The sequence below is a fragment of the Mytilus trossulus genome, chromosome 6 (assembly GCF_036588685.1).
Source record: "Mytilus trossulus isolate FHL-02 chromosome 6, PNRI_Mtr1.1.1.hap1, whole genome shotgun sequence".
Classification (NCBI taxonomy): Eukaryota; Metazoa; Mollusca; class Bivalvia; order Mytilida; family Mytilidae; genus Mytilus; species Mytilus trossulus.
The window spans coordinates 71377452-71521630 of NC_086378.1; the positions used below are offsets into that span (position 1 = coordinate 71377452).

At 31.4% G+C, this 144179-nt stretch overlaps 4 protein-coding genes across 9 annotated transcripts in view; 2 read left to right on the forward strand and 2 right to left on the reverse strand.

Annotated features, from left to right (window-relative positions):
- Positions 1 to 4355: 4355 nt before the first annotated feature.
- LOC134721794 (galaxin-like) lies at positions 4356 to 14201 on the forward strand. Of its 2 annotated transcripts, XM_063585014.1 has the most exons (3): positions 4356 to 4468; positions 6324 to 7702; positions 13710 to 14201. In XM_063585014.1, the coding sequence occupies exons 1-3, from the start codon at positions 4393 to 4395 to the stop codon at positions 13764 to 13766; spliced, it is 1512 nt and encodes a 503-aa protein (XP_063441084.1). In that variant the 5' UTR covers positions 4356 to 4392; the 3' UTR covers positions 13767 to 14201. The 2 variants fall into 2 exon arrangements, with proteins under 2 accessions (XP_063441084.1, XP_063441083.1); XM_063585013.1 differs by lacking the exon at positions 13710 to 14201 and having other exon boundaries at positions 6324 to 9239.
- A 7917-nt stretch (positions 14202 to 22118) lies between these two features.
- LOC134721795 (adenylate cyclase type 2-like) lies at positions 22119 to 90166 on the reverse strand. Of its 5 annotated transcripts, none has more exons than XM_063585015.1 (26): positions 89927 to 90166; positions 78933 to 79766; positions 76882 to 77028; positions 74692 to 75048; positions 64973 to 65122; positions 56784 to 56911; positions 55691 to 55802; positions 54931 to 55058; positions 48651 to 48809; positions 46013 to 46157; positions 45286 to 45438; positions 43488 to 43502; positions 41057 to 41112; positions 39409 to 39489; positions 36116 to 36280; positions 35248 to 35332; positions 34498 to 34599; positions 33760 to 33897; positions 31976 to 32121; positions 31331 to 31415; positions 30731 to 30889; positions 30313 to 30360; positions 29329 to 29475; positions 26465 to 26702; positions 25720 to 25844; positions 22119 to 24781 (listed from the first exon to the last, which is right to left on the reverse strand). In XM_063585015.1, the coding sequence occupies exons 2-26, from the start codon at positions 79725 to 79727 to the stop codon at positions 24653 to 24655; spliced, it is 3993 nt and encodes a 1330-aa protein (XP_063441085.1). In that variant the 5' UTR covers positions 79728 to 79766; positions 89927 to 90166; the 3' UTR covers positions 22119 to 24652. The 5 variants fall into 5 exon arrangements, with proteins under 5 accessions (XP_063441085.1, XP_063441086.1, XP_063441088.1 ...); XM_063585016.1 differs by lacking the exon at positions 89927 to 90166 and adding an exon at positions 81649 to 81735; XM_063585018.1 differs by lacking the exon at positions 43488 to 43502 and having other exon boundaries at positions 89985 to 90166.
- A 19365-nt stretch (positions 90167 to 109531) lies between these two features.
- On the reverse strand, positions 109532 to 124688 carry LOC134721796 (U6 snRNA phosphodiesterase 1-like). The gene is made up of 7 exons (XM_063585020.1): positions 124480 to 124688; positions 122906 to 123048; positions 121331 to 121508; positions 120183 to 120236; positions 119526 to 119631; positions 118019 to 118102; positions 109532 to 111384 (listed from the first exon to the last, which is right to left on the reverse strand). Exons 1-7 carry the CDS (start codon positions 124605 to 124607, stop codon positions 111271 to 111273), a joined length of 807 nt encoding a protein of 268 aa, XP_063441090.1. The 5' UTR covers positions 124608 to 124688; the 3' UTR covers positions 109532 to 111270.
- Positions 124689 to 141176: 16488 nt separating this feature from the next.
- LOC134721798 (thromboxane A2 receptor-like) overlaps positions 141177 to 144179 on the forward strand; it is a 9422-nt gene continuing 6419 nt past the window's right edge. The window contains exon 1 of the mRNA XM_063585021.1: positions 141177 to 142124. Within this exon, the coding sequence (XP_063441091.1) occupies positions 141249 to 142124 (876 nt within the window). The 5' untranslated portion in view covers positions 141177 to 141248. The remainder of the gene's footprint in view (positions 142125 to 144179) is intronic.

A 144179-nucleotide genomic window follows, 5' to 3' on the forward strand; every position in this document is an offset into this window, starting at 1 on the left:
GACACAAAAACGCCCACCGAAACATTAATTAAAAAATTAAAGGTCAGGGAAATAAACGGTCTTCAACAAAAAAATATTTCTATATTTAATGTCAATGCTGCCGTAGTGAGAATACGGAGATGAGGAAAACTGGACAATACAATTTCAGTCCAAACATAATATTGACGAAAAAGCAACAAAACCCTAAAAATAACCCGGTACACAAACTGAACATTGAGCAGCGTTAGACCAATCCAAAGTGAGCTAAACGGATATACAATTATCGATCCACACGTGTCCTGTTGGTCAAAAACAAACCATACCTCCGACCCAAAAGTGACATCTGTCCTGTTGGTCAATACAAACAAAAATCACCGATTCACAAGTATTATCCGTCATATTCCCAACTTGGTCAAAACAAACCAAAATCACCGATCCACATTTGAAATCTGTCTAGTTGGTCAAAACAAACAAAAATCTATGATTCAACCCTAAAAATACAAAAGATGGGTTTCAGTAGCTTCTTTGTAAATAACAATCTCTGTTGAAATAAGATTTAGGCAGATTACTGAAGATTTGTAATTATCATAAATTCGTTAAAGGACAAACACATATACAAGTAAATTTTGAGTTTGACTTAACTAAAAACTAAAATCAGAAAAAAAACTAAACTCAGAGAAAAATTCTAAACGGAAAGACCCTAATCAAATGGCAAAATCAAAAGCTCAAATGCATCAAATGAACTGTCATATTCCTGACTTTGTACATACCTATTCTTATAGTTTCATAGCTAGCTTAACAGTCGCATAACATTCTATTATATTGATTATAGTAAGAGAACACTAAATGAAATCTAAGTCTTAGTAGCTTTTAAGTTATTTTTGATTATGTTTTATGTACATGCACACGGGCCCATGACCTTTATTCGACCTAGTTATTGTTCACCTTGTTGTAATTTATGGATAGATTGTTAATGTTACTTCTACTTTTTTATATTGAAAGGGATAAAAAAAAAAACACCAAGGCTATCTCATTCAAACGTTTAATTATTTTGGCCTTTTCAATATAACGGTTGTAAGGAGGGTGACCAACTGAGCATTTTATTGCCTTCATAAACTTCATATCATATAATTTATTAATTTTACTGTCCCTCTGTCTGGTATCTTTCGTCCCTCTTTTGTTAATGGACGAACACAGACACGAATACATACTAGCAACTTATTTCTTGGTTTTGTCGTGAATTAAAATGTGTGATTTCCCTGTACTGACAAAAACATCAACATCGTTTGAGTGTTCAGGGGATCGATGCGGTTGCTGAATGTTTTTTTTTTAGCTTCAACGACCGGATGAATGGAAAAATTGCACGTGTAATCATTCGTATTAATTCAATAACCTCATCATAGATATCAAGATTAATATTTTTTAATTTCGCCAGATGTGCATTTCGTTCACAAAAGACTCAACAGTGTCGCGCGAATAAAAAAAAAAGTATAAAGACCAAGTAAAGTACGAAGCTGAAGAGCATTGGGGATACAAATTCCTAAAAGTTTTTCGAAATACAGCTAAGGTAATTATTCCTGAGGTGGTAAAGCCCTAGTTTTTTAAACAGTTAATTCAAAATTATGACTATATCAATGATAATTCATGTCAACACAGAAGTGCTAAATACTTGGCTTGTGATACCCGCGGGGAGTAAAATAAATATATTACGTATTCGGAACAATTTAGTCTTCCAGACTATCTAAATTATCTTTATTTCAAGGGTTTGTTCTTTAATTCCAAACAAATTGATACGAATAACGTTAATAAAATACAAACGCCATGTGGTTACCTATGATTTTTTTTTAACTTATTACGTAATTTGGTCTCTGATGAAGAGTGTCTCATTGATAATCATACCACATCTTGTTTCTATAATGAAAAGATGAAACATGTGTAATTAGCGATAATACTTATGCAGCCATTTAATTAGATAGTAATCAAAGCCGTTATAATATAAAAATAACTGAAAAGGGCAATTAAAAAAATGTCAGTATATTCTAGTGACAAAAGAGTTGTTTGTTTTTCAACAGTTGATAATACATCGTTAGCAGAACGACTTAGTCTGGTGTCTCAATTCATACTTCTGCCCATCACCAATCTGACCTGTTAACAAATTCATAATGGTTTATTTTTGTAATCTGTTACTTGGATGTAGAGTTGGTCTCATTGGCACTGATACCACATCTTCCTATATCTATTAACCTGACTAATTAGTCGTTATATTTCGCTGCATTTACAACTCCAAATAAAGAAGAAATAAAAGGACTGATTTTTCAGCTCATTGCACATTTTATAGATACGAACATCAGACGAGCATCATTATCAACACAATTAATTGTATAAAACAATCATTTGAATCTGAACATCGTCTAAAAAGTCTATACAATAAATTGTTTAGTCTTTCAATCAATGTTTGGACCTATTCATTGTGATCAATTCAGTACTGACTAGGCAGATCCAACAGTCTATTCAAATAATTTTCAGTATTGTTCAGACTATTTCGTTACAGTTAATTCGGTTCTGTTCAGATAATTCCTTAGCAGTCAATTCACTTCTATTCAGAAAATTCACTAACAGTCGATTCAGTACTGTTCAAACAATTTTCTTACAGTCAATTCAGTACTGCACAGACAATTCCCTAACAAACTACTAGTATTTAGTTCCACTCAGACAATTTCCTTACAATCAATTCAGTTCTGTTAAAAAAAATCCCTAACAATCAATTCAGTTATGTTCAAAAAAATCCCTAACAATCAATTTAGTTCTGTTCATCCAATTTCCTTACAATCAATTCTGTTTTATTTAGACAATTTCCTTACAGTCAATTCAGTGCTGTCCAGACATTTTGATACCTGCAGAATCCCCGTTTTAGATCAAAATTTGGTTAACTAGTGCTTCTCCCGTTTAAATGCTGGTTGCAAAGGATGTTTTCTTAAAAACACTCGTGATTTTAGGGTTCAAAACAAACCCCTTTACAAGAATGACATTTTAACAGTGGTCCAAGAATGGCAAAATATATTTCATACGAGTATTAGAATAACTTTAAAGTCAAAAGAGTTTGCTTGCCAGTGTAATGTTTTGACACATGTGTATGATGATTTGGTAGTAGTGTCAGATCCCTTACTCTTGAAATCCGCTTATGTAAACCGTACAAACAGCTTATGCTCATTTGACGAGTGTCTTTTTTGTTGTTATCTGAAGATAATGCTACCCCCAAACCCATATATATATATATTCATGACATTTTTAAGCGTTTGTTCATATGAGTCGTGCCCAACTCCTCATATAATGCATTGTTGAATATATCAAAATAAGTTTAGATCCTCACCCTTAAACCATGTTTAGTCATGGATGCCTTGCAAAGACTTCCGCAGTTTAACACAAGTGATGTCCCTGTGGGACATGCTCCACATCATCAATGATTATATCTTGAGCCCTTATTCAATCTCTAATACATATACATATTATTATTCAATTGCATTGTGTAACCTTAACAGTGCACCATATCACTATATATTTATTTCATTGTTGTAATGTGCCTAGATATCATGAGCTGCAATGACATGAGAACTTTCAAATGTTCATTATTTTGTGTACGTGGTTGGAATGGGGTGTGACAACGGCCATGTTTAATTATAACCCGTTTGATTATGGAATTATCAAATATCGGAACTTATTAATAAATGCTTTGAAGTCAGAAAGTTATCAATATATGAGAGTTATTTCGATATGTAAACCATTAAAAAAATTTGCCTGTAATCATACATAATTTGTATAACACTTTTTTACACAAAAAAGTGATATACTAGTACTTGAACCTGGGTGTGGTTTATGGACTCATCATATATACCAAGATTAAATTTTGTGTTTACGACATATAAGATAATAAAATAAAGTGATTATGTATCCATGTATAATTGTCAAAATTACTTGTCTCTCAAGAATAAAAGTCACTTTTCATACATTACTTTCCTAATTATGCACCCATTAATTGAGACTTATATATTATCTTTTCATTACTTAGCTTGTAATGGACTTCTACTTTATATAACACATGTTACATTTGTCTTCCTCTGAACATGATATTTTAATTTGAACACACATTAATTGAAATGTGCGGATTTTGTGAACACGACCTCTCATATATTTTGAGAAATATTTATTGAAAATTGTCCATCAATATATATGCTTATTTTTATTTATGTATCACAATTATGTTTTACATTCAAGTTTTAAATATGTCGAAGATTCCATGTTTCGTTGTGACATAATTTTGACAAATTAATATCACACCTGACATTTACGATAAAAGTCATTTAATTACGAAAGCACGAGGTTAATTACACGCTTAAAATAGTCAGTTTTAATAAGATGAAGGGATACATAGCATGTTTGTGTGTACTTTTCACAAACTTTATACTTGTGAAAGGGGTTCGTTTAAATCACAGTAAGAAATATTTTAATACTTTTTATTTAAATTTCTGATCATTGAATAAATGCAACATTAGTATACCACTGTTCAAATTAGGAAATTTGATCATGTAATGTATTGTAATATCTATGCATTTTTATAGTCTCTTATAATTCTGAATAGAATGTCTCTCATTTTATGTGGTTTTATTTAACAATTCAAACTTGTTTAGAGATGAGACTTCAATAAAAAATTGAATTGAACTAAATTGTAATTTTATTTTATCAAATTTGCTTATTACTTATTTGTATGTTGTTCTTGAGAAATTCATAAAGGCGTAATAATGATATATTCTTCTGGCGTTTTAGTCTCGTTGAAATCTCGTTAAGGAATAATTTTCAAAACATCGGATGCAAGTAGTAATTTTCAATGAAATTAAAGAATATTTTAATCAAACCAAGGATTTGAATTTTTTTTTTTTTTTATCAAACTGAACACGGTTGTACAAAATAAGTGTTTACAATATGTAGTTTTTTAGTGTTTTTTTTATAATTTACAACAAATCCGGCCAGTGCTATTAGCTTAAAAATTGGTGACGGATACAAAGTAATTTAACCAAAATATGAACATCTCATATAATTTTTTCTTTACAAAATTCTTAGGTATGAAAAATATGCTTTTTGTTCTGTAAAAAGAGAGAAAAACAAATGACAAAAGTTACAGCATGGTCAATTTGTCACGAAAAAGCAGCACAGTTTTAATAAAATCTCAAATATCAACAACAACCTATATTTTTTTCCAAAATATACTTTATAATGTAAAAATACATTTGATACAGTGCTAAAGAGTTATTCTCCGATAAGAAATCTGTTTAATAAACTTTCAGTACTGAATTTGGTTTTTAACGTTTTGTCGTCAAATTTTTCATATTAATCGTGTTCTAGTGTCCTATTAACTTACTTGTGTTTCACCATATTTTTTTTTACAAAATATGCAATATATTTTTAAGTTGTAGAGGGAAAATAAACTAGTTATCCACACAGTTTCATTTAAAAAAAATATGAACAATTTTAGTGAAGTTAGATGGTTTCTTTTTTATTTAAACTTCAATAGAACCTTCAATGTTTAAATTTGGCGTATGCAAGGATGTCCTATTTTACATCATGTTTTTATTGTCAGATAAATCTGTTATATATTTAAGCGATTGTGTTTTCTTTTTAGTCTTTGCAAAGCAAAAAAACAACCCGATCAGAATATATTGTTTACAATTAAACTTACAAAAAAGACAAAAAGGAAAGCAAGCTTGTAAAAATTTATGCGAGAAATTTTGTGTGATGTATGTGTACTAGTCAACAAAAGTAACGATACGAGACAGTCAATTTTCCAATGAAATTGAATACATTGTACAAAGTAAAATAAAAGCAAAATGTGTCTTATATATTTACAGAGTTTTATTTTTTAACAGTTTTTCCAATTTATTATATTTTATGATAAATTTGAGATCAAATTTGGTATCGTTTCTTTTGTTGACTAATATAGATAAAGAATAGCAATAACAATATTACCGCATCAGACACGCATTACTCTTCTCTTCATTGATACCCAAAGTACCGAAAAACTGCAAATCCTAACACCAACGCTGAAGAGCTGGTTAAATCACAAAGAGCAAATAAAAGGAAACAAACTCGGAAACGACGTTTCGTTCCATGATAAGAACGAAACCGATTCTCTAATAATATTTTTGTTTAAAAAATTTAGAACTCCGAAATACTGCTAATCTGATTTAATATATATATATAAGAACAAACAAAAATACTTCATTTGAAAAATAACCAGCAAAAACACATCTTAGTGTTATTTTGTATTACATGCTCATTGTTTTATGTTTCAGAGAAATGTGGGAATGGTTTTTTCAATCCGGACCACGAAACATGCTGTGATGGTATTATCTCCAGCCCAGCCGGTTGGCCTTGTTGTGGATTAGCAACATACAATGCCGCCCTTCAAGTATGTTGTGACAACACGCCGTACCCCAAAAGCGCAGGAACTGCATGTTGTAAGAATAAGCCGTATGACCCATTAACTGAGACATGTTGTGTTGATACATTATATCCAAAACCCGACGCCACATGTTGCGACAAGAAGCTTATAAATCCAGAAACTGAATTATGTTGTAATAAAAAAATTGCCGAGAGGCCAACACCTTATCACAAATGTTGTGACATTGAAACGTATCACCCACTTTTAGAAACGTGTTGTGCAGACACCCTCCATGCCCCTGGGGATTTGTCGTGTTGTAAAAATGAAGCTTATGATCCGAGCGAACACAGTTGTTGTAATGGAGTCATAATTAGTCCTGGAGGACTGAAATGTTGTGGTCCCATTCCGTATGATCCAAACTTGCAATCATGCTGTTATGGCATAGTTCGAAAAAAATCAGCAGAAGGAGGAAAACCATGCTGCGGGGCGACAGATTACAATCCAGACACGCATACTTGCTGCAAAGGAATTTTGCATACGGGAACAAATTCATCGTGTTGTGGCCAGAAAACATATGACCCCAAATCTGATTGTTGCAAAGGAAAGAACACAAACGGACTGGATTGTTGCATAGATAAGGCGTACTCTAAAACCACTCAAACGTGCTGTGGTGGTAATGTATTTGAAGGACCTAATTTGCATTGTTGTGTGAAGAAGGCTTACGACCCAACAAAAGAATGTTGCAATGGGGTGAATAAAATAGGGCTTATGTGCTGTGGTAATAAAGCGTATAGTAATTTAGAAAGTTCCTGCTGCAAAGGTATCGTTCATCAGGGGCCTAAACTGTCTTGTTGTGGACAAGTTCCATATAACCCGAAGATTGAATGCTGCAAGAATAAATCGGCTTCAGGTCTTCCATGTTGTGGAGATAAACCATACAATGCTACACTGCAAACATGTTGCCATGGTAATCTGAGTAGTCCTGCTGGAAATGGATGTTGTGGAAAGGAAGGTTACAATATAAAAGAATCTTTATGTTGCCATGGACAAGTTGTGCCGAAGCAAGCGCATGTTTTTGGTATCTGTATAGACAAAACAAAACTCCAAGGCATGACACCTAAACCTGTAGGCCCTACACCAAAACCTATAGCTACAGGCTTCACACCAAAACCTAATATCTTCCTGCCAAAACCTATAGCTACAGCCTTCACACCAAAACCTAATATCTTCCTGCCAAAACCTATAGCTACAGCCTACACACCAAAGGCTCCAGTCGTCAAACCAATGAATGTACGAAATAGTTTTTCTGTTAGAAGTCATATTTTTAGGGCTCGTCCACAAGTGACCCGATTATAGTGGTGATTTATTTGTTATTAAGATTCATGTAAAAAAAAAAAACAGATATCACAGGAACAGATATTTATCAAGGTTATTATGAAATGAAAATAAAGGTTTTTTTAAAATTTACATAATCAAACACTTAAGCCCACTAAAAACGATAACAACATTTCATTTTCCAACATGGAATACATCTTATGTCTTTTTTATACTCATGTAGGCATGTAACTTGCACTTTTCTGATTATCAAAATTATATAAAAAATGTTTCCCTGATCTTTTGAAAAGTCACTTCATGATATATCTATCATTTTTCTTCTCCGGGTATAGTAAAGCTTTATTTTCATTCTACCAAAAAATATATAATGATTCATTTAACATGCTATTTGAATAATAGTTCATTAATAGTAGTAAGTTTGATTCAATTTTGTAAAAAATAGCTAGAATATTGCTGTTGAATATTATATGCTTGCAAGTGAATAATTAAATCTTATTTGATTACTTATTCATGCGACCTTTAATATGGCTCGAAGCAGGAAATGGGTTATATAATTATGTGATTTGCATGTTCAGTTTTTAGTAAGGAAATACTGTCAACTTTGATAAATGAAACAAGGGTGCCACCAGGGAGAACCATTACGTTTGCTGATTTAGTCAGGAAAAGTCATTTCTCAACTGCTAAAACGATTATTTACGACATTTTTTATTTTTGTGACATAAATAAACCAGACCTAGACAATGTCTGACTGACTATTTATCTGTATATTGACGAGTATATCGGGTCATATGACTATCGGCAGTCTTCGGAGGTTATCTCGTTGTTGAATTAGATAATATACGCAATACATGCTGATACATTATCAAGAAACATTTTTTTTTTTATTTCTTTTGAACTTTGTTTTATTCGTATATACGTTGTAGTATGTGAACTATCTAATTCAATAATTCGAGTAAAATCAGCGAAAATACAAAAAATAAATCTTTTTTTTTTTTTATCTCACTCAATAAGTACCGGCGGTGTTAGCTAATAAATAAAAGTTTTTTTCCTGTTATGTTTCTTTCAAGCACTAAAAAGTGCAGTTCCTTAAAAGTTCAAATTGATTTTGGATCAACAAATTGCATCACTGAAGAAACACAAATAATTTAAAATAGAAATCTTAAAATTGTTTAAAATTAAACAATAAAGGCATATATTTAAGGTGCCTTTATATAATTCATCCATCCAATTTTCATAAATCACGTAAATATAGTCAATAGCAATTTAACCCCGTGAATATAGTCAATGAGAAAAATAGAACACAATATTCAAACTTTAATTCATTAAATATTCTTTTTAGTTATATAAGGATAAAAAGGCCCACGACGATTAACTGTTTGACATGTTGATTATATACCTGCTATTTGTTGAAGAAATAATTTTTGAGAATACGTTACAAAAATTAGTGTCTGATACATTTTCTATTTTGAACAATAAAATATGTTAAAACCAATTGTTGAAGACTGTATTTTGCCATTTCCTTATGTCTTGCTCTAGATTTATTTTGGTTATTTGTGTGTCGATCGTTTGCTGTCTTCATGACGGATTTCCAACATTTCCCTTTTTAATACAATGACTAATCGTTATTTTTAAATGTTGATCCTAATTATTATTCATTTATTCCAAATGGTATATCATGTGAACTTCTGTAACTAAGAAGATGTATCTTACGAAAAACTGTCAGTATATTATATTTACATACATGTATATGTGTTTATATTTATAACAAAACAATAAATCATGAAATACACATGTATTACATAACTGATTCAATTCGCCATATTCTGATCCGACAATGTTTGATAGTTTACACGTATGCTATCCTTTTTATTAACTCATTTACAAAATTTGAATATCAATCATTCTCATATGCCTAGGTTGGTATGCATACAGATGTGTAAAATTAATTTATTTGCATTTTAATTTTTAGTAAGCGTCACATGTCAAAATGGAATGGAAACGTAACAAGTCTTTTCTTTGTAATCCACGTATAGGTCATGTGTTAATTAACCTACAAATCAGATCATTAAAATAATCAGTAAACAAGTGCAAAAAAGTGGAGACTAACGGATCATGATGTTTTTTGTTACTCGGAGAATGTGGTGGTCATGGAGTTTTCATCATTATGGTTTTCTGGGGTAAACATATATCATTCTCCTTTTTCCGAACGGCTGTAAAACCATAACCAGAGTGGCTCGAACGTTTTGCAATGTGGAATGTATAAATTCACAACCATGCCTGGTCAAGCTCTCTGCATTTTAGTAGCCCTCTTAGAGCAAGACATAAGGTAGCAATACACAGTTAGGAAAATAGCTTAAAACTGACACTCATAATTTCTAAACAACCTCTTTCCCTTTCTTTCATACATAATATTTGTGGTATGCATGTGTATATTTATGGAAAGAAAATCTTCCATAGATTTAATTTCCGATAGTTATAATGGTGAAATATAATCTCTTTTTTGTATTACCATGGAAACAATCTGCATTTATTTGATACAAAATATTGCAAAAAAGGGAGGGGGTGAAAATGTCACAAAAATCTCCAAAATTTGGTCCAAAGAAACATGTCAATCAATTAGAGTGATATTTTTCCTGAAACCATTGACATTTATCTATCAAGTGGCCCCAGAAAAATGGCATATAAAATATTCTTAAAACAATCTAAATGTTCATATAAACCCACTTGGAAGTTTATACTATTATTCATCAATAAAATAATCTATTTTATTTTACAAAAACTTTCATATCTAAAAAAATCACTTTTGCCATAATGCGAAACTAAACTTCTAACCGTGTATTGCTACCTAAGAAACCTTGGTAATTGGTGCTACAATTCCGTAGTTGGTCTGTATGGCAATATTCCTGTCCCTGTCCAATATACCCTCATTCTACATTGGCATTTCAAACCTCCCGCTCATCAACACAGTCGAAACAGTTTTTAATTAATTCATAACTTTTCTTGGACACCAGTGTGTACAATATGCCAAGCTCTGAATCGTCCTGCGTCCAAGAAAATGTATGAATGAATTAAACAGTGAATGATTGATTGATTGGGTTTTTTTTTGTTCCAGTTAAAAAAATTGCATACATGGCCTGGACTAGAACAACTTGACAATTAGTTCTATAAAGTTTGCGATAAAAAAAAAAAAAGACTCATGATAAAATGAAAAATCAAGAACAACACTGACAATATTGATGTAGTGTTACCTTGTTTAATTTAACATTATACTTCACATTTGGTTTAATCATAATGAGACTTATATTTGAAAAAGGCGAAAAGCTGTATTTTGTAACAGAAAACGATATTTTCTAAAGATATCAACTTTTTTATACTACATTGTAAGACCTATACTTCTTTATTGTGACTTTTTTTGGTTATATATATGATAAAATATATTACAAATTTAGAGTGAACATATTGGTCATTCGCTACCATTAAAATTCAGATCAAATTTAAAAAAAATAATTTAATTGAAGTAAATAAAATAGCTGCCAATAAATAGAAGTAATAGCAAAACTATGCCTGTTTATGATAGAATATATTACAAATCTAGAGTGAACATATTGGTCATTCGCTACCATTAAAATTCAGATCAAATTTAAAAAAAAAATAATTGAAGTAAATATAATAGCTTCCAATAAATAGAAGTACTAGCAGAACTTTGCCTGTATCAAGATTTTATAGAAGCTTTAAATCTATTAATTGGCTTATGGTTGCATGTGATACAATCTGGCAATAGTTTGCAAGAAAGATTGAACATGTGCTTGCTATATTGAAGCATATAAATATATTAATGTAACATTGTTTTTCTTTTTTAATGGAGGGGATATACAAATTTATATATACACTAGATATATAAACAGATATGTGTTTGTTCCTTTATGTTTAACCACTATTGTAAGTTTGGGTTTTGAACCAATATAATATTGTATTTGACAATAGCAAAGTGAATCATTGTTGTTTTCAATTTTTGAGAAAATAAACTAGAATTATAAAAATGTTAGCACAGGGTATTTTTGTAAGAAATTATCATTATATTACTAAAGTAAAAGAATAAAAGATATAAAAAAAAAATATACAAAATTACAACCATGTTAAATCTCTCAAAAATTGGCAAAAGCATACTCCATCTCTTGTAGAGAGTTGTCTCTTTGGTAATCATACAACGTCTTCTATCTATATCAATGAGTATGATGATACAACTAGTAATAGCGTGTCAGAAGACGAGAGAGATGAACTCACAGAATACTTGTGTACTTTTAAAGAAATCAACTTGACAGCTTTTAAAGTAAATATAATAGCATTGCATTTATCATAAATTATTCTACAATAAAAGTTAAATAATAGTTAAATGCTTCATTTTTTATGGGTATTATAGGAGCCATTTAATACCTTTCATACCTAATCAAGTACTACTATTTAGTATAACTCGAGATATCTCATATAATAAACAACATATCTAATATATCATATAAGATATCTCATATAATATAAAATATATCTTACATGATATACAAGATATCCAATATAATCTTGTTTTTTTAAGTTATCTTCATAACTTTATAAGATATCTAATATAATAAGATATTTTCTAAAGTTAAGAATATATCATAGTTACTTGATAAGATATCTGTTTTACTTTATAGGATATCTTTTAAACTTTAGAAAATATCTAATGAAATATAAGATATCTTTTAAAGTAAATATTATATCTTAGCAAATATATACTATATCATATGAAGTTAATAAGATATCTGATGAATTCAAGATTATATGTGATGAATTCAAGATTATATGTGATATCTTAAAGATTTTATGAGATGTTTCATATATAATATTGTATTCTATATGAGATATCTTGTATATTATAAGAGATATCGTATATAGTTTATAAAATATCTTATAGAGTATATGATATATCATATAAAGTTTACAAGATATCTTATTAAAAGTAGACGATATATGTTATCTTATATATTATATGAGATATTTTATATACATATCAAATAGTATATTAGATATCTTATATGTTATAAGAAATATTGTTTAAAGTTTGTAAGGTATCTTATATGATTAATATGTTTTTTTTTATACTTTTATTAAAGATGTCTTATTAATTTATATGTTATCTTATATAGTTTATAAGATATCTCATATAGTTTATAAGATATCTCATATAGTTTATAAGATATCTCATAAAATTTATAAGATATCTCATAAAGTTTATAAGATATCTCATATAAATTATAAGATATTGAATTAGGTTTTACATAAGTTATCTTTTATATTATATGAGATATTTCACATATTATATTGTATGTTATATGAGTTTCTTATATTAAAAGAGAGAGAAACCGAAAAAAAATTCAAAAGATATCTTTTATAGTATATAAGATATCTTATATTGTTTATGAGATATCTTATATAGTTTATTAAATATCTAATAAAGTTAATAAGATAACTCATATAACTTATTAGATATGTAATTATTTTCATGTAAGTATCTTATATACTTCATAAGATATCTCATACCAGTAATAAAATATCTATATCTTATAAACTAAATAGGATATCTTGTAAACTATGAAAGATATATTATAAACTTAATAAGATACCATATATTTATATGAGATATCTTATAAAGTTTATCAGATATCTTTTAGTTAAAATAAATACTATAGTAAAAGGTCTTGCTATAAGGAAGAGTAGTGTAGGATGGACAGACAGACAGGGGTAAAACAATATCCCACCGAGTCTTTGTCATGGTTACAATCAAAATAAAAACTTTAGGGGAGGTATGATAAATCATATATAAAAACTGTTTACCTACTTTGACACACATATAGATGTATTTGTTCTCCTTATTATGCTTGTTGTAGGATCATTAAAAACATAACTATTATTGTTGATCTTTTAACAGGTTTTAAGAATTTTTCTGAGAACTTGTCGAGTCCTCAACCAATGGATATACATGTAGTCGAAGATGATTCGTTATTCAACTTGAGTCGATTTGAAACGAAGGGAAGCTGTAGACGAGTATCAGACCAAGTATCTTAAGCAAGATTACATACAACTCAAAAAATTAGAAACAAACACTTTTGCTTAGAGGAACTGATCTGATACATGAAAAGAGAGCTATCCCTGTTCTGAAGAAGAAACTCAATTGCAGTTGAAAAAACACAAGAAAGAGATGAATGAATGTAAAAAGAATGTATGTGTACACTATTTATTTTATTTATGATTATATCCTTCAAAATGTGTAACAGGAGATGCATGAAAGTAAAAAGTGCTTTATGTGTACATACTAACATTGTATTTATTCGTTAATTGCTTGAAATAAAATGAGACCAATAGAGTGGTTTCAGTTATATTCTTCAAAATTTTAACTATATGACGCCTCTCACCTCCATAATTCTTAACAACGGGGATATCATGCTTGATTTGATTTCAATCTCTCATTTATTCCCTTAATGTTATGTAGCACTGCTCACGCGGTGATGACTTTTACTGGGTGTTTTTTTTTTGGTTTTGTTCTAATCGCTCCATGTAGAATGTTAAACCTTTTCCTCAACCTTCACAAACACCTTCCAACTATTGCTCATGTTGTTAAACTTTGATCTATAGAAAGGAATTCCTTTTCTTTATTTTCCAGGGAAAAGATGTTTTGGATTATACTCATGTATGTACTAATAATAAAGGGTTTAGTTGTCGTTGCAGATATAAGACGTTACATATGATAGTTATACGTTATACGGATGCAACATAATGCAATTGTTTCCAAAGGACCAATTATCATTAAAAATATTCATTTCAAAAGCAACATGGATTTCGCTCACTGGCCTAGAATTAATTTGAAACAACAAATTATGACAAATCAAAATATAGTCTATCTGTCTATTTGTCCATGTAATTAATACATGTAAACCCAATTTTTTCCCCAAATGTTCTATTGTTTTTTTTTATGAAACACTCAAACTCTATTTGATATACCATATGCAGACGTGCATAACAAAAATCAATTCCTGTTTACATCTATAACTTTAAATAATTGAATTTTGAGGGGGTAAAACAGTTGTCAAAAACTTGCATGTCTGTTGGTTAGCAGTCGTAATCGACACATTGTCTTATATAGATAATATGCATGTGTGGTCATTTTGATTCTCATTTACTTTGGGGATGTTAGTAAAAACGTTTTGCAACGAAGGTTGATGTCAAGTGGAAGCATTGAATGGTTTTCAAATATAAACGAAAACTCTATATAAAAAATAATCACTTTGTAATTTTATTTTGAGAAATTATATTACTTACTACTACTAAGTATTATTTACAATGCTTAAACAATTACTTAAAACGACTCAATTGAATGTTATACTTGATTTAGGAAATCAGTTTTAAGTAAAAATAGTCAACTTGAATATAATAAACTTTAAAAAAAAAAACACCATATAAGTATTCATTTTTACTTAGATGTAGTAAAACAAATTGATTTGCTTGTTACTTGAAAACAAACCTTCAAATTGATAGGAAGGCTACGATGATATACCCTCAAGTATATAAAGTTTTTCACTTGAGTAAGATATGGTTAATTACTGGTAATGATTTCTATACTATTAAAATATAGAAATGAGCTGCAAAAATAATTGGAATAGTAGCCCAGTTCTCTACTTATATGTCCTTATTCAAACACATAAACTGGATGACAGTTGGACAGGGAATGACATATCACATCACAAGTTTGTGGTGAGATTTTAATACACAGAAAAGATGCCCCATAATATCATAATAGCAAGTTTTGTCTATATGTTTTAGACAGAAATCCATATCTCTTCATAAATGCTTTCCAAGAAAACATTAACCTGTCTTAATCAAAAAAATAATTGTTCAAGAAATCTTTAATGTATGCTGGACCATACTTGTTGAACAATTTATCTATAATATATCATTACGAAATATCACAAACATATCATTTATTGAAATCAACCAAGTTGAAAATTGAATATTAATTATTTCATCAATTTTATTTGTGCATAACATTTATGCAGTCGTGTTGAATATTATTGATTATATTTGACTTTTTGTACTAATGTATGCTATGTATATATTTGCATTATTTTTTGGTTTGCGTTTTTTTCTATGACGATACCTCAGGGAAGATTAGTGATAGTGCCAACTGTGTAACCCTCTTATAATGAAATATTTTTGTTATTGTTACTGATTTTTTTTCAGTAATTTTAATCTCTAAAATAAACATTGTGTCTACCATATGGATAACATTTCGCTGTAGATTGATATAACGGAATAAATGTGATGAACTTGTACATGATCTGTATAAATAATTTAACCAAATGTATGACTCATTTATATTCATAAATACATGTAGTTGATATTTGCATGTTTAAAATAAAATGTTGCTCGTCTGGTTTTAATTTTCAAATGCCAAATTATGTAAATAAGTAGCTGCAGGCAAAGTATATTAACTAATATTACTAACTGCCTTAGCTATAAGGGAATGGCGCAATATAAGGAGGGTGTAACAATATATCTATTAAACAAGAACAATGCCGTCCATACCATAACCTCTATGTCTTATTACCATTTGTTTAATGTCTAAAAAATAAAACTGTCATTACAGGAACATCTCAGTTGATTACAACAGTTCATACAATGATTCTAGTTTAAAGGATTAATTTGTTTTACACTGTTTCATTTGGAAGAAAAGCCGAAAATGTTCGATAGTTGCACAATTACTAACACATTTCTTCATGGATATTCTTGTAATTGTTATAAAATACACAAAATAACACAATAACAAAACTTATACTGATTAATAACTAATTTTATGAAACTTACCTGTGACGTCACTTTTTGTGGGGTTGATACATTCGTGTTACACACAGTTCAATATTATATTATAATGTTATGTCCAGAATCTATTTTAGGTTCGTTGTTATTCTGTGGTTAACATGTTGAAATTTACTGTTATTCTGTTTACTTATGCTTTGCACTGTCCTGAGTTTTCTTGCATTTACTTTTACTGCATTCTTGTCATGTAATGTTGTCATTTTAGCGGTATATTTAACATTGCCATAAAGCGCGCGATTTGGCTAGCTACAAAACCAGGTTCAATCCATCATATTGTCCCAAAAAGTCAGGAATAAGGCAGGTGGCATGTAATAGTTCGTTTTTATGTATGTTGCATTGTAGTTTTTTTTATTGTAGCCCTTTAGTGTGTCTGTTCTCTTGTTGCTTTCATCTTATAGTTGATGTGTTTCCCTCGATTTTACTTTGTAATCCGGATTTGTTTTTCCTTAATTGAATAGTGACTTTTGAATAGCGGTATAATACTGTTACGTTTATTAACCCCAATATGGATATAATTAAAAAGCAATGGGATTGTATCGAAGTGCCATAGCAATTGAATAATATTGTTCTGGCGTATCAAATTATAAGCCTGGTACCTTTGATAACTATTTTCACCACTGGGTAGATGCCACTGCTGGTGAACGTTTAGTCCTGGAGTGTATCACTAGCCCAGTAGTCAGCACTTTAGTGTTGACATGGATATCAAGTATGTGGTCATTTTCATAGATTTACTGTTGGCAAAAGTATGATTTATTTTCTCATTCCTGGCATAGATTATATTGGCCGTGTTTAATACAACCTTTTGAAATTTTGGTCTTTAATTCTCTTCAACTTTATACTGTTTTAATCTGTTTGTCACTGATAAGTATGTATGTAGACGAAACGCGCGTATCAAATTATAGGTACCTTGATTAACTATCATAGGTATCAAAAGTCAAGTCAAAGTCAGAGTGATCTGACTGTAGTATTTGATACAACCGCAGCCAATTATGTATACTGCATACCAAGTCTGATTAATGATAGTAGAAAAGTTATGCGCAAGATAGGTCAGATGGAGACTGATGGTGATTCCTATATTAACCCTCCCTCACCGAATCCCCCACATAAAAAAATTATGTGCGGCGGGGAGGAGGTATATAACTTTAGTTGTCTCCTAAAAGTTGATAGAACGAAACGAGTACGGAATTATGACTTAAATTAAAAAAGAGAGCAAGGTTAGAAATTAGGTATATGTGAAGAGATGAATTACCATTGTAGTATAGTTCGCACGTATGCCCTTTGAGGTTTATGTATTAATTGTTTATCGTTTCACATAGACCGCATATGTACGTACAAAAACAAGATGAACTTTAAAAAATGAAGAATGTTTAAATCTTGAGATATCATATATAGATGTCATGTTAAATCTGTTTACTTTATCATGTTATTTTCACAATTGTGGGTGCGGGATCTACATTATTGTCACGTTAACCTATCATATCTGTATCTGCTGCTCACACAATTTTGTCAACAATAAACAACTGTCATACAGGTGGGTGGGATGGTGGTAAGCCGGTTACAAAACCAGGTTTAATCCACCATTTTCTTTGGAAATTTTTCGAATTTACCTATAGGCCTGGAAGTTTGGTAATTTTGTTAATCCTTTTTTCAACTATTCCAACGGCTTACGGAAGGAAGTTCAAAAAATCAAAAAGGTTATTTTTTCCGTTCTACTGTCAAAAAGATAGTTCGGGCATTCAAAATATAATTGTTTCCTTTTTGTTATCAATGAGCTTCCTTGTGTTGGTGTCTAACATATTGACAACCAAAAGTTACTGGCGTTGTCAGCTTATTTTCGATTTATGAGTTTAACTATCGCTCTAGTATCTTTCGTCCCTCTTTTATCTACTGAATATGGAACAATTAATCCGAAGAAATTCCTCAAGATTTAAATAAATTATTAACCCATAAAAACTCAATTTTGGATTGAAGGACCGTTTTTGGAATCCTATGTTCATATCTATAATCTACCAACAAACAGAAAGTAGCAACACATTGTATTATAAAGTATTTACACAATCGTTTGTATCATTTTGTTTAGTTAAAGTACTGTGTAGTATGTATTAGTATCAACAAAACAAGATTATGTACACCCTTGCTGTAAGCAAGGACTTAGTCATTTGTTCTATAGACCTATATAGAACTTTCAATGACATCAAGAAGTAAAACAACCGCTAGATGTCCTTTGTGTGTGTCATTGATTCCGTGAAGTAAATTTGCACTTTATGTTATTCATATATATGGCAAAAGAGATATTCCCGCCCCCAAATAAAATGATTAAAGCTACCATTTATTGTTACATAAACCAATATCTCTTTAACTCCTAATGATTTTGCTATTTGATAAGGGACTCCGTTTGGAATTTTCCTGGGAGTTAGCGGTATTGGTATTTTTTTTTAAATAAATTTTTGAGCATCATTCCAATCCATGATGATGGTCTGACGGAGCAGTGCTTATGAGACCTCCGGATATAATGCAACGTATAATCTGTTTTATGGTGTTCCTTGATGAAAATAAATGCAGAAATAATCAGCAGATATTACAAGTTTGATGCCATCTTGATCTTTTTTTCAGGTATGATACTTACGTGTGGTTTACAGTTCACATGCAACTGTGGAGATAAAGACATGCACACATTATATTGATTTCTGTATAAGTACCTCTAAGATTTTTGTCATGATTTAGAAAATTATTACTTTACCTAGAAATTGATTAACATCGAACAGGAATTATAACTATACTCAGGTAAAGTCTGCCACCAACTAGCATTAAGAAGTACTGGTAGTTGACTTGGTTCAGTGATTATGACTATACTCAGGTAAAGTCTGCCACCAACAAGCATTAAGAAGTACTGGTAGTTGACTTGATTCAGAAATTATGACTATACTCAGGTAAAGTTTGCCACCAACAAGCAATAAGAAGTACTGGTAGTTGACTTGATTCAGTAATCCTGACTATACTCAGGTAAAGTTTGCCACCAACAAGCATAAAGAAGTACTGGTAGTTGACTTGATTCAGAAATTATGACTATACTTAGGTAAAGTCTGCCACCAACAAGCATTAAGAAGTACTGGTAGTTGACTTGATTCAGAAATTATGACTATACTCAGGTAAAGTTTGCCACCAACAAGCAATAAGAAGTACTGGTAGTTGACTTGATTCAGTAATCCTGACTATACTCAGGTAAAGTTTGCCACCAACAAGCATAAAGAAGTACTGGTAGTTGACTTGATTCAGAAATTATGACTATACTTAGGTAAAGTCTGCCACCAACAAGCATTAAGAAGTACTGGTAGTTGACTTGATTCAGAAATTATGACTATACTCAGGTAAAGTTTGCCACCAACAAGCATTAAGAAGTACTGGTAGTTGCCTTGATTCAGTGATTATGACTATACTCAGGTAAAGTTTGCCACCAACAAGCATTAAGATGTACTGGTAGTTGACTTGATTCAGTGATTATGACTATAATCAGGTAAAGTTTGCCACCAACAAGCAATAAGAAGTACTGGTAGTTGACTTGATTCAGTAATCCTGACAATAATCAGGTCAAGTTTGCCACCAACAAGCATTAAGAAGTACTGGTAGTTGACTTGATTCAGTAATTATGACTTTACTCGGGAATAGTTCGACACCAATCAGGATTTAAAAAATAGTTAATTTGAATTATGGCTATGCCTAGGAATTGGTTCACATTGAGCAGGAGTTATGACATTACTCAGAAAAGTTTGACACGGAGCAGGAATTATGACTTTACTCAGAAAAAGTTTGACTCAATTTTGGAATTATTTCTATACTCAAGAACTGTTTGCTATCAATCAGTATTTTCAACTATACACAGGAACGGCTTTACATTAATCTTGAAGAACTATTACTATACCAAGAATAACTAAATGTGGCAAAAACTTATCTTGAGTTTTGAAGAAAATGTTTCAAATGCTGATTCAAACTGGTTTAAACAATTATGTACTGTGTATTTTTGTGCCTGTCCCAAGTCAGGAGCCTCTGGCCTTTGTTAGTCTTGTATCATTTTAATTTTAGTTTCTTGTGTACAATTTGGAAATAAGTATGGCGTTCGTTATCACTAAACTAGTATATATTTGTTAAGGGGCCAGCAGAAGAACGCCTCCGGGTGCCGGAATTTCTCGCTACATTGAAGACCTGTTGATGACCTTCTGCCGTTATTTTTTTCTATGGTCAGGTTGTTGTCTCTTTGACACATTCCCCATTTCCATTCTCAATTTTAATTATAAAACAAACAAAAATGAACTTTTTTATATTCATAAACATTAATTTATTTGATCTTGACTCATGTAATAAATAAACAACAAAAACTCAATTAAAATAACTAATTCTGACTTAGTAAATATCTTTTGGACAATTGCTCTAATGATATCAAACAATAATATGACATAAAAACACATAGATGGAATGCTATCCTTGTAAATCTATAAAAATTACTATGTTATAATGGAATTATAAATAATAATAAACAAGAAACATTAAGAGACATTATGATATCTTTAATTCATTGCAAGACTTCAAATGTGTAACAAAACTAACTTTTAAAAGCACCAGTATAAAATAAAAAAGGACAGACACAATAACATTAATTAGTACCATCACAAGTATAATTGTTAATCAAATAAACTTATACATGTACAACCTTAAACTTCAATTTATTACAGATATATCAATCAAATTGAATTCTGCAGGTATTTTTTTAAATCTGCATTTAGTTTATTTTTTAAAAATCTGTATTTAGTTTTATATTGCACTTTCCATGTGTTAAAAGTACAAGATATGTCCCAAAGTGTTTCTGGAAATTGTTTTTGACATAAAGTTTTTGCAATGTTTTTCATGAATATGCATAAGATGACTAGAATTTACATATATAATTATAAACACTAATTAACCTTTACCTTTCATTATCATTTACAGAATATTCTCCTGTAATAAGTTCAGGTTAATTCTGTAATAAGTTCAGGTTAATTGGTAGTCTGTAGAATTAAATGACTGATTGGACAAATATTCAGACAATGATATATGGGGCTACCAGAAAACATTCAACTTGTTTGTTTAACTCATTTTTTCAAGCAAAGTATCAAATATGCAGTACTTAAGAATGGCGTCACTAAATTTAAACCACAGAATTTAGATTTAAATTTTTCTTTAAACATACGTCATTAAGCTACTGCACCCATTGTTTATCTTCATTAAGCATTTGTTTTTCTCCCCATTTTATTATCATATTTTGACATCACTGAGAACAAACATTATTCAAATTCTTTTACCTCAAATTGGTTGTATCATAATTTGACATCACTGTGAACAAACATTATTAAAATTATTTTACCTCAAACGGTTTGTATGTAATACACACCCTCAAAATCACTACTAATTGATTGTATTTAAGGCTGATTTCTTAAGTATCATTATTGAACAAAACCTGACCATAAAAACTTCCTTCATGAATCACCAAGAGAGGTTTGGACATAACTATCAAAGTCTTTTAAAGTTGAGGGATTCAGATTGAAATATAATTATTTAACTCAAGAGTGTCATAACCCATATTAACTCTCTTCTGTAACATTCTAGCCAGGGGGCTAAATAAACTGCTTATATCTATGAAAATTGTAAGGGTTTCTTAACTTGTAAATTATATGTAAAAAGCATTTCGAAACTGCATATGATGCATGGTTTCAGAAAATTCTTGACTTATTGATTGGTGGTGTTTAACATCACTTCCATTCATATTTACTCAATTTTGGAGGTCAGCTTTAATTGGTGAAAATGTTGGAACCACAACCATCAGCAAGAAAACTGACCGTCCAAGTCAATTAAGATTGGAGTAGAATGACCTGCCACCTGTTGGATTTCAATGCAAAACCTCAGTGTTGGACAAAACTGTTATGGACTGTTAAATTGAGATTCAACTTCAAGTGATATAATGGATGAACTACTTAACCACTCAGCCACAGAGGCCTCTGGATGATTCCCAAAACTTGTATATAATGTTTATTGAACATTACACTTAATTCAGTTTGCTTAATTCTTATGGAATGATTTTTTTTTTTTAAATGGTTGACATTAGCAGTGAACTATATTAAAACTGAAATATCATCTTGTACTGAAGAGGAATAAAAAGCTTTAAAATGAAAAAAAAAGAAGAAGATCTCCTTATTATCTTATTAGAATGACTTCATATTTTAACTACTGAAATGATTTTAAAAAATGCATATAGTACGCATATATATAAAAATAGATTATCATTTATAAATGCACAAAAAAAGTTAAAACAAAACATCCATATGAAAATATAAAAGATCATAAAATTATACATTCATTAAATGAAAGTGTTTCAAATGGATCAAAGACACAAATTGCACAGAATTTTTCTAAAAATATTAACATGTCTATTTTTCAGCATTTACATTTATGGATAAATAAAAGGGGGCAAAATAGTTTAACAGCTACGTAATAGGTGCACTAGGTTAAACAGTTAAAAATTTTAGCAGGAGTTGATTTCACAAAACTGGTACCAAATTTTTTACTCAACTGTTTGCTGATTACCAAAATATAAGCCAGTATATATAGCCTTTTGTGCAAACAGGCCAAGTATGAAATTCAGCACAATATAATTTAGAAATATTGACAAACTATTTATATATGTTTTCTGTGCAATACTTTGGATTATTCAATATCGATTCAGGATTTCAAATTTAAAACACAAAAAACAACAAAATGTATGAAATTTGATTTGCTGCTAGCTAAACATTAGTCTGCTAAATGGCAAATATTTTCTGCAGTCTCTTTGAATAATTGTTCAGTAACCAATTAGATTGTGTAACAAAATGGTCTGCATAAGGGTATAATATTGGAATATAGATGTAAACACAAAATCTAGTATTATTCTAAGAGGTAGTTAACAAATGTTTTTAAACTTACTGTGAAATATCCAAAGTTGTTTTTACTTTGATTACATTATCTTTACCTTAAATTTACATATTAACAAATTCAAACTCAATAACAAATCACTTATGAAGCAATACACACACTGGTACGTTACAGAAACAAAATGTAACTGGAATGCTTTACAAAGTTTATGCTTCTTTTAAAACAGTATGAATTTTCAGTACTGTCCATGCTAAGAATCTTCTGGCTTAAAATAAATTGTCAAATGCCACTTGGGTCTTAGATCTTAAAAAGTAATTTAGTAAACTCTCTCACACAAAATCATAAAAAAAATTGAAGATGATATAATATTTCCAACATATTCCAGACAAATCCTTCCATACAATACACCTTATCGCTATTTGTCCGCCATTACTGGATATCACACAGGTTCCCGTAAAATTTTGATGTCATAAACCAAAATATCTGACGCCACAATGGAAAAGTGATTGTTGTATGCGTCAAAAGGTCAAGCGGCCGGGTCACTGGCCGAGTAGGCTAATAGCGATAAGGTGTTTACATCTGTCATGTTAGACATCAACTAATCTTAATTCTACTTGTTAGAAAATTAACTTAGAGTTAAAAAATTTCATCTGATTTTTATCTGATTTGTTTACAGCTGTAGTCATGTCTATTTTCTTGATGTGGTCAACTAGCTGTTCTTCGTTGACATTGTTAATATAAAATGTTTTAAACTTTGCAAAACAGTTATCATCCCCATGACATCTACATAAAAATATCATCATTTTATTTGGCACTAATAATATCAACATATCCCTGATGTTAAGTTTGTTGGAATTCTAATCCTCTGACACAGTTATCACCTTTGACCTGGCAAAGATCATGACCTCTCACCTGGTCATACCTATATCACAGTTTAATTTGCAGAAATTCTTGAAGCTTTGACCTTGAATATCATAAAGGTTCTGATGTATACAGATCATGACCTCTCACCTTGTCATACCTATATCAAAGTTCAATATATTCTTGAACCTTTGACCTTGAATATCATAAAGGTTCTGACTTATACAAGACAAAGTATGTGGTCATCGGCTGCTTTCCCTTAACTTGTGTAATGCCTTTGTACTGACAATCAAATCCTTCTTCTATAAGTACTTCAGCAGTTTTCTCTGGAACCTGGAATAAAAAAAAAAAAATATTTTAACTTGTAGAACAAAAATCTCAAGTTGATAATGGAATAAATATTATACCTGTAATATTTTGCCACATTCTATTGATCTTTATTTAAAAAAACAAACACAAGCGTACCAAAAAAACCTCACACAATCCAGTATTTATATGAACTATGCACAGGGGAAATAACTCAATTTTAAAATAATTATCAAAGAATAATTATCCAAAGGCAATTTTGTTGTTTTGATTGATCTAATTTGATATAGACACAAAAAAATTATCCTGTTTGTAATTTAGAGTAAAGCCACCACTATAAATTTAATAGATTTATTAGATTATTAATTGCTAAAACTGAAATAAGGACCAAAAAAAAAAATTTTTGTATAATTTTGCATTGGCCCAAATAAAACTTGACTTTACTAATGGAAATGTATGTTAACATGTCTCTGCCATATGTCACCAAGGTGTACGGCCTTGATGTCAATAAGTAAAATCCTTTTATTACCATGAACCTACATTTAATATAGGTCAATCTCAAAATACAGACCATGAACCTACATTTAATAAAGGCCAATCTCCAAATACAGACCATGAACCTACATTTAATATAGACCAATCTCAAAATACAGACCACGAACCTACATTTAATATAGACCAATCTCAAAATATAATACAGTTATCTCCTTAGTGTCTTCTAAAGTAAGTTAAATATGAAACAAGGTAAATATTTCCCCTATATAAGATAAACGAATAATTTATTCAATCCATAAAAATGATTTCAACAAAATAAGTATTAAAATATCTTCCATTACTCTCATCTTCTTGTAGGATAATATGAGTTATCTCCCATTTAGGACAGTTTTCTATTTCTCAATCATCATTAACTGTCTACTAATCTAATTTTAATTCATACATATTGTTTTAAAATATAATTGACATACCTGTATTTTACACATCTGACCACAACTGTCCATTCTGCTGGCCACATTGACCGTATCTCCCCAGATATCATATTGAGGCTTCCTTGCACCAATTACACCAGCGGTCACAGCACCATGATTCAAACCTTCAAGTAATAACACATTGTACAGCATTAAGTTTCTATGTGTATAATTTTACTATGTTTTTGCTGTTTTAAGGTGGTACCCAAAACTTTCACTTAAATAAATTTGGCTTGTTTAATTTTCATAGAATTTTGTCAAAGTATTTACTTTGACACTTCAACTAAAATATAAAAAATTTAAAAATCTAGAACCAAATGTTTTGTCAGAAAAATTACACTGGTTACATAGCAGTTTGACAAACACCAATTTTGATCATTGAGATAATATTCCTTTTACAACACAATGTAATTAAAACGTTAAGCTGACTTTACAGAGTTATCTCCCTGTAGTGTTAGATACCACCTTAAATGAATTAGAGGTGATGTAGGTATATTTTGATGAGGCAACAACAAAACTTAGACATAAAGAGGTCAACATGTGTACCATGGATGTCAAAATATCAACAACAGCAATTAACAGAGGATGAAAATATAGCATTAATTGGTCAAAATTTGTGTTTATCCTTACTAAAAATTAAAAAGATATCTTACTCCCAATCAGACAAAATCTCCTTATTTCTATACAAGTTTATATATATACTACTGAAATATAAAGTTCATTCACAAAGTCTATAAGAACTTACCAACTCTCAATCTAAAATCATTGAAACAATGTTTGTTTATTTCCTCAAGACAGGTCATCATTTTTAATGCAAAGTTAGTCATAATAATGATGTTGCTTCTGTACTCTGTGAAGGGTTTACTGTTAATTCTACGTAACACTCGTACTGCTTTAGGGGTTTTCAAACCAGTTACTGCCATATAAGTACTGGCTATTGTCTTTATCTTCTCTACACTAGCAAAATCTCTCAAAGAAAGTAACTACAAAAGAAAAATTTACAATTCAAACATGTGACACAAAATTATAATTTTATATGTTTTTGCAGACCATAACATAGAAAATGAAACAAGAGGCTCTCAAGAGCCTGAATCGCTCACCTTAATTCTTTTGGTTAAATCTCTCATCAATGATTATTTTGGCTTTTCAATTTATTTAAATGTTCTTTGGATCGTCCTATTTTCTTCAAAAGCCAAAAAAAATAATCATTTTCTCCTATGTTCTATTTTAGCCATAGGAGCTATGTTTCTTAACATACAAGGAAATAAAATATAAAATTTATACTAGATACTCTGAAACTCATTTAGCCTAAGTTTGGCTGAAATTGATACAGCAGTTTCAAAGGAGAAGATTTTTTAAAGCAAGTCATGATGAACAAATTGTGAAAAAAGTCTTTAAAGGGCAATAACTCCTTAAGGGGTCAATTGACAATTTTGGTCAAATTGACTTATTTGAAGATCTTACTTTGTTGAACATTATTGCTGTTTACAGTTTATCTCCATCTATAATAATATTCAAGATAATAAACAAAAACAGCAAAATTTCCTTAAAATTATCAATTCAGGGAAAGCAACCCAACAACGGGTTGTCTGATTCATCTGAAAATTTCAGGGCAGATAGATCTTGACCTGATAAACAATATTGTATAATGTCAGATTTGCTCTAAATGCTTTGGTTTTTGAGTTATAAGCCAAAAACTGCATTTGACCCCTATGTTCTATTCTTAGCAATGGCAACCATGTTTGTTGATAGATCAAAACTTCGGATACAATTTATAATCTATATACCCTAAGGAACATTCAGTTAAAGTTTGTAAGTATTTTGCCCAGTAGTTTCAGAGGGGAAGATTTTTGTAAAAGATTACTAAGATTTACGAAAAAATGGTTAAAAATTGACTATAAAGGGCAATAACTCCTACAGGGGTCAACTGACCATTTCGGTCATGTGGACTTATTTGTAAATCTTACTTTGCTGAACATTATTGCTGTTTACAGTTTATCTCTATCTATAATAATATTCAAGATAATAACCAAAAACAGCAAAATTTCCTTAAAATTACCAATTCAGGGGCAGCAACCCAACAACGGGTTGTCTGATTCATCTGAAAATTTCAGGGCAGATAGATCTTCACCTGATAAACAATATTACCCCATGTCAGATTTGCTCTAAATGCTTTGGTTTTTGAGTTATAAGCCAAAAACTGCTTTTGACCCCTATGTTCTATTTTTAGCAATGGCGACCATGTTTGTTGATAGATCAAAACTTCGGATACAATTTATAAACTAGATACCATAAGGAACATTCAGTTAAAATTTGGAAGTATTTGGCCCAGTAGTTTCAGAGGAGAAGATTCTTGAAATAGTTTACGACGACAGACGACGACGACGGACGACGACAGACGACGGACAACGACGATGGACGTCAAGTGATGGCATAAGCTCACTTGGCCCTTCGGGCCAGGTGAGCTTAAAAACCTGATGAAGTGGCTCACTACTGAAACTCTATCTGCTATTTTTGGTTCTAAGTATTATATATGAGTTTTCTAAAATTTGAATGAAGAAAACTTAAGTTAGAATGTGGAAACAAAAATGGGACTGATGTACAGTCAAGGGTTATACTTAAAAAGTTCTAGATCAATGTCACCATGTGTCAAAACAGAAGTTGATTACATGCAATATGAAATTGTAAATTATGGACAGATGCACAGAAGAATGGTCATCAGTTTACAACCTATAACAGACTTGGGTCTATTATATGTTGCATAAAAAAACAAATATTATAGGTATGATTATACAATATATTTATGTAGTGGCATTCAAGTAATAATTCCCCAAAAATTAATTTAACTACCATGATTATTTACACTTTTAATAATTTAAGTAACTTGCTTATGTATTATGTATTATGTTGTTGTTTTTGTTTGTTTACTTAGTTACATAAAATATCTTTTTACATTAAGCAGTATCAGTGGCAGATCCAGATTGGTTTCAGATCAGCACAGACATTGATAAAAGATGGCTGACATGTGAACAAATATTTCTCTAATTCTTCGTCAATTTATCCCTTTCTGCACCAATTGTATAAAAAAAAATAATCAACATGTGATTCGTTTGATATCAGTAGTTCATTGGTTAAAATGTTCTATTGTGACGGCATCAAAAAAGGCAACCATGTCTGATGACGTCACAAAGAAAGAACACAACTCTTGCAAATCATTCGAAAAGAAGGAATAAGTTTGTCTGCATACTGTTAGAAAATCATTCGAGAAACAGATTCCACCACCAAATCTCGTGTAATACAATATTTATCCACTCTCGACAGTAAAATTTTAAATATTTAAAACGCTTGGGCAAGCCTCGCCTTTTAAATTTGAAAATTTAACTGTCTGGAGTGCATAACTATTATATTACACTCGATGCAGTGATAGAATCTATATTACTTCAATAGTACGAATAATGATAATTCCTGATATAAATATGGCTTCACATCACAGCAGTTCTAAGCAATGGCAATCATTGTGTATGCGACTGTTGTTTAATTTTTGGGTGTTTAATTTTACAGCTGGTTGTAGCAATGATCTTTCACATGCATGATAAATCAGATTTATACCTGATCAAATTCTGTAATAATTTCATTTAGCACTCGTATGCATTCAATTCCATTTTTGTTTGCAGCACTTTGTTGATAGAAATCTTTAAAATTTGGTATGGAGGCAAACATGACACAAACTTCTGGATGATATTCACTATACAACTCCTGAAAATATATAGAAATAAATAATTGTTATCAATATTGTTATAATAACAAAATGAACAGCTTAATAAATAAACATTCTGTTACTTTTACTTGGCCTGAAACTCCTAAAACAAAGCATATTGACGAATCCTTTCAAATGTGTGTATTAAACATTCAAATCATTGGTCTTCATCAACAAACAGACATAAAATGTGGAAATTTAATGTTGAAATTAAATGTGGAAATTAAATGTGGAAAAGCACATCTGATTATGATTAATATATTTTGAATTGTTTTATGGAGTCTTAAAAAACAGATTTGTTTGTAGTCAATTGCAATTGAACATGTTCATTTAAATCATTTATTAATTGTTTTTATTTCATTTACAGTACATATTGCCCTGTATGCCAGTACATGTATTTCCTTACCTGCATGTATGACAAAAATTACCTATGTTATTCTGAAATACCACAAACTATGTGTTTTGACTTGACTGAAAGACATTGCCCAACAGATAAAATGGCAACTCATACACACTTTTCAGAAGGTATAGATAGAAATTGTAAAATTTATCAAAATTATCACTAAACATTTACTGAACATTAAGATAATGAATTAAGATAACATTTTAGCATGCAATGACAACATCAAAACTAATAAACAAGAAAAGAGGAATAAAAATTTATTTTAAGGCCTGCTCTATAATTATTTTCCAGGTTAAAATTCTTTTTTGTGTAATTCAAAATTCTTTAAGAATTTACTTAGTATCTTAAGCTGGAATAATGAGACTACATTTTTTTTAACTAGAACATGTAACAGGACTAGATCAAACAACACAAGACAGGAATCAAAACTTACTTGTTCCCGACGACTTTCAGCAATTCTGTCCTGTATATTTAATTTTTGCTGAAAAGTAGGGAGGTTGGATAAGGGCCCTTGCAAGGATCATGCATTTAAGAAGTCATGATGATGTTTCATCATTTTCTTAAAATATAGTCAGAATTGTTTTTGCAGGTTTCAAATAACATACCCAACTCTTTCCTTGGTAATCCTAAGGCGAAATACATAACTAGACCTGATCTTTAAAATATTCAAAAATAAATATCTAAATTTACTGAAATAAATAATTAAAATAACCATACAAAACAAAATTAGTCTTTAAATCATTATAAACCATAACCAAATAAATATTCATTATAAAAATAAATAATAAAACCATAAAACCCTTTTCCATTTCTTCAGATTTGATAAAAAATAATGTATTAGATCGACTTACATCATGTGCTTTAGATGCTTTCAGGAAGTAGTCAGCCACATGTTTGGGTAATATATTTTGTAGAAGTTTTTCGTTTAGTGCTGATGTTTCTTGTAATTCTTTCTTTTCATTCATACATTGTTCACTCCACACAAAATCAAGTCTGTTGGTGTATTCAACCTTTGATTTAAAAATAAATAAAAGACATATTACAATTACATTTAAAATTCATTCTTAGTCTAGTTTTGAGCAATTGCAAGTCTTTAAAATCAAAATATTTTACATGTTAGAAAAAAACAACAACTGAAAAATGCTTTTAACATGTTCATTTTTCAGTCTGTATTAAATACAACCATGTTTTTATTCTTACAGGTTTCAACAAATTATACCTTAAACAAAAATTTACAAGAAATTCTTATAATTCTACATAATAAATTTGCAGAGTTGTTTCCCATAGACTGCTTAGAACTTGCATGTGAAAATCTGTCATCAAATTTGTTGATTTCATTTGCTATAGTAGTATTTTTTTTGGAAATTCAAATGTAATCTATGTAGCACTTTTAAAAGGCACAAAAATAATAAACTTTAAATCATCTATGGAAGATAAGGACCTATGCATACCTGTCTATCTAAAAACACCAGTGTTATAAACAATACTGCTAAATAGACAGAACCAGCTACTGCCTCAGTTAACATACTGTCATCACTGTAATCAGAGAAATATGTATAAGTATTTGCCAATTCTTGTATCATGTGAAATTTAACTATAATTTAACAATAAAATGGATAAAAAAGATGGTCAGGGTCTCTTTTAACTAAACATCTTCCCACAAAAATTGATTTAAACAGAAATGTTCACGACTGAAGATTTCTTTCTTATTTGTTTTTGAAATTGGACACAGACATGTAAATTGAAAACACAAAATTCAATATCTCCATCTTCACAGACTGTAACATGTTGTAACAGTTCAAGGATATGTTTAGACGAACTTGAGCTATCATACATTCCTATCATAAGGTGCGTTTAGACAGAATGACAGACAGCAATTAAACAAAACACGTCCACATAAACACATCCATCAAATTCAGATGTATAAAATGTACAAAGACCAGAAGGAAATCATAGACTATAACAATTTTGGAGTTATATCAATCAAAATAATAAAAGATTAGCAACAGATTATGCTGAAGGAAAATATAATTTTCAAGAAATATAATTTTGTCATCAAAGAATGATAACTCCAACAAACTTCTTTACAAACTTACTTTGATTGTTTGAACTCTGGATGTACATAAAAGGTCACATTAAAGGCTATCATGGCAAGACACATATACACAAGCTTTACAATGTAATTCATCTGTAGAAACACACTACTGGAGGCTAGACCAAGTAAACTGCATAGTACAAAATACTGAAAATAGAGAGTTAGTACATGTGACATGGTCAAATGGAATTTGAAGGGAGTTATCTTATTAAATAAATTCTAGTTAAAGTATGATGATGTCAATATCACAAATCAAATCATTTAGTTATCAAAATGTACCTAAGTGTTAGTGACAATGAGTGTATTGTGGGTTTGAACCCACTCCCACTGAAAAATGGTAATTTTCAGTCTATTTTCCGATTTTAAAAAGATCTTGAGAGGTGAACATTGACAAGACTGTGTTTCTTTGTCATTCAAGTAGTGCCCTATAGTAACAGCAGTCCATTCATGCTAACTGGGAGTATATGAGACTTAAGTGTCTTGCTGGGGAATTATTATTGTCAAGTCAGATCTCCCAAAATGTCTGTTTTTACTGATTTTTGACAAAACGGTACCCTAGACTTTACAGACTAGATTCCTAATGGCCATATTATACCTCGTTGTGTTTCTGTACCACCTATACATGCATTTATGATAACAGTTTATACCTACAGTCACTACCAGTTACTTAGTGGCCATCAAAAGATGCACACCCCACCTGATTTTGGCTACTTTTCACGTTTTTCTGATTTTGAACTCTTAAATGGCTTCTGAAGTGCCATATTTTCATAAACAGACATATGAGAAGATTTATGGACCATGAACTGCTTGGTTGAAGTCCCTGCTATCATGACAGTTCAGCTTGGGCAATTCAAAAAAGGTATGGGGGGTCATATGGGCCATCAAAGAATGGTTGTCGCCATCACGCCTACAAGCCGGATTGGGGGCTAAAGGGTTGACTGAGAAATTATAAAATTCATAGATTTCATTTCAATTTGAGTTAATGAATGAAACTTATGTTTTATTTCTTCTCAGAGTTTCAATGAGGTCAAACATTTACTAAAAAATAATTGAAATAATGTCAATTTAAGTTTGTTCTTCTTCTATTATTGTAAATAAAAGTGATTTCATCTGAATTAATCAATATTATTTCTCTGCATTGACATGTCACATCACCATTCTTCATGCAACAGAAACAAAAACAGTCTGGCTTATAACAGAAAGACCACTTATTTGAACATGAAAATAAAAGCAAGCATAAAAAGGCTTAAAACAAATGAGAATTCAAGAAAAAAATAACAGCAATGACTTTCTACTATCAAAAAATTAAAAAAATTAAAATGACTATTGCATAAACCTGTACAGAAAGTTATTAAGGGACGACATCAAAAGTTCAATGGAGGATAAAAAACTTAATTCATATAGTTTTTTCACTGACCCCCCTTACCCCCCTCTTAACTTAATTTGGGGAAAATTGATTGACCAATAAGGATATATGTAAAATCGATGTCATTTTTTACAAAATTTGCATAAATTTGACCCCCAACCACAAACTATTTGAATTAAGTTTTTTATCCTTCATTTTTTTATGTCATCCCTTAGTCATGAGTCTATTGATTGATTGATTGTTGGTTGCTTAATGTCCAGTGGCAAATATTTCATGCATATTTGTCTATTGAACACATAGCACTAAAACCAGATCTCATCTAACCAGGTTATCGAAAATGAAATGATGAGACAAAATCTAACCTATATCAGTTTCTCACGGTATATTACTGAAAGTACAAAAATATATGTAAAACTTACAACAGGTCTGTTACAATCTGTCTGACTATCTGTTTGAGTTGTATTTGATTGGTCAGTACCATTATCTGTTATTACAGTATTTTTGGATGAATTATCTGTACTATTTACATTGGTAGGGATTTGTTGATCACAGACACTCTGTAAAAAATATACTTATTGTTATTTTACATACAAAATGACAAATGAATACGACACAAGTTTTTCAACATAGTGACTTATTGTTCCAAATGCGACTAGTTTTATATGTAGATGTTCATTTAATAAAATAGCTAGAGACCATTGTAAGTAAAATACTTTTTACCATTGTTAAAGAAATAGGACCACTTTAACCATGATAGCTGTCATTTTGTTGAGAATTGTGTTAAGATGAGCTGCTGAAATTAGCTGAACACCTGAAATCATCCCCAGTTTTTGGTGGGGTTTGTGTTACTTGGTCTCTAGTTTTCTATGTTGTGTCTTGTGTACTATTATTTGTTTGTTTGCCTTTGATTTGCCATGGCGTTGTCAGTTTATTTTTGATTTAAGAATTGACTGTCCCTCTGGTATCTTTTGCCTGCTCTTTTCTAAGACTCAATGTCATCAACATGTCAAAAGATTTCTGTATAATTTCCATGTTAGTCAGAATAGCATTTATCAAGTAAGTTCAAGACCAAAACTTTGGAATTATGCCTATGAAAGGGTTGTAAAAGACATGGCCACTAAATATGAAGAGCGAGTCATATAATAATTTATTCTCACCATGGATACTAATACAGCTGTACATATAACAGATATACACAAGAAGGCTAGAACTATTCTAACTCTAGGACTAAAATGCACACCACTCACACATTTGGAATTCTGAAAATAAACCAAGACATACTTTAAGGTATTGCTCACTTATTAATGATAAATCTGCTGTAAGTATTCAGGAAACTGATTAGCAACAGATGTGAAACCCATAACAATGTAAAGCATGCTCACATTAAGATTGATATTAAATTTGAAGAAATTTTGATGTTAAGTTTATGATTAAGGAAATCATATAATGAATCCACAGTACGGTATTTAGGACATTCTATAGTATGCATTGTTTTTCATCTCCATTAGAATTGTCTCCCTTGGAGCAATACATTTGTACATTTAAATATATTTCACACCCATTTACTATTATCTACTGATATGATTGGAAAAAAAAGTTTCTATTATACTTGATAAATAGGAAATATGCCTTTGGATTTTTTAGTAAAAACTTTATAATTCAATTAGTATAGATATCTGATGAGGTAATAGTGGACACTTGTCATTCCTTTCATGAGATATAGTACAAAACAAGACACTCATACCACATCTTCATATATCTGTATTTTCAATTGAGTAGAAATGTTCTAATAATATTTCAATTTTTTATTATAAATTTTATAAAGCTTTATCACCATTTATCCATGTAGTGACTAATTTTGCAGCTATACATAAAACATCTGAAAATAAATGAATAAATAAACTCACCAGACTTTCTCTAAGAAAACATATCACAGTAGTTATAGCAAATACCACTATACCAATAGACAAGGAGGAAAAATATGCAGTACCTCTGAAAATATATACATGAATGATGTACAAATAATAACAGGATTGCTTGGTTGAATAATACAGAACAAGCAGGGATAAAATACACTGGAAAGCCTTTTGACCTACATTTTTTTCAAAGCATAAATGTTCCCTTAGTAAATCTCAATTTCAATACCTCTAACTACTTGGTACAATGTAAAGCTATACATATACAAGCCTGTTTAACATAACATATACCTAATAGTGCATTCCTTAGAGATTTCAGAAATGAAGTGTATCCTTTCTTTTGGAATTAAAATTGAGAATGGAAATGGGGAATGTGTCAAAGAGACAACAACCCGACCATAGATAAAAACTTGTGTGTCTTTATAAAAAGTCATATTTTTCAATCTTATTATGTTGCTATAATTTTAATTCAACATAGACCAGAGAAGTGAGTAAATCAAGAAATAATAATACAGATCCACAAGAATACAACATCTTTTAATAGTTTTAAAATTGGGAAATTCAACTTTTAAAAGATGTATTAATCCACTGAACTATTTTTTTTAGAATAAATATGACAGAAAATTATCGTGCAATTCTATAATTCACTTGGTACTAATTTCAAACAGCAATATTGACTGTACAAGGGTTTTGGCTTTACTATAGACATATATTCAATTCTGTGGCAATTTAACCCTTTCTAAATCCCTTTGTATTATCAACAGGTATTCAATGTAAGAATCTTAATTTATATTAAAGATTATCTATAGCTATACTGAAAAAATGATTAGAAAAATATCTCTACATCATTGGTATATACCTATCTGATATAATGGCTTGGACAACCAGGATACCAACAAATATACAGAAAGCACATATAACACTAATTTTAAATGATGGATCTGGACGCTGGAGGTAGTCTTCTTCTAACTCATCATAAAATCTCAGTAGAACTGTATCAAATTCCTTCGTTTTCCTCCAGGAACTGAAAATACAATTACATAAAAAATGATATCATGCTTTTGGGTGGTTTTTAAAACATGTGTATCATGTTTTTCAGTTGTATAATGACTGGTTCATTTTGTATGTAACATTGCACTTATCACATGCCCTTAAACTTAGATAATTGTAACAAAAGCTGTATTCTGGGAATATAAATTGGTTATTAATATCCCAATTATCAATGTGTGGGATTGAAAAAATCCATTGCCTGCAAATCTATCTTTTTCTATTCGTGATCATTTTGTTTTTTCTATTTAATTATTTCATTTAACAACAACGTTTTAAATACATAAATAGATGGTAGACATGTCATACCATGTCAAAATTATACTAAATACTTAAGGAAACAGGTGCTACCTATAAGCTCACGAGGGTATTTGTGATGGTTTCTCATGGCCATAATAATTATATTTAAACAAAATTGACCATTTACCATATTATTGATACTTTAGCTAAATATATAGAATTAATCCTATTTTCAGAGAAAAAAAATATGTGATAATTAATATCCCTGCATGCACAAAATACATGTATCTGGAGTTGTGTTACACAGACATGATACAGAAGGCTAGTAACTTCCTACTGAAATATCAATGATTTAGGTAACTAGAACCCTATGTCACGGGTTGGGTTCAAATTACTTTTTATCACACATTTCTTATCTATTTTCCAGATTAAAATATTTCCTTGTTTACAATAATTTCAAGAATATTTGTGAGGTTTTTATTAACATGAATAATGAGACTGGGCAAGTATAGCAATAATAAGAACTTTCATTCTGGTATCACACATACATAAATCGGTATGCAGCTTTTCCTAAAATCACAATAATCCACCTAGCATTTTTGTTCATTCATCAAAATCTAAATAGTGAATCTACACAATAATTTCTACATTTACAGTATTTCTTTACAAGGAAAATTGTCTGATTTATCTGTTTTGTCTATTTAAGTACTGCAAGTCATTTTAGACCCTATTTACACTGGCAATGAAATTGAATCGATCTTTATTTGAAACGTTCTTAAAAAGACCAGTTTGCGTTTAAATTACACAAGCAAGAACAATCAAGATTGATCTTTTTTAATCCAGTGTGTTTACACTACAACATAAAAAGAACCGGTCTGACCTCATTACCTTATATTTCGTAAACAAAGAGTCCTAAAAAATAGAATATAAAAGAAAATTTTGCATCTCACACACACTGCAAGATGATGTAGAAAATAGTTTGCTCATTGAGATTTTGCATGGATTTATTAATTTTCATTTTGGTTCATACATCACAAGTCATTAAACAAAAATATGTGTGTAGACTATCTCTAAAATGGAACGGGCAATGCGTTACAAGATGAGGATTCGCAGGAGAGAAATAGAACTCATTGATTTAGAAGATATTAAATCCCAAAACAGAAGAATCTATGTTTACTTTTCTTATTCCATCCATCGATTTTGAAACACATGTGTTTTTGCCGCGGAACATGCACAGTACAATTTTAGGATTAAGGAAACAAATGATATTTTATTTAAGGCCTAAGATCAATCTTTTTAAAACAAATTCTGGAGGTAGACTTTTAAAGTCCGATTGAAGATCGATCTTTCCCATTTACATTAGACCAAAGATCAATGTAAGAATCTAAATTCATACCTCTATGGCTATACTGACAATATGATTACATAAAGGTCTGTAAATATCTGGAAAATATCTATCTGAAATAATGGCTTGGACAACCAGGATACCAACAAATATCCAGAAAGCAAGATCGATCTATCTTTTTTGCCAGTGTAAACAGGGTCTTAGTTTGTCGATATGTAAAGTTGGTTCTCTAAGGATGAATTTCCAAGAGGTTTGATATTACTTGGGAAATCGAATAATGATAAATAATATGTATTGATAACTGGACTGTGACACAAGTAATGATGATTTTCTTCAAAGTAGTTAACATAGGATTAATTACATGAAGTTAATAGCCTGTTTGTATTAATAATAAATGATGGAGGTTAGAAGCTGGATACTAGTGTTGATATTGTTAGCTGTCAGGACCCTTTTTTGGTGTACATAACAAGGGTCAAGACGTACGGCACATAGTGTCAGATGTGGGATACATCACGAATACAAAATGGCTGTCTAACAATGCTTAAATAAACTAAAGGGGCGTAACTCTGATACACGATGCATACATGCAGATGGAACACAATACATGACAACTCTTTTGGTAAGAGAAAAAAAAAACTACATTTTAGGTTCTTGTGACAAGAAAAATGATAATCAACATGAATCATGTTTCATTTAAAAGATTTAAAAACAATTACAAATTTACATAAAAAAATGGATCAATTTTCAAAAAAGAAAGTGGAGTAACCAAATTTCCAAACCAATCATAATCCTACACATCTGTTTGTCAATCCCTTGTCTATTTCATTATCAGTAAATGGCAATAGTGATTAGTCTGTTGTAAATAAGAGAGAAATAGGAATACTCAGGGGACATAACTCAATTAGTTTTCAGTGACAATGATTAATCTGAACAAAGACTTGTTATTGTTTTAAATTATGGAGAGATTACAATAGATAATTGAATCTCACCTTATGCAACAAAAAAGGTTTTGTTCCATTAAATTTAATGAAAACAGAAATTTTCAGTAATAACCTTCTACGCAATAGAATCTGTTTTACTATGCAGACATTAAATAACAGAACGCTGTAACAATATTACTCTCAACTAATGCTACGAGATTCTCAATGATAATTAATTTTTTCTTAAGATCCTTCAATTTTCAAATTTTGCTGTACAGTTAATATGTAGAAGATGCGTTTTATAGGCCTTACTTCTATGTGAGAATCTGTAAAACTTGAACTATTGCTGTCATATAAACAATCATTTTTCCTTTGTGGCATCAGACATTTTCAATTATGATGTCAAAATTTTACAGGCACCTGTATGTGATGTCCAGTAATGGCAGACAAATAGATTTAAAGTGTATTGGTATTTCAAATACACTTCAAATTTGTGTTCTTTGAATATGTAATATTTTGATGGACAGTCAGAAATGGTAGAGTTTTCATAATAATTATAGTTTGTACAATGACAAGATTCACCATCAAACACCGACTTACTATCTTCTGCCTAAATCTTTGGACTTTCTAGCAAGATCTTCATTTACTTCTGCATTCAACTGGTCATTTATGGCTGCAATGCTGAAAAATATTTTCACAGAATTTAATATATTTCTGTTAAAACTTTTAAAACATTAAAGTGCACAGTTTTCTGGTTTTTTTTAAGTTCAGTTTGCTTGTGCATTTACCGTTTTGTATTTCAATAGTTCAATATGTTTTTTCCTGTAGAATGCTTATTTTTAGATGTCAATGTTTAATGATGTCATTTTCACCATCTGACCTGGATAGCTCAAGTTTGTCTGTTTTTATCACTCCTGTTCAAAGGACGAGGTACGATAAGGCCCGTTTTTGGCCCCCCTATTTTCTCATTTTTCAAATTCTGTTTTGGAAAGATACGTATCACATAAATATATTCCCTTAAGTTTGAAGTTTAGTTGGCTGAACTTCAAAACAATTAATTTCAGAAAATGAGTGAGGTAGGGGGGGGGGAATAAAAAAAATCCTGGGTCACGTTGGCGCAGGCACTTAAAAACGGAAAAAGATGTTGTACAAAACACCTGAATAGTGAATAATAATTACAATATTTGAATAATAACAGAAAGTTTACCCCCCTCACCTCACTCAATTGCTAAAATTAGTGGTTTTGAAGTTCATCCTAACAAACTTCAAGCATTTAGGAATATTTTAACATAATAAGTAGGTTTCAAAAACAGAAATTGAAAAATGAGAAAATAGGGGGGCAAAAAACAGGCCTTATCGCATCTTGCCTTTGTCTTTCTATTACTGCTGGACGAGTTTGTCTCTCTAAACCTCTGTTTCAGTTTGTCTTTCTATTACTCCTCTTCAAGTTTGTCTCTCTTAACTCCTGTTTAAGTTTGTCCTTTTTATCATTTCTTCATTCAAATTTATCTGTGTCTACTGCTTAAGTTTGTCTTTTTTTTTAATCATTCTTTTTATTTATACTTCTGTTAAAGTTGTATTTCTTTATCAGAGTAAACATTTATATGTGTTCAAAAACTTGATTTGTTATTATCTTTTTCACCATTATGTGATAAACTTAGCTATGTATCAAAAAGAGAGTCTTCTTTTAAGTTATGTATCAGAAGATAGTGTCCCAAAATCAAATTCATGTATCATGAAGACTGTTACAAGAGTCCGCTTTCAAGGTCATGTATCAAGAAGACAGTGTCCCCTTTCAAGGTCATATATCAATTAAGAAGACAGTATCCCCTTTCAAGGTCATGTATCAAGAAAACAGCACCCCTTTTAAGGTCACATACATTGTATTTAAAAGACAATGTCCCCTTTTAAGGTCATGTATTAAAAAGACAGTGTCCCATTTCAAAGTGACATTAATCCTATTCAAGGTCATTTATCAAGAAGACAGTGTCCCCTTTCAAGGTCATGTATCAAGAAGACATCATCCCCATTCAAAGTAATTTATCAAAGAGACCGTGTCCATTTTCAAGGTCTTGTATCAAGAAGACATAACAATGCATTCCCATGCAAGGTCATTGATCAAGAAGACAGTGTCCCCTTTCAAAGTCAAGCTTCTTCAATTTACAGCAATAGTAATAGCTAATCAATGTCATTAAGTATTCTTTTTTTTACTTCTTAATTGAGAATGTACAAAAAACGTAGAAATTACCTTTTATCTTCTGACATAGAGTTGTATACTAATTTGGAATCCAAAAATGCTAGGCTCTGTGGAATTAGAAAAAATAATTATATTATTTTATATGTAAAAACTTATTCTTAGATGACTCATTATAAATTGGACAAGTCAATGATATTGTTCATTTGAAAGACATGTTTCTGCAAATTTGAATTACATGTATGAGTAAGTAACACTCTTGATTGATATCATATTTTCACATTTCAGCAGCAATTTTCTTATCAATAAAGCCGAACAATTTAATTTTCAGTTACCTTAGTTGAATCTTAAATATCAAGAATTTCCCCTATTAAAATCTTGTGATAGAATTTATACTTTCAAGATTTCTTTCTCTAGCATGGATTTTGTAAAAAAATAAAATAATTAACTTTGATATTTACAAAAATTTTGTGTAAACAACAAAGTCTTATAATAATATCTGACAAGAGAAATTTCAACTTAAACCAAAATTCAATGAATTAATTTAGTGTCAGGTTTCAAGTCAAAGTCTAAAAGCAGTAATCATTAACTTAAATTAAAAAAAAAGAAACATAAATCATAATAATTTCTGTAATAATGATCAAATATGTCTCCAACCGTGTATATAAAACTCCTTTAACAGTTTGATACCTTTAGTAGGTACTTTCAAAATAAAATTATGGACCATCAATTTAACCTTGATTAAAAATTGAACATTGGATTTTATTATTTCATTTTAGCTCTAGCATGATAACATCTATATGAACTTTTAATATTTTGTTTCATAAACTAAAGCAAAAAAAATATGTTACAAATCAGGATATATTGTTTAATGGGTACATGTCATCATGCTGTCAATTTACCGGGTCCTTGATTGGAATTATAAATATCATTTTTCTTATTGTTTGAAAAGACATTTGAATAAAAAAACTGTGGGGAAATTTTTATTGATGCTGAACTAAGCCTATTTCACAAGAGAACACTTTAAGCTATATATTGATAAACTACATTTCAAATTTATATACTGAAGGGCAAAGCACTCAGTTTTAATTGCACTTGCTCTATGTTTATTTCAGATCAATTAATCAGTATTGAAATTATGAGATCAAATCAGTGCATTGATGTAAATAAATCTCTGCTGTACTTTACAATGAAATAAACAATTTAGTCATTTTAATTACGCAGAAAATTTCACAATTTAAAACTTAAACAATGATTTATTGCAAGTAAGAACAACGAAGTTTTAATTCAAAGTATGCTGTAATGCTTGATAATCAGTTTCAATAAAGTTAAATCAAAAATGTAATTAGGTTGTTTGAAGTAAAATCTTAGCTTTAATTCAATAGACAATTACTATGTGCATGCAGCCATTTGAATGTGATCCTATATATAAATGGAAAGGTTGAAAAACAAAATGACACAGCAAAAAATCTGATTAACTTTCACTATATAAAAAAAACTGGTAATGTGATTAAAACATCTGTTTACTATCAAATACCTTTAGTTTTACTTTTCACAAAATATTTAAGAAATTAATATTATAAAATGTCTAATATTTCTAATCTGAAAACAAATACCACAATAAACTAGAATCTTATATCGGTAATGGTTGATGATGATCATGACATAGAATAGTTAAATTAATATTGAGCAATACATTTTGTAAAGACATATTCTAACAACTACAATAGCTGAAAATTCATAATTAGTTAAATAGTTAGTACTCTTACCAATTAAGTAACATAAATTAGTATTCTCATTAACTAACAAGCAATCTAACCTTCCGCGGACTGTAAATAGTACTAGTCACAGCTAAGAATGTTTTATTCTTTTTTGAAACATACCATTATCCTTCCCATGCATTTTGTACTTTTTGATTAATCCATGCACAGTTTGTTAATTTCCATAGTCAAACTTTGTTTTTGTCAAATCCTTTATGGATTTTTTTCTCAAATAAAAAGAAAATAAATTTATGCTTATTCTGTATTAGGAGCTTAACTTACTCTTGTAAAATGGAATGCTCATATTTCTGCATATTCATAATTAAGAAGTTTGTATACATAAAAAGTCCTTCAAACGAAAAAAGTAAAACCAATAACATTTTTGAGAAAGCATATGTAATTTGATGTTCTCAAAACTTTTATATTAAAGTTTAGGATAAATGGTTAGATAGGTACTTTGATATAGAAAAGGGTGAAAATATATATTAGTCAGTACTTCTGACTTTGAACTGAATCCCAAGATGGCTGCCTCATCAGTTGGAATCACATTTAAGACTTAACAGAACTATTGCTTTTTACAATTTTTTTTTTAGAACAAATTGAATGTACATAAGAAAAAATCAGGTTCGATAAGCTCCAATAAATAAATGTTAAAAGAAAAACAAAAAACAAAGAATGTCTATTAGATATATATATAATGATTGTGGTTTTATTTAATTTCTTACACTTACAGGTAGAAGCTGTGAAAGGAATATAGTCAAAATAAAATATATATCTATAATGTAGAAAATCTACCAAGCCAGTACTACTATGTGAGCTGTGAATAGAGTACAGTCATTACAAAATGTGTACCTATGATGGAGATATCTACCAAGCCAGTGATAAAAATGATAGAAAACCAGTCCACTCGCTCAATGTTAGTATAAACAGACTACAGTTCACTAGGAAATAAAACTTTTAATGACTTGTTAATTTAAATATACTAATTGAATTTAAAGTTTCCGATAAAATTTCCAATAAGAAATATGAATATGCTAACTTGTCTCTGTATTTGAACATTTTAAGTCTCCTATTAAAAAGAGAACAGAGAACAAATATGTAAAAAGGGGGTGGGTGTAGTAAGCAGGAATCTCAAAAGACTGTTATTAAATTTCAAGGTCTTATATGTAGGAAAAAAGTACACTTTCACAAACAGAAATGTTGTCAAGCTCAAACAATCTTTGCTTTAAGTTATATCATTTTTAGATTATAATCAGATGAAAAATCACAACAGAAGTTACACAATTTAACCAGAAATAGCCAAGTTAATTTTTTGGTATGGAAAACCTCATGAACCTGAAAACTAACATTGCATCCATACTTCGTCTTCATGTCATGTAGAAGAATTTTTGACAGTTTGTCATTTTCAAAGATTATAATTGAGTGTGTAACATGAACTACAACACGGAAGATAGATATGAACTCCATGTGTCTCTAGCAACAGCTTGACACTATCAGATGACACAATAACAATAATAGTCAACTCATCTACCTTCTAAATGATTAAGTCCAATCAATAAGTTGGCACTATTGTTTAAATTGATTTAACATATATCTATGTTCCAGATTCAGAGATTTTTTAATTTAACTTTCATATTACTTTCCACAATTACTAAATTTACATTGTTTTTTTTTCAATATACATTTTAGGTGACACTTTCATCAAAAGAATTATCATCGAGAGAAGAAATGTGTTCATCTATTAACTTTTTCTACTCTTTTTTTGTTGCATTTCAAATCTCTGAGCAATTCCTTCTCAAAGTTTTTTTTATATGAATAGATTTATGTGTCTGTCATACAAGTGAGAGGTGTAGCTACCTACAAAACCATATTTGATCCCCCATTTTCTACATAATAAAATGCCTGTACCAAGTCAGGAATATGACAGTTGTTATCCATTTCTTGTTAGGTGTTTGAGCTTTTGATTTTGCCATTTGATTAGGGATTTTAATTTACTTTTTGAATTTTCCTCAGCATTTTTGTTATTTTACATTTTACATCTGCTGTAAAGATATTCTTAATAAAGGGAACATTGATAATAATCAGGAAACTGAACTGTAGTGTGTTTTCTCATCAGTTGTAAAACTTCAAAATTAGTACCAATACAAAACAAATGTAGTTTATATTATTGTGCTATCTGTATATGACTTATTTTTGTGTGACTCAATCAGTGAAAATTACCTTGGTCATTTCCATAATCTTAAATATATAAATTAAATAAATAATTTGACAAAGAAGTAGAAGAATACATTTTTCTTTTATAAAATTCAGTAAGTTAAATTCTAATGCAGTACTGTTAACGTTGCTATAAATTTTTATGTTGACCAGTATGACTGAAATTCAAAATGTTTAGTGAGAAATTTTTTTACCATTCTTTCCAAATGACTTTTTTTAAATTTGTCAAAGATTGGATTCATTTTTCAATATATTTGAGAATATCCTTGATACACAACAAAAAGTTTTTATTTCAGATCAAGTACTTACAGTTAAACCCAACAGTTTTGTTGCCATGGAACTAACTCTCAAATTAGCAAAAGGTTTGTCCACATTCCAACTTTGCTCTAAATATTTGGTAACCCTCAGTGAAGCTCTCAAACTGCTTTCAAAACGAGATCTTATTCTTCTGCTCTCATCAAACTGAAGACAGAAAAAAAGGAATAACATTTAGATTAAGTTATACTAAACTTTACCTATAGCTTGGGAATAAAAAAATACTATGGCCTATTCATCGTGTTGACTCTTCAGTACACTAAAGACATATCGTTAATTTCTGTGTCATTTGATCTTTTATGGAGAGTTGTCTCATTGGAAATCATACCACATCTTTTTTGAATTGTGATAAGTTATGTATTTTAAGTGCAAAATCAATAGACTAAAGCATAAGAAAAATGTGTTAAGAAAAGAAATAGGTAAAAATTATTTTGAGGGCTTATAATGTTGGTCTCACAATTTTTATATTTCTCTTTCAAAATTTCAGAATAAAAATCAACTCTCTAAAGTTTTCATCCTAAAATAAAATGCTCCCAATGTCGTTCTATTTGAGAAACGAATTGTATTTCATTTCAAACTAAGAGACTAATCAATTAGTAGGTTTTTAGAAAAATGCTCCTAATCTTGACAAGTCAAAGTCAATGAGGTTTCCTATCATTAATACAAAATATCAGAGCAACAGAGGACCATATTGAGCTAGAAAGGTATGCAATCCATTTACTTTTTTCATCTTTGTGGTAATAAGATATGTCTCTATTTGATGTTCAGTTAGGTAAGTACTTCTAGATTGTCCATTTCCAGCTTCTATTTCATATTTGTCTTTATTGTGTAGTTTATCTAAGGTTGTCTTTGTCACATGTACTTTTCTGAAATGAATAAGAATACGTCATTTTAAAGACAAATATTTTGCATTGGCTAAATCATGTTAAAATGAGGAAATAAAAAATCATACAATATAAAAAACATAACAGAAGCTATCAGGACTCATTCTTCCCCTTTTGTATAGTCCTTTGGAACTCCTTGCCACAGACCATGGTTGCTTCTGATTCTCTTGACTACTTCGAGGGGAGAATAAGCATGTACAACTTTTAAGGACCAAAAACTAGTTTATAAAATTATCTCCCCTCTTTTGTTCTTAATAATGCTATCTTAAAATATTCTTGGTTGAAAGATAGGAAATTGTTTAAGATGTAGTACACATGTACTGCAAACTTTAATAGCACATTATTCAACAAAGTTATTTGCACAAATTAACTGGAAATTATCTTTTTTCAATTGATTTCCATATTTTGTTCTTATTTTGTACTGTTACACTATCTACTGTCACAGGTATTAAAGGGGAGGATTCACACCTTAGAATTTGAAGTGGAGACCCTGTTGTATAGTGGTTGTCATTTGTTGTTGTTCAACATATTTGTGTTTAGTTTGTTATTTTGTATATATTCTTTTTTGAATTGTCTTATAACATTTGTCATTTCGGTGCTTTTTATAGCTAACTCAGTGTTAGATGGGCTTTGGTTATATTTCAAAGGTTGTACCGTGAACTATGGTTTTTAGTTTGTATGTCATTTGGTCCCTTGTTGAAAGTTGTGTCATTGGCAATCATACCACATCTTCTTGCTTTAACTTTTATAATTGCAATCATACCACATTGGCCAGTTTACATGTGGTAAGTTCAGTAGTTTTGTTATTTTACTTTTACATGTAGTAAACATAAACTATCAATTAGAACACACTGTTGTTAAATCCAGAAAATAACATGTCTAGCAGCTTATCTCGATCTAATTAACAGGTTGGTTTTTTTATATAACAGATGGTCTTAAAGATACTGGAAGAAAGGATCTCATTACTGGACATTAGTATAAGTTACAGAATAAAATCAATAACCAAATATGACTGTACAGAATAATTTATATTTCTTGATATATTTTATTTCAAATCAATCACAATAAGTCATTGTCTGTTTCATTAATTAGTTACAAGCTGTTGATCATGAAATCTGCTTCAAGTCTATAACTATATCGTTAGAAGTCTATTACATGAAATCTGTTTCAAGTCTATAAAAAAGGGACGAAAGATACCAAAGGGACAGTCAAACTCGTAAATCTAAAACAAACTGACAACGCCATGGCTAAAAATGAAAAAGACAAACAGAAAAACAATAGTACACATGACACAACATAGAAAACTAAAGAATAAACAACACGAACCCCACCAAAAACTAGGGGTGATCTCAGGTGCTCCGGAAGGGTAAGCAGATCCTGCCCCACATGCCGCACCCATCGTGTTGCTTATGTGATTACAAATCCGGTAAATAGTCTAATTCGGTAGGTCAAATTCATGAAAGGGAAGGGGATTGTAGTTACGACGTAAGGAACATATCCGATATCATTTGTGAAAGGGTTATTCCATAACGGTCAACCAACTCGTGATGGCGTCGGTAAAATTTACGAAGGGATGATTTCAACTTCACCATTTGGAACTCTTGGTTTAATAGCTTCCTTAACTATCTTTAAAAGTCTATTTCATCAGCTTATTAGCAAATATAGAAAGTATTTTCCAGAAATGAGACAGACACCTCTATAGATTAGAGCATCAATGGTCTGGATACAATTGATTCTTAAACTTAACTAGCTGATAATATTTTTAATTGTGACAGTTATAGAAATAATGAGATATAGCATATTTAATTCATTCTTTGCCAACAACTTTAAAACCATTAGAAAAACAGATGAACATGTCACTATACAAAATAAATATAAAAAAAAAATGTGATGTAAATGTGAAGTAAAACAAAACACTACCGGTAAATGACCCAACAATAAAAAAAGTTTAGATTAAGTGAAATACTGTGGATTCATTATTATTTGTTGGATAAAAATTTCCAAGGGTTTTGTGAACCATGAATTCAAATGATCAATGAATTACAAATTTTTTATATAGGCTTTGTATGACAGATTAGTAAAACCACAAATTCATGCATTATCATCGAAAATGTAAATTTTCCTCAATTCATGAAAATTGATGATTCCTCTGCACATTGTGTACACCTATAATATTGTCTCATTATGGTAATAAGTTGACCTTTAGGTGTCTTTTTTGGTTTAATTTTGTATTGTTGGGTCATATAGTATCTCATGCACTAAGATAATAAGGGATGAGTTAGATACTCATATATATATATATAAACGGTTTAAATCTACAAAATGTGACTGTCCAGAGTCATCAACTAGGTAAATTGCTTTCATTGCTTACATTTATATCTTAAATTTAACAACTATCCTGGAACACCTCTAGATTATGTGTAATACCAGAAATACCCTGGAACACCTCAAGCTTAAATATTCTATCAGACTTACCCAGGAACCCCTCCAGATTCCATTTGATTGGCTGTTGTGACATCATCTGACCAGACATCATACTGCCACTTACTAAGGCCCAATACACCACTCAGGACCATGCCACTGTGTACACCAATTCTCATATCAACATCTACACCTGTTGCATCTCGTACCTCTCTGTAAACATAAATCAAATCTATAATCATCTTATTTGCTGAGAACAGGTTTTGACATTTTTTTGTTATGGCCAACACCATCAATGATGCTTTAAGATTCAGTAAGATATTACAGATTACAACTATCAAATGAAAATTAAATTGTTGGTTAAACACTCACTCTTAAACAAAAAAATACATATTACAGGGCGGTCATTTGAACTTGATTTTACCAACAATATTGCAGATTTTTTTCTTTACACTAAAGTTTGTCATAATTTTAAGTCAACTAAATTGAATATATAATTCCTTCTCAAAGATTAGTTTCTTTGTTTATTTTTGTAGACTATTTATGTCTATACCTCTTGTTTAGCAATGGTTAGACTCCCCCTTTATAGGTTGCACTTTGTAAACACAGCTGTTTCTCAAACCACAACTCTTTTGGGGAGATATTTAATATTGATAGATAATTGAATTTGTTTACTACTGGTTCCCAGTTATGATCTCTATGTTTCATCTCATAGAGATATAACTTGAGAATGTTACCTTTAAATATACATATGCATATTTGTCATTTTAAAATCAGGGATAATCCTAAAGTCAAGGTAAGCGCAGTTAAGAAGTTTAGCAAGTTTAGTGTTAGTTTAAACTCTTAGAAATTCAGGGTATATAAACATTGAAAATATGCCACACATCCCCACGTTATGACCTTTGAAAAAATAGTAGTGCATATGATTTTTCATTTCTAGGACATAGTTTTTTTCAAAACTTCATAGTAAAAGTGGTACAGTTTTAGCCGTAAATGGAGTTCCTATGGGAAATTGCATTGTTGATATTTACAGAAATGCAACCTATACACATATATCAGATAAACAGATATTGAATTGATAGACATTATCATTTTTAATATATATATCAGAGTATAAAATGCCACTGCACTGCAGGGAATATAGAACATCCCTGTGTACCATATGTACTGTTAATGTAACATACAATTTTGATAGCTTGAATTTTGATGTAAATTTATTGTGCATGTCCATTTTTACAAATGCATTCAGTTCTATTTGAGGATCCAGAGTGACAAGGCTAAACCTATGACAAATTCTATTATAGACAAGTTGACAGAGTACATTGTATCATTGTAAAAAATAGAAATACAAAAATACTGAACTCCGAGGAAAATTCAAAAAGGAAAATCAAAAATCAAAAGGCAAAATCAAAAGTCCAAACACATCAAACGAATGGATAACAACTGTCATATTCCTGACTTAGTACAGGCATTTTCTAATGAAGAAAATGGTGGATTGAACCTGGTTTTATAGCTAGCTAAACCTCTCACTTATATGACAGTCGCATCCAATTCCATTACATTGTCAATGAAACTATGACAGTCACAGAGATGATGGAATCAATTTATCCCATATATATATGTTTTATGTTTAATTGATGAAATGATTTTTTTTGTATAATTGCATTCAAAGAAAAAAGACATGTTGCCTATCAACTCTTTCTGAACATTCCAATTTTATATAGTAGCTGCTGCAGCAAAACCATTTAAAATTCTAATGTTTAATCCAGTTTCTTAAAATTTTTGTTAATACAGTAAATGACATTCCTCTTTTTCAGAGATAAAAAGTGTGAAAAGCAATTTGATTATTTATAAAACATGACATGTATCTATTTTACATCTATCATTAAAGACACTCAGACTGATACCCTGACAGGACTGGTTCCCATAAATGTAATAAAACTGCAACAAAATACCAATTTACTCCTGGGTTACCACCACTGACAATGACCAATAGTACAATAACAATCTCTGGCCATTTCGTGATGAGTTACATGTCTAGTGAGCTCAATAAAAATGACTGAAAGCTTTTTAAGTGTGATATGATTGAGTTTAATCCTCATAAAAACAAGCTAATACTAGATTTTAGCTGTAAACAGCATTGAATAGAGGATAATTCTCAATTAGATTATTCATATTGGTTTCCGATTGAATCTGTAAATGTGATACAGGGACTATCTATAAGTTAACAATTGTCAGAAGTTTGAAACTGTGTACTTTAAATGAGACAATTCTGCTTTTATACAATAGGTAGATTATATATCTCTATATAAAAATGTTAGAACATTTACTGTGTAGATTGCTGTTTTCTGATTCTAGATTACACCTTGTTATAAAGATAATAAAGAGGCAGTACATAGAAGCAGAGAGCAAAAAGAACATACCAATTTGTACATAGAAACATTTAACTACTATACTGCCATAAATTTGATACAATGTCTATGTTTTGTTGACTTGTAAAAGTAAATTGGCAAAAGAACAAGAGTGTTGCTCCTTTGTTGACTTTTTTACTTCCTGTTTTTTTTATTATTATATTGTTGTTTCATAAATACACCAAACCAATATCCTTCCTCCAAAATAGTTACATATAACTTTGTGTTTCATTGAAATATGAATGACAATTCAGGAATACAATTTTATTTTCAAATTACCGGATGTTTATTAAAATTTCAATTTACTAAGCTAAAACTTAAAGAAAATAAATCATTATCTTACATGGCATGTATTACAAGGTGTAATACCACCATTGATTTTCCCCTATTAGTCTTTGTTAAATTTGCACTTTTCAAAAAATTGTGCAGAATTTATCTTTGTTTCAAATAAAGAAATACTTGGCATGAGTAAAGTTTTATCCTGTCCAGTTCTATAGAAAAAGTTTCACATAACATTTCATTGCATATAAGAAAATAATCATCATTGGAAGTTAACCAATCAAATTTCTCCCCTTATTCTATCTGTGTACAAGGTTTAGTCACCATGTAACCTCAAGATTACAAAATTTTCTATAGAAATCACAAATAAAAAATAATGGTGTTTTGAAATACACAAGACATATGTTTATGACACAGAAATAGTTTTACTGCAATAAAATGTAGGATTAATTACCTACAACGGTAAAATTCAAGGGATTTTTTTTTAGACCTACTTTCGTATGCAACCGGATGTGATGTACCATGATTTGGTGGTATTACACCTAAAGAAGACCTTTTTGTTCAATAAACTGAATGTGACTTTTTCCTTTTGTAATACTGGTTATTTCAAGCATTTCTGTCAAGTTTTGTCATAATCAGTTCAATAGTCTGAGAAAAATAGTATATTGAAAGACAACATCTACAGCGATTTGAGCAAAATTTCTTCGACAAATCCAAACCAAGCCGCATCAAGATAGAATAGAGTGTGGACCAATAAATGATTAAATATCTATTTCATCTGCCTACAAACAGTTGAAAATGATACACAAGATGATTTTAGGAAGATAATATACCACTAATAAACCTCTTTGTCTTCTTTATAAGGTCTCTTTGTGTCAATTTATACCTCTCATTTCCTCAAAATTTCAACTTTTCAGGCCAATAAATAGAAATATTGGGGTAACTTTCACTCATTTATGGTAGAAATGTTATAAGAAATGAGTAATTGAAGTATTTAAGCAGAATGAACAATCCATATTAAAGTTAACTGTCTCCATGGAGGTTTCAATAAATCCTTACGTAAAAATTAAATTTACGCCGCGTTCCAAAGAGGGACATAAAAGGCTTCTCTTTTAGTGAATAACTTGTTGTTACAGCATTAAAAATAATTTCATCTACTTATAACTATATCTTTATTTAAGTATTACCTAGGAAAATGTTATATCATAGCAAAATATAAGAAATAAGGAGAAAAAGCCATACCCCCTCCAAAAAAATAAATATATGCACTTAGTATGGCTTGTTCTGTCAACTGAATATTCATGGTACAGTCCTATTTTAAAACAATTTTCTCATAAAATGTGTTTTGGAGACTCAATCCACTCAGAATATTTCACTTTTAGTATTATTTCACTTAAATAGCAAGAAATTTTAACACATGAGATTACTCACAAGGCCATAGGTGCATGTACAGCTTCCCATATTAGGTGTAATACCACCATTGATTTTCCCCTATTAGTCTTTGTTAAATTTGCACTTTTCAAAAAATTGTGCAGAATTTATCTTTGTTTCAAGTAAAGAAATACTTGGCATGAGTAAAGTTTTATCCTGTCCTGAGTTCTATAGAAAAAGTTTCACATAACATTTCATTGCATATAAGAAAATAACCATCATTGGAAGTTAACCAATCAAATTTCTCCCCTTATTTTATCTGTGTACAAGGTTTAGTCACCATGTAATCTCAAGATTACAAAATTTTCTATAGAAATCACAAATAAAAAATAATGGTGTTTTGAAAAACCCAAGACATATGTTTATGACACAGAAATAGTTTTACTGCAATAAAATGTAGGATTAATTACCTACAACGGTCAAATTCAAGGGAATATTTAAACCTACTTTCGTATGCAACCGGATGTGATGTACCATGATTTGGTGGTATTACACCTACAAGCAACTGGCTTTCAGTATATTTAGTCAATATGATATTTCACATTGTGATTTTAATACAGAACTGTTGTTTTTTAGTTCTCTCTATTTTTGCAACAAATTTTATTTCAATTTTAACTTTTTCCCACAATTGAATTATAACCCATTATCACACACAAAAATCTCAATCTGATTGGTTTTTGTGTAATCTATGATGACACCTTTATTAAATATTATTTTGTTTACAAATCATTAGTGTCATCTTTTAATTAATCAATTCATGAACAATAATGACATGGTGACAGTTCATTATTTTTTACCAAAAAACTATCAATAAATTTGCTGTTCTAGGAAAATAACAATATAATGGAGGAGGGGGAATACCCATTGATGAAAATGTTTCTGATTTGATAAGAAAGTGTTGATACAACAATATAGAGATGGAACTGCTGAGTAAAAACCAATAAACCAGAGGCTCAAATGAGTCATATATCATGCATCTTCCTTAATTAGCAATTAATGAAGTAAAAATAGTATGTAATAAAATGTGAGTGAAAAAAATATAGCAAAATGTGAGTCAATGATCTTTGGAAATTTTAGACAACTAGTTTCTCCCTTCTTTGAAGACTCATTGGTGGCCTTCAGCTGTTATGTGCTCTATGGTCAGGTTGTTGTCACTTTGGCCCATTCCCCTTTCTATTCTCAATTTTAACATATAATTAAATTAGAAAAATTGGCAATTGATTTTTTAGATTCTAATATATCTATATAACTTTTCACCTTTTTAAAAAATAAAAATGATACTTAATTCACTTCTTAAAAAAACTTTTAAAAAAAATAGTAACTTCCTGATAAATATCCAACATCTCTTCTGTCAAATTTATAAACACATTATATATTTCATGTGGCCTGATAAAGTTTAAACTTGATCAATATATAATTTTCAAATATAGTCATATGATCACAATGAAATATTTACATGATTATGGATATGAAACTTATACCTAAAATATGTCTTTTATACTTCAGACAGACATGAAATTTATATCTTTTCGACATGTCATGTTTGTGTAAAAATATAACAAAAGTAATAAATATGGTCAAATTAATTATTTACAAAATATCCTCTGAATTTATGATGAATTGAAGAATAATGGTTTCACCTAGTTTTTTTGTAGTTCCTAAAATAAAAACATTATAAATTCATTAACAAGGTCTAATAAATCATTGTCTAATAGGTCATCCTTTGTTTGTAGCGTAAAAGTACTACAGAATATTTTATATATTATACTGTGTTGTTTGATGCAGCAATGATTTCAGATAATTAATCAGTACTAGGAATCTATCTGACTGAATCCCATAAAAATATGCATGATTGTTATAATTCTCAAATAAAATATAAAATCTATATAAAAACATAAATTGAAAAAAATTAATATTAAAAATTTAAGACCTATACAAAGCTTACTTTATAAAATGTATGGGATACAAAATTGTAAAGGAGAACTTGTGTAGGGGTCAACTAATTTTAAATCATCATTAAAACCAAAACAGAATAGCTCAGGATAAAGTGAAGTTAAAACAAAATTTGTGTACTGATAGCCATTTCTTCTTAGCAATATTGGCTTTACTGGATGGCATCAACCATTTTCATTCTTTCTTCACACAGTTACCTGACCTTGACCTGAGTAAGGTGTATGCAGGTATACACAGGCCAAACACACATAAAAACCTACCTAATAGCATCTATCATCTTCAGTCCCATATTAACACAGTTATCAGCATGATTTTCATTAGGTGTAGGTAAACCAGATACACAATAATAACAATCTCCTAAAATCTTGATTCTCATACAATGATTTTTCTGAAAAACAAAACAGACAACTTATGTTTTTTTTGTGTTGTTGAGTTGCTGTATCATTTATTGATATCCCACACCTCCTTTTATTTAGATATGTTGTAAGGACATGTAGCCTGTATCAAAGTCAGTAACTGCCATTTTATTTGAAATTCAAAGTTTACATCAATCATTTTTGTATAACAGAAAAAGAAATGGACAAGACCTATTGGAGACAGAGTCAATGCAAAAAATGAATAATGACTAATGGACAAATGGTAGTATACAAAACTTTACTGTAGAAAAAATAAAAACATGAACCCAACAATAAACAGAAGTAATATTAGGTGCTTTTGGAGGGTAAGCATAAGTATTTCACTTTCTCTGTTACATTCTACTCTATTTCTATTCATTGTTGTTTTATTTTGTATTTTTTATCAGATTCCAGTTGGTTTCATTGACTTATAAACTATTCAATAGGGTTATTCTCAAAAGGGGTAAATATTTTCTGCTGAGTTTAAAGCAAGAGAAAAGTACAAATAAAACGTGGTTTATAGAACTAAAGATACAGTGCAATATAGCAGACTAATAACATGTGAACTGAAGAATCATCAGTTCCTTCATCATATTCAAATGAAAAAAATATGTAGTTAAAATACCTTTGCAAGCTGGTCAAATCTTCCAAACAGTTCATTCAACATTTTGACAAGTTCTGAAGCCGTACATTCTGCTGCCAGTGGGGTAAAGTTGACAATATCTGCATACAGAATACTGAAATATATACCAGAAAAATGTACTAAGCTGGATTTGTTTATTTTCAAGGGTATTAATTTTTGTGGATCCAGGAAATCTTGCATTTTTATGGGTATTTGTTTTGAGGTTTTGTCAAAATCTGTATACAACCAAATAGCAAATATGTGATTTGTTGAACATTGAAATTCATGGTTCATCTGTTCCAAAATTGGTATCCCATGAATAAAAATGAATTCACAGTATGTTGGAGAACATTAACTCTGTTGCTTTGTAATTGTAAATCTTTGTAAGAACAGAAGTCAGGAAATAAGATGAAAAGTAAATTTGAAATAAACGTACAAAAAAATAATTAAGCATTTAATTTGCAATGTATGCAGTAAACAGAGAATATCACATGGCTATTTCATTATCACGACCCTATAAACCTGAAACAGGCGTACCTGCTAAGGCTCTTTTTTAATGACATGACGTCATAAATATTAGGAATTTTTATACCTTTGACTTATATGTATCAATATCATCACAGATGGCTGATACAGCACAATTTCTATTGATTGTAATTTACACATGTATTAAATACTAAGTACGTATATAATAAATCCTTGATAATAATCCAATTAATACCTTTCTACTGTCTAATAGGTCCTCTGGTTACAACTTTCCATTATACTGTGATAATGCTTCGTGACCACATGGTGAACTTTAGATATACTCTAACATAGGGTACTGTATAAAAATGTATCAGACTAATTTTTGAACTTTTGCATGCAGCATAGATTTAAAACTTGGTGTCATATATGTTGTTTTTGGTATATCTCCAGATAGATATCTGATACAATTACATGTATATATGTTTTTAATTGACCGCCCTCTATTATATTATAGAATATAATCCTTTATTACAGGTATCTGATACGATTTAATATGTTTTTAATTGACTGACCTCTATTATAATTGATCGACCTCTATTATAATTATGGAATATAATCTGTTTAATACCTGACATCTGAATGTTGTTGAACATAGAGATCATAGAATGAATCTGTGGGTGACACCATCTTCTGGGTGATATCTTCCTTCATTTCTTCAACAATATCACCGGGTATACAACTGTTTAACAATTCTTCCTGCAAAAAATTATAAAATAAAACTCCACATTATTATAGGCCAATATACCATGATTTTTAAAAGAATTAAATTATTTTTTCATCCTTTTGTATATTTCATTTGAGGTTGAATAGTTTGATCAAAGTTGTCTTTATAATGTACTTTTAAAATATATACATTTTTTGTAAATTATGTTCTCATAACAGAACTGATTGAAACTATATATCTTCAACACCTGTGTATTTTTTACGATTTATGTTAACCTTTAAAATCTTTATTTCTATAAAGTTTAGATGTCTTTTTGTTATTTGAGTCATTGGTTTGTATTAGAATACACCCAACATCACTTGTACTTGTATCTAAAATGAATAAGCTGAAGTTTATGATTGCTAAACTTTTAATTAATGCTCTTTTTTCTATTATATATGCTTGTTTGCATATATGTACTGATTTTATTGTATAAATTTGGGTACACACTTTTATATCAAATTATTCTATTAAATGAATGGTAACTGAGAGAGAGGCTGTTTGAAGCCTGACAATAAAGATCATTTCCACACTTTCACATCTTTCTGTGATCTTTACCTAATTGCTGTTGGTGAACATTTCATGTTATAGTATACAATGTATAACTTTGTCTCCCTTTGTATCAAGCCTATATATATAATTTGAGGCAATTATAATGTTATGATTGTATGATAATGAGGTTATCTATATGGTTTATATCTATAATAAGGGTGAGTTGTGAGACCATAGGTATTTTGTTATTGCTATTTTTTCTCTATGACCTTGGTTAATGACATCATCAAGTTCTCACTCTACTCGACTAAGAAAAAAACATTATCTATCCAGTACGTCACAGGAGATGGAAAAATTAACACACAAAAAGACCAAACCTAATTTTAGGATAATAGCGATAATACCAATTATCACTGTAATTCTTACTCCTGGTTCAGTAAGGGATTTATCCCTTTACGATTATCCAAATTATTTAACATAAATACACAATTTTCAAAGATGGTTTTTGGATGGGAATAAGTGTTTCTTTAGGTCAGAATACATTAGCAAGTATTTAAGTCATTATGGAATGCAAAAGATTGTCAATATTCCAAAAATAAATCCACACCAAAAGATAACAAAAGTTTGGCCCATACAAAATTGTATGCCATATGAAATGATAATTATTCGGTATCAGTCACAATGGCATACAAGATATGCTCATTGTTGAAGGCTGTACTGTGACCTATAGTTGTTAATTTTTGTGTCATATTTGGTCTCCTGTGGAGAGTTGACTCAATAGCAATCATACCACATCTTCTTTTGTATAAGATATCCTCATATGCTGATAAATACAATTATTTTTATTTGGCCTGAAAGTACACACTGCTTTGAGCACTTATTTAATTGTTTAGCCTAATAGAACATCTTTTAAAGGATCATAATTTATAGTGATTACTAAATAATTTTCAAATCATATTTTCCATGCAATCCCTGCATTAAATCGGTGAAGAATAATCAATCCACTAGACAATAATGTCCTTCATCATGCAGCAAATAAAATTTAATTATTAATCAGAACACACTAAACTTTTAAAATCATCCATTCAAACAGGAAATTTATAAAAAGATATTATACTTTGAGAGATAATGTTTTCAACGGTTTTATAGTATTACATAAACATGCTGAAATATTTCAAAAAATTAAGGCATATTCAAAATGTGCAATTCATTTTCTGTGAAAGTACAAGTTTCTTTTGCATCAGAGTATACTTTTAATTCAAAAATTAAATTGTATCTAGAACTTCAATGGTAACAAACAAAAGCAACAACAAGGACACAGACACAAAACCATCTTAACACTATCTCAACCATTGACATCAGTTAAATTTAACCTCTGACCTTGAGAGACACAAAACAGCATATCTTAGGACATTTATATATATTTATTTAGAATGGTAGTTGTAGACTGTGAAAATTCTTATCTGAATAATCCTCAGTCATTAAACAAAGTTTGAAAAATTTCAGACACCCAATTAAGTCTGCATAAAGTTATCTCTAGAACCATTGACATCAGCGTTATCTTTGGCCCCTGACCTTAAAAGACAAGAGTTATCCTCTCTTCATTGTCAAATTAAATTTAAATGTTCCAAGTGCAAGAGTTCGTCCTTAACCCTTGGTTTAAAATTGATGATCGTTGACCTCTTACCTTGAAATTCAATAGAATGTTTTCCATCATAGGAAGTTTGAAAAAATAAGAAATTTAAGCTGTAAAGACTGCATCATATTGAAAAGGTTTTGATTAGTGTATAGATTGTGGTTATGATTATGTGGTCAAGACTTGACATATACCATAAAAACTAAGCTTAATGATCTTTGACCTCTGACCTTGAAAGGCATTGAGGTAACCCCCTTTAAGGAAATTTATAAAAGATTGACTTACTGTTTATCTTTTATCATTATTGAAATGTTTTGAATCTTGAATTTTGACCTTTTATCTCATGGTGATTGTGTTTGCTATGTAAGTAGAATGTCAGATGTTTGCAAACTTACAGACAGACAGTAACTTTCATGGATGCACATATCTATTTACTGTGGATTCATTTATTTTTGTGGGTACCAATTTTCGTGGATTGATGAAAACTTGCATATTCATGGATATGTAAATTCGTTGTTTTGGCAAACTCTGCATACATTCCTTTAGAAAATCTGTATTTCGTTGAACATTTAAATTAGTGGTTCCCCTGTCCCAACGAAATCCACGAAAATTGGTATCCAACGAATATTAATGAATCCACAGTATATGATCCCTTTCATATCTTTGCTTAAGGCAACATATAAGTTAGAGTAGACAATTACATTGATTCTAATTTTTAGAGATGATATATATATCTTTATTTTTACTGACATGTGGAAAACCAAATAATTTTTCGACCCTATATTTTCATGACCAATAATTTGTTCTGTCATGAAAATGAACTGAATGTCAAGGGTTGGCAATGGCAGACATTTGCTACCATCTATCCATTTAAAAGGGGGAAATTGACATTTTCACTGCACGATTTTACCTTTTATTATGATAAGATCATGTAAAATAAATTAACTTTCTTATAGGAGTTCAAAATAGATATCATTAATTTATGAAGCACCTGGGTCTAGGCATTACATTTGCAATTCTTTTTACAAGGTACTAAAATTTCTGCAATTACTGACATTATAACAAAATGTTCTTGTCCTGAAGGTTTATTTCAACAGGAATTAATTTCATCTTAATCTAAATAAATCATTCTGGTATAGTGATTTTAAATCTACAGGGCATTGGGAACTCATATACCATATACTATACAATTTCATTTCTGAAATCGTTAGTAGCCAGAAACCTATGAGATATATTGAGCCTTCAAGTGCATTAATAATCAGTATCTTATTTTATAGGTATTAAGTTCATGTACTTGAAACTATGAATAATTCTAAGGATCATTTTGATCTTTTAGTGCAAATTAATCATAATTGCATCAAGATTTTGAATTTTTGTTGACTTTTTCATAACATCAATATAATAACCATTGTTTAAAATATAAAGTCATAATTAAATAATTCAGGAAACTCTTTATTTATTTACTCACAAAGACAACAAGAACAAAACTACCAATGGCAGTGGAACAAAATATTTCCTTACATTCAGATTCAAGTACAAAATATCCAATTACTATATATATGTATTGTATGTTCCAGGATAACACATGAATGGTTTTGACTTTAAAGATAGTGATTGGATATTAGGGACTTGAATCTGAATGTAAATAATGATATTGTTCCACTGCTGACTCTTGGTTGTGTTCTTAATTGTTGTCTTTGTCTCCAAAACTACAAGTTTTTCCCTTGAGCATCATCATAGTGACTTTAACCCTTTCCTCCATAGTGACGCCTTTTGACGCCACCCCCTTTACTCCATAATGACGCCTTTTGACGCCTGTGTAGTACCTCAGTTAAAACGCTTTGACTACAAAGTGTCTGTAGTAGACTAAATAAAATTTGTATCCAATATGAAAAGGAATATCATAGAAATATCTGACTTAAATTTATTTGATGAAATATTTGTTTTTCGCTATGCATTAATACTTGAAATCATATTTTCAGAATTTCATTAAAAAATCCTATGCGAATCAAGTATGCAAAAAATAAAATTCAATGGAGGAAAGGGTTAACCTGCACTGCACTTAAGCAAAAAGTCTTTAAGGGTGTATCGTTTTCTTTTTGTGGGGGTCAAAGAAAATAAATAATCTTACTAAAGGTAGAACAAAAAATATTATTCCTTTGCATGTTGATCTTGATAGCCAAATCAACATTTGATTGGTTGAAACGTTTACACGTGATGTCGAACAAAACTTCATATTCACCTCTGAGTATCATATTCCCCTTTGATATGTCTGGACTAAATCGTGCGACTTTACGGGTGGTTAATGTACCTTACGTCTTGAACTAAGCTGTAAAAATGCCTGGATGCTAACTAATATTTGAAGTTCAGATAGTATACAGAGCTTAGGCAGTGGAATAAAACATTAATTTCCCTTGGCATCGGGAGATATGAAGATTTGTTCACCCTCCAAAAATCATATTTCCCTCTTGCATAGCCCTCGTGAAATATGGATATTCTTGGGTGAATTAATCTTCATCATTATTATAATCTCCTTCACGCATGGGAAACTAATGTATAATATTCTGTAAAAGAAAATTCAGGAAAGGGTTGTGTACAACAGTGAAAATAAATATTTACCAGGTGAAGTCCCAAAATATATAACCATGCCCATATAGCAATTGATGAAAATCAAATGATGATCTTCTATTTCAATTGATTCACACCTATTTTATTAATCTGATTATTTGACATTATCATATCATTAAAATTCATAGAGCTTAATGACATATTTCATGACCAAGGCAGATTAACATATAGATACAGGAAGCAATTATAACAATGGTTGTTTTAATAACCTTGATATTATAAATACATGCATGTATGGCTGGTTTCCAACCATATGAAATGACATGTACATAACATGAATAATATTAGACAAATTACTTCTGTAATTAAAAAAAAAAAAAAATACTTTACAACATATCTTACTTAAACCTGGGACCAATATATTAAGCGGTAAAAAAATTGTTCTTTTGAATTGACCAAAACACATCATTATCAGCATTATATTACAGGATAAGAAATAATTAAGTATGAACGAAATTGTCACGGAATAGTAGTTCCTATATAGTATAAGTTCCAAATGGAAACAATATTCTGGAATATTATTTCCAGTGGAATAAATATTACAGTAAATGTTCCTAACGGAATAAATGGTATAGAATATGTGCTCCAACAGGAACAGTTATTATGGCATTGTTTATAACAAAGTTTCCATATGAACTTCTATTAGGTGGAACAAATATATGTTGACAAAATGACCAAAACAGTCAAACCTGTAAAATATTGACTTGCCGCCAATGACCACAACTTCATTCTAAAATATACCAACATTGTCAAAAGTCATTATCTTGATTCTTTTCTCTGCTCACACAATATAGAACTAGTTTTATCCCAGAGAAGCATATTATACTTTGATATTATAGAATTATTTTCAATCCTAGATCAGCAAATAATTGTTCATACAATGCCAATTCCACATTGACTTTGATTTTATATGTAGAACAAATAATATTTTTTATTCCTTACACAATGGGGAATGGTTATATTCAAACGTTAATAAATAAATTGGTTTATTAATAAAATTAGCCCCCAGAATTGTCATATTCTATCAAAATTGATTCAAATATATAATGGTAAATCTACCAAATATTAATAAATGTCCACTAATCGAAAATGCCTTTTCTGTTTATTACTATCAAAATTAATAGAAAAACATATGTGAGTAAGACAGTAACCCAAAAACAGAAGAAAAAAATTCAGAACACACTTGTATCAATTAACTTAAGTCAAAACATAGCATTTAAAGTTAACTTTCCGGGAATTAAATATTTCACAACAGCTGGAATAAAAGTAGTGATCTGATTCCAGCCAAGTTAAATTCACACGGAATCATAATTTTCTTATGAATAAATTGTTTGATATCATCATGAATAAAGGAAGCAAAAGATACTAAGTGGTTGAACAGGTGCCCTATACAATATGTCAAGGTCAAATTACCCAGTCTAAAGGTGAATGAATTAGACCATTACCTATCTGTCAGTTATACTAGGCTCTTAAAATAACCAAAAAAAATCAGGATATGACAATGGACAACAACTGGTCTTTTGTTTCTGACTTGGGAGACGCACATGAACATGCTGCAACATGTTAAATTTTAACTGTAAAATACCCCCAAAAAATGTTTATTCAAAGATAGCATCACTTCCTAAATAATTTACTGATCATTCAAGGACAAAGCCACAAAATGATTTATATTATATATTATAGATTAAAAGGATATTTTTTAGACTCCAAGGAGTCTTTATTTATTCACCTATATAAGCTTCTATGCATAACTCTGATACAATAAAACAAAAACAATTATAGGAACAATCATAGGGTATATTATAACTTTTATTTAAATTAGGTTTAGTAGCTATAGAATCAGAGATACTACATAGATGTGTCTCTGGTAGAATTAAAGACTCATATTTGTGTTGAAAAATTCATATAATATCAATGTTATGCTAAGTTGCCCTGGAAGCCAATAATAGTAGTTTTTATAGTCATAAACCGCAATCTAAAAAGGATTGTAAATTGATCATCCACCAAAGTTTGGTAAGAGCTTACAGCTCACAGGATTGTTACAAACAAGTTTTTTTATGGATGTTTTGTCAAGTTTTTACATAATGTGTAGTTGGCAGATGTGGTCAAGATTAGATCTTAGTTTCCACCATTCAGATAGAGAATCATTTTGTAATCATTTAACAAATGACAAGTAGTCATTGAGGCCTCTTTTGCCATTTTTTGTCAAGTTGTATTCCTCCAATTCTAATGACAGCCATGTATAATGGTGTTATGGGGCTACCGAACAAGATCAAAGCCGACACTGCAAGGGCTGTAATATATATATAGCCAGTCAAATTTGTAAAAACTTCCATTGTTGTCGAAAAAGATCAAAAAAGGGAATCATAATTGTATCAATCCCCTACATTTGTTTTTCAAAAAATTATCTTTTAAGATAAGTATCGGTAATAGTTTTGTTAATCTTCTTTCTTAATCGAAAGCTCTGGGCTAATTGTTTGATGAAGGTCAAAGGGTCATGTACCATTATGTATAAATATATGCCTCATCTACCTTAATGTGGTACTTTTTTAACAATAATAATAGTAAATGCTCACGGTTATTGTATAATATATATACCCAGTAGTTATATTTAAACAACCAATCAATACACAGTATTTGAAACTTTGCCCTTACATATTGTATGCATTTGTCGTCCATAATTTGCCTAGTAATTTGCATTTGCTGGTCACAAGTTGACAATAGAGTTTAATACATTTCTTTTAATCAGGTCACTTACAGGAAACTTAAAGAAAAAAATATCACGAATTGAATTCAATAATTAATGGAACTGAAATATCACTTAAACATCAGGACAAATCTATTATGTCATACTAAGAGGATTACTTCCCTTTTATCTTACTTTTTTCATTAAACCAGTTTTATTTATGATTGATTATTGAACTTTTTATACTAAGTAATGTTAATAAGTGAACTCTGGTATTTAACATTAGTTTTATTATAGAGATGTATGTCTCTTGTTATAACTTGAGAATACAGATCACTTGTTCTTATAACAGCAAAAAGAGTCAGGACTATAATAGTCTTTAATTTTATAATTAGTTGTACATTTTGTACCATAGATATAATACCTATGTTTGTACTGCTTTACCTCTTTGAGATATTTAGATTATATCAGTTCAATAAGATACTGTAAATTCAGAAATTATTGAGTACATTTTTTATGAGGGCAACCAATGGGGCTTCAATACAGAAAGAAAATCCTGCACCTTGAGGCGAGCTTCAGTTGGCCCCTTAAACCCTTTTATTTCAATAATACCTGTTGTTTCTTTTCTCTCTCTAGTTTCTTCATTGATTGTATAGAGTTTCTGGCCTCCAGGAACGTCCTTCTGTGTGTCAGATCAGTTAGATATTTATGATACATCCCTATCATATTGGCACATAAGAGTATTATAAAATTTGACATAAGCTGAAAGATAAAATTATAATACTATAAAGAATATGTAAAGCTACAAAAAGTATCAGTTAATTAATTGATAATTCTTATGTAAAGGATTTAGATAAATTATTATTTGACTTTGATATATTGTATCATTTGCAATTCCAACTGCATTTTGTCACATAAAAAATTGGTTCAATAAATACTTTTAGAATCTTAAATCCTACAGGTCGAGATGATGTTTAATATTTTCTATCACCTGAATGTCAGGTGTACAAAAATAAGAAAAATATCAAACGTACAATAAGGACTACAAAAATTCAAAATGGAAAGTCCTTTATCAAACAGCAAAATCAAAAGCTCAAACACATCAAATGAATGGAATACAACTGTCATATTCCAGACTTGGTACAGGCATTCTCTTATATAGAAAACGTCTTTTATGGTGGATTAAACTTGGTTTTTTCTTCTTTAGATTTCTAGCCATCCTTCAATTATTGAATATTATTTGCTGGGGGTTGACTTAAAAAACTTATAATTTACACTTTAGCAACAAAAAGCAAAATAAAAAAATAAAAAAATCAACATAAAGTTATGAACATGTACATTTGAAAAAAAAAAGTTAAATTTGTTTTTAGTTTTTTGTGATAAAACTATATACATTTGATAACATAATAATTAGTGATAGAATATGGGGACGAGAGCAGATTCTGTGATCATACTCTTGAATCCCTCTACTGTACTGCATGATACTATTTGTTGTGGCAGATGATTCCAATTTATAACAGTTCCCTGGATAAAATGAATATTTATAACTGTCTTTAGGTGTTTGTATTTGCCTAAGTGAGTGTGGATTGCTATGTCTGGTTCTACTGTCTAGTGGTATCAAAAGTTTATGTGTAGGGACTGCAACAATTTCATGAATAATTTTGTAAAAGAAAACAAGTCTGTATTGTAAACTCTAATTTCCAGTGGGTACCAAATTAGGTCTGTCATCATTTCTGAGCTGGTGTTATGGAAGCCGTTTTATAGCTATCTTAAAATCTCACTTGTATGAAAGTTCCATTTTATTGACAACAATTAAGGTGCCTCTGAGTTGGGACTATTATACTTAAATTAGTATAATAGTCCCAGCTCAGAGCAAAACAAAATGACAACAATTGGTAAAACTCAAAATTTGGGTATGGCAGTCAATATGATATTACAATGTATATTATTAACTACAGTAAAATAAAACAAACCAACAAAGAAAAACAAAACTACAAACAGACACACCACAGAAGGCGTGGAATTAATATTCAAATTGATTCAAAATTTACAAGTTTTTTTATCCTTTTGAAATGACTTTACTGTGAGCTCCATTGTCAAATTTCAACTTTCTTATCCTTTAGTAATGTCTTCTCCTTGGGTTTCATTTAATCCAAGTCTTAACATAGCCAACACAATAAATCTGTTCAGCAAAACATGTTGTAATTTCAATTTTCAAGGGAGATAATCACTTAACTTTTTCAACCTTTTTCTATTTTAAAAAGAGATCAGCAAAACTAATACTTTTGGATAATTGTTTCATTTGCTTTCAATCAAAATCATAATAGAATAAAACTTGATGTCCATGAAAACACAAATCAAGTTTGAAATCAATACCATATAATTTATCTACAATTACATATCATAAGTGAATGTGTCCATAAATAATTTAAAACTATAGCCAAAAAAATGTCCAGGATTAAAAACTGAAATGATGAACTTCTAATTCCAAACCAAAGGAAAAACAAATTAATAAAACTTGATTATCTCCCTTTGAAGTTAAAATTAAATTTAAAATTCAAAATTCATTTAGATCAAAGGTGCAACTTTGGCCTAAAAGAAATTATTGTGACATTTCCAAAGGCCATAAGTATATTGTTGATATCAGCCCATATGAAACTGTTATAATATTAACATGTTTGCCAGACATTTTATTGTATTCCCATTTGTCATTTTGCTGACTACAAATGGTCTATTTACATCTATTATATCACAAGTAATTGTCAAGTCTGTTTGCTAAATTTAATGAACAAACCAATTAAGAGATACCACAGACATAAAGTCAATCTCCTGAAGAGCTCTTCAATGGTGAGGTACTAGTTGTCCTCTATTGTTTGATTACGAATTCACTTAATTTTCCAATTATTGCAATTTATGATTAAGTACATCTGTTAAAAACATTCAATGTCATTCTAAATGAAACTTTTCAATCACACAAATGTATTTATGATAAATCAATATAATTTTCTAAGGCCTAAGTTGTACATTTTGTTTGGAAAATGAAAGACTTCCACCATTTTTGTTTTCAATCGGCAAGTTACTATTGTCAAAACCAGAAGTCGGAAGAGAGTCCAATTGTTAAAATGATTGAGTTGCTATTTACTTTAACATCAATAGACTACAACAAGCTTTGTCAACTGTTATCAGTATAACTTCTTCCTTTAAGCCATTTGGAATTACCGCTTCATCTCTTTAAACAAATATCACAATCACCGTAAAAAAAAGTGTTTCCCCTGAGCTAATATGATGATCAATTGAACCAACTAAAACTGACTTATATAATGTGGTTTGTGTCAATTATGAAAGCATTTAGGAAACATTGCAATGTTTTTATTATTGTGAAAAATGCAACTGCGTTATAATTTCAATATCTAAGATATGATTTTTTTTATATGAATCCAACAGGGTTTTCTGAATATCGCATTAGATTAAAATGCATTTTAGTCTAATGCTATAATTTTTGAATTTACAGTACTCACTCACTCTTACAATTGTTTTGATGTCTTTCTTTCAACAGTGTAACATGAATTTAATTATAATAAAGAGGATATGGTATGATTGACAATTAGACATTGACTCTTCTCAAGAGACCAAAATGACCCAGAAATTAACAACTATGGGTCTCTGTATGGCCTTCAACAATGAGAATACCATAGTCAGCTATTAAACCATAAATTTGGTATATTGCAATTAAGATTCTCAATCAATAAAAAGCAAAACTATAAAATGTGGTGTTCATTTAAGCTTCAATACCCAATAACTGCCATACCATTTCAAATAGGGTCCATTATGCCAAAATGTTTTCAGAAATTGCAAATATTCAAAAGATGTGATAACATTTTAAAGGAGAGAAATGTGATAATAAACATAGGCAACTTATGATGTTTCAAGGCCAATTAATATAAAGTATTAATTTTAGTTAATTTATAAATTTTGGAACACATTTTGTTTAGCGGCAGCTAAAGCCCACCTCTGTGTGTGTGATTTTCTTGCTGTGTTGAAGACCAATTGTTGACCTTCAACTGTATTCTGCTCTTTGGTTGGGTTGTGGTCTCTTTGACACAATTTTCCAATTTTCAATCTCAATTTTATATGTAATTTTCACAGGCACTTGTCTCAGAATTTTTTTTCCTATATACCTTAATATAACACAAGGTACTTAACTAAATTTTTGAATAATGACACCCAGTCCCAAATTCCCGTTATTTTATTTATTTCTCGGTTGTCAAACCTTCTTAAACTTAATGTGCCGTAAATCTAAATTGATTTATCTACACAATGGTATATGACACGACTATCATTGTTGTCGCGATCATTAGTAGCAGGCCTCAGAAGTCGGTCAACGGGATGTTTTTTGCATTAGTCTCAATTTTTGGCAACACCCAGCCCGCAGTGATTGAATTATTATAAAAAATTATTAAAATAAAAACTGTCAGCGTCCCTCCGACTATGAATTATTACCTGTATTGTAAATTCTATACAGATTATGTGAAACAAACCCAAATAAGTGTGTTATGAAACAGATGTGTACACAACGACACTAATGTAGAGTTATAAATTGACCAAAATTTCCCACATTTATTTTTAGCCAAACGATTGACCAATGAGAAACCAGTATAAAATTACATGCGGACTGGGTGTTGCCAAAAATTGAGACGAATGCAAAAAAACATCCCGTTGACCGTCTTCTGAGGCCTGCTTCTAATGATCCTGACAACAATGATAGTCGTGTCATATACCATTGTGTAGATAAATCAATTTAGATTTACGGCATATTAAGTTTAAGAAGGTGTGACAACCGAGAAATAAAAAAAATAACGGGAACTTGGGACTGGGTGTCATTATTCAAAAATTTAGTTAAGTACCTTGTGTTATATTAAGGTATATAGGAAAAAAAATTCTGAGACAAGTGCCTGTGGTAATTTTGCAAAATTTCAGATTTAAAAAAATTTCATGCTTTAAAAATCCTATAACATTTTCCAGTTTTTATATTCAGTATATGATATTATATAATAATCTAAATTCTGCTTGTTTTATTTTTTAACCATGACATTTAGAGTGCATAAATCTGATATGAATAAATTAGAAAAACAAACATGTAATATTCATTAATAACAAATAAAAATTCACACGGCCTAAAACACTATAAGGTAATTAAGTAATGAAAATTAAGTAGACCAAATAGTACTAAGTTCATTAACAATTCTGTTTTCATATTTCATGGTATACGCAGTCATCTGGTGTCAACCCTGGAGGGATTTACTTTTTAAAATTGTCGTGACATAAAATTAAAGATATATAAAGCAATCAAAAAGAAACACTAAAGAGTTGACAAAAAGTAGCTATTAGTGGCAACTTGTGAAAATCCTTTTAAAAAATATTACCATAAATACAACAATATTGTATTTAAATCTGAGACCACTTAAAAAAGAGTATTCTAATGTATCCTTAATAGCTGTTAATCCACTTCAGCACATCAAACTTAGTTCTTACGTGTCAACTTTAAATATAAGACGTTAATGATTTAGTTTATTAGAAAATATGTCATTTCAAAATATCCCATAATATTGTACATATAATAGATAGATGGCTTCATACAGTCGTAATGTAAATACTCTCAAATTTCCAATTAGAAGGACAATTGTACTGTATAATTTGAATTTCTTAATCTCCCGAATTCCATTTAAAAAAAATGTTATTTTTATAAATCATGTAAATGTAATTTGCAAACAAAACAAAAATGATATAAAATCAAGAACTGTATGGCTTTTTTCCAAGACTTCACCAAATTCTGTAAAGTACTATGATTAAGCTTAGTCTCTGCAAAAATCATCTTGTTTGACCGATTTTGGATACAATCATGTTTAAAATCTTAGTTGAGAACTTCATGGTTTAAAATAGATATACCCTAACAATTGATAGTACTGTTAGTAAACCATGATTGAAGTGAAAAACATGAAAGAAATTTATATTGGCTTGTCAATTTCATCTCTTGACTTCAATTTCTCTGACTTATAGTAGTGAACTTTTTCTCCACAAAATTGATAGATCCAATTTATTGTAAAATATTCTAGAAAGCAATTTCTATAAATAAGATAAGTCAATAATCTCAATACTAGGAAATTAGAGAACATTTATATGATATAAGAAAGAAGTATAAAAACTTTCAATGATTGATAAAATCCTTTGAATTCTGATCTTCATACAATATAACCATTGGATTGAGAAATATGCTGGAAACAACCACGATTGTTAGCACAAACCATGCAGGAGTGGTCCAGGATTTAAAAAAAATGGGGGCCCTAGTTAGCCAATGTTAGTAAAAAGTCAATACATTCATCATAAACTGTGAACCAACTTATCTTTGTTGATACTTTATTTCACATAATGCCGTCCCTAGCTCACTTTGCATCGATTTAACTTCATGATTTTCAAATTCATAAGATGTACTTAGATGGAAAGATCAAAGTGTATAGTCTAATATAGTGCTTTCTTTATACTCACTAAAGTCTCAAAAATAAATTGAACACGAAAGTTAAGTTGGTTTACAATATGTTGCTACCCCCGGTACATGAAGTGGGGTCAGGGTCTACATCCCGCCACTGCCATGACAAAGCCAAAGAATGGTCATCTTTCAATTAGTCTCTTATACACATTAGAAATTCTAAGAGCTAAAGCAATCTAATCTTAACAGAATTTGATAAAGTGGTAGTATAAAAATAATATTTAAAATTGGATATGAAATTATTATATGTCTAGATGCAATATTATGAATAGTGGCTTCACAGCACTTGCCAAATTATGAAAAAATTCAATGAAAAAAAAACACCAGAAGGTCAGATAATCATAAACAATAGGACAAATTTATAATTTCCTAGAATGAGTAGGTTTATGATTTTGAAAATCATCAGACAGTGAATGAAAATAGATCAAACATAAAAAAAATATGGTGTGATATTAGAAAATCATCTGATACAGAATGAGGGGAGATCAAACATAAAAAAAAAATATGGTGTGATATTAGAAAATCATCTGATACAGAATGAGGGGAGGTTAAACATAAAAAAATATGGTGTGATATTAGAAAATCATCTGATACAGAATGAGGGGGGATCAAACATAAAAAAATATGGTGTGATATTAGAAAATCATCTGATACAGAATGAGGGGAGATCAAACATAAAAAAAATATGGTGTGATATTAGAAAATCATCTGATACAGAATGAGGGGGGATCAAACATAAAAAAAATATGGTGTGATATTAGAAAATCATCTGATTGTCCACGAATAAGAGCAAATCAAACATCAATTACCAATTCTAGGAATTCTATAATCATGTGCCAATCAAGGTTATTTTAATATCAATTTCTGACACAATTCTGGGAAGGCTTCCTCATCTTGTTCCAACAAAATTATTCACGTTTTTAAAATGCCATAAAATTATAATTGATGCATTTGTAAATTTATTGATGGATATGCAATATTTATTGATGCATATCTTAAAAAATTATGTCACATTCAAGATGGATTGATCTGTTTAACACTGGTTCATTTTTATATTTTTGTGTTTATTTCCTCAATGTCAATGTTTTTTTTATGTAATAACTGTACACTAACATCAAATACTCCTTTGATAATGAATGTCATAATTTTGAACAGGACCTTTTATCAGAAGGGTTTGCATAGCTTTTCTTTAATTTTCAAACAGTTTATTTGTAATTTGAAAGAAAAAAATGATAATAATACCATGCAGGATGTACAAATTATAGATAAATATGAAAATCCAGCTTATGTAATCTCAATTCCCTAACATAAAGAAGTTAATATAAAATGTTTTTTCTATAATATTAAGTGCGTAAAAATCATTTAATGATGCACTTTAGTCCAAATTATCAAAGTGATTGGCGTCAAAGCGAAAAATTAAAATAGCATTTAAGACATGAAAATTATTTGGACTAGATGCACATTAAGCTGCAATTTTTTTTCTGTCTGGTTCTTTATCAATTAAAGTTCAATTGACAAATAATTTTGCTTCTGACATAGGATTGCATAGATCCAGGGAGTAGGTTTACTATGACACTCATTTTTTCTACATAAAGATCTACATCCATAAAAGCTAAATTAAGTCATTGGAAACAACATATATCAATTTGAAAAGATTTTGTCAAAGCATTTTCAAGTTAAACCATGGACATTTCCAAAAGTCCAGCCCATCCACCCAAATTAATAACTGTTTCCTTTGGAAATTAGGCTAATACTAAGATATAGTGTAGAGAAAAACAATAGGCATTATAGGCAAAAATTGAGATTTTGGTGAAATTTGACAAAATTTATGGATTTCAACCCAGTTTTAAACTGCACTTTTTGACTAATTCTATTTTAAGGTAAGGTTTTTTGTTTTATACAAGAGCCTATATTTTTCTGGTTCTTAAAATTTTGAAAGGTCTCAACTTTTAAGACATTTAAGCAATTAATTTTATTTGGAGTATAAAACTGGTCTTTTTATTTTTTTCATGGAGAAAATTTATTTGGACTACAATCTTCCACCATATGTATTGCAGATTAGTCTTCTGTTTTTGTTTTTTGTTGTTATTGGTTTGTCCTATCCTTGGCCAATACATCACATCTCTTTTTATTTTTATCAGTTACAAATTAGGCGACTAGACCATTTCCAACACCAGAATTGCTGACCATTAACAACAAATTTCTATCTACCCAGTATTTTTTGAAGTTTGGTTTTTTGCTTTCATTTAATTCCAAAAAGTATTGAAGGGGAAAAACATAACTACCTTTTCTCTAATTAGTTTTAAAATGTGTTTTATTTAAATTTTGTATCGGTCTTGATCAGACGACTATTCATTGAACTCTAAATAAACCTTCATTATTAATATCAGCACATTATGACGATTTTAAGGACAAACAAAACATAATGAATATATGTATCCTGAGATCCGTCTATCACTTTGAAACTTGAAACCTATTTCAAAATTAATATATATATATATCAGCAAACACAATAGGTTTCATTATGATATATTCAAGGAAAAGTTTTGAATAACCACCAATTATAAGTGAAGAAAATACTATATATCAGACATATTACTGGAAATGCTGAGAATCTGTTTTAAATATATAGTCAACTCAAGATCAATATAAAAGAAAATCCTTTTTTCTTCAAGTGAAAAATGAGAGATGTCTCTAGAACTTTGATCAAACATTTCATATCTGATCATTTATTTTGCAGAGCATTTCTTTAAGACAATAATTTCAAATAAAAAAAAGAAATACAATTAATATATTAAAAAGATTTTTAGTGTAGTGTACTACTTTGGGGACGAATTGATATATCAAACTTATACAAAAGTCAACTTGCTCTTACTTAAAATATGGACAATTTTATGTTAAAAGGGTATTGAATTCAGTTTGACAGCTTCAGACATACTAAATTTTAACCTTTTTCAATGTGACCAAATCACTACTCTGTACTTTTCTTCAAATTTCATGATCAAATTTATTTTCCGTCATGTACTACTACATGTGCTATTTGAAATACTTTTTATTTTTTTTTCTATTTTGCTGTACTTGATCATAAGATTTACAGCTTCATTACTAATGAAAATTCATAAAATAATAAATAACTTATTTTGATACTTTCAGGAGTTTTTATAACAGACTCTTGTCTTATAAATTTTATTTTGACTACTGGATCTATTTTGGCTTGCTATCTCATTTGATGTCTACCAACATTTTCCCTTTTTTGTGAGTAGACCTTTCTTGACAATATCAAAATTATATAATAATTTTAATCAATTTTATAGTTGGTATATGTAATTTCTTCCTGAACAAGATCAATAATAACTTCTTTAAGTAATCAGTAAACAGGAAGTTTATTAGGGATGGATGTGAAAACACATTTGCACTTTAAGCTTGATAATAAATTTCAAAAGCCTTTATTTGTGCTTCCCGAGAAACATTTTACAGAAATTTCATTCATGACCCTTCATGGTTAAGAAATATAACAATTTCTGTGTCATTTTGGTCTTTTGTGGAGACTTGTCTCTGACATTGGCAATCATACCACATCTACTTTTTTTTATATTACAGCAATTGGATATACAATGTATATGAAAGAAAATTGATGTGAATAATAGCAGACCTTTTAAAACTGTAAAAACAGAAAAGACATATGGGGACTTTTGTATAGTGAAACCTGTTAAAACCAATATCCTATAGTATATATCATCATGTCTAACAGATCTGTCAGCACGATTTATATAATCCTCAGACTTACCTCCTCGACTAGAAAGTTTGATCCTGTAGAATGAAGTAGCGCCGATGCTATCATCTCCAGTAGGACTGTCACCACACCAAGAAACAACGACAAACGTTTGGAGAGTGGCAACATGATGTAACAAACAATGATAATATAAAACATTACGGCAATGTTGTCCGTCACTTTCTTTTTCTGAACAATATTGTAGTAAATGCTTGCCACAACAAGCAATAGAATCCATATCAATAGAGATATCAATGTAGGATATTTTGAGTAATATTTCCTTTTGAGTATGAAGATTATGATTACAGAGAATAGTATAAATCCACTGGACAAGGTTATCACAATTGTTAAAAACACTTCCTTTGGTAAATTCTGAAATAAATCAAGCAGGTAAATTATTGATATACAAATGTATAAATATGAGAACAAAAATTGGAAAATATTATGTTCACTTGTTTTTGGTCTTTTTGTTGAGTTTGAAGCTGTTTGGGTTAGGTAAAGGTTGGCATTTTCAAAAAAACATTTGACAAGCTGCATGTGTTTGCACCTATCTTAAGCCAGGAACCTCAGATGTTCAGTTGTTGTCCATGTTGTTTGTTGATGTGGTTCACAACTGTTTCTTGTTTCTCGTTTTTTATATAGATTAGACCGTTGGTTTTCCTGTTTGAATGGTTTTATACTGCAATAAAGTCTAGTTTTTAGTAAAAAGTTTTGAAAAAATATTTTTTTTAAATTTTGCTTAATTGGCTCTTACTCCAAAAAAAAGATTCTGTCTAAGTTTCAAAAATTCTACATTTTGGTCAAACAAAATTTATTGAAGTCTAAAATGCTCTAACTCCAAATTGTGTCTTATTAAATGGTTACTGCAAAATACTAAAGAAATCTTTAAGTAAAAAAATCGAAAATGACAATAATATAATTTTGAAATTCAGTTTAGGTTATAAGGTCTTGTAAATGAGAAAGAAGCATCTGTCCAAGTTTGACCAAATTATACAATGGTTTGACAAAGTAATTTATGTATAAATGTATATATATGACAATCTTTAAACTCAGGACTGTATTTAAATATTTTTTTTTTGAAAATCTGCATCCATTTTATCAAAAAAATATGGGGAACAAATTTTAAAATCATTTTTTAAAATATATGTTTGGTCTTTAGACCATGAAAAATCATCAATAATTTCAGGTTTCATAAGACATGGACAATTAAAATGCTTGCCTTCATTACATAATGCAAAGTTAGACTAAAAGTCTTAATGAACCCACAAATTGTATATTGTTTAGATGAATAAACAAATCAAGACACAACAGAACAACAATCAACAATTTTCCTCTAAAATCATTCATATACATGTAACATAGATGTGTTATAAAATGAAACAAAAACTATCTCCTCTCATGACAATTCCACAGTGTCTCACACCTTCCATTCATGAGTATATTTGTGTGGTCATGAATGGATAATTATAGGTGTAAAGTACTACCAAACAATTGCTTGTAGTCAAAAGTACAGTAATTAGTATTCTGTTATCACTTAGAGAATAAATAAAACTTACAAATTTCCTTGACAAATAATCAAGCCTTATAATAGTTTTTTTTTGTCAGACATTTATGGATAAATTCTAGGAGTAAACTCACTGAGAACATTTAAAAAAAAGAATTTGAGAAGGTATTAATTGGAGAACAATTTAAAAAAACAACATAGAAATGCCAATATATTAAAACACCATTGCTTTTATTGGTATTCTTTTTCTTTTTGTTTGTTGGAAGGTTTCAATCAAGAAAATTCAAATGACCTTCAACCAAGAACATGGGAATGACTTCTTAGCCTTAGATCAGTATACTATGTATGCTTATGAGGGGAGCAACAATTTGATTCTATTGAGAAAAGGGGGAAAGGATTGGCTTCCGAATAATTGAGACACACAATTTGTGTGCTAAAAAAATATTTTTTGTCCCTGATTTAAACAAAAGACTTGGGCCTTCAATCAGAGATTTAAATGGTTGCTTTCAACATAAGAGGTAAGATACCTCTGAAGATACCAAAAGGAAATTCATCATGAATAGGTCTTTATGTGAAAAATTATTTTTACATTATAAATTATGTATGACTATGTGTGTAAGTGGGTGTATAATTAATGTTACATAAAAGATTTCATCTACATTTATACAACAAGATGAAAAAGATACTTATTTTATCCTCACCTCTTTGTCCTTGACAACAATATGATAAATAAGTGTCCCTAGCAACATGGCCATTGCTAAAGTAACCAAAGCAATAGTTAGTGAATGTTTGAGTTGAACACAATAGCACTGATAAAGTTTCTCTATTTGTAGATTGTGGAATGTTGCCTGAAAAGAAACAGAAATAGTAGATAAGTTTTCATCAAGAATCTTTTTAATGAGCATACTTATATCTGAGACTACTATAACAGTTTTGCATTGGAGACCTGTTGTGCCCTTCTTCTGTGGTCTGTTCTATATATGGTCAGGTTGTTGTCTCTTTGACACATTCCTCATTTCCATTCTGAATTTTATAGTAGTCATAACTTATATATCAAATGTAAATACGAAATTTGGGACATAGCTATTTTTGTTCATATTGGTTGGGTACAGGCACTTGTTTCTTGTTGGGTAAATAATATATAGGTTGGATCGTTGTTAAAATAATTGTGATATTAAATACTTCGGCATATTTAAGATCATTTCAGAGTTATATAAACAATAAATTAAAAGATAAGGGTGTTTTGGTCCTTATGATGTGATCAATTCGACAGCCATGATCATATATACTAACTGAAAATAAGGCTGTAATCTTGGGATCACGAAAAACTACGTACACTTCTACCAGACTTGGAAATTATAAATCATATGTCATCCCATGTGAATTGTTAAATTGCTTATGTATATTCTGATACTGTGGTAAATTAAGATACAAGTAATGAAACACTGTCTCCAGATTAGCATATATATCTCTTGAAATGCGCCATGAAACACTGTCTCCAGATTAGCATATATATCTCTTGAAATGCGTCAACATTCGGTGTTGCAAGCGTAACTTGAACAATATGTAAAATACAGTAGTAATATAGCCAAATCCAAGTTTATGCAAAGTTTTCATGTTTTGTCATCAAAACAAAAAAAAGTAGTTCTCTTAATATATTTATTGGAGTCTCAGATTGGAGGTAATTAAAACTTATATATAAGGAAGCATGTATTAGTGATGATTAAATACATATCAATTGCCGATCTTCTGTTAAACACGTTCCACTGTCTATAATCGATCAAATCTATGACAAAGTGGGCTATTAAATTTGTTTATGGTAAATGATTATCACTTATTCAAGGCTAGATTCAGAGCATGTGTTATCCTCACTGGTTTTCATTTGTTATGTTGCCACATAAATTCATCACTTAAACCGTCTGCTCTAAGCAAGCTTTCGTTCTGGTGGGAAAAGGGTCGTTTATCAATCCATTTATTTAAATGACAGAAAATGGTAAAATGGCTTTAGGATGAATCGACAATTTGCTTTTGTAAACAAGCTAGGCTGTGAAACGCAGAAGCACATTTCAGCATTTTAAATTTCATACGTTTTCTGATTTAACTAAATAAGCTTTGGACGTATAGAATTGACAAAAGTAAAGGGCCCGCAAACGGCAACATGGCATAAAAACATTATATATGTAAACATTTACATAAGAACAATACACTCAGAGGGACAGAATTACGTGAAAGCATTTAATGGCAACGGCAAAAATAAAGAAATTCCTATTATTTAACTACAACTTCAATATACGTTTTTTTCAATTGTAAGTAACCCATTTAATGAGTGTAGCATACGTAATTATTCGCAATTAATTTAAAATAAAATTCATTCATTCTCTCTCCTTTCGAAATAAATGACCCAGTTGATATACTTTTCATAGAAAATGTCATGTTGTATAATATTGATATGTCGGAAATGAAGAAAAAATACAACATCTCTGTTTTTTAATAAATAAGAAGGTTCATTAGACAAAAACAAACAGTTCCAATTAAGTAAAACAGCGGTAGTATTCCAAGAATACGGAGCACATTACACTAGACTGATTTGGTGAGAAAAATAAGGACAGACGATATTTATAATAAACTTTTTTATGGAGGAAACAAATAAAATGTAAATTCCATTTCATTAAACACGGTTTAACTTTTTTACTTAATTTACCATTTTTACGTTTTCTCCCATTAAGTATTCATATAGTCTTTTTATACGTACCTTAATATGCGTTACAGAAAATTCTTTCCACCAAGTGGTCTTTTCTTGTATCTCGGGAGTTATTACATCTCGCTGACTGCGTTTTCTATACCGACTGTTTCTACTTAACCGTTGAATATTAGTAATTGAAAATTCATCGCTCTTTTGAAAGCCACTACTATGCTTTCCATTACTGTACTGATTTCCATTTTCCAGATCGGTCAAACTACCATTGTATACTCCGTTCACAAGTCCGTTCGGTAACGTCAGTGACACTTTCTTTTTACTTGATGAATTTGTCAACATGAATTCATTTTCTCTGTTCGAATTTATGTCCTCCAAACTTTTGTTCGGTGAATCTTTGAAATGCACTCTAGGGCATGAATGAATGGCCGTACACGGACTTAACGTTTGACCATCACACTGACAATCTATATACTTTCCTCCTGTTTCTCCATTCGTTTTAATCTGATGATAACTATTTGCATCACGTATATCCTTAACAGAATTTCTGCTCTCTAGATTTGTATCCAATTCGTTTTCATTCATTTTTTCTCTCTTTTCGTTAAGTCTATTTGAAATCATTTCATTTTCGCTCTCACTATAGTTTTCTATGCTGTGACACTCAGCATTACTATCGATGTATCGAAGAAAGCTTGGATTACTGTCGATATAATCGAGACGTTTCTCGTTACATTTCACGAACTCCGCCTCGGATTTCTGATTATTTCCGGAGTTGTTCGTATGTGAAACATCCTCCTCCGGGCCACTTATGTAAAATGTGATGTCAGAACATTCAACCGTCGGACTGGTCATTTTCAATTATGTCTGCAGGCTAATATTCATTGCGAAATTCTGAAAATTAATAATAAAAAGACATGTTTACGTGTGTGAAAACAAGAAAATCTACATGTATAATAATCCGGTGACATGTAAGTGATTTAATATAAATCTCATAGATAATCAATGATAGAAATGTACATGTATTTAAAAAGAAAACATCACTGAACACATGAATGAAGCTCTTTATTACGGATGAGGTATTAACTCATCAGCAATTTAGTCCTTTCGCCAACTAAAGTAAATATTTGAAAATAGACCATTACATTTGACTGTAGTCAAGCCGTAACTTTTATTGAGAAAAAAAAATGTATGACCAACTGTGCCCTCCCCCCCCCCCCCCCCCACATACACACACACACACGATTTTCTTCTTCTCAAGTAAATCGAAACCAACAAATCAAATTAAAGCGTGACATACTCGACTGAAACTACTGGTAGCAAGTTACGATTAGGTGGACGTACATATTTTGATTTCACAATTTAATCTACTTAAAAAATATTTGTTTGTGAATCTTCGACAATGATTATGTTGATCACTTAATGTGGTTCCTATATATGCGGTAGAAGAATAGTACAACCAATATTTAAAATGTAAGTTTTTATTACTGCGAAATCACCCCTTTCAACTTTTATCTTGAATGGAAATATTGCATTGACTTTAGAATCAACCGAATGCACCCTTTTTTTTCCCTCTGCGGCAGAACATTTCAACAGACGTCAGTCTATTGAGTGTACCCCCACCCCCCTAGTAGAAAGGAACTTTGGTCATTTGAAAAAAGGAGATTTCGGTGTACACCAATGAAACAGCAACCTAGCATTGGAAATTCAGTTCTATTTTTTCTCTTTTTTTGTAGTGTTGAAATGCTTGTTAAATTCATACAAAATTTTTCAATCTATATATAACCACTCGTAACTCAAAATATCAGAACCAGGTGTCTGATACATCCGAATAGGGTACACATGTTACAACTCGTCACTGTCTAGCTGCTGGCAATATGTGTAGTCATTATGTTCGGTAGTTCAGGGAAATGTGTGACGAAAAAGGTAAAATATCAAAAATAACGAACTCCAAAGAAATATTAAAACGGAAAATCCTTTATCAAGTGGTAAAATAAATGCTAAAAAATACCACAACCCCTGACTTAATACAGAAATTTCTTTATGTAGAAAAAAAATGGTAGATTAAACTGGTGTTATCACTAGCTAAACCTCTCAACTATGTGACAGTCGCATTCATATCATAAGTTAATTAATTCAATTAGCGGGGTATCGGCAAACAGCAGGAAGAACATTGATTCGAGGCTTAGATAGAAGGAACCTTTTTCCAGGAAAGTTTTCACATAAAATAACTTTAAAAATCAAACCATTTTTTCTCAGAAAATCACGTGAAAACATAAAAATGGAGGAACATAAACTGACTGGGAATGTTTTTATAGCGAAATTACGAAAAAAGAATGATACACCGTGTAAAATGCTAATATATATACGCTCTGATTCAAAAACCTTTACCAAACAAATAACCAATCAATAAAGCCGTGGTTGCGTTTAAATTAATTTTTTTATTTCGGTTTTTATTGTTTTGAAAGAAATCCTATCCGGACGTTAAAAACAAACATTTTTACCCGGAAGTGTACAATTCGAAATGCGTAGTTTAATCCTATGAAATTTAAACATTAAATTGATATATGCTGCATTTCAAATGACATTTATTATGCAAATCATAAATACATTAATTAAATTACAGGCTCAGCAATGCTAATAAACATATTTTTAAACTTTAAAGTATTTTTTATTTATGTTGTGTTATAGTATTTATAACTCAATTATAAATAAATTAGAGAAAAACGACATCTCCTTTAATTCATATTTCAACAGTATTAAAACAAATACTTACTGCAAACACCCTATAGTACTAGTATATACATACTGTATGCTAGTGATAAGTCAAAAACAGTCTTGTTCCATTGAAATAAAAAGTTGGATTTTTTTCTCTCAATCTGGCGATGTATACATTTCCTCAACATGACAGGTCTACATGGAACCCTTTTCAATGATTCAATGTTTACATGGAACCCTTATAATATTCCAGTGGTTTTATTTATGTGTATACAAAAGGCTTTAATGATATTTTATGACAGATTTTATATAATTGTAACGTACTTCTCAGTTTATGAGGGCAGTTTTGATGAATTGTTTGTTTACATGTCAACAACCTCACTTTTATAATGTTTACCACAACTTCCTTCAGTTTCTTTTATTTCTGAATTTTATCTGGTCAGAGGAAAGACTTCTACCTAAATATAGGAAGGAATTTTATCTGGTCATCGAGGACGGAATTCTACCTGCTCAGAGGAAGGGTCAGAACAACTTGAATGTAACATCATTTACAACTGGGACAATATAATATTCTCTATTGTCATACAAACAAATAAAAAATAACCATGTTTGTGACAAACTGACAAAAAAAACCATAGACTCATATCATTGATATATTTATATAATATATGTTTTATATCAATTGTTGCAAAGTATTTAATACAGTGACAATTAAAATATATTAAATAGAACTTTGTTTTATTCTACAATAAATCATGTAAATTATTCAAGTTATTTTGACATTCTCTGTAATTCTGTAATCCATTACTCAATATAATATGGTACACAGTAATAAAGTCCAATTTTAATAGTAGGATTTTTTTTTAGGTCAAAACGACAATAAACACATACACAAAATTCATATGCAATGCGCAGTAATTTCGGACACAATATAAAAAAGAAGATGTGGTATGATTGCCAATGAGACAACTATCCACAAAAGACCAAAATGACACAGACAGTAACAACTATAGGTAACCGTACGGCCTTCAACAATGAACAAATCCCAAACCGCATAGTCAGCTATAAAAGGCCCCGATAAGACAATGTAAAACAATTCAAACGAGAAAACTAACGGCCTTATTTATGTAAAAAAAAATGAAAGAAAAACAAACAAACATGTAACACATAAACAAACGAGAACAACTGAATTACAGGCTCCTGACTTGGGACAGGCACATACATAAGTAATGTGGTGGGGTTAAACATGTTAGCGGGATTTAACCCTCCCCCTAACCTGGGACAGTGGTATAACAGTACAACATAAGAACGAACTATAAAAATCAGTTGAAAAAGGCTTAACTCTTCAGATGGACAAAAGTACAAGTTGACAATGCTTATCAGCTAAGCTTTGTATTTAAAGATGGATTTAAACATATCGACTTAGGGGGAAATTATTTTTTTCTGGTATACGTAATATGATAGATATGTTATTATATATTCATCTTGTATTATATGTTTGAACTTTGATTATATAAAACCTTTAAGTCTATAACGTCATGCTAATCCCTAATTTACGAAGGTCCAACTTAACAATGTCACACTTTATCTACTTGCATATAAGTGCAAAAAAGCGTTAGGTCAGTTTCTAGGTTTACTCCATTGTCACTTTGTTCAACGAAAAGACACAAACAATAAAAAGGGGTAAATGTCTGACGAAACTTTAAAAACACTAATACCCTACCATCAAAATCATTATAGTATGCCCGACTTATGGTCATTATGTTTTCTGATCTGTGCAATCGTTCGTCCCGTTTCAGGTTAAAGTTTTTGGTCAAGGTAGTTTTTGATGAAGTTGATGTCCAATCAACTTGAAACTTAGTACACACGTTCCCTACGATATGATCTTTTTTTTTAATTTTAATGCTAAAGTAGAGTTTTTAATCCAAATTTCACGGTCCACTGAACATATCAAATGATAGTGCGATTGAGGCATCCGTGTACTAAACGCACATTATCTTTACTCCAAATAAAGTTGACCTATTACATACGGATGATTTATAATATAGCATAGCGCTTTCGACCAACAATAATGTAGGATCTGATTCTCCATAATAGGGGTTATCCTATAATTGTTCAGGCCTATTTGCCGTTCTAAACAACAAATTTGTATGAAGAAGTTACAACTGCCATAAAGCACATTTATAAAAACAACTTGAACGGATAATTGCATGAAAGTTCAATCAAATCAAATTAAGTTTAAAAATTACTGGTGCAAGAAAATTTGGTATCGTTAAATAGTGTTTTATGTGACTATTTGGAATAATAAGAAATAGCAAAGCAAAAGCCAAAAAAAATTAGAAGAAAAATTGAAAACTTTTTAAAAATTAAATGTATCCTAATTAGCTCAATATTTCACTAAAACATTATTATTAAGCTTATTGTATATCCGTATATATCGATACCAATAGTTAACGTTTGAATTTCATATTAAAACGCATTTTATTTGAACATTTAAATTACAACTAATTAAGTAGTATTTCATGATTTGGTTTATAGAATTGTAGTTGTATTGCTGTGATGATCGTTGTTTTTTTTTTTTTATCTTTTATACTTTTTAACTAAAAAAAAAAATCATCATTTAAAGGCAATAACTCATACAAGGAATTTGTTAATGGTTTCGGTATACTCGGCCTTTTGTAGACCTTGAACTGCTAACCATTTTACAATTTTCAAAGATGCTGTCTATCTAGTTTAGTTATTAAGGTAATTTGAACAAAACTATAATTCGTCAAACATTGTCCTTTAAGTGGTCAAGTTATGAAAACATTTGGCATAAATTATAATTGCTTATCTTTTTAGTTGTTTTTAGTCTTAGTTTCTGTCTATGTTTATTATATTTTAATAGGCAAAATACTAAAATAGGTCAACAATTGTCATTTTTACATCGGATGACCGTGACTATACTTTACTTCTATTTTGTGTTTCTATCCCTAGTGGTGGTGTCGACTGATGGTCCGTAATATGATTCTTCAACTATAATCTAGACACCATAAGGATTAATTACGTGAATTTTGTTTATAGTGGATGGCGACGAACACCAAATGATGACAAAAACTCAGGGCAAGATGAGCAAAAAAAAAAAACAAGAGGCTCTCAAGAGCCTAAATCGCTCACCTTAAGTCTTTTGGTTAAATCTCTCATCAATGATTATTTTGGCTTTTCAATTTATTTAAATGTTCTTTGGATCGTCCTATTTTCTTCAAAAGCCAAAAAAAATAATCATTTTCTCCTATGTTCTATTTTAGCCAAAGGAGCTATGTTTCTTGACATACAAGGAAATAAAATATAAAATTTATACTAGATACTCTGAAACTCATTTAGCCTAAGTTTGGCTGAAATTGATACAGCAGTTTCAAAGGAGAAGATTTTTAAAGTAAGTCAACATGATGAACAAATTGTGAAAAAAGTCTTTAAAGGGCAATCACTCCTTAAGGGGTCAATTGACAATTTTGGTCAATTTGACTTATTTGTAGATCTTACTTTGCTGAACATTATTGTTGTTTACAGTCTATCTCTATCTATAATAATATTCAAGATAATAAACAGCAAAATTTCCTTAAAATTATCAATTAAGGGGCAGCATCCCAACAATAGGTTGTCTGATTCATCTGAAAATTTCAGGGCAGATAGATCTTGACCTGATAAACAATTTTACCCCATCTCAGATTTGCTCTAAATGCTTTGGTTTTTGAGTTATAAGCCAAAAACTGCATTTGACCCCTATGTTCTATTTTTAGCAATGGAGACCATGTTTGTTGATAGATCAAAACTTCAGATACAATTCACAAACTAGATACCCTAAGGAACATTCAGTTAAAGTTTGGAAGTATTCGGCCCAGTAGTTTCAGAGGAGAAGATTTTTGTAAAAGATTACTAAGATTTACGAAAAATGGTTAAAAATTGACTATAAAGGGCAATAACTCCTGAAGGGGTCAACTGACCATTTCCGTTATGTTGACTTATTTGACCCCTATGTTCTATTTTTAGCAATGGCGACCATGTTTGTTGATAGATCAAAACTTCGGATACAATTTTTAAACTAGATACCCTAAGGAACATTCATTTAAAGTTTGGAAGTATTTGGCCCAGTAGTTTCAGAGGAGAAGATTCTTGAAATAGTTTACGACGACAGACGACGACGGACGACGACAGACGACGACAGACGACGACAGACGACGGACGCCAAGTGATGGCATAAGCTCACTTGGCCCTTCGGGCCAGGTGAGCTAAAAATGGACTACGTAGATACAGATATCTTCATCAGAAAGGGACAAACCAAATTCATATCCTATAATGATTTGCTTGATAAGGTGTTGTTGCTTACTAGAAAGCTATTGAAACAGAGATATCATCATGATTTTGTTGACTCGTTTGGGAAATATCTGTGTCATGAATCACCATGGGTATGTCCCATTTACTTATACGTCGATCTATTTCCTAAATTGTAACACCAACGAATGTGACTAGTCGCCGAACTTTTTCTTGACATTAGAAACACGACGGTTGACACTAGAGCTAAAAGTCTGCTTACCCTTCCAGAGCACTTGAGATCACCGTTTTTTGCATGGTTGGGGTTTCGTTGCTCAGTATTTAGTTTACTGTGTTGTGTTCTGTAGACCATTTTATTTTAGTTATTTTCATTTTTGACCTTGCCATCATCTGTTTTCCATGATTCGACTTAACTTAAAAAGATATGTTTGACTATAAGTCCCTTTGTATTTACTGTTTCTATTTTTATCTATTACTTTACCATACTATTAAATAATACGAGTTTTTTTTACTATAACACAATGCGAGACTTTATCATGAAAATTTAACGTTGATCACTAAATCGTGAAAATATTGCCATTTAAGGGATTCGAACCCACAACCTGAGTGTTGACTGGCTATCCGATACAGTAGTTCGACTACTTAGACCACTGAAGCCCCTAACCTTGAAAAAACTAATGAATTCAATATTCTAGCCTTTTGTATTTCTCATCAGTGCCCTATATCCCCTTCGCATGGAAGCTGAAGAGATATAATTTATGTCTTTATAGGAGACACATTCTCATAGTACAATTTCCGATCCTTTCTCTTAAGAAATCGGCTAACTGATGATGTAGTGAAGAAAGATTTTGGAAATTATTAAAACTACTGCGTACCATAACTGTTAAAGTAATGACAAGAATAAATGTATTTCTAAATCCGTAATATCTTAATTTACAAAACAGGAAGTGTAACTTCGTAAGGCTTATTTTTTAAAAGAATTTATAATGTTTGGACCTTTTTCATACGCAGACAGCATTTAATTTATTTCCGGAGAGATTTGTTCTTATGACCTAAAATCTTGGTTGACTCATATTTAATAATTAATCTGATTATCAGCAATGAATAAAAATCATTAAAGTCACAAAATAATATTAAATGACTATTCTAATGGATTTGTGTTTTAATATAAATTACGCAAAAATAAATGAATGCAATATGAGAGACACGTAAGACCTATCAAATTCACATTGACCGTACTTAAATATTGAAATAAAAAATTGAATTGACAAAATTTAATAATAATCACTCTCATTTGTTCATTTTAATATAACCATTTATCTAAACCTATAAAAATAAGAACAATAACGTCATGTGTAAAGATTCTCTTTTTTTTCAACGGATCTCGGAATAAAATGTAACACTATACAAAAAAACAATGTTAACACAATCATATAAATACTTCTTATTTGTTCCTTTACTATGAAAGAAAATCTAAAACTTTTATCAGTATCAAAGGAAATCAAGTAACGAAGCTTCAATTCTGAACTTATCTTTTTTTTATTTATTTGAATCAATATTCTTGAGTTGTGTGAACGAAGGGTCACACATTTGGGCAAACAAATAGCATTTGAAACTGCTTAAACTTGTATATCTGTATGAGTACGAAAAAGAAAAAGAAAAAAGAAAAGCTAAATTAAAAAGAAAATCCTCTGTATCAAAGAACCGAAGACCTTCTCTTACAAACTCCAAATCAGACCTCATTGAATCGAAAATTGTAGCTTATGATATTCGTCTAAGTCATCTTTGAATCGAATATTCTAACCTACAATCTCCATCTCAGCTCTCACAGAGACGAAGACACAAACGTGTAATCCAATATCAGACATCACGGAACCGAACTCCTAAAATTATACTGTCCGTCTTCGAACGACAGTCTGTTACAGTAAATAAATAATTCTATATCAGTTCAAGGATAAATTCATTATAGATACCAGGGGCCTGTTTATCGAAACGGTCCTAAGATCGGTCATAAGAATTTCTTAGGACAGAAGTTAGGATAAAGTTAGGACCGACTTACGACACGTCTCCGCATGCACTTCGAAGCTATCTTAGGAATATCTGAGTTAGGACGTCCTAACTGATGTCCTAAGTATTAGCGGAAAAGAAAATACAAACCGAATATGAAAAAAAAAATTATGATATCATATTTTATCAATAATTTTATTTCAAATATGGTTAATTAGAATCTAATAACTAATATGTAGTTTTAAATTAAAGGTAAAAAATATTTTTTGTAAAATAATTGTACATTTAAACTGTATGAAACAAAACATGACACAAAAATAAAAAGATATAACTGTAAACAAGATATATAATACGTAAAAATCACAACATGTTTTTGAGTGAGTTGAATTCGAAGGGTCACATTTTCATTCTTTAACAGTGCAAATGAAAATCTCGTGCATTATTCATATCATTACGGAGAATTTCAACTATTTTAACTACTGCTTTAAAAATAATGCGCGTGAAAATGAACAAAAGTCGAAATTCGAATGTATCCTAAAGTTAGGACCATCCTAAGACCATCTTAAGACACCTAAATTGGTATCCTTAAGTTAGGACAATTCCTAGGATTTTCCTAAGTTGCGACATGTTTGATAAACCCATTTAGGACTAAGATGTGTCCTAAGTTGGTCTTAGGACACGTCCTAATCCTAAGAGAGCTTTGATAAACAGGCCCCAGGACTTTAATTTTGTTTCACATCAAACGATAAATAAGTGATGCTTAGATCGACAAGGAGTTTAAAAGCATTGAAAACTGAATTTAACGAAAAGTTTTGCCAAACAGCTATATGAGTAAATCTATTCTTGGGGTAGTAGTGAAGGTATAATTAAAGTAAAAGGGACTGATCATTATAGGTGATATATTCTGGTCATTATAACGGTCCTAAACGGTATCACAATAATTCAAAGAATCCATGGAATGAACAGAAAGCGGCAAGAAACAGCCGGCCTGAGTAGTAAATTATTTCTTGAAACACGCGACACAAATGCTAGACATGAAAACACGTGTCCAAAGTGAGAAAAAAATCTATTCTAGTAAAGATGAAATGTATTTTCTTAATTTTCAATGTAAATTGAATTATAAACATAGAGATCTCGTAGGTCAATTTTATGACCTGTTACAACCTTAAAGTTCTTAGATCGGAAGTTCTTAGAAAAACTAACACCATAATTCACTTTTCATGTCTCAGTTGTCGTATCATATTTTTGTCTAGCCCTAGCTATGTTTAATAATTGTATTGCATATACTTTAGTAATTTCAGAAGAGATCTGAAATTACAATTGTTGACGTATGTATAATTATGATTGAAAGAAATCTTAAATAACCATCGCACTGCGAAGTCTTTGGTTCGGTTGTACTCTAACCCTATTTAAAGAAAAACAATATGGGGTTTTAGTCAATATTGAATGGTACCATCGTGGAGTTGTCCTACAGGTTTAGATATACATAAAAATGACCTTCAGGTTATGTTTGACACGTTTTTTTGAACAGTTAGACGCTAACCCTATTTGATGAAAAACAATATGGGGTTTTAGTAAATATTGAATGGTACCATCGTGTCGCTGATCTACCATTTCAGATCAAGTTAAATATGACCTAGAGGTTATAGTTAACACGTTTAGTATATAACATGATATTATACAGAAGTTGAATCCCGTTACTAAGTACCTACTAATACAGCTAAGCTTTTATCTATTATTTTTAAACTGTCACATTTAAAATGACTTAAAACAATAAACGGATTAAAAAGGCGAATCTGTATCTGTAGATAAAAATGGAAGTAAAAAATTAACACGTGCAATTCACCGGTAAAATATCATGAATATCTTACTTTAAATACCCACTGTCGGCACTGTAAATATATATGATATATTTTGCAAATCCATCTCCTATAGTTTAAGAAAAGTAACATTATAGATATATGTATAGAATGATAAATATGTTACCTTGTGTCATTAAAACATAATAATTTACTTACTTTGAAAACAGGAATAACGGAAAAACGCATAAAATTTCCTAATTGTAATATTTTTTACCTTTAATAACTTCCTCACAATTGATTGTTAAATGATTTATTTTAAACATCCTTTTGATATCTGAGATTTGTCCTCGTTATAACAGTCGTATTTAAGCCATCACTATTAGTAGTATGAAATGAGTCGGTATATACCTCTGATTAAGTGCCGGGATCAATACTTCTGTGTCAACCACAAATCCGTCATATAATTATCAGATGAAATCGCAACCTGTTTATTGACACTTTTAAAACTTCGCTCTTTTAACACAATAATTTCAACAATGCTTGTCAGTCGTATAATATTTAAAGGTTAAATTTGGTTTTTTTTAAGTAATGAATAGTTTGTATTTTCAGCTCAGTTAACTTAAGGTTATGTTCGTACTATATAAGAGACATTCACAATGTATTATAGGTCTCTGGCTATTTGATCTTATCGTAGTTCAACAAAAGTTAACCTTCACCTATAACTTAAAAAGTCTATTACCAATCCAAAATTGGAGCAGGAATTGTTTACGATTCAATAGAGTCCACATTCGCTAATTGTTCTGATCGCTTAATGTTTAGTTTTCTTCGTAGTTTTTTTGACTGTTGTTGTTTTCCTATTTTAAAACGCCATAACAGTTTTTATCTTTGTCCTTTCGTTGGTATTTTTGGTCAATGGTCTATTAATTTTTATTCTACATTTTCCCCACTTTTTATTTTCTCTTGGTTATTTATAGGGCACTGAAATGATATGCTTTTACATAACACGTATACCTATATGTAATAGTATTACATCGGGGTTTAAATAAACTCTTTCCTACGGTTTGCCAACAAATTATCCAACTTAAAACAGAATAAGATCAATCATTATTCAAATAAATATATTGTGTTTTATTAAACTTTACACCTGAGTCTGAAGAAAAATATTACTCCTTTGGAATATCAAACAAGAGGCTCTCAAGAGCCTGAATCGCTCACCTTAATTTTTTTGGTTAAATCTCTCATCAATGATTATTTTGGCTTTTCAATTTATTTAAATGTTCTTTGAATCGTCCTATTTTCTTCAAAAGCAAAAAAAAATATCATTTTCTCCTTTGTTCTATTTTAGCCATAGGAGCTATGTTTCTTGACATACAAGGACATAAAATATAAAATTTATACTAGATACTCTGAAACTCATTTAGCCTAAATTTGGCTGAAATTGATACAGCATTTTCAAAGGAGAAAATTTTTTAAAATCAAATTGTGAAAAAAGTCTTTAAAGGGCAATAACTCCTTAAGGGGTCAATTGACAATTTTGGTCAAATTGACTCATTTGTAGATCTTACTTTGCTTAACATTTTTGCTATAAACAGTTTATCTGTATCTATAATAATATTCAAGATAATAACAAAAAACTGCAAAATTTCTTTAAAATCATCAATTCAAAGGCATTATACCTGAAAAACTAGTTACCCAATTCTGCTGAAAATTTCAGGACAGGTAGACCTTGACCTAATAAATACTTTAACTTCAGTCTTATTTGCTCTAAATGCTGGAGTTTTTGAGATATAAGCCAAAAACTGCATTTTACCCTGTGTTCTATTTTTAGCCATGACGGCCATGTTTTTTTGACGAAATAGAAAATAAAACACAAACTTTATTTCATACACCCTACTGATCATTCAGTTGAAATTTGTTGAGTAGTTTTAGAGGAGAAGATTTTTTAAAGTAAGTAAATATGATGAACAAATTGAGAAAAATTGTCATTAAAGGACAACAACCCCTTAAGGGGTCAATTGACAGTTTTGGTCATATTAACTTATTTGTAGATCTTACTTTGCTGATCATTTTTGCTGTGTACAGTTTATCTTTATCTATAATAATATTCAAGATAATTACCAAAAACTGCAAAATGTCCTTAAAATTACCAATTAATGGCAGCAACCCAACAATGGGTTGTTTGATTCATTTGAAAATTTCAGGGCTGATAGATCTTGACCTAATAAACATTTTTACCCCATGTAAGATTTGCTCTAAATGCTTTCGTTTTTGAGATATAAGCCAAAAACTGCATTTGATCCCTATGTTCTATTTTTAGCAATGGCGACCATGTTTGTTAATAGATCAAAACTTCGGATACATTTTATAAACTAGATACCTTAAGGAACATTTAGTTAAATTTTGGAAGTATTTGGCCTATTATTTTCAGAGGAGAAGATTCTTGAAATAGTTTACGACGACAGACGACAGACGACGGACGACGGACGACGGACGACGGACGCCAAGTGATGGCATAAGCTCACTTGACCCTTCAGGCCAGGTGGGCTAAAAGGGAGATCGATAAAGCAACAAAATGATAACGTTGTCCGTATGGATTGGTCATACCAAGAGGTTCGCTGTCAGGTGGAGGGTGTCCTCTCACTACTATTGTTAATAGCAAAGGCTTGAAAAGCAAAACATACGCTTACATTCTGTCTCTATGTTATCATGTCATTTTCAGGTTAAAAGATTCTCTTCTTATATTGAGAATAGAACAGAGAATGGAAACGGATCATGTGTCAAAGAGACAACAAGACATTGAGAATATACGAGTCTAATAAAGAAAGTTAACTCTGATTAAAATATTTTTGCCGCCCATAGGTAAACATCAACATTGTAATATGCGTCAGATAAACCATTATACCAAAATACCATAAGGTCATCGACAAATATAACGTCTATTATGGCTTAATTTTAAATAGCTTACCCGGCTACATCAAAGTGAAGTGGATTCTTATAAAGTAATTCATATAGACATCTTTATTGGTCATATCTTATAGGTTATCAAATAAAAAGAGGCTCCGAGGTGCATGTATCACACACCTGGGCTCACTCACTATGCACCTAAATGCACCAGAAATTGTAACATTATGTTCATAAGAGGTAGAATACAAATTTTAATATATAATGTTGAAACATGAAACAGTTGTGCTTTAGATGTTTCAAATTTTGTTTATATTGGCTAAGTTGTTTCCAAGAAGAACAATTAAAAGCCACCAATATTTGCAGAAAACCTAGTTTACAATAGAAAGTAACTTCAAATACAAACGAGCTGTAATTTTCTAAAAGAAACGTTACAACTTTAAGGTCGAGTAGCACAACATGACCACAATATCTCTTAGTTAACATCTGGGGATGGTTCACTGCTGGGTTTTATCAAAACTGATTTAACTATTACATTAATTTCCCTTCAGTATGAGCGGCTTTGCTGTAGTCATGACATTCCTTGATTATAATCCTGGATCCCGAGATACTACCATTTCGGTAACTTGCCTGCAAGAAATGCCTTATAAGTGCCAGTGGTCTCTGTGTATGTTCAGAAAAGAGAGCATTGTTTTTGTCTTTTACTTATTTTGAATAAGGACGAACGACTATCGAGAAACTTCACAATATCTGGTCAGCTTAGAACTCACACCGGATTTCAGTTATAAAATTCAATTTCTATATAGAAAGGTACATGCTAAAATATATAGTCACCAGTAATGAATTAGTAGAATGCAATGTTTATAAACACAATCATGTGTAAGTTCATAATATTTCTCTCCCTGTATCTAAATTTGGAACGGACGCGTGACGACAAACTTTAAAACCATAAACAGTCGAGTGACATTGATGCAAATAAGGAAGAACATTGTTTGTTCATTAAACAGTTGTGTACACATCTGCTTCTAAAAAAACTTAACTACAGGCACATATCCTTTAACAGCTGTTACTATGTTTGTTTACCTAAATGTGATCAGCTATGACAAGGTTACAGACCCCTGAACTTCAGGAAATTTGGCTTCATGAATGTTTAATTATAAATGACCCTGCCACAACTTGTAGTACATGCATACATGTACACGACATAAACACCAAGCATACACCCTCGTGGAATATCTCCCGTCATTAATCCTTCAACAGTAACTATAAAACATTATGTAGTCATTTGCTTGAATTTGTAAAACTGCTTAATTCAAATTACAAGTCAACTGTAGAAACATCAATAATTTCTTACGATAATAAAAGAGAGATTTTTAAACATGAACAAACGCAAACGCAAACTACCATGAGAGAAGAATATGTCTAGGGACACGAATGCCCCCGCCTCAGGCTTTGCAATTTAAAAAAAGCATAATATTTGAACGATTGGTAGCTCGCGGTCTTAATTCGAACTCGGACGGCTAAGTTTGGTTCTTAATACATTGTGATTGAGTTTCATAAAATTGGGATGCGGAAAACTTAAGTTAGTGTGTTAAAATAAAAATGGGACGAACGGTAGAACGGTCAATGGTAACAAGTTGACTACGTCGGAGGCATGCAATGTTTATTCAAATAAGATTGTGATTGTTAGCCCTGAAAAAATGTTCCACCAGAGACCTGTTATATTCCTTTGGTTCAATCATGAAACAACACATGCAATTTTAAGTGTACTCTATAGTTGAAAAACAAGTGCTCCATTTTATTTTTTTTTATATCGACGATGTAAAAACCACAAAAGTTTATAACTAACTAGCCCGCGTGTGACCTTTGTCTTCTAACTTATCGTTTGCTTTGAGACTATAAAATTAATGTACGGCATTCTCTATCATTTGTCTAATTTCTACAATATTTCTGATATTTCTTAACATCACCGACATGTAAACTAATTTTAATTTTCAGTGCAAATCAATTTGCTAATACTTTTTCAAATTACAGCAATTCTTAAGTTCATATTCACGAGAGAATAAAATGTGTTAAAAATTTAAATTAACATTCGATAAATATAAAAGACGTGAAGGGTGTATTTGGCATAAGAGTGTCTGCCAGCAGGTTTGACTTTGTAGTCAAACTGTACGAGTTGTTTTTGGTTTTTACCTTTAAAGCTTATTTGTTTTACTCGAATATAATTAGATTTCTGAGTATCAAATTTATAAGGACAGCTTTAGTGATGAGTATCGAATTCATTAATTATTATAATAACGTTTTACCAACAAAAATAATCTTCCAGTTTTAATCGAAATCATGAGCAGCGTCATTAGACTTTCAATGAAATCGGATTGTCTATTCCACAGATTTTTTGATGTATTTGATCTCACTGGAAAATGTCACTAACACTATAAGTACAGTTGTCCTTGGTCTTTGATAAACAAGATAACAAATTCTACGAGTAGCATTTAAAACACAGCAAGAAAATGGCCTTCCTGCTCGTTAGAAAAATAAAAAATAAATGGCAACCATTCTTTCTTTAAAGTTTGCATTGAATGAAATCATCAGTTGTGAAAAAAACCCTGTTAGAGTTCCGCGGAACCCATTGTCTCGCCTTCTTTTACTGTTAATCACAGGCTCAACAAAAACTGAGGGAAAAAATAAATAAAAATATTCCTCTTGGTACTACAATGTATCTTTTGATTGTAAGAAGCTTCTGTCCAAGTTTGATAACAACCCAAGGTTTATGGATTAAATAAATGTTTTAAAACTTTAACTGCAGACTGTATGCAATGCTAACTCGAAGAGAGTCCATTTATAATTATAATACAGAAAAGCAGGTGCAAAATTTGAACAAAATTTTCTTCTAGATACTAGCTTTTGATAATAAAACAAGCTTTAAGCTCCAAGTTTGGTACAAATACAGGATAGTTTTAGAAAGTTATTAAAATTTTACCATTTTTAACAACAGAGTTTATATAATGTTTCCTGGCAAAAAAACTAAGTTCATTTATAAGTAAAATACGGAAAAACAGGATTTATTATTTTTACAAAATGTACTTCTGTATACTATCTTATGATCATAAACAAGCTTTTGTCTAAGTTTGGTAGAAATCCAGGATAGTTTAAGAAAGTTATTAAAATTTCAAAAACTTTAACTAGAGAGTATAAAAAGAAGATGTGGTATTATTGCCAATGAGACTTATCCACAAAAGACCAAAATGACACAAACATTAACAACTATAGGTCACCGTACGGCCTTCAACAATGAGCAAAGCCCATACCGCATAGTCAGCTATAAAAGGCCCCGATAAGACAATGTAAAACAATTCAAACGAGAAAAGTGAATATTTGTGGGCGACGCCGCCGACGACGACGGAATGTATAGGATCGCTATGTCTCGCTTTTTTGACAAAAGTCGAAGCTTCGACACACATGCCAGTTGATTTAGAATTTAGGGGGGGGGGGTGGAGGTTCCGGGGGTTGGAACTCCCTTTTCTTTTGGCCGATCAATGCATTTGAATGGGAGCATATAGTTGGAACCCCCTCCCCTTTTTAAATGGCTGGATCCGCCCCTGCCCTCTAGATATCTTCAGCTGCCTTAGTCACTCAATTTCTTTCTCATTGACATATACCCACATCTGTGTTATCTAACATTTTGTTGTACTTGGCTACCCATCATGTATGTTATTCGTTCCCTGGTAACCGGACAGCTTATTATCCTATCAATTTAAACACTGATTAGACAGGGTTATGTCTACATCAGAAATGAGTAAATATTTGAAGAAGAGACCAGATCCTTCTAGTAATGTATAACATGCAATTAAAGCAGAACAAGCATTATCAATATCTGTCAATCGGTGAAATGTGATGAAGACACAATGGAATTAAGTAAAATTTATAAAAAGGCACATTTGTCATTCAAAATAAATATCATACTAGCCGATCATCTATCAAATAAAAACCATTAATACATTGAACGAATTAGCTGAACTGTGCATTTTGAAATCAGACTAAAAGGTTATCATTAAGCTGGGGATGGTATCACTGTTTAAACACCCGGTTGAATTAATTGAGGAATCATGTTCACTGATATTTATCCGTGTTTAAAACAAGTTAAACAGCACATGTTAAAGACAGATCAGTAATCTTGTTTAATATATGATCATACATACAGGTATAAAGGTCATCCTTTCGCTTAGATTCCGCGATATGATCCTTCATGATTGTCGGACTAGTATAAAACCAAGGAATTGTTTATTTAAAAATACAATTCCTTGATAAAACCGAAGACGAACGAGATTATGCTGGTAACAGGACGCTGGTTTCACTTTGATATACTCAGACTAAAAAGTATCTGAATTGTATCTTTACACAAAGTAATAAGATTATAGGTTACCTATTTAAAAAAAAAATCACTCAAAAATCAGGAAACGAAGGATAAAATCAAGGAATTGTATATTTAAATATACAATTCCTTAATAAAATATAGGCCATTATGATAAGAGTTTTCTACAAACACAAATATAGCTTAAAACATCTTTCCACCACAACTGTTGCTTTATTATTTGAAATGAAGATCGTGGTCAGTCGCCAAAAGATGCAGGGGCAAACTTATACTAAACCATGGTGCTGTGTATGTTTGATGATAAGTTCATAGCGAAGGTGATCAAAAAGTATCTTGTTATACCCAACTAGTCTACGATACAGTCTGTTTCGCTTCAATATATGCACCAGAGGCGGTTTAAGGGGGGCCCGGCCCCCTTTAAGGAAAAAAATGGTTGATTATATAGGGAGTCACTGAAGCGTGACTGGAGTGGGTCCCCTCTTAGGTTAGTCAGTGGGTCCCCACTTATGAAAAATTCTAGATCCGCCACTGTGCACACTGACATAACCTTAAAAAAAAAAGATTAGTGGCAGCAATCCAACAATGGGTTATTCGGTTTGTGTGTAAATTTCAGGGTTGATAACTCTAAATACGTATTGGAGATTTTATTAACCCCATGTCATATTTGCTCTAAATGCAAATAGATTTAATGTAGTAAAACTAAAGCGTTGGTTTTCCCGTTTTCAATGGTTTTACACATATATTTTTGGGGCCCTTTATAGCTTTATATTCGGTGTGAGCAAAGGCACCGTGTTGAAGGCCGTAGCTCAACCTATAATGGTTTACTCGTATAAATTGTTACTTGGATGGATAGTTGTCTCATTCGGGCACCCATACCACATCGTCCTTCAAACAAAATGGTGACAATCTTTTCCCTTGCATGGTTTTCAGATTATTATGTAATGCCTTAAGAAAGGCCAAAATGGAGAAAATAGACCGAAGTCAAATTTGATTCTCGTAAAAGTGATGAAATTAAATGGCTGCGTTAATGTCAAAAGTTGATGACCTTGAAATATAAAGGGATAGTATGATTTAACCACCATTTACGTCAATGGCTGTCACAATATTAAAGTTCAATGTAAAAATTATAATACTTAACATCATAAAATGTCAGACTTTCCAAGTACATGCAACCAAATATAAGTGCTAAACAATTATTGAAATCTAGAATTTTCTCGAGGGAATTTTAACGTAATTTCACCTTATGTAATAATGCTGAAATTTGATTGGATGAGATGGATTTTTTTTAACAAACTTCAAGTTATGAACAAAAACAACTTACATAACATAAAAACAATAAACACAAAGTACCGAAATATAGACTACTCGCATTTATAGAAAGCTAGTTCGAAGCCAATTAGAACTATTAGTTAAAAATAAATCATGTTCTCCCCGACTATACATGTAGTTATATTGCTTTAAACGATAATTTTGATAAAACATAACAAATTATAGGTCAAAGTACTATCTCTTCAACACGGAGCATTTGCTCACACCGAACAACAAGATTTAAAGTGCCCTAAATTTACAAGCGAAAAAACATTCAATCGGAAAAAAACAACGGTCTCATCAATAAAAATAAAAACGAGAAACACTTATGAACAACATCAGAACACAATTCCTGACCAAGGACAGGTGCAAACAATTGCAACGGGTTTAAACGTATTAATGGTACCAAATATTCACCCTTATCTGAAACAATAGTGTAACATCACAACATAAAAAGACACACTATAAAATATCAATTGAAATGGCTTAACTCAATCAAAAGACATATTAATACAAGTGAACATAAAACTGAACGATTAAATTTGATCAATGATACAATATTAATACAAAATCAGAACCTCATTTGAACTTCGGTGGATAGTTGTCTCATTATCACATTTCCCTGTTTTTATATAAATCCAAAGAAAAGGGTTCAATCTACAGAATAAAACAAGACCCCATAAGAATCACACGTGAATTAATTGCAAATAGATATTTTTTCTCTGTTGTGTTTTAGTTGGTATGCTTTGTTTTATCCAAGTCAAAGTACGACCTTCAACACGGAGCCTTGCTCACATCTAACAGCAAGATATAAAGGTCCCCAAAATGACAAGTGTAAATCAATTAAAACTGAATAACCAACGCTCTAATCTATAAAAAACGTAAAAAGTAAAACTCGTATGAACCACATCAACAAACGTCAACCACTGAACATCAGGTTCAAACAAATGCAGCCGGTTTACACGTTTTTTAAATAGGTACCAACCTTCCCCCTAACCCGAAACAATAGTGCAACATCACAACATTGAAAGACACATACGAAATAAATATAAAATATCAATTGAAATGGCTTAACTCAATAAAAAAATACAAGTTAACATACATTGAGCTAATAAAGTTGATCAATGACATAATTAGTCCGTTTGAAGTGTTAGCATATAACGTACTATGTAAAAAGCCTGCATGAAATACATTTCTCCTCAACCGGATATAATATTTTGAATATGAGCAGGACTATACTATAACTCCTATATGTCACATGATTACGCTAATACCAATCTTTGGTTTGACATGGACAGGGCAGCGAACCCTCCACCTCTCACTCTAGAGACAGGCATGTTAAGAGATCACTAAATTTACATGTGCGCCACATTTTTGCAGAGAAAATGTGATTGAAAAAAGCAAAATGCTTTTAAAGAAATAAAATGGATGACCTACTCGTCAATGACTATGGTGACATGTGTTTCCACAAACTGCATATTAGGCCGTCTATAGTACTACATTTATATAGAACTTTTACATTTCGAATATCGTCTGAATCATGATTGACATATTACTAAGTATAAGCTAGGTCATTAAATCAATGCTGCATTTAAGAAATACATCTTTCTCAAAACTTATCTTTGATAGAAAGGTTTAACATAGTTAATAATTTATAACGTTTAAAGATTTGTAACTACTAGTATATGTATCTTGAAAATATGCCATCATAAAACAATAGAATATAAATATCGATTGTTACTTATATAATAAATGTGCAACTCACCTGCTTTCATTCCAAATTAACAAATTTTATCTACAGATTTCAAACACAACACATCACTTTCTAACACTTTATAAATGTCATATTCAATTGATTTATAAAAACAAAATGCCACAGAATCTATAAACAAGAGTATGCTACGGTGCATAGAATGCAAACATTTACACATACTCCGTATAAGGATGTATCTTATAAATATCGTCATGCCTATCGTGATTTGTCTTGCCAAAAGTGTGCCTACGGATGGGAGCAATAAACTGTACCCTTTTGATGTTTTAGATCACATGCTTTATGAAATAGATGATCGCCGTTTTATGTAATGGTCACAATAAAAAATACGTAATTGATTTTATGTACCTTACTCATGTAACTATACCTATGGCAATAAACACTAGCCATCAATCACGTGATACTAAAATTGTATCATAAATACCTGAAAATAATAAACAGCTAGAAATATTATTTTGAATATACTGACTTTTTTTTTTAGAATAACCAGTTACCATCATCTTCGCTAACCAAGGGCTATGATCCACTCCTAAACTGGACCCCTGTTGTGTTCACTTATCGCTACACTGACTTCGGTGCAAAGTTTTAGATAGAACTGCGGACCAGTTTAATCCACTCCCCAACTTGCAAATGTTGGAAATTAGAAGTAAATGTTGCTAAGACTAAGATAGTAATTTTTAGAAAACGTACTTTTGAACTGAATAATAACCTTGCTTTCACTTATGATGGTCAAAATATAGATATTGTTGATGATTTTACATATCTTGGAATAATTTTTGCTTCAAATGGTTCATTTTGTAAAAATAAAGAAAGATTAGTTTGTCAAGCTAGAAAGGCTATGTTTAGTATAATGAAAAAAAGTAGAAAACTAAATTTACCTATTGATATACAGCTTGAGATGTTTGATGTAATGGTTTTACCTATATTAATGTATGGTTGTGAGATTTGGGGTTCTACTAATAACAGTATACTAGAATCATTTTGTCTGCAATTTTATAAATATCTGAAGATATCTAAAGTCTGAAGAAATGTACACCAAATTGTATCATGTAGGAAGATTTCCTATTGATATTTTTATCAAAAGTAGAATGGTTGCATTCTGGAAAAGAATTATTTGTAATAAGCAAGATAAAATTGCTGCTACTTTGTACAAGTTATTATATAACATGCATATCAAGAATTTTTTCCATTCTAAATGGATTGTTTGTATTGAAAAAACCCTTAATAATTGTGGTCTCTCAGAGTACTGGCTGTCACAGAGTGTACCAAAAAATGTAGTCATATCAAATCTAGTCAAACAATGTCTCTGTGATCAGTTCAAACAAACATGGGTTACTACTGTTTATGATTCAGCTAAATGTTTAAATTATAGAATTTTCAAAACCATTCATAATTTTGAAAGATATATTGTTGATCTACCATATGATCTTCGAAAGGCATATTGTAATTTTAGATGTATGAACCATAAATGGCCAATAGAACAAGGTCGTTTTTGGGGTGTTGAACGTGATGATCGCATTTGTGATTTATGCAATTTATGTGAAATTGGTGATGAATTTCATTATCTATTTAAATGTACTTTTTTTTCAAATGAAAGAAAAAGGCTTTTGCCCTGTAATGTGTATAAAAAGCCAAATGCTATAAAATATTGTGAACTTTTTTGTTCTGATGACTACAATTTAATTGTCAAACTTGCCAAATTTTGTAAAATTGTTCTGTCTGTTATAAATTAGATTTGCCTTCCACTGCAAATTCCTTAAATCATGTACTTTATGTATACCATTGAATATGTAACCATGTCATTCTATGATCTCATTATTTTGTATATATGTTATTGTTTGTTATTATTGTTTATATTCACATACCCCTGATGGGGTCTTGAGAAATAAAAAGTTTCAAAGTTTCAAAGTTTCTTCACGTAGAGGCGGAGAGCGAATCGTAACCCATGGCTAACGAATATGCAATTCCATCAGATCGCTCCATAATAACGTTGAATTTAACTACCGCCTATTATAATTTCAACTTACCGCACCATGTAAAAATTTTACATTTAACTTCAGCCTCTTATCATATATTTCCAACAGTTTCTTTCGAATTCATATTAGTGTATGTTCCATTTTAGTCTTGATAGAAGCAGAGACATAAACACTGTATAATATATGTCTCCGATTGAAGATATATATTGCATATTGCACTAAAATAACTCCTAGCAGAACTCCATAAACCAAACAACAGCGAATCTCTTAACTTGAACTTTAGTATTTAAATACATGTATTTGAGATAAATCTGACCATAAAACATCTTGTACCTGTGGCTATTAACACAGAATGTATGAAGTTGTCAGACCACATGTCGTTCATTTATTTGGCAATAACAACATCATTAACACGATTTTTTTTATAATAATGAATATTAAAATAAATAAAAAGTTAATGGTTATAACCGGTCATTTGTAAATTCCTATATATTTTTAATAGTTATTATAAGTCTAAAAGTAAACATCAACCTTTTAAAATACACGAAATGAAATTAAAAACTTGTTCAGAAGACTGTAGCAAACATATTTTTTTAACCATTGGCGTTTTATACGTTGATATAAGATTAAGGTAGGAGGGTACTTGTTAAAAATAAAAAGACACAAAGTAAAGATCTGAGAGTGCTCACAGTTAATGACCGCAATTTCAAAGCCAATAACAACTAATGAACAAAATTCATGATCAAGACTTAAATATCAATCAGTACACATCCTACATTTAATGGATTTAGTGTAAGACGTCACTAACAGTCAGATATAAAACATAACCTAGCGCAATGTCAAATTGTAGTATCATGAAAGAATATATGAGTAATATTTTGCATTGTTTTAACTTCCTGATAACAAAATTAATATTTACACCAATAAATACAACATTCAAATATTTAATTACAGTGTTGAATTGGTAGGCATTTAGAATAAGATTACAAAGGATTGGTAAGTTTACCAGGATCGTATCTAAATTTCCGGGCTCGTTTTACAATATCACCATCAAATTTAGGATGTGATATTCCGCTTTAAATCCGACCGTGAGAGGGCTGTACAGCAAGTCAAGATTTTTAATTACTTTCCTTTGTTGTCCGTTTTAAATAAGTTTTCTTATACAGCAAAACTTGTATACCAAATCTTTGTATCTATGAAAGGATTTGTTTATGGTTTTAAGTTATTAGTGGTAACGAAATCCCTGACTTTATAATCTACATTGAAGTAATGCATATATATTTCGTTTATAAAAATCTAAAACATCACTACAGGCACGAGCATAGCGAACGATTTGAGATATACAAACACCGTAAGACGGTGCTAAAGGAACATCACCATCCAAAAGGAAAATTAACAATAGGGAAAGCTAAATCATCCCTTTTGTGGTAAATTTTTGTGTAAAGTGTCTGGTGTAATATATAAAATAAATAATTCGTTAATTGATTTAAAATTAACTAGACGTCATTGAGATGGGAGCCTAAATAACCTACATGGATAAGCTGATATGAAGCACTTTTTAAAAAGTTACATAGAAAGGACACAATTTGTGAGGAACGGATGGACGGATCGACAGACGGACGGATCGACAGACTGACGGACATTTGACCTAAAAAGTTGTGCGTACATTATGATTGGTGGTTAATAAACATGTCAAGTATACTGTACACTTTGAAATCATATCGGTTCTCAAGATTTAACTGGACATGATCTGTACCATAGAACATGGGGTTGTTAACTGAAACCGAAGATTTTTATCTTGAACTTTGCCCTAGAAAGTTGAACAAACATTATGACACATCCGCTGGTGATGGTTAACGTACTTGTTAAGCATGAACTTTGAAATCAAAACGGTTCTCGAGATATAGAGCGGACATGATCTTTACCATAGGACATGGGGTTGTCAACTGAATTAAAATTTTCGACCTTGAACTTTGACCTAGGAACTTGTTCAAACATTATGACACACACTCTGGTGTTGGTCTATATACAAGTCAAGAACAAAGTATGAAAAGTTAAATAACGATAATCTAGATATAGACCGGACACAATTTGTTACAGATGGACGGACAGAACGACAGACTAATCACTATAATGCGACCCGTTACTCTAGACGGTGCCCTTATGAAAATACAAGTATATCATAGCAATCAAAAACGATTATTCAATTCAGGGAAGTACAACTATCTCTGCAATTCTCTTTATTTTCACACTTACACTTAAATATAATTAGCAGCCGACAGGACGTAACCGTTCAACTGTAATTTAACGTGTTTTAATTTCTAAACAGTCTTGTGACTTACATATACTTTGTATATTTGAGAAATAAAATTAATCATTGTTCAAAATAAATCTCTAAATGTCAATTTGTTTACAACTGTAGAATGATAACAATAAGTTGAACAATGTATCCAGCTTGTATATCGTCTGAAAACAAGAAGAATCGTGATTGCCGGTATCTATATTTTCAAAATACAACAATGAGGTACATGTATTAAAAACGGCAAGTACTCTGAGACACAAATATAATCTCCGGACACCCATACTGGCGGAGTAGCTTGAGTGGTCATGCATTTGGACAGCGTCACATTTTTCTTTCTCAAATCCGCATATTAAGTTTGGTCAGTCTAAGTTCTATGGTACTAGAGTTATACAGGAGGCAAATCAGACATGGTTTGATTATTAGATGACTCAATGGTTAGAGTGACCTGATTCTGGTATACAAATTGACACATACCAAGCCCCAGATGCATCTGTAACCTAATCTGTTAGCTGTTTGGTGAACATATCCTACAAACTTCACATCATTTTGGAGTAGGAGCATAAAATCTACATCTGCTAGTGACGTTTAAGTACATTTGCTGATTATACATATGCGCCTTCATAGCACATCCACAAAAGGTTCTTTTCTACAATTATTTCATTAAAAAAATGGGTGTGTCTTTAAAATCTGAAAACCTCGAGCAGGTGAACAAGTTTAGATGATCCGGCGCCGAGCTGTCTGTTGTGCAGTCAATATCTATCGAAACATCAGTGGTATGATAGTAGTCTGGAAGAACTTGACTCTGAGTCATCGTAAGACAGGATGAAGAATCTACAAGGGACAATGTTTTACAAAGTGTTGAATGTTCTTGTTGACATAGAATGCGACAATCATCTAACACTGATGTCAAAGAGAACAAGATCAACATTTACACCAAGAAGTTCCGACAATACTCAGCAAATATCACTGACTTGGAGTGTTTAGTTTCATCAAGAACAGCGACAGATTGGAACTCTTTAACACATGTACAGCTGAACCGCCCTCCTTGGTACCCTCAGGAGGGACTTTCGATTATGTTATACTATACCTATCTGTTAACAGGTTAACGTCCTTCCATTTACCAAGCAAGTCAAATTATCATTACAAAGGGCAGAAGATAGCATGGGAACATCCACGACGAAGAAATCTAAATAAATTGACAAAAATAGACTAACGATAAACACGTCCCCAAATCACTGCATAGAAAACTATAGACAAAGAAACACAAATCGAATCAAAACTCGGGGCGATTTTCTTGTACTTAAGAAGGGTAAACAGATCCTGCTCCACTTGTAACAACTGTCGGGTTCATAAGTGATTGGTGATCACACAAAAGTCCGAAGATGGATTGGTGATCACACAATAGTCTACAGATGGATTAGTAATTACACAATAGTCCACAGATGGACTGGTGATCACACAATAGTCCAAAGATGGATTGGTGATCACACAATAGTCTAAAGATGGATTAGTGATTACACAGTAGTCCACAGACGGACTGGTGATCACACAATAGTCCAAAGATGGACTGGTGATAACACAATAGTCCGAAGATTGATTGGTGATCACACAATAGTCTAAAGATGGACTGGTGATCACACAAAAGTCCAAAGATGGATTGGTGATCACACAAAAGTCCAAAGATGGACTGGTGATCACAAAATAGTCTAAAGATGGACTGGTGATCACACAATAGTCCAAAGATGGATTGGTGATCACACAATAGTCTAAAGATGGACTGGTGATCACACAATAGTCCAATTTGAAAGATGGATTGGTGATCACACGCTAGTCTAAAGATGGACTGGTGATCACACAATAGTTCAAAGATTTATTGGTGATCACACAATAGTCTAAAGATAAATTGGTGATCACACAATAGTCCAAAGACGGACTGGTGATCACATAATAGTCTAAAGACAGACTGGTGATAACACAATAGTTTAAAGACGGACTGGTGATCACACAATAGTCTAAAGATGGTTTGGTGATCACACAATAGTCCAAAGATGAATATTGGTGATCAATTTCCGAATTATAGATTGGTTTTATTCAATATTTGTTTGAACTGTGACTTTATACAATAGTCAATATATATGTCCAAGTTTTTTATTAACTGTTATTTTCACATTACCGTACTGACTAGATTACCATTATGTCTTCGATCGCTCTGGTTGTTTCAATATCTAGCTTTGATGGTTTTATTTTGAAATTTACAACTCCGCAAAGTAAACTAGTCTGGTCGGAATCAGATAAAAAAAATGTCACGCAAGCATTTCTTTTTCACATGGCTCCTTTTATCTTATTTGTAATGATACAAATGCGTGTAGTGTCTGTATCCAGTATAAAGTTATTCTAAAAAATACTCACTCGCACCAGAGACATATAATTGTATATGTCTCTGCTCACACCAAGTACATAATGCTTTAAAAAAAATCATACTAGTAGGTTAATTATTAGCAGACACATACATGAAGTAATTTCAACATCCGATTCGACGCACATTTGGGACATCTCGCAGTAAAATTTATATTAAAATAAAGGATTTTCTTCCCCTTACATGTACCAGTATCAAAACCTAGTGTTCTTTTTAAGTTAATAATTTAAAAATCAATCTATTTCATTTCAAAATCAATTTCGTAAATTTTCTACAGCTAAAATTCCGATATATTGATCTGTCTATCAACAGAGAAAAGATGGTTTTAAAATTGAAAACCAATAATGACATTTTAATTCAACCTAAATGAGCAATTTTGATAGTTACCATGAACATTTATATAATAATTTTCATATCATGATAATCATACGAAGTATAACACTGAATATCTGAAATTAACAAAAAAATTAACTCCTCAAACATTTGTTCCTCCTTTCCTCAGAATGCTTGAAAATAAACTCCTGTTAGCCATGACACTCAAAGACGTGCAGTCAAACCAATGGAACTTTCATTGCAATAACATTGTAATAATAAATATACTTCTTTTCTTCCATTGTAAGTGTGGACACAGATCAGTGCGGATAGATTTGTGTTTGGGTCATGGTAATTTGGAAATTTTAATTAGTATTTGGCATGATATGAAAAGTAAACTTATGGAAATATATTCTTCTGTATCTTATTATTTTACAGATAATTTTCTTGCTGGCTCAGCAGTATTGAAAATTCAGTATGGTGTTCACCAACCACCATAGTATCAATTGTGGCTGATAAAATTCAAATGTGTGAAGTTTTCTGCAAAACTCTTTTTGTATATCTGATAGGGTTCTTTATTACTCAAAACAAGTATAATTATAGTATTATTTATTCATGGCATAGTTTAAGTAAATGCGGTAGGTTCTAAAATGAAACCAATTGTATATTTTTTTAACATGGTTTTGTGTTTTAATATGTCCAGAGCATGTGCATCTTTCTTTGATTTTTATAAATTAAATTTGATTAAATATAAAATAGCAGAGGAACAAAGTCCCATCAGTGACTCTTGAATAAAAATAGGATGAAAGGAGTTACCAAGTATAAAGCCAAAGAGCACTGAAGACTCAACATTCTTAAAGGCTTACCAGATATAGTTAAGATCACCTATTCCTCAGTAGAAAATCCTAGGTATTTCTAACAATTCAAAGTTTGGTAAACAGCAACCTTATGACCACATCAATGATAATTCATGTCAACACAGAAGTTCTGTCTTCTAGCTATATAGGCTAGTGACACCCTTAAAAGGGAAGTATCCACCAGTGGTTAAAAACAAGAGTGCACACGCTGAAGTGTCTCGCCTTTTTTACTAATCATTGATATTATGTTGATAGTCCTGAATATAAAGCTTTATTACAACTGTCACATAAACTTAACCAAGAAAACTAAATATTGACCAATTGCAATTATCCATGAAAATGAGGTCAAGGTTAGATGAACCATGCCAGACAGGCATGTACAGCTAACAATTCTTCCATACAACAAATATAGTTGACCTATTTCTAATAGTGTAAGAAAAACAGACCAAAACATAAAAACTTAACACTGAGCAATGAACCGTGAAAATGAGGTCAAGGTAAAAAAAACACTATGTGACTAACAAATAGATCATAAATATTTCAATACACCAATATAGATGACCTATTGCAATTAGTATAAGAAAAAAAGACCAAAACACAAAAACTTAACTTTAACCACTAAACCATGAAAATGAGGTCAAGGTCAGATGACACCTGCCAGTTGGACATCTACACCTTACATTCCTTCAATAAACTGAATATACTAGACCTATTGCTTTTATTATGAGATATGGATGTGACCAACAAAACTTAACCTTGTTCACTGGTCCATGAAATGTGGTCGAGGTCAAGTGAAAACTGTAGGACGGACATGAGGACCTTTCAAGGTACCAAATACCAAATATAGTTATCCTATTACTTATAATAAAAGAGAATTTAACATAAAAAAAAATCTTAACTCTTTTTTTCAAGTAGTCACTGAACCATGAAAATGAGGTCAAGGACATTGGACTTGTGACTGACGGAAACTTGGTAACATGAGGCATTGATATACAAAGTATGAAAGATCCTGGTCTTCCACCTTCATAAATATAAAGCTTTTTAGAAGAAAGCTAACACCACCGTAGCAACCAACGGATCACTATCCCAATGTCTAGCTTTCTGCAACAAAAGTTGCAGGCACGACAAAAACCATCAAAGAATAAAAGATACATAAGTTACCAGGTCTACTAGTCAGTATGCTTGCAGTTTTCTTTCTTTCTATAGCATATTACATTTTGTACATCTATATATCCTAGTATGATGCTTCATTTCAATTTGAACATTTTTATCAATTAAAATTTAAATATATATATCTTGACACATTTGTACTGCAGAACAGATCAAAACATCAGATATGGGGAGCTGTGAAATGTTAAAGACACAAGAAAATATCTATGATGTTAGAAATAACGACTTGTTTTCTTTAAATATTTCCCCCTACTTAATAAAATTACTTCTCATCTTTCCTTCAATTTGTCATTTTCCAAGTTCTTCATTCAACTTGTCTTTCTCTGAACTTACATGTAATATCATGTTCATTTAATTCTTTATTTTTACATGCACATTAATTAAAATGCATAAAAAATATGTTTCAATGGATATAAATTTCAACAATTGTTATGCATGTAGGTGGTATTCTTTTAATAGCTCAACTGAAATGAATTAATGATGTTTACTCTTGTATAAGTTATAAAGGTAAATAATTTTGGTCACAGTGATTCAGACAACCTCACTATAAATCATTTGCTTTTTTCTAGGAGTGTTATATTTTTATTTTAAATAATAGCATATATTGTGTTATTTACTAGTGCATTGGCCAAAGGTCCACTATAAAACTAAAATAATTTATGAAGTATATATCATCTATCCACCTTGATCATAGATCAGAGGATTGCCTCCCCCCACTCACTTTGACACAAAATGATGCATATCATTCATTTAAAGATAGAATTTATAAAGGCCAAGCCTATATCAAAATATGTTTTTTGATACTAACAACTTAAACTTGTTCTACCAAAATTTTATTACATCTGAAATAGTGTACACTACAATACTATAAAAAAAAAACTCTGGTCTACATCAGACTCTTCATTTGCTATTATAAATTTCAATTCCTGAAAACGTGAATTAAGGAAATGACAGTCTTACAATGAACAAAAATGTGTCCATACACGGATGCCCCACTTGCAATATCATTTTCTATGTTCTACTGTGATAAATTGGGATAAACTCTTATTTGGCATTGAAATTAGAAAGATCATATCATCGGAAACATGTGTACTAAGTTTCAAGTGGATTGGACTTCAACTTGATTAAAAACTACCTTGACCAAAAACTTTAACCTGAAGGGGGCAAACGGATGGAGGAACAAACAATATTGTTAAGGGAGTTGCAATTTAAGGACTTTATACAACAAGTAGTTCACATGTAAAAATATATTTTGTGACCCAAACAAACCATAAATTATTGATGAATAACAGGATATCACATGCAATACATTGTAGATCTGAAACAAACCATAAAAACAGAATACTGTATTAAATAATGCACTCACTTTTATACTGAAAAAAGTATATATATCATATATATATACTAGCAAGGGAAGTCACCACTCCACTGTTCTTTATTTTTCTACTTTACTCACTTGAACTGTCTAAATTCAAACAGGCCATCACTAGCACTTTCTACATTTTGATTCTTTATTCTAGTTATTAAATACCAGTTGTTTTCTTGTGAGCTTGCTATACTGTGTTTTTGTTTAACACACATTAAGACTTGTTTGTTTCCTCAAATTATATATAGTCTGCCTAATGAGAGAAGTCTTTTTCGTGTTGGACTTTAAGTCTGGGTTTTGTCAGATGTTTTTAGTAAAGTAATAGTTCCAGAAACATTTGTTGCAATTTCACTACATATGTTGCTATTTCCATTTTAACGTATTTCAATGTACAAATTAAATATATGAAGTTCAGTTTTATTTATAATATATTCATATCAAACTTAGGACAAATCTTTTCTGTCTGTAGTGTTTCAGTTTTCACATTATAAAACTGATAGTAAACATGAGATCATTTCAGTGTCAAATCAATCTATCTCTGTGATCCTTAATATATTTTTAGTTATGTCCTTTAACCAATCAAAACTTCAAACAGTTGACTGCAAATTTTACATATTGTCCTCTGATTTCTTGCTCTTTCCATAGACATGATAGATAACTTGGCAAGCTAACATATTTTCTACTACAATCCAGTTCTTTTCTATAACATAAGTGCTGTACAAACAATGCAAATTATTCATCAGTGTGTATTCATTTTGAAAAATCTTCTTTCTTAATGTCTTTTCAAAAACCCTTTATTACGGTCCCCATCAAGTATCTGTGACATCAAAACTAAACACCCTGTTCCCTGTCTTACAGTTGACTTTTCTGGCATAAAAGTATTTTAGTTCAGGATTTTCTTCACAAGTGGTATTCCATATTTTCTACACAAAAAGTAAAAATAATAGATTAAGAAATAAACTGAGTGTGTAATAGGTAATTGTTTAGTCTGTTGAATATCATTGCACATTGTGGTTAAATTTTTTTCACTTTTTATTCATTCTTAGAAAAGATTTCACACTGCAACTAAAAATCATCTGATTATTGTGCAACTTTGTAAAAAAGAAATCACTCCTCCCATAGTCTACTGCAAGACAATAGCTATAGAATACACAAAAAATAATTCATGAATGAGTAAACAAGAGTGCACACGCTGAAATGTCTCGCCTTCTTTACAATAATCATTGATTACTGTAAATTCAGAAATTAATGCGGTTTTTATTATTGCGAATTGTAAACGCAATAATTTAAACTCGCATTTTGAAATATTTTACATGAATTTAGCAGGATTTTTCTCAACATCGTAAAAATTAAAATCGCATTTAAGTCTAAAATGACAAAATCACAATAATAAATGCACGCTATAATTTCACAATTCACAGTATCACATTGATAGTCCAAAATATAAAGCTTTATTACAACTGTCACATAAACTTAACATTAACTAAGAAAACTAAACATGGACCAATGAACCATGAAAATGAGGTCAAGGTCAGATGATCCATGCCAGACAGGCATGTGCAGCTAACAATACTTCTATACAACAAATAAAGTTGACCTATTACTTATAGTTTAAGAAAAATAGACCAAAAACAAAAACTTAACACTGAGAAATGAACCTTGTAAATGAGGTCAAGGTCAAATAAAACCTGTGCAACTGACATATAGATCATAAAATATTTCCATACACCACACCAAATATAGTTGACCAATGGCATATAGTATTAGATAAAAAGACCAAAACTCAAAAACTTAACTTTGACCACTCAACCTTGAAAATGAGGTCAAGGTCAAATGACATCTGCACGCTAGACATGTACACCTTACAATCATTCCATACAACAAATATAGTAGATCTATTGCATAAAGTATGAGAAAAACAGACCAAAACATAAAAACTTAACAATAACCACTGAACCATGAAAATGAGGTCAAGGTCAGATGACACCTGCCAGTTGGACATGTACACCTTCCAGTCCTTCCATACACTGAATATACTAGCCCTATTGCTTATAGTATCTGAGATATGGACTTGACCACAAAAACTTAACCTTGTTTACTGATCCATGAAATGAGGTCTAGGTCAAGTGAAAACTGTCTGACGGGCATGAGGACCTTGCAAGGTACGCACATACCAAATATAATTATCCTATTACTTATAATAAGAGAGAATTCAACATGACAAAAAATATGAACTTTTTTTTCAAGTGGTCACTGAACCATGAAAATGAGGTCAAGGAAATTGAACATGTGACTGACGGAAACTATGTAAAATGAGGCATCTATATACAAAGTATGGAGCATCCAGGTCTTCTACCTTTTAAAATATAAAGCTTTTAAGAAGTTAGCAAACGCCGCCACCGCCGCCGCCATAGCCGCCGTAGCCACCGCCGCAGGATCACTATCCCTATGTAGAGCTTTCTGCAACAAAAGTTGCAGGCTCGACAAAAACAAGAATGTGTCCAAAGTACACGGATGCCCTATTCAATTATTTTCTAATTTAGCTTTAAAATTAAAAAGATCATATCATAAGCAAAAAGTGTACTAAGTTTCAAGTTGATTGAACTTCAGCTTCATCAAAAACTACCTTGACCAAAAACTTTGACCTGAAACAGGATGAACAATGGACAAGGGACGGACGGACGGTACAAGGAACAAACAGACAAACAGAGCCATAGACCAGAAAACATAATGCCCCTCTACTTTCTTAGGTAGGGCATAAACTATCGTAAACATCTTAGTGTTAAGACTACATGTTGTTCCATAAAAACCTACATTGGACCCAGAGAAGGCACTTCCAAATTTCAGCTAGTGGTGGTTGTTTTCTATGTTTTTACAATTGTGAAAATGCAAATTTTAGTTTGTCTCAATAGATGGTTCACTGTTTTTAAAGTACCTTCCCTGGGTACCATATATGTTTCAATGGAACAGCTCTTCACCAAAGTGAATGATTTATCTAGCTTTTGAATATAAATCTAAGAAAGAAAGATTTCAGAAAGAAATTTTTGTAAAAACTACTGTTATTAATAGCAAATTTATATTTATTATTGATGATGCTAACTTCATTAAAAACAAACACTTGGCTGATAGCATGGTCTTTCAAACAACACTCACTTTTAAAAAGAAAGATTAAAAATAAAATATCAAACAGAATAATAAAGGTTATGGAGGAGCTTTGTCAACACTTAAAGATTGATATGCTAATTAATTTCAGACATAGTTGTATTACTTGCATTCAAATTAAATAGATAAGTTTACTTCTGATTACTTTAAATACATCAAAGGAAATCCTACAAATTGATCACTATTTGGTATGTTTGTATAACAGTAAAACATGGCTTTGTCAAAAGTTATTTAGTAAAATCAATCTTTGAGTTGACCTTTTGAATTGCTTTACTTTTTCTACTTCTTCGGCTTTTCATTTGATATGGGTTTTGCTTATCATTGATTGGTCTGTAAGTGGATTGTTGGATTCATAATTTTTCAGTGGAAACCCTTATTCCTTACCAGTAGTCCCGGACGATCCCTCCTTTGTAGAACCTCCTTGTTTTGTTCTCCTCCTGAACTAGCATGAAATATTTACTACTTGATGTAAATCATACTACAATCAATCACCTAAACATTGAAGATGGTATAATAATCTTTAGTTATATACATACCCAGTGGATAGTTGTCTCATATGAAAAAAGTAAAAACACAAAAATACTGAACTCCGAGGAAAATTCAAAAAGGAAAGTCCAAAATCAAAAGGCAAAAATCAAAAGTTCAAACACATCAAAAGAATGGATAACAACTGTCATATTCCTGACTTGGTACAGGAAATGATACCACCACATCTCCTTATTTTGCAATGAAAGAGTGTGTAAACTTTAAATAATTTCTTTTTTTTCTTAACATGAATTTATAAATTTTTTTAAGATAAGAAGATGTTTGAAGATTGAAGTCAAGGCACTTTTCATACTCTGTACTTATATTTGACATAAATATTTTTGGAGAAAAAAAAAAAAAAAAAAATTGTCTAAGTGTCTGAAGGAAGCATACTGGCCATGAGAGAGGAAGGAAGTGTCTGAAGGAAGCATACTGGCCATGAGAGAGGAAGGAAGTGTCTGAAGGAAGCATACTGGCCATGAGAGAGGAAGGAAGTGTCTGAAGGAAGCATACTGGCCATGAGAGAGGAAGGAAGTGTCTGAAGGAAGCATACTGGCCATGAGAGAGGAAGGAAGTGTCTGAAGGAAGCATACTGGCCATGAGAGAGGAAGGGTGTGTGTTCAATCAAACTCTGGTTCAAATCAAACAAAAGAAAACAGCTTTTAACCTCAGCACATAGCATGTATCAGAAAAGGTAAAGATGTGTTGTCCAAAATCAGATAAATGTTTCTGTGTAAGGTGATATATAAAAAACAAGATGTGGTATGATTGCCAATGAGACAACTGTCCACAAGAGACCAAAATGACACATACATTAACAACTGAAGGTCACCGTTTGGCCTCCAACAATGAGCAAAGTCCATATCGCATAGTCAGCTATAAAAGGCCCAATATGACAATGTAAAACAGTTCAAAAAAGAAAGCTAACTGCCTTATTTATATAAAACTAGAGGCTCTAAAGAGCCTGTGTCGCTCACCTTGGTCTATGTGCATATTAAACAAAGGACACAAATGGATTCATGACAAAATTGTATTTTGGTGATGGTGATGTGTTTGAAGTTCTTACTTTACTGAACGATTTTGCTTCTTACAATTATATCTATCATGAACTTTGCCCATTAGTAACAGAGAACTATATTTGGTAAAAATTTACATAAATTTACCAAATTAATGAAAATTGTTAAAAATTGACTATAAAAGGCAATAACTCCTTAAGGGGTCAATTGACCATTTAGGTCATGTTGACTTATTAGTAGATCTTACTTTGCTGAACATTATTGCTGTTTACAGTTTATCGCTATCTATAATAGTATTCAAGATAACCAAAAACGGCAAAATTTCTTTAAAAATTACCAATTGGAGGGCAGCAACCCAACAACCAGTTGTCCAATTCATCTGAAAAATTCAGGGCAGATAGATATTGACTTGATTAACAATTTAACTTCTTGTCAGATTTGCTCTAGATGCTTTGGTTTCATAGTTATAAGCAAAAAACTGCATTTTACCCCTATGTTCTATTTTTAGCCGTGGCGGCCATCTTGGTTGAATGGCCAGGTCATCGGACACATTTTTCAAACTAGATACCCCAAAGATGATTGTGGCCTAGTAGTTTCAGTGGAGATTTTGTAAAAGATTACTTAGATTTATGAAAAATGGTTAAAGATTGACTATAAAGGGCAATAACTCCTAAAGGGGTCAACTGACCATTTTGGTCATGTTGACTTATTTGTAGATCTTACTTTGCTGAACATTATTGCTGTTTACAATTTATCTCTATCTATAATAATATTCAAGATAATAACCAAAAACAGCAAAATTTCCTCAAAATTACCAATTTAGGGGCAGCAACCCAACAACCGATTGACCGATTCATCTGAAAATTTCAGGGCAGATAGTTCTTGACCTGATAAACATTTTTATCCCATGTCAGATTTCCTCAAAATGCTTTGTTTTTTGAGTTATAAGCCAAAAACTGCATTTTACCCCTATGTTCTATTTTTAGCGGTGGCGGCCATCTTGGTTGGTTGACCAGGTCACGCCACACATTTTTTAAACCAGATACCCCAAAGATGATTGTGGCCAAGTTTGGATTAATTTGGCCAAGTAGTTTCAGAGGAGAAGATTTTTGTAAAAGATTACTTTAATTTACGAAAAATGGTTAAAAATTGACTATAAAGGGCAATAACTCCTAAACAGGTCAACTGACCATTTTGGTCATGTTGACTTATTTGTAGATCTTACTTTGCTGAACATTATTGCTGTTTACAGTTTATCTCTATCTATAAGAATATTCAAGATAATAACCAAAAACAGCAAAATTTCCTCAAAATTACCAATTCAGGGGCAGCAACCCAACAACCGATTGACCGATTCATCTGAAAATTTTAGGGCAGATAGATCTTGACCTGATAAACATTTTTATCCCATGTCAGATTTCCTCAAAATGCTTTGGTTTTTGATTTATAAGCCAAAAACTGCATTTTACCCCTTTGTTCTATTTTTAGCCGTGGCGGCCATCCTGGTTGGTTGACCAGGTCACGCCACACATTTTTTAAACTAGATACCCCAAAGATGATTGTGGCCAAGTTTGGATTAATTTGGCCAAGTAGTTTCAGAGGAGAAGATTTTTGTAAAAGATTACTTTAATTAACGAAAAATGGTTAAAAATTGACTATAAAGGGCAATAACTCCTAAACGGGTCAACTGACCATTTTGGTCATGTTGACTTATTTGTAGATCTTACTTTGCTGAACATTATTGCTGTTTACAGTTTATCTCTAACTATAATAATATTCAAGATAATAACCAAAAACAGCAAAATTTCTTCAAAATTACCAATTCAGGGTCAGCAACCCAACAACAAATTGACCGATTCATCTGAAAATTTCAGGGCAGATAGATCTTGACCTGATAAACATTTTTACCATGTCAGATTTGCTCTAAATGCTTTGGTTTTTGAGTTATAAGCCAAAAACTGCATTTTACCCCTATGTTCTATTTTTAGCCGTGGCGGCCATCTTGGTTGGTTGACCGGGTCACGCCACACATTTTTTAAACTAGATACCCCAATGATGATTGTGGCCAAGTTTGGTTTGATTTGGCCCAGTAGTTTCAGAGGAGAAGATTTTTGTAAAAGTTAACGACGACGGACGACGACGGACGACGACAGACGACGACGGACGACGACGGACGACGACGGACGACGGACGCCAAGTGATGAGAAAAGCTCACTTGGCCCTTCGGGCCAGGTGAGCTAAAAAATGAACGAAAAACAAATATCAACAAACGCCAACCACTGAATTACAGGCTCCTGACTTGGGACATTCACATACATGAATAATGTGGCAGGTTTAAACATATGTCTTCCTGCCAAACGTTAGCTTGTTCAAAATATGTTGCTTGTCAAAAACTTAAATACCAGGGTTCATATTCTTATAAAATAAACATATTTTTGTTTAGGTATGTAATATTTCTCATTGAACAATATGGATAAACATAAAAATGAAGCTACATAGAATAAATTGGAAATAAAACCCCAAAAGTCGTCCAATGACTGTAGTATATACTTCTGATAAAGACATTTGGCATAAATTGGAACTCATTAACAACTTAACCAATAAGATAGACTGAAATATACACACGTATTTCCAAGTAAAACTTAAAAAGTTATTTTTAGCTCATGTTTTTTTAGGGAGGGGGATGGGGGTAATTTGTGTTTTATTTGTTTGGTAATTGTCTCAACCAACATCTCCTTATACTTTTTGTTTCAAAGGCATGAAATAAGTTGTCTTTAAGCTACATGAATAATCTTAAGCTGTTCATCAATAATAAACAGCTTTAGATTGAATTGAATCGAATATAAATCCACACCTCTAATTCTTCAGTCTTTTCTTTGGATATTTTAGAGATAACATCACCAACACACCAAGCCAAACTAATATGAAATGATGGGTTCTGAAAAAGAATAATTAATATGTAAATAAATCAAATAAAGGGAGCAAATCAAAATTTTATTAAGGCAGGGAAAAAATAGAGTGTTCATTGCAACGATAAGAGCTACCTTATATCTGGGGGTTTTCACAAGTTCAATTTACGCTTTGTTTGTGGCAGCTAAATAAACTCATCATAGACACCAGGACTAAATTTAGTATATACGCCAGACACGCGTTTCTTCTACAAAAGACTCATCAGTGACGCTCGATTCCAAAACAGTTTAAAAAGGCCAAATAAAGTACGAAGTTAAAGAACATTGAGGACCAAAATTCCTAAAAGTTTTGCCAAATACAGCTAAGGTAATTTATGCCTGAGATTAAGGGACACGAAAATTTGATCCTGCATAAATTTTCGCTGCATACTCCAAGATTTATCATTGTTTGAAAAGGTTTCATACATTATACTCTTAATTGTCGAGTCTTTTATGTTGTACAGCAGATCACAAGCCTCAGAGTATGCTTACTTAAGAACTTTGTTTTTATTGGCAATCATACTTCATCTTTTTATTTCTATATTTACTAGCAATTTTACCTGACCATATTGGAAAATAGGTATTTAGTCGGATCTTAACACGTACTTGGGATTTGTTTAAACTGGTTTTCGATAAAAAATATACGAAGAAATGTCAAAATGTTTAGGACTTAATTGATCCGTATTTCGGTAATATTGTGCAAGCATACGATTTTTATTGCGTCTTACACTTTGAGAAGCGAATAATCTGTAACTACTTTATTCAAATATTCTGTAAAAACGTTAATTTTGAGCTATGAAAGTCAAGTGGCTCGAGAATTTTTTTTGAGGAAATTTTAAAAAAGTGCAAAAAAATATTTTTACAGAGGGTTAGCTTTCATAAGTCTTCACTTTCTATAGATAAACAACTTTTGGTTATATTTATAATTCAGAATCATCATTGAAGGTGGAGCACGATTGCGCAGTTAATTAATTATATGGATGTGCCATTTGTATGATGAGTGACATTCCGTGGTATTATGTGCCAATTCGAAAAAGTTATACGAGAATTGTCTCCCCTTAACAGGTTCATTTTTTTTATAATTATGTTTAGGTTTCTGATATAATTTTGAATAATTACAAAATGAATCAATGCAATATATTTCAGTTTTTGCTATGGAATTGCTTCCCTTCATGACAGATTGATTGGGAAATGAGCCAGAGTTATCTATTAGTGATCACAGAGAGGGACTAGCAAGCGAATATTAATTGAAGCTAATTCATTGTTAAAACAATGTTCCACTATAAATGGATGTTATTTTATACAAATATAAGGACTTAGTTAGCTAAATCTACAAATTTTATTTGAAATTATGAATTTTTATTGCAATAGATTAATATGCTATATTTACCTTATAGAATGTTAGCAGCTTACCTTATAATAAGTTTGTAGCTTGAACTCCTTAAAACATGTGTCCACCACCTGTACATATTTTGATAATGTCTTTGTTATGGAGGCCACTTCTATCGCAAGAAAGGATCTAGCAAAGTAAAAAAAGAGGAATTAGTTTCATGAGTAAACTCTTTGCTGTAAGTCATCAAATTACTTTAAATTACTTTAGGTTAAATGGTCTAAATTGATTTTACAGAATTAGAATAGCAGTTTTACTTTAAATATTGTTTTTGTATTCATCATCACCACATTTACTAAATGTCTTTAAAATTACAACCGGATTCATTTTACATTTTACATCAAAATTGTTAATTTTCCTAAAATTATCATGTTATCATGACAAATGCTTCAAATACACTGTTTCTATTTTGAAATTTCCAATGGCTGATTGTCATGATTGTTTATTGAAGTATTTTGAAGTACAAAATGTATTCTCAAATTTTTATGAACATAAGATAAACTATTAATAAGCACCAGAGGTACCTAATTAATGCAATGAATCTCAAATTAGTTCTGTAGAAGAAAAAAGTTTTATCTAAAATATTAATTACAATATAATATGTTTTTTTTGGGCTATCTTTTAACATTCTTTTTGGTATCTTGTCATTACAAAGCAGGGATCGGGTGTACATGTCTTACCTTGTTTTTTCATCATTTACATAAAATTTAAGCTTGGTCATTTCACATGGAAAACTGAAACAAAACAAAAACATATTAAAAGTTTACAGGAATTTGTCTAACCCTTTTCCAATTTTAAAATATCAAACAATTTAGTATGACATGCATAAAACCACACTACATTCTTAAAGTGCACATATAGAGAGCTGTGGTGTAGTGGTCAGTGCATCAGACTACTAACACAAAGGTTCTTGGTTCTATTCCCGTTCCAGGATAAAAATTTCAGGAACTGAATTTTCAGCTCTTCCTTGACACCATTTGCGAGTATGGTCTTGAGGAAACAATGGTAGTCCGTCGGAAAGGGACAATAAATGGCTGACCAATGTTAAGAGAGAGCCATATCTCTTGCTCATAAAAGACACCCTTGTAGATTTTGAAGATTTCAAGGCTGCACTTGCATCCACAAAGTGGAAAGGGATTAATATAAGTTGCAAAAAATGTTTCCCAATCCACTATAAATAAATATGTTTAAATTAAAGTGCACATCCAAAGACAGAAACTTCTAAAATTGGTTGTCATTGATTGGTTGCTGTTTGTCATAGTTTTCCTTATCAGGTTTATTGGTAATTGACACCAAAGCTGTCAATTGAACAAGACATTTGCATATAAGGTATGAAGCAGTTCCCCTCTCAAACAGTTAATCTTTTCCATTTATACATCTTTCTTTAATATGATAAAACATGTACTGTGGATTCATTATTATTTCTTGGATACCAATTTTCGTGGATTTCGTGGGGACAGGGGAACCACAAATTTAAGTGTTCAACAAAATACAGATTTTCTAAAGGAATTAATGCACAATTTGCCAAAACAACGAATTTACATATCCACGAATATGCAAGTTTTCATCAATCCACGAAAATTGGTACCCATGAAAATAAATGAATCCACAGTATTTAGAAATACCTAGACAAGAGAGATACTTTAGACTGTAGAGAGTCTACTAGTGACTGTATCCAATGATGTCTGATCGTGACTGTTCTTGATAAAATATGTATTTAGTAATACCTAGACAAGAGAGATACTTTAGACTGTAGTGAGTCTACTAGTGACTGTATCCAATGATGTCTGATCGTGACTGTTCTTGATAAACATATACTTAGTAATACCTAGACAAGAGAGATACTTTAGACTGTAGAGAGTCTACTAGTGACTGTATCCAATGATGCCTGATTGTGACTGTTCTTGATAAACTCATATGGAATTCCTCCATCATGTTAAATTCTAAAGGTCTTAGACAAAGAAGTAGTTCTTCAACCATATCTGTTAAGTGGTTGTCAGCTTCATCTGAAATTAACATAATAACAGGACCTACTCAGCATGTACAAAAATAAACCAAAATTTGGTAAATACCAGTAAGTGTCACTAACATACTTGCGTAAAAATGTAAGAAGCAGTCAAAATTATTCATTAATATTGTACATTGGACACTTTTTCTTCTGTTCAAATATTTTAATTATTGTGCATTTTTATAGACCTAGGAATGTATTGACTATTCAGTTTTGTTAATGCTACATCCTCATGATCTACAACATGTAAACAGTAAGTGGTGAGTTTCACAAGCACTATAATGATCCTCAGTCGGTTCTCTTTTTTTTTATTTAATGAATGGCTATTATCTATTTTGAATTAATTGAACCATAAAACTAATTTTTGACTCTTCACATTGAATAATCCGCGAAGCGGATTATGTAAAATGTGAAGAGTCAAAAATTAGTTTTATGGTTCAATAAAATCAAAATAAATTATTGCCATTCATTATAAATAAATTTCTGTCAAAAATAAGAGTCAAAGGACTTTTTATATTATTCATATTAACAATAACAACGTACACACATATTGGCGTATGAATACACAACGTCAGAGTGGGTGTGTCGCCATCAAAATTGACAACATTGAAAATAAAACTAATAATTTTAACCAATCAGAAGACAGTAAAAACACCAAATTTATTTATTAAGGATTAGCCATGTTTTCTTTGTTAAAAAGGTACAATATTCATCACTATAATACAAGTATTCATATATATGTTTAACTACTTCATGATAAATATGATCTTGACCTTTCATTACTACCACATTAAAGAATGACATTAAAATGTTTTAGTTTATTTCATATTTGAAGAATTTACTTTCTCATTCATCAAAGATGAAATTAATTTTTATTCTATTGAGTTATCTCTCTTCTGTCATGCTTGGTGAAAATATTTTAAACACAGATGTCATGTATGTTATTTGTTATTTCATTTTTAGTATTAAACAAAAATATCAAAAAGTCCCAACTTCAACTTTTTGTAGAATGAACATTGCTTAACCCTTTCCTCCATTGAATTCTTTTTTTTACATACTTGATTCGCTTAGGATTTTTTCAATGAAAAATAATCATCAGGTTTAAAGTATTGCGAAAACAAATTTTTCATCAATGAAATTCCAGTCAGATGTTCTCATGAATATCCTTTTTATATTAGTTACATTTTTTAAAAGTCTGATTAAGTTTTATCCTAGGTAATACGTTTCAACTGAGGCACTACACAGGCGTCGAAAGGCGTCATTATGGAGTAAAGGGGTGGCGTCAAATGGCATCATTATGGAGGAAAGGGTTAAGTATACATCTAATTTCAAATGTAAGGGAGGACAGAAATGGTTATGAAGACCAACACTCATCTATAGTATAAAAAGACTTACAAGGGATATACACAAGTGTTGCCCAGTTTCCTTTTTCATGAGAAAATGTCCTAATTCTTCCGCCATGTTTACTTAAATCATCTTCATGTTTCTCTTCTTTATCAAATAACTTAACAATGGAATCTGGTAGGGGAAGCTGTTGCCTGTATACAAGATATAAAGCAATGGTATTAAACTACATGTAAATGTATCTGTGATTATTTTACTAAAAGACTTTGATAAAAGATCCATTAATAAGAATGATAAACAGATAATATGTTAGCATATTACAGTACCACAGATTGACAATCAGTGACAACGGTTGATTTAGATTACCTTTTTTCAGGTTATTCATGACTTACGAAAACAAATGAGAAGCCAAGGTGGTGTTTTGTTGGAAGGTTGCACTTCATCATTTCAATTTAAACCATTCATCATTTGTCATGGTCAGAGGCGGATTGGGGGTGGGGGGGTTTGCAGGGGGCCCAGGCCCCCCCTTTTTGATAAAAAAAATTGGTTGCTTATATAGGGAATCACTGAAGCGTGACTTAAGCGGGCCCCCTCTTAGGTCAGTCAGTGGACCCCCACTTATGAAAATTTCTGGATCCGCCACTGATGGTAGACACAAACCATGATGATTTTTAATGACTGTTTATATGAAACCTTTGATGTTAACGTAATGGTACCCAGATTGCACCGAGTACCCAAACTACACATATTTAGCAAAAATAGCAGAGGGAATCTTACAAGATTTCCTAGAGACTAAACAATTTGTATTTTTATGATTTGATACTATGCACGTCTTTCAACATAGCTTAACATATTTTGGTATATGCATAACGTTCACAGTATTTATCAACAGATGAAGTGTTTACTGAAAAAGCAAAATGCACCATAACGTTGCCATGCCACGTCATGAAAATGTCATCTTTTTAAAATTAGCAAAAACATTTTGTTTCAAGTATTTATTTTTTAAATTATGAAGAGTAAGCATGGACAAATATCCAATTGTTCAAAATATTTGAAAAAAATAAACATAAGCTCTGTTACTCGACTTTTGACGATGCAAATTTAAGAATGGATGCAATTTGGGTAAATAAAAAATAAGCTTTATTATTTAGCGTCGGCATGGTATATAAACATAAGCTCTAATGAGCTTTTAACCGACAAGGTGTACCTATATAATAATGAAGGATAGGGCTACAAAATAAACACTATATGGATATTGCTGTCTTGATCATAAAAAACGTAGTTAAAAAAACTATCAAAATAGGTGCTATTTGGGTACTGTCACGTTAGAGATGATATACATGTATGAACATGATGAACATGACATTGTCATTTGTCCTTCTCTGGACATGTACATTATTTTATAGATATTGACAAAATTTTAGGGTGCAGTTATGAAATGTAGTCTTTGGGGAAGTATATTATAGTAATAGTATAAAAATATTGGCAATGGGAAGAAAATAGTATCTATGTGTCTTTTTTAGGGGGATATATGGACACTACTTTCTTCCCATTGCCAGTATTTTCATACTATTGACAGCACGGGTAGTGCCTGTGCACAGAGACTCTTTTTTATTTGTCCTCACCTTTTGGGATCTGGAAGCTTATCAGTCTTTTCTGAGAATTTCATTTTCTTTGGACAAACTGCTTGTTCTGATTCTGAATCAACATCACTTTCACTTTCACTGTCTGAATATTCAACTAATAGTGACATTCTGAAATATTGGAAAAATCAAAAATCGTGAGATTGAATGGGGATATGTCAGGAGAGGGACAGAACCGGTTACATATTGTTCAATGTCTTACATATCTGATCTTAATGTGAATCTCCTCCATACATTTATGGAGCACTCTTTAATAGGTATTTGTACAATGAAATCATCCCATCCAAAGACATATATACGATGTTAAGATAAAACATACTTGATCTACTCAGAGACATATAATACAATAGACCACTTTCGAGTTCATCCGTCACCGGCAAAACCTCGTCAATTACGCACGCCTTTATGACGTCATTTACCAGATAGAGGGGCTCGCCTGTATCCCTGCACTATTTACGTTCATCAAGCGTCTTAGTGATCGTCTTTGTGCAGGATAAAGTAGAAATATTGGTTGCTCTGTAGGTACTTACTGACAATTCCCTAATGACAGCGGTGTTGGTTATCAATTTTGAGAATTCAATTTGCCGAATAATTCGTACAATAAAGAATTATAGTTTTCAAACCACTCGCTCAACATTTGAAGGAAGTGACGACGCCCCTAAACGCACAAATGACGGTGATAAAGGCGCGTATAATTGACGAGTTTTTTCCGGTGACGGATGAACTCGAAAGTGGTCTATTATTATATGTCACTGATCTACTTGTATAACGTTTTTCTGAATATTTAAAAAAAAACATACAAATTGACTAACCGCGGCCAGCATGTGGCAGGGTGTTCGACTCCCGTGAATCCAAGACTAGAGACGGTTGCCTGCTGAAGATTTGTAGTTTTCTTTGTCCACTTGGTCTGACTTCACCAATAAATCGAAGTACGGAAGATTAAAACATTGGATAACCGCAAGTTCTGGTGGATGGCCACAATCACTTGTTTCAGAAAAATAATTCGTATCTCTATTCCTTAAAGTAAGGTTAAGTTTCATAGATTTAATATATATATATATATATATATGCTATGAAAAGAACCTGTGTTGATGATAGATAAATGACAGAGAATTTAACCTCACCGTAATTATTATATTGTAGTGATATACTCATTTGTTATCAATACAATAACACTGGTCTGTTGTTTTAAATTACTTTAGTACTAATAGTATTTGTATAACATTTATATATTATACTAGAACACACCCGTGGTATCGCGGGTCCGTGATTGAATTAAAGTATATAACTGTGCGCAAGCTTTATATTAGTATTAGTATTGTCATCTGATAAAGTCATGCCGATTATACGATACACAGTTTTCTCTGCTTTTAAATCTCAAGTTCTGTTTGAACCCGTCGAACTGGAACTTATCAATAATTGGTAATATTAATCATTTGAAAAACGAAAGGTCCTGGAATGGAGTATTTTTTTAATCATCAGCATTGTCCTATATTAGTACGAAATAAAGTTGAATTCTTTGATTCGCTGTTTTAAGTCATGCCGGCTAACAAATTGAAAACTGTACCTATACGCCTTATTTTAAGTCCAGATTTTTAGTATTCGTATTGTTATCTTAAAAGGTCTTACTGATTAAAATTTGACAATTTAGTAGTAACAACCCTGTGATTATGACCCGTGTATATAGCATATTAATCCTGAATACACCGTTTAGTGGTGCGCCTGTCAGATGCGGAACGTACAGATAAGGTAATCGGTAACAGGTGAATATACTATTGGTATCGGTATCGGACTCGATCCGGAACTTCTTAATTATTGGCAATATTAATTACGTGGAAAACAAAAGGGCCTGGAGTGGTGTAATTTTTAATCTACACCTTTGTACTATATTAGTTATATATAAAGTCGAATTCTTTGATTCGTCGTTTTAACGTGATGACGGCTGACAAATTGGACCTCGTAATTTTAGTATTATAGATATGTATAGCAGATCATCTTAACAACTCCGCAGGGAATTTTTCATCCTTGTCAGTGCAAAACGTCCAGAGACCAAACGTTTAAAATAGTTACTGAGGAGTTGCTGTGAGGCCGTATTGTCAGTAGAGCAAGCTCAAATAACATCAACATTTATCTGATTATCAATTCAATGCTTATAATTTAGCTGTCACATGAAAGATTCGGATTTTGAATATGTATAGACGGATTGTTTTCAAAGATCGTTTGGCAACAGCCAATACTTGAAACTTGTCGGGACTTGCTTACACTTTATCAAGTTATTCGGAACTACTGAAATCTGCACAGTTATGTAAACTACCATTGTTAACAAAACGATATCATTTATAGATACGTTAAACAGCAGGTACGCCTTAATTTATGTATATCAGTCCATTGAACCTCTCAAAACAGTGTTGACTTTTACTTTTTGTTAACTATTAAATTAATTAGATTTTATCTTTTAAATGACTGAATAGGGGACACACCATATACTGTATCTAGCAAGATGTTGTGGGCAGGCAATAAAACCTTTAATAGAAAGATCCATTAATACCGCTGGAATGTGTTGATTTAAAATAATCAACTGCGTCAGACCAATCTTCTTATCTTCTCTGAGGATATTGTGGTCTGATATATATATCTCCTTCTAAATGCAACAAAAAAGGGACTGAATATAGATAAGTTTTTTATGAATAGGGGAAAATGGGGGGGGGGGGGGGATATTAATAATAATAATAATAATAATAATAATAATAATAATAATAATAATAATAATAATAATAATAATAATAATAATAATAATAATAATAATAATAGTAATTTATTGTATTAAAATGTCACATAATTGTCTACAGATTTTTATATAGATTATATAATATACATTGCAGAATACTAAAATAAGACAAATACCCAGCCTAGATAGGCTTATGAGACACTATATACAAACATAATTTTTGTATTAGTCGTTTTAACGACTTTGTACTATCTGCCAGTACTCTCAGATATGTAATTACTGTTTCTGTTGGTTGGTCAGTTGGTAATGGATGTGTAAATACCCAGCTGCCACGTCCTGTCTGTGTTTTTGTTTATTGTGTTTCTACCTTGTTTTAATCTGATTATTTATGCTCTTTTAAACTGATTTTCATAGTATGTTCTTTTATTGTATTGTTACACCACCGGTTTAGAAAAAAGGTTTGCGCCTTTAAACATTCTTTATGTGCCTGTCCCAAGACAAGGAGTCCGTAGTTTAGTGGTTGTTGTTGGTTAATGTTTTCCGTCAATTGCTATGTCTTAAAAATAAGACCGTTAGCTTTCTCCTTTGAACTGTTTCATCGTTTTCACGTCAAGTATAAAAAAGAAGATGTGGTAGGATTGCCAATGAGACAACTATCCACAAAAGACCATATGACACAAACATTAACAACTAAAGATCACCGTACAGCCTTCAACAATGAGCAAAGCCCATACCGCATAGTCAGCTATAAAAGGCCCCGAAAAGACAACGTAAAACAATTCAAACGAGAAAACTAACGGCCTTTTTCATGTTAAAAAAATGAACGAAAAACAAAAATGTAACACATAAACAAACGACAACCACTGAATTACAGGCTCCTGACTTGGGACAGGCACATACATAAATAATGGGGCGGGGTTAAACATGTTAGCGGAATCCCAACGCTCCCCTAGCCTGGGACAGTGGTATAACAGTACAACATAAGAACGAACTATAAAAATCAGTTAAAAGGCTGAACTCATCAGATAGACAAAAACTACAAGTGGACGTGGCCGGGTACTTATACATCCCGACACAAAAAGCTTTTCATATCCAACTTATACGGCATGAAATTTTCTCGTTATTGATAACGTCCGGTTTCCTATAATTGCTCACATCCACTGTATTTAAACTTGTGTGGATAATTGTCTCATTGGAAATCTTACCATATCGCCTTCTTTTTATAAATGTTATATTGAAAAACATATTGTATACAGAGGCGTACTGTCAGTTATGTATGTACCAAGTACCATTACATCAGTAGCGTAACAACTGTGAAAAAAAAGCTGGTATAGGTGACAGACACTTGCAAAGCATTGTCTAAACACCGACTTATCATGTTCTACATAAGTGTGCAGATACATGATGTAATTCCGCCACAAGAACTAATTCCACTAAACACTAGAACAAGAAAAATACACACCTAAACATTTCGACAAATCTTTACTACAAAAGAAAGTAACAAATGGTCAGTACCCCTTCAAGTACTATTACAGCAGATAAGAGTAATGCTATCACAAGTTGTTGCATGTTCAACAAGTGCATCCTTCAGGCAACAGTTGACATTTACCAATTGTTATATACAACCCAAAATTAACTGTGGCCAATTCAATAGTTTTTAATCGGTAATTTTTGTAATCCTGATTCTGAAAATATAGGGTCTTAGTTTTCTCGTTTGAATTGTTTTACATTGTCTTATCGGGGCCTTTTATAGCTGACTATGTGGTATGGGCTTTGTGCATTGTTGAAGGCCGTACAGTGACCTATAGTTGTTAATGTCTAAGTCATTTTGGTATCTTGTGGACAGTTGTCTCATTGGCAATCATACCACATCTTCTTTTTTTTTTTTATCTTCAATGCTGTTCAATTTCGTACTTTATTTGCTCTTTGTAACTTTTGTGATTCGTGCGTCACTGAAGAGTTGTTGTTTGTAGACTAAAAGAGGGACGAAAGACACCAAATGGACAGTCAAACTCGTAAATCTAAAACAAACTGACAACGCCATGGCTAAAAATGAAAAAAACAAACAGAAAAACAATAGAACACATGACACAACATAGAAAACTAAAGAATAAACAACACGAACCCCACCAAAAACTAGGGGTGATCTCAGGTGCTCCGGAAGGGTAAGCAGATCCTGCTCCACATGCGGCACCCGTCGTGTTGCTTATGTGATTACAAATCCGGTAAATAGTCTAATTCGGTAGGTCAAATTCATGAAAGGGAAGGGGATTGTAGTTACGACGTAAGGAACATATCCGATATCATTTGTGAAACGGTTATTCCATAACGGTCAACCAACTCGTGATGGCGTCCGTAAAATTTACGAAGGGATGATTTCAACTTCACCATTTGGAACTCTTGGTTTAATAGCTTTCTTGTGAGCAGTAACCCTCTATCAAGAAAATCAGCTGTACACAATTGTTCAATTGTTTTGCACTTTTCTCAGATTTTTGTTTTACAATCTTCATGTATACAGATAGTACGTAAACTTCAATGCAATAAAGATGTTACTCGTTTATTGTATACAAGATGAAAAAGGAGAAGCTCTATATATGATGTGGTGTGAATGATTTACACTTGGGACGTGATCTTGTACAAGCTTTTGGTTTCAGATATTGATGAAAAACAAAACTAGCTATAATCAATTTTGTAAACCATTTATTAAAATAATGACGTTTGCTTTGAAACTACATCCATGACATCTATTATCAATAAAAACAATGTGCAAAGTTTTAAAAGTTCGTAGAGATATTTTGAGTCCGTCCCTTGCGCCATCTGAATGTTTATATCCGTTCTAATTATTTATTCCCCTGTTTTTCTTAGCAGTCTTCTGTAACATGTCCTTCTTGTTGTTGGACTTCCAAGAAATGTCACATGCTGAAAATAACCATGCAGGTACGGTCTTTAATTCATGCAGTACCAATAACAATCCTAAATAAACACCAAAACAGACTCGTTTAAATTTTAAGCATGAATGACCCATACACAAACCCCAAGGGAACTGCATAAAGCTAGCCTCGATCCATCAAAGACTTATAGACCTAATACTTTGCAAAAGTATCCCCGTTTCAATAAAAGAAGTCACCTAATGATAACTCGACGTGTCCCTGCATGTGTATAATTCGATTACATTCGAAAAAAAAATACAAGACGACGGATCCCAGAACTATAGGATCATTGAAAATCAAAAAAAGTAAAAAAATAAAATCTCTAAATTAAAGTAAAAATCAAAATCTCCTCAAGTAAAAAAATAAATTTATCATAAGTAAAAAAAAAGTTCTTCTATAAACTCACTTATAAAGAACCTCTAAATAGGCGAAACAGTAAACTAACTAAAATACTACAATTCACACTTAACATTACATACCCATCATTGGCATTTATGGTATTGCTCATAAGGCCAAACAAAAAGTATGTGTGTTTACTTTCACATGCTGAAAAAAAAACCAAGGTAGGTATAGGTAGGGATTTAAAAAATTTTTTTTAACATTGAGTCTATGTTAGCAAAATAGTGACTTTAACAGTGCTTAATAGAAATTATGGCCCCCCCCAAAAAAAATTAGGGCAGGGGATAAAAGGTAGGGGTACAGTAATCACACATACTTTATATTGGCCTTACACATTATTGAACTATAAATATATACACTTTACATACTTAACAATTGGAAATGTGATACGAAAAGTTCCCCCAGTACACAAAATAAATTCTCAGTGTTCATGATAAATTCACAAAGTTTATGATAAATTCATAAATAGTTCGTGTTTCATCTCTAACACGACATAGTTTAAATTATAAACTCAAATATCTAAAGTTTCAAAACTGTCAATCGAAAAGTGAAACTTGGTTATACACTGCTAAATCTGCCCCACACTCCGGGACGGTACAAGAAACAGTAATTATCATCCTTGAAAGTTGACCTTCACACTGACAATTATGGTAAGAAACGGACATCTATCACTGGTCTAGCTTCTATAGCAATAATATCTTCTAGACTCATTAGATTATCTATTATGGCACCTTGAAAGTACAAGGTAGACACCCCATTCCCTGGGAACCGATCTTCAGCAAGATGCTGCAGTTCCTCCAATGACCGACAAGGCATCATCAGGCAGTCTGCCCCATAATGCAATACCACAATATGCCTGGCACTGGGGGGCGACTGATCATTCTTAACAGGATCTTCTTGTCTAATCACTCTCGAACTTTTACGCCGTCGAGGCTGGTGCAAATCCATGACACGGGAGTTAGTTTCACCCGAAAATTCATCACGCTGTTCAGATCTAGCAGGGGTGCGTTCGTCCCGCTCAGTTCCTGCAGGGGTACGTTGGTCCCGCTCAGTTCCTGTAGGGGTACGTTGGTCCCGCTCAGATCTCACAGGATTACGTTGGTTCCGCTCATATCTTACAGGGGTACGTTTGTCTCGCTCAGACCAAGCAGGAGTACATTGGTCCCCCTCATACCCAACAGAACGTTGGTCCCGCTCAGACCCCGATGTACGTTGGTCCCGCTCATACCCAACAGGGTTATGTTGGTCCCGCTCAGACCAAGTAGGAGTACGTTGGTCCCTCTCATACCCAGGAGGGATACGTTGGTCCCTCTCAGACCCAGCAGGAGAACGTTGGTCCCGCTCAGACCAAACAGGGTTACGTTTGTCCTGTTCAGACCCAGGGGAACTTTGGTCCCGCTCAGAACAAGCAGGGGTACGTTCGTTCACCACGGGATTGCTGTAGAATCTGCTGTTTATAGCATACAGCTCTTTCTTGTCCATGTGATTTCCTTGAGGATCGTACACCTCTGCGTGTACTAAATCCTGCTGGGTTGGTGTCAGAAAATGGAGGAGAGATGCCATAACTCGCCAATGAAGAATACAGCATGGGCTATTGATCCGGCTAGATGGTTCAATCCTGAACCATGCACGAGAAGGCCAATTCATTTCCCTACAAACTGTCCTAAACACTGGCATATCCTCTCGAAACTGTTGATAGCCACGTGGTACTCTCGAGTTAAGCCTTAGAAAATCCATCAAGTTCGTTGATGTAGCGTCGTCAGAACGAGTTAACCACTTAGCTAGCACCATGATCATATAGCCCCGATATTGATGGAACGCAGGATCTGTCATTAAAGTGACATCGTGGCGAAGGTCAAACATTGACGATAGATGTTCCTGAAGAACATGTCTACGGACACTTCTGGTGACTACAGGACATCTCCTCACTGGACAATGTTGATCGCGATTACTTGTTATCCAAGTTCTCTCCTTGTAACCACTCCTTGGGCAAATATAAAATTCTTGCTCAGAGTTAGAATTTCTACAAATCTTGGGATTTATTGATTCTCCCTGCTCCTGTAGACTTTCGTAAGGAACTTCTTCCTTTATCACTTCCGCAACAAGTTCGCCAACGGTAACGGTGCTTTCCTTGTCGTCGAGGCTAGAGGTTGGAATACCTGTTTCTTCAAGACCAATACCAACACCAATTTCTCCCGAGGATCCGGGATCAAAGTTCTCTTCAATGGTGTCACCCATTTCCACCACTTTTGGCTGTGTGGGCTCTAGCATTACATGACGTCCTGAGCTATCTTCATTGACCATAACTTGAACATTTTCCACAAATTGACTGTCAGTATCATCTAAAGACCTTGGTCGCCAGAACCTACCATTGTCGGAGTCAGAATCGCTGTCGGAATCCACATATATGATCTGACCAGCTATGTTATATGACCTGCAACGATAAAAGAAAAAAATATATCATTAACCTGCATTCTGTTCTTTTCCTTCTACTGCTACATGTAGCTGCCAGATATCAGTATATTGATAAAATTAATACTTTAGCCTAAAGTGACGTTAAACCAAAAACAGGATAAGTGTTATGTTTTATTACAATGATGCAATTGGACCACCATTCCAATTGATTTGTGAATTAAAAATTCGCAAGGATACCGCGGAACCCAGTGTCTCGGTTCCTTTTGCTGTTAGTCGCAGACTCAACACAAATGTGGAAAACATATTAAAACTTTTCCTTTAGAAATTATCTTATTATATTTGGTCATTAAAAAGCTTCTGTCCAAGTTTGGTACAAAACTACGATAGTTTAAGAAAGTTATTAAATTTTTTTAATAACTTTAACCACAGAGTGATTGTAATGATTCACTGGCCAAAAAACTTAAGTCCATTTATAAGTTAAATACGGATATTAAAAGTGGGTTTTTTTTTTGTTACAAAATTTACTTCTAGATATTATCTTTGGATCAGGAACAAGCTTCTGTCCAAGTTTGTTAGAAATCATGGATATTTTTAAGGAAGTTTATACATTTTACCACATAAAGAATATGTGGACGCCGCTGTCGACCCCGATACTGACGCAAAAAAAAGCCGCAGGCTCGACAAAAATGCAACATATTTTGGTTAAGTATGTTCAACTTGGTTTGTTTTTTTATTGCGGTTTGTTTATAAATAGGAGTAATAAGTCCTTTAGAAACCCGTGATTTAATAAGTGATACATTTAAGTCATTTACTAAGTTTTCTGGAACAGTCATTTAATAGTTAAAATCTTAATTATTAACTCATCATAGCTACCAAGTATTCAAATGTTGTACGCCAGACATTCGTTTCGTCTACAAATTACTCATCAGTGATGCTCGAATAAAAAAAAGTTTAAAAAGGCCAAATAAAAGTACGTAGCTAAAGAGCATTGCGGACCCCAAAGTCCCAAAAGTTTAACGAAATACAGGTTATAAATGCACCTTTAATATATATTGCTGAAATCCATAATAAAAAAAATTTGCACTTTTAAATTTTCATCCCATTAATTTTGGATATTTACTCCGCCTCCTTTTGAGATATATTATAGCGGATTACTCTCATCAATTTTGTAACAATACTTCCGATCACTTCCAAAGAGACTGTTGAATTCTAGATTACCCTGAATTCCAAATGGTAACTGGTTTGGTACTCGAAAAGTTTAATTAGTAAGGAAAACACCCTTTATCTTCAAAGGGGTGGGGTATGTTTTTTTCCTTTAAACAAATTCTGTGATTCCAAAATTGATGGAAAAAGATATTCTGTTCAAGCAGAAGACAAAAAAAATGTTTTGACCTTATTTGGAAAATTTCCCCGATATCTGATAGTGTTGAATTTGGAACAAAATAATTTGATTGATAGGGTCGAAAAACTAAATAAAAATGATTTCTGACTCAAATAAAAAAAACCTCCCCCTTTTATAAGTTAAATCGTTGCTCCCTCATAAGATAACAGGGGCTTGTTTAGCGGGTCAGACGAGGTTATGTAATTGTTTTTTTTATATACATGTATAAATATGTATATATAGGATAGCGATCGCCATTGATATTAAAACCTTGTCTGACCCCCTGAACAAGCTCCTGTGTAAGAATTAAACAAGTTACTCACGAGTCATCATGTTCTATCCTTTTTGAGTTAGGAACCAAATAAGATTTTTCACACAATTTCCTTTTTTTTCGACAAATTTCTTGTTCTGATTCTAAGCTTCGAACACTGTCACTGTCTGAATATTCAACTAATCTTGACATTCTCAAATGATACCGTTAAAAACGCCGGGAACGGAGATGTTTCAGGAAGGGGAAAGAAACAACTGTATATTATCTAACGACCACATGTGAGGTCTGAAGAAGTTTACAAATGTTGAAAACAACACGTTATTAATTATTTGCGTCCGAAGCGCTTTTCTGGATTTGCCTTCATCAAGAACGCTCAAACCCAAACATTTGAAATCCGAAGATGTATAAGTACCGAAACCGTTGAAGAGCTGTATGTAAAAAAATACCTAAAATAAATAGCCAAATTCATCTAAAGCCAACTTTGCCTGAGGGAGTTGAAACCTTAGTTTCTCAATAATTTATAAATTTATAAACGGACAATTTTAGTAAAGTTTGTTAAATCATGTCAGTACCGAAATACTGACTACCGATACATTGTAGATAATTATGGACCAAACATAAACAAATAGAGAAAAACGGAGACAAAACAATAGAAAATAATGGGATGCTAAACTATCAAGAATAGAGACTAGTATTATGAAATATTTAGAATAAATAAAATGCAAAATTGAAACACCCCAAACCAGATATATTTTATGGAATGAAATCAGAATTCATAAACAAAGGATTTGTTTCAAGAAATTTTAAATATTCAACTTATTTGGTTGTATTCATGATCATTCATGGCTTTTCCTAACATGTAAAGTTGACTTAGAGAATTCGATTGAATATTTAGTTATAAAAATATGGAGATGTGGTAAGATTGTCAAAGCTCAAATGAAGAGGATGTAAACAATTACAGGCAACCAGTGTCCACACGGCCTTCAATGAGGGAAAACACCATCCATATAGTGGGTTATAAAAGGCTCGTGATGAAAAATACGAACAATTCAGTTGTCAAATGTAACAGCATTATTTAACACACATTAATTTACGAACAAAATATATATCTTACAGTGAATTTTTATAATCATCAGGATTATGTAGAATCACTATACATGTATATATGTTATAGATAATGCATATTTTAAGGTTTTTCTTGTCGTAGAACACGTGACCTCGGGGTGACAGGATTGATCAAATCAAATCAAATATCAAAAACAGCAATACATTTTATTAAAAGATAATCAGCTGATAAAATTATATACCCTCCGCACCGACCCTTACGTGTTATTCAATAGAATATAAGATTATTTTATTAGTTGATCATTTGATAGAGTAAAAGGTATACATAAATTTAAAAAAGTTACGAACTGACATGAAGACGAATATAAATACATGTAGGTCACAGTATGATTTCCTAATCAGTGTGTATCGTTCTGAACATGCATGAAATATTTGCCACTGGACGTTAAGCAATCAACCTATTCAGTTTGACTCAATAAGATTTTCAAAATCTTACACACGAATATGTTAAATCTGGATTTATTTTATGAAAGTCTACATTAAAATTCATCTGACCTATATGATAATGTTTCTTTATTATAGCGATAAATCAACAAAACTTCACGTTATTTGTTTCTAAAATTAAATTGCGGGTCTACAATGAAGGTTTCTTTAACATCTATCATCGGTTGAACTTTAGAAAATAAATATCTAAATCGGCACCAAAAAACTATAAGACGAATAAAATTTTGAAGTAAATCATAGATTGCATGTTAATCAAGGAAAATAATGACCTTACACAGGTCATTATTTTATGCCTTGGAGCATATACCATTAAAACATGGTATCGTCCGGGGGCCTGTTTATCGAAGCTCTCTTAGGATTAGGACGTGTCCTAAGACCAACTTAGGACACATCTGAGTCCTAAATGGGTTTATCAAACATGTCGCAACTTAGGAAAATCCTAGGAATTGTCCTAACTTTAGGATACCATTTTAGGTGTCTTAAGATGGTCTTAGGGTGGTCCTTACTTTAGGATACATTCAAATTTCGTCTTTTGTTCATTTTCACGCGTATTATTTTTAAAGCAGTAGTAAAAATGGTTGAAATTCTCCGAAATGATATGACTGCACGAGATTTGCCTTTGAACTGTTAAATAATGTGACACTTCGAATTCAACTCACTCAAAAACATGTTATGATTTTTACGTATTATATATCTTGTTTACAGTTAGTTTGTTATTTTTTTATTTTTGTGTCATGTTTTGTTTCACACAGTTTAAATGTACAATTATTTTACAAAAAACATTTATTACCTTTAATTTAAAACTACATGATATTAGTTATTAGATTCTAATTAACCATATTTGAAATAAAATTATTGATAAAATACATCTATGATATCATAATTAGTTTTTTTTCATATTTGGTTTGTATTTTCTTTTCCGCTAATACTTAGGACATCAGTTAGGATGTCCTAGCTAAGATTTTCCTAAGATAGCTTCGATATGCATGCTGAGATGTGTCGTAAGTCGGTCCTAACTTTATCCTAACTTCTGTCCTAAGAAATTCTTAGGACCGATCTTATGACAGTTTCGATAAACAGGCCCCGGGTTGATTCTGAAAAAGAATGACCTGACGTTCTGAAATAAATTAACTCCATATAGGTATATAATGATCTATATTGAATTTCATTAGACTATAGTAATTGTATATAATCCCTGAAAAGGACCAGTGATTTTACATACTAGTAATCACTGAACATTATACAAATGCACTGTAACGTATACATTTAACTGATATGAACTAACGACAATCACTCAATTACAGGAAATGACTTGGCCCGGACAGGCATATTATATAAATTGCGGCGGGATTAAAAAGGTTTGGAGGCGCAAACCCTTTCCCCAACACGGGACAGTGATGTACATGTAACAGTACAATGTGAGAAAACACCATTAAAATCATTTGAAAAAGGTTTAGCTCAACGGATCGATACAAAGCCGGAAAAACACAAAACATAACACAGACGGACGTGGCAGGGTATTTATACATCCCTCACTACAGAAAAAAAACCCAAAAGGTACAGATCACTAGAAAGAGTTACGCAGTTTCTAACAGCTAGTTCAACAACTACTAAGTCATTTGATCTATTTGATGGTATGGGCCAGGAAATCTGGATTCGGAATATAATTTGTTGTCATCTGCTTGAACAGAACGTTTTTCTCATTGTCAATCACACCATATCTTCTTATTTTTATAAATAACAAATCATGTTTCTAAGACTTAATTATCAATCAGTACATCCAACATCCGATGGATTTAGTGTCAAGGCGTCATTAACAGTCATATGATGTTTGATGGTATCACAATCAAAGAAGATGTGATATGATCGCCAATGAGACAGTTATCCACCAAAATCCAAATGACATAGAAAGTTTAACTTAGCAAATATATGTCACTATACGGCCTTATACATGTTTAATGGCCTATTTGTATAGCTGATTAACAGTACGATCATAGATATCGCTGTTTATTGGATGGGCTTCAATGGAATATATAAATATAATAGCATTCGTTGCTTCTTTTTTTCATACACGATGGGTGGAATTTTAGAACTAAAATTACCTAGTAAGAAAAACCCTTTTCATCACGATATTTTTGTCATACATTAGTCAAGTGTTTCAGGAAAAAACTCATTTTAAAGTTGCGTCAACATCTTAAGGAAGGAAACTGCTTATTGTTCTTAAGATTAAAACAATTGAACCTTTTCTGCACACACTTTATCGTGCCCTTATTACATTTATTGTTCAAATTCATTGTTTTGAAGTAAAGAAAAGAAATAAAATATATTAGAAAATATACACTTTATGAGACAAAAGATATAAAAATAATATTAAATCGTTATTTCAACTAGAAATAACCCTTATTTCCAAATTAACCTTTATATGGTATGTTCGAAACAAATTATAGATTGAAAAATACATTGAACTTGTATGTGCTTCAAAACTAAAGGCAGTCATGATTTATTTAAGGAATGACTGTAATACTTTTTTTGTCTATGAAGAAATAACATCAAAAATGTGGTGTTCACTAAATAAGTCGTGTAGCGTAGCGGGCTATTCATAGTGTGCATTATATTTTTTTATGTTATTTCGAATAGACAGATAAAAATATTACAGTCATTTCTTACAATTTAATTCTAAATTCAATTTTAAACCGGAGTAAACCATGAAAAGACGTCGATGACATCAAGGTCACATGCCAAAGTTAGGTCTCTGAGCTGATAAACAAAACGCCAGCCAATCAGAAGACGCGTTACATCAAAAATTAATTTATTTATATATATAGACACAACGTCATGTTTTTCTCTGGGTGTTTATGTCGTCTTTACACTAAATCCAGTGTATGTTGGATGTGTACGGATTGAGTGTTTAGTCTTAGAGGCATGATTTTTTTATTAGTTGTTAGTGGCTTTGAACTATCTGTCAGATAACTGCGAGTACTCTCAGATCTGTTCATTGTGTCTTTTTGTGTCGGGATGTATAAGTACCTGGCCACGTCCACTTTTATTTTTTGTCTATCTGATGAGTTTAGCCTTTTTCAACTGATTTTTATAGTTCGTTTCTTATGTTGTACTGTAATACCACTGTCCCAGGTTAGAGGAGGGTTGGGATCCCGCTAGCATGTTTAACCCCGCCACATTATTGATGTATGTGCCTGTCCTAAGTCAGGAGCCTGTAATTCAGTGGTTGTCGTTTGTTTATGTGTTACATATTTGTTTTTCGTTCAATTTTTACATAAATAAGGCTGTTAGTTTTCTCGTCTGAATTGTTTTACATTATCTTATCGGGGCCTTTTATAGCTGACTATGCGGTATGTGCTTTGCTCATTGTTGAAGGCCGTACGGTGACCTATAGTTGTTAATGTTTGTGTCTTTTTGGTCTTTTGTGGAAAGTTGTTTCATTGACAATCATACCACATCTAATTTTTTATACTATCTCTTGACATGTGTTTTTTTTTCTTACTTTAGAAGTTCAAAAGTTTTTACTTTTTAAAATCGGACAACAGATCTAGACTGTTATCTAAATACATCATTGAGACAGCAATCAAACAACACCATATGAAAAAAAAATGCCTATTATCACAGTAGCATGTTCAGAGAAGTTAGCTTGCTTGTTTGCAAGATTGTAGCCGTTCTACTGAATCGGCGACTGTGCTATGAAGAGAACAGACGTCACACAGCGATGCAATAAGAAGTTAGCCATGACATCATCGAGCCCCCTCTTGGGGTTTTTGATAACGTGATTACTTGGCCGTTTTTAAAGTGATTATTTGATTACCAGACCAAATATATCATGATTATTTCATATTTTATTATTTGATAATATTGATAAAATTGAGAATGGAAATGGGGAATGTGTCAAAGAGACAACAACCCGACCAAATAAAAAACAACAGCAGAAGGTCACCTACAGGTCTTCAATGTAGCGAGAAATTCCCGCAGGCTGTTTTTTTAATTAAATGATTATCTTGTTTAATTTCTTTTAATGAATATGTGATTACATTGGTAAACTATTGATATAATGTGATTACTTGGGCACCCACATGAGGGGCCGAATGATCCAGTTAAAATTTTCATAGCTGAAGTGCGATAGCCATGCTGACGTGCGATGGTCAGGCTGACGTGCGATGGTCACGCTGACGTGCGATAGTCACGCTGATGTGCGATAGTCACGCCGACGTGCAATGGTCACGCTGAATTGCGATGATCATGCTGAAGTGCGATGATAATGCTGAAGTACGATGATCGTGCTGAAGTGCGATGGTCAAGCTAAAGTGCGATAATCACCCTAAAGTACAATGGTCATGCTAAAGTGAGATGGTCATAGTGAAATGTGATGGTCTACGCCGAAGTGCGATGGTCCTTATACGTTGGTGTGCAATTGTCTTTTTGACGCATGGTTGTTAGTTTTAATTCTACAGACGTGCAATTATCTTGAAAAGAAGATTTTCAATAGTAAGTTTATAAAATTACAATTATTATTCATGGTATATGGCTGTTACCGAAACTACAGCTGCATACTAAATGAGAGATATTTCTGTTTGATTTTCTACATGTGGAAAAAATTCTGCATTAACAACATGAACAACTGCAACAATAACTTGATTTGAACTAACCAAAGACAGTACAACAAGGAATTAAAGTCTGCTTAATAAAATACAGGGTAGTTTTAGTCTTTGTAAGTACATACTATCGAAATCTTAGGAAGCAATGCAATATTTTCTTAAGTATCATAAATTGGTATGATATAGCCCATGTTGCTTTTGCAATGGGAATTTCCGACTCTTAAACTACTATTTTTTTTATGATGATGAAATGAAAATTTACTATCTTTAGTTCGTTCTTCCTTTAATCTAAAAATAGGTTAACACCACAACAGAATGTTAAACAAGTTAGTTTCCGAAAACTGTACAATTAGTTTCCTGTTATAAGTATTCCATGCACTCATTTACCAACTTTTTGTCTATAAACATTGATAAACAGATATCTGGAAAATCTTTCTAAACAATATAAGACATCATGACAACGTTTGAAATGGAAACCACCAATACATCTATTGAAACTGAAATGAATACATCAAATGCATTCATTGCACTGGGTCTATCAACTTTACAGACACTTTTAAACGCGACAGATTATGCTACAGTACTGCCTTCAACAAAAGGCGCCATATTGCGTCCGCGAGTTCCCGTTGTGTCCGTAGTATCCTTTGTGCTTGGAGTAATTGGGAATATTCTTGCAATTTGCGTAATATTTCGATCTCGAAAACGCCACAGGTTGAGTGTGTTTCATAGACTTGTAGTGACATTAGCCTTTACTGACTTGTTTGGAATTATAACAACATCCCCTGTAGTTTTTGCCGTTTTTTCTGGAAAAGCTAGTTTGAAAACGAGTGAATCATTATGCAACTACATGGCCTTCATGATGATATTTTCCGGACTAGCAACAGTTCTTATAGTTGGTGCCATGGCTGTGGACAGATATTTTGCGGTACTTCATCCATTCAAATATAAATCTGTTAAACAAGACTTTATTTTTAAATTGGTTATATCTGGAATATGGCTTTTTTCTATACTTTTGTCTGCGCTGCCTTTAATTGGTGTAGGTGAAAACGTTGTACACTATCCCAAGTCGTGGTGCTTTTTTAATTTCTTTGGTGACCGAGTAGAAGACAAGATATATGGATATTTTTATTCCGTACTGGGACTTGGTATTATTTGTTTGACAGCTATAATGAATTTGCGGGTGATTGCAGGAATAATTTCTGGAAGAAGAAGTGTTTTAAGGCGTGGAAGTATATCGAACAAAAAATCACGATCCAGAAAAGACATTTCTATGTCCGTGTTTTTAGTTGCAATAGTTCTAGTGTTTGCCATATGCTGGGCGCCATTCATGGTAGGTTTACAATCAAATGTTATATTTCAAGCTTTATATTAAGGAAAATTAAAGTTAACAGTAACTTTTGAAAATCTAGCTGAGTTGTTACTGAAAAATAAAAATTTCCTGTAACTGTTGTGTTGAAAGTCCATTCCAATTATAAAATTCACTGAAAAATTCACAAAGCACAAGCTTGCACCTACCTTCCTTATTTCCGTTGTGCCTAAAGTTTTTTCTTGAATTATATGTCATACACATATATTTAATTTACATTAATAATGTAGAGTGTTACGAGGAAGTGCATATATTTTATTTCTAAGAATAATGTAAAGCTTTGACGAAGTGTACAATCTTGAAATAATAATATGATATAAAAATAAGATGTAGTATGGTTGTCTATTAGACAAATCTCCAGCAGAAACCAAATGATATATAAGTTAACATATAAAGATCTGCTTACCCTTCCGGAGCACATGAGATCACCCCTAGTTTTTGGTGGGGTTCGTGTTATTTATAATTTAGTTTCTATGTTGCGTCATGTGTACTATTGTATGTTTGTTTTTTTTGTTTTTTTTTAATTTTCATCCATGACGTTGTCAGTTTACTTTCGATTTATGAGTTTGAATGTCCCTTTTGTATCTTTCGTCCCTCTTTTTTAACAACTAAAGGTCACTATACAACCTTTAACAAGAGCAAAACCAATACCACAGAATCATGCTACGAAATGACAAGTATAAGATAATTCAAACAAAAAGAACAAACGACCTGACTTATGTATCTTTTTATAACGACGTTCTTATGTACCTGTAAGTGTAACTAACAAGGGTGTTTCTCTTTCAAATGTATTTCTCATTACCTCTCTATTCAACAAAGTATACCATACAAGGATTTACTTCCGTTTGTACTCACTTTACTTTTTATACTGTTATATACTTATTGAAAAGGTGTGGACACGTGTGTTATCTGATGGTCGATGTTTTATAATAACTTTCAGTAATTGATTGTACGGGACCATGGTTGATGTTTTATAATGACTTTCGGTAATTGATTATCTGATGGTCGATGTTTTATAATGACTTTCAGTAATTGATTGTACGGGACCAGCAGGTTAAAATGACAACGGTGTTATCTGATGGTCGATGTTTTATAATGATTTTCAGTAATTGATTGTACGGGACCATGGTCGATGTTTCATAATGACTTTCAGTAATTGATTGTACAGGACCATGGTCGATGTTTTATACTGACATTCAGTATTTGATTGAACGGGACCATGGTCGATGGTTTATAATGACTTTTAGTAATTGAATGTACGGGACCATGGTCGATGGTTTATAATGATTTTCAGTAATTGATTGTACGGGACCATGGTCGATGTTTCATAATGACTTTCAGTAATTGATTGTACAGGACCATGGTCGATGTTTTATACTGACATTCAGTATTTGATTGAACGGGACCATGGTCGATGGTTTATAATGACTTTTAGTAATTGAATGTACGGGACCATGGTCGATGGTTTATAATGACTTTTAGTAATTGAATGTACGGGACCATGGTCGATGGTTTATAATGACTTTTAGTAATTGAATGTACGGGACCATGGTCGATGGTTTATAATGACTTTTAGTAATTGAATGTACGGGACCATGGTCGATGTTTTATAATAACTTTCGGTAATTGATTGTACGGAGCCAGCAGGTTCAAATGCCTCTGAAAAATCTAACATGCTGACGTTTTTTTGATGGGCGAAAACAGTCACCACGAAGAACAACTCTTAAGAGAAACATTACAAACATGACATAACTGATGTGGTTCTGCAAATATATTGCATATTCTATTGTGTCATGTCTGTTACAAAAACCATACAAACTTAAAAGGTTACATATCAAAATAAGATTTGATCGAAATCTGCAGGAAAATAATGTCAAAACTTCAGAACATCAGTGAAGATTCTGATAATGATACTGAAAAAGTAAAAACTAAATTCAACATCTGTTTTACATTTATAGTTCATCCAAATTACTCACTAGTACATGTATGCTTTGCATTTGGCACTGCATGTGCTTACCT

Coding starts and splice junctions, on each gene's coding strand:
- LOC134721794 (XM_063585013.1), top strand. CDS start 4,393: ATGAAGGGATACATAGCATGTTTGTGTGTACTTTTCACAAACTTTATA. Junction 4,469..6,323: donor AGGGGTTCGTTTAAATCACA/GTAAGAAATATT, acceptor TTTATGTTTCAG/AGAAATGTGGGAATGGTTTT.
- LOC134721795 (XM_063585015.1), bottom strand. CDS start 79,727: ATGACCAGTCCGACGGTTGAATGTTCTGACATCACATTTTACATAAGT. Junction 55,059..55,690: donor GATTTGACCAGCTTGCAAAG/GTATTTTAACTA, acceptor TTTGTTTTTCAG/AAAAATCATTGTATGAGAAT. Junction 30,890..31,330: donor TGGTGTTTTTAGATAGACAG/GTATGCATAGGT, acceptor TTTAAATCAAAG/GTTGAATACACCAACAGACT.
- LOC134721796 (XM_063585020.1), bottom strand. CDS start 124,607: ATGTCACTATTAGTTGAATATTCAGACAGTGAAAGTGAAAGTGATGTT. Junction 123,049..124,479: donor AAGCTTCCAGATCCCAAAAG/GTGAGGACAAAT, acceptor TCTTGTATACAG/GCAACAGCTTCCCCTACCAG. Junction 120,237..121,330: donor AAAGTATCTCTCTTGTCTAG/GTATTACTAAGT, acceptor GTTTTGTTTCAG/TTTTCCATGTGAAATGACCA.